This window comes from Pristiophorus japonicus, chromosome 2 (assembly GCF_044704955.1).
Source record: "Pristiophorus japonicus isolate sPriJap1 chromosome 2, sPriJap1.hap1, whole genome shotgun sequence".
NCBI lineage: Eukaryota > Metazoa > Chordata > Chondrichthyes > Pristiophoridae > Pristiophorus > Pristiophorus japonicus.
Genome location: NC_091978.1, coordinates 114,725,026 through 114,869,204, shown reverse-complemented (window position 1 = coordinate 114,869,204; position 144,179 = coordinate 114,725,026). Strand labels below are relative to the sequence as shown.

General features: G+C 44.5%; 1 protein-coding gene across 1 annotated transcript; it reads right to left on the bottom strand.

Annotated features, from left to right (window-relative positions):
* Nucleotides 1–65,909: 65,909 nt before the first annotated feature.
* snx18a (sorting nexin 18a) lies at nt 65,910–137,646 on the bottom strand. Its single transcript, XM_070868737.1, has 2 exons — nt 135,756–137,646; nt 65,910–68,119 (listed from the first exon to the last, which is right to left on the bottom strand). The coding sequence occupies exons 1-2, from the start codon at nt 137,317–137,319 to the stop codon at nt 67,866–67,868; spliced, it is 1,818 nt and encodes a 605-aa protein (XP_070724838.1). The 5' UTR covers nt 137,320–137,646; the 3' UTR covers nt 65,910–67,865.
* Between the last annotated feature and the right edge of the window lie 6,533 nt (nt 137,647–144,179).

Genomic DNA, 144,179 nt, shown 5'->3' with positions numbered 1-144,179 from the left:
TTTGGTTAAATCCCATAAGCCATTATTCCCCCAACCCACCAGCACCGCCCCCCCACCTCCCCCCCCCCCCCGCCAAAATGTCCCGTCATCCCTTCCTGTTTCCTGAATGCAGTGATTCATGCTATTGCACAACTCCACTGGTGCCGAGTGCCTTCCGATACCTTTTCCAAGTGGCTATTCATGCGTGAGCCTCGACAGTGAGGTCATCAGGCTATTCAACCATAGCTGGGAGTGAATCACAGCTGTCTCCAAATACTTTCCTTAGCAACTGTCCACTTTCTCTAATACACGATTCAATAGTGATTGGAGATGAGAGCACTAGCTAATTTATTCAATGCCCTAACGTAAACTATTAGTGACACCACCACTGTTGAGTTTGGCTAAATCAGCACAAGCTAAGAATTAAACCTGGAACCGTGCTGTTTTCTATGGCTCAGTGTCACAAAATAGAGCATGTCATTAATAGGAGAGCCCTGAAAACTACTAACTACTTTCCAGACTTTAATCATAATAATACCCAAAACAGAATGGACATTTTTTCCTACACTATGATCTAAACTCTGATAAAACTTCAGCTCATCAGAAATATCTGGCACAAACTTTACAAACTAAGGGAGAGAAATTCACTATCGCCCCATTTGGGGCATTCATTTTTTAAAGTTTGAAAAGTTAGCAGCAGGCGTTAATGATTTCAAACTTTTTTTAAATTTGCTGTTTGCGCTCCAAGAAGGAAGTGGAGCAATAAATCAAGCGCTGCAGTTCCTTCCTGGAGCGCAATCGGCAGCGGGCAGGGCAGTGACGTCAGCAGCATTGCACACTGGGCTGTGCAGCGCTGCCGCGTTCAAAGGCTCCTTCCCTCCCTTAAAAGGACGGGCCATCGCTGCAGGCTCTGCAATATAAAAAGTGGCTACCTGGACCACCAAGGCAGCCGCGATCCCACGCAATGAGCCCAGCACTCAAGCATCCGGGCTGATCAATTGCGGGCAGGATTCCGCGGAAAAAACTGGAACAAGAAAGGTAAATTTTCTTTACTTACCTTGACCACCTCGCCTTCAATCATTGCCCCCAAAGTGGCCGGCCGCCCAATGCGCGCCTCCTGCAGCTGCCGATGTTTTAGGCCGGAGTTGCTGCAGGGGGCAGAAGTCAATTTTGGGTCCGAGGTGCTAGCGGGGCGATGCACACTGTGATGACATCACAATCTCCGGGCGAAGGAGATCGGGGCGCAACGCCATAGCACTGCTGCAAAATTCCCGCCGAATATGATGGGAATCGATGTCAGAGCCGCGCCCGGTTGCAAACCCATTTGCGCACCGTTAGTGCAGAGACACCCTATTTTGCCCCCAAAATAGTTTTATTCAAGTATTTAAAAGTAGATAAACCATCACCAAAAGTGCAGAAGCAGAAAAAAAAATATGTAGATAAAGATGAAGTGTGAGCACAGGGTACATTGCAATTTCTCAGGAAATTACCTCAAGCCCATCCTATTCAAGTTAACTAATGGTACTCTGCCTAGTACTATTTATTTCCTGCCTGTATTTCACCATAAACTTGCTGATAGCTTTGAGCACTTCCATTTAGCAATGAAATTCTTTGACTTTGGGTGACTGCAGCAGGATTGTCGCCAGTACTGAGTAAGAGAAAGAAATAATAAAAAATGTTTTAAAATGATCAGAATATGCTTGAAATGTGTTACGGCTTCATTTGGGTTATTTAGGCTATTTAGCAACATCCCAGTTTATTTACAATGTTTCCCTGAAAGTTAACGTTCTGAAATTTACATTCAAAATTAAGACAAATTGAAAGACGTGCAACAAACATAATGCAGGCTGTTTCCTAGCAGAAAGCCTTATTGAGCAGGCCACATTAGATGTTAGAAACATAGAAACATAGAAAATAGGTGCAGGAGTAGGCCATTCGGCCCTTCGAGCCTGCACCGCCATTCAATGAGTTCATGGCTGAACATGCAACTTCAGTACCCCATTCCTGCTTTCTCGCCATACCCCTTGATCCGCCTAGTAGTAAGGACTTCATCTAACTCCTTTTTGAATATATTTAGTGAATTGGCCTCAACAACTTTCTGTGGTGGAGAATTCCACAGGTTCACCACTCACTGGGTGAAGAAGTTTCTCCTCATCTCGGTCCTAAATGGCTTACCCCTTATCCTTAGACTGTGACCCCTGGTTCTGGACTTCCCCAACATTGGGAACATTCTTCCTGCATCTAACCTGCCTAAACCCATCAGAATTTTAAACGTTTCTATGAGATCCTCTCTCATGCTTCTGAACTCCAGTGAATACAAGCCCAGTTGATCCAATCTTTCTTGATATGTCAGTCCCGCCATCCCGGGAATCAGTCTCGTGAACCTTCGCTGCACTCCCTCAATAGCAAGAATGTCCTTCCTCAAGTTAGGAGACCAAAACTGTACGCAATACTCCAGGTGTGGCCTCACCAAGGCCCTGTACAACTGTAGTAACACCTCCCTGCCCCTGTACTCAAATCCCCTCGCTATGAAGGCCAACATGCCATTTGCTTTCTTAACCGCCTGCTGTACCTGCATGCCAACCTTCAATGACTGATGTACCATGACACCCAGGTCTCGTTGCACCTCCCTTTTTCCTAATCTGTCACCATTCAGATAATAGTCTGTCTCTCTGTTTTTACCACCAAAGTGGATAACCTCACATTTATCCACATTATACTTCATCTGCCATGCATTTGCCCACTCGCCTAACCTATCCAAGTCACTCTGCAGCCTCATAGCATCCTCCTCGCAGCTCACACTGTCACCGCAAATTTGGAGATACTACATTTAATCCCCTCATCTAAATCATTAATGTACAATGTAAACAGCTGGGGCCCCAGCACAGAACCTTGTGGCACCCCACTAGTCACTGCCTGCCATTCTGAAAATTACCCATTTACTCCTACTCTTTGTTTCCTGTCTGCCAACCAGTTCTCAATCTACGTCAGCACACTACCCCCAATCCCATGTGCTTTAACTTTGCACATTAATCTCTTGTGTGGGACCTTGTCGAAAGTCTTCTGAAAGTCCAAATACACCACATCAACTGGTTCTCCCTTGTCCACTCTACTGGAAACATCCTCAAAAAATTCCAGAAGATTTGTCAACCATGATTTCCTTTTCACAAATCCATGCTGACTTGGACCTATCATGTCACCATTTTCCAAATGCACTGCTATGACATCCTTAATAATTGATTCGATCATTTTACCCACTACCGATGTCAGGCTGACCGGTCTATAATTCCCTGTTTTCTCTCTCCCTCCTTTTTTAAAAAGTGGGGTTACATTGGCTACCCTCCACTCCATAGGAATTGATCCAGAGTCAATGGAATGTTGGAAAATGACTGTCAATGCATCCGCTATTTCCAAGGCCACCTCCTTAAGTACTCTGGGATGCAGTCCATCAGGCCCTGGGGATTTATCGGCCTTCAATCCCATCAATTTCCCCAACACAATTTCCCGACTAATAAGGATTTCCCTCAATTCCTCCTTCTTACTAGACCCTCTGACCCCCTTTATATCCGGAAGGTTGTTTGTGTCCTCCTTAGTGAATACCGAACCAAAGTACTTGTTCAATTGGTCTGCCATTTCTTTGTTCCCCGTTATGACTTCCCCTGATTTTGACTGCAGGGGACCTATGTTTGTCTTTACTAACCTTTTTCTCTTTACATATCTATAGAAGCTTTTGCAGTCCATCTTAATGTTCCCTGCAAGTTTCCTCTCGTACTCTATTTTCCCTGCCCTAATCAAACCCTTTTTCCTCCTCTGCTGAGTTCTAAATTTCACCCAGTCCCCGGGTTCGCTGCTATTTCTGGCCAATTTGTATGCCACTTCCTTGGCTCTAATACTATCCCTGATTTCCCTTGATAGCCACGGTTGAGCCACCTTCCCTTTTTTATTTTTACGCCAGACAGGGATGTACAATTGTTGTAGTTCATCCATGCGGTCTCTAAATGTCTGCCATTGCCCATCCACAGTCAACCCCTTAAGTATCATTCGCCAATCTATCCTAGCCAATTCACGCCTCAAACCTTCACAGTTACCCTTCTTTAAGTTCTGGGCTATGGTCTCTGAATTAACTGTTTCATTCTCCATCCTAATGTAGAATTCCACCATATTATGGTCACTCTTCCCCAAGGGGCCTCGCACAACGAGATTGCTAATTAATCCTCTCTCATTACACAACACCCAGTCTAAGATGGCCTCCCCCCTAGTTGGTTCCTCGACATATTGGTCTAGAAAACCATCCCTTATGCACGCCAGGAAATCCTCCTCCACCGTGATTAACTACGACACACATGGTGGTAGAGCTTAATACAAAAGCAAAATACTGCGGATGCTGAAATCTGAAATAAAAACATAAGATGCTGGAAATACTCAGCAGGTCAGGCAGCATCTGTGGAGAGGAAAACAGAGTTAAGGGTTCAGGTCGATGACTCTTCATCAGAACTCTAGTGGTGGTAGAGCTTGCTGTTTTATTACCCAAAGAAATATAAACGAAGCACGTACATTATCTACAAACAATGTAATGAATTGAACAAGTTATGCAACATAATAAATCAGATTTTAATAACCTGGATAAACTAAGCAGACTAGTCTTCCTATTTGCGAGGATTACAAATGAGGGGCTACAGCTCTACCCATTTTTCTGATGTGTAATGTGAGAGGCACATTTCTTTGTTTCTCTCTCAGATTTCTTGCTCCTGTTTCTCGCACCTGGACTGTTGATTGGGCTCCGCTGCAAGACTCATGCCTCAAACCTTTTAGTTCTTTGCCAGTAGGAAGCTGCATTTTGTAGTCAGTCATGAATCAGAGCTTTTGAAGCAAGCTAAAACTAGACGGGAGCAGGCTGGCTGCACTTAAAAGCTCTATTCTTACTGCCTTTGAAGTAGGCTGACTAGCAGTGGGTTGGGTTTAGAAGCTATATTGTTACCAGCCTGCATTTTGTCCTGAAAAGTCAGCTGCAACAGGCAACATCAGCACGGGAGCTGATGTTATCTTGCAATTTACTGGGATTGTTTTTGAAGTGAAGGCTCTACACTATTTAAAGCGCCATCAGATTTCAGCATGGCAACAGACTGGAAATTTAAGGGCTAGAAATTCCATAATTACCGCTATGACCGGTCTTTGGGCGGTAATCGCGGCTTTTGATTTTTTTTTTAAGCGCCGGAATACTATGGCTGGAGGTCACATAATTCGGCAAGCGGTGACCAGCGGAAGCAGTAGCGGTAAAATCTGGCCTTGCACGACTGCATTTGTGAGCCAGAGCCGAATTCAGCAATCTGAAAAAAACCCAGACCTTCTGCGCATGCGCAATTTTATTTTCCGCTGATTTTTTTTCTTCCGCTTTTTTTCTTCCCCCCCGCAATTCTGGTCAGGTGTCAGGGTGCGCCCACACATGCGCATTACACCCAGGTCTCAATCTGCCATTTTTCGCAGATGAGAAGATGCAGCAGGGTGATCATAGCAGGCAGAGGGCTAGGAAATTTAGTTCTGATGCCAATGAGGCAGTGATAACAGCAATTGAGAGTAGATGAGGGGAGTTTAATAGGAGGGGTTGACGTAACCGCCCCCCCCACCCCCAGCTGTTATAAGGTGATTTTGACCCGGGGTTGCTGAGGAGATCTCCTCAGTTGACGACATTCCCAGGGACCATCATCAGTGCAGGAAAAGATGGAATAACCATTTCAGGGTCATTAGAGTAAGTAATATTATTATTCATGCACTCGTTGATTGCTTAAATTGTAAATCTGACACATGTTGCTGTAGGTAGGCTTAGTGCTCCACCTTATTTGCCATGAATGATCGTTACAGATTATTAAGACTGCTTTTTGACATCTTAAAAGATGTTTCTGCACGTCAATGTCTTCCTCATGAACCACATGCAACTACCAGGGCCATTAAACTGACAGCTGTATTAAATGCACACAGTATGGTATAAGTGCTTTAATGGCTATCTGTGTGTGCCACAAGAGCAGAAGGGCACTCTGGTAACCATTCTTATTGTCATTTTTGCAGGAAAAGTTGTTCCACAATCGCTATGAGCAGCGACGGACAGGCGGTGGTCCGCCCCAAACACATCCATTAGCAGACCTGGAGGAGAGAGTGGCTGGTTTAATTGGTGCCTCCGGGAGGTCAACTATCCATGAGAGTGCTGAGCACATATTTCAAACTGACGGTAAGTCCTACAAAATCCCCGGGCTGGGTTGGGGTAATGTGATATAGTGGCTGTGGACTAGGGTTGGGGCAATGTGATGCAGTGTCTCTCAACGACATATAATGCAGTAGTGGTGGTCCTTCAAATAAGCCTGCACTATGTGACCTTACACAGGTCACCTGACCCCCTCCCCTGCTGCTAACCACTTGTCTGTTGTTTTCTATTTTGCAGATGAGGATTCTGAGGCACAACATTGTGCGGATTTATGAAGAGGAAGTCACGTTTGACAAATTTGCTGGAGTTCTTTGAGGATGTAATGAACAGGGTGGATAAAAGGGAACCACTGGATGTGGTGTATTTGGACTTCCAGAAGGCATTTGACAAGGTGCCACATAAAAGGTTACTGCACAAGATAAAAGTTGACGGGGTTGGGGGTAATATATTAGCATGGATAGAGGATTGGCTAACTAACAGAAAACAGAGAGTCAAGATAAATGGTTCATTCTCTGGTTGGCAATCAGTAACTAGCGGGGTGCCGCAGGGATCAGTGCTGGGACCTCAACTATTACAATCTATATTAACGACTTGGAAGAAGGGACTGAGTGTAACATAGCCAAGTTTGCTGACGATACAAAGATGGGAAGAAAAGCAATGTGTGAGGGGGACACAAACAATCTGCAAAAGAACATAGACAGGCTAAGTGAGTGGGCAAAAACTTGGCAGATGGAGTATAATGTTGGAAATTGTGAGGTCATGCATTTTGGCAGAAAAAATCAAAGAGCAAGTTATTATTTAAGTGGAGAAAGATTGCAAAGTGCTGCAGTACAGCAGGACCTAGGGGTACTTGTGCATGAAACGCAAAAGGATAGTATGCAGGTACAGCAAGTGATCAGGAAAGCCAATGGTATCTTGGCCTTTATTGCAAAGGGGATGGAGTACAAAAGCAGGGAAGTCTTGCTACAACTATATAAGGTATTGGTGAGGCCACACCTGGAATACTGCGTGCAGTTTTGGTTTCCATATTTACGAAAGGATATAATTGCTTTGGAGGTAGTTCAGAGAAGGTTCACTAGGTTGATTCCGGGGATGAGGGGGTTGACTTATGAGGAAAGGTTGAGTAGGTTGGGCCTCTACTCATTGGAATTCAGAAGAATGAGAGGTGATCTTATCGAAACATATAAGATTATGAGAGGGCTAGACAAGGTGGATGCAGAGTGGATGTTTCCACTGATGGGGCGACTAGAACTAGAGGGCATAATCTTAGAATCAGGGGCCGCCCATTTAAAACTGAGATGAGGAGAAATTTCTTCTCTCAGAGGGTTGTAATCTGTGGAATTCGCTGCCTCAGAGAGCTGTGGAAGCTGGGACATTGAATAAATTTAAAGACAGAAATAGACAGTTTCTTATGGGGAGCGGGCAGGGAAGTGGAGCTGAGTCCATGATCAGATCAGCCATGATCTTATTGAATGGTGGAGCAGGCTCGAGGGGCCGTATGGGCTACTCCTGTTCCTATTTCTTATGTTTTTATTGTCCTATGCAAGCCTCCACCTCAGCCCATCATGTGTGGATTGAGGAAGAAGATGAGGGCCATGCTAAGGACCCTCCATGGGAGAAACAACATCAACAACATCATGAAGCTGTTGCGGGGGCGGGCGGGGTGGGGGTGGTGGTGGGGGTGGAGGGGGTGGTGAGATGGTGAGGGTGGTGGGGTGGTGGTGGGGAGGATGGAGAGGGTAGTGGGAGTGGAAGGGGTAGTGGGAGTGGAAGGGGTAGTGGGGGTGGAGGGGACGATGCAGTCAGCACCAAATTTAGCTGCAGCCAAAAATTCCTCAGAGAAAGCCACATTCACAGGCTTTGTCCAATCCGAGGCAGCAGGTCCAAGTCGTATGCAGCAACACACAGCCCGAGTTGAACCCCTATGCCATCTCTTCGGAGGTTGAGTCGGCAAAACCGGTCTGCTGAAATAACAGGCATATGCACAGCTGGATATCGTAGGACTGTCAAGGGAGTGTGTTGAACTCGGTCAAGAGCTCCTCTAGGCCCTGAGTGGTATTTCCGGCAACATCGCGGCACAATCTGCGACACAATCTGCGGACATAAGAGAGGGCTGTCGGCAGATTGCAGCTGCCATCCAGGAGAACTGCAAGGTTGTCAATGCCCGACTTTTGGCACTGCAGTCCTGAGTGTAATACCACCCAGACCGACAGCACCTCTGAGTGGTGAGGCCGAGCAAGAGCCTTCCGACTCACAAGCCGGGCCTTCCGTACCCCAAGCTTCTCCAGGCAGTCCAATGGCATCTCCATTGTCTCTCCCCCTACAACAGCAGCGCTCTGCGGGCCTTGCTGCATACCGTCTTATACCAGCGCGGGTATGGGTAGGGGCAAGAAGTGAGGGAAGGGTTAAAATCGGGGGGCGGGGCGTGGGGGAAGAGAAGATGGCCGCAGTTAAAAGATGTTCGGAGCAGAGGTTTTGCTGTTTTGCTGTAGTTTAACTGTTTTCTTATTTTAACTGTTTTAATAGTGTAGATGAACAAAGGGCCTTGGAATGCTTGTCCACAGATCCCTGAAAGTAGCAGGTCAGTTGGATAAGGTGGTTTAGAAGGCATACGGAATGCTTGCCTTTATTGGCCGAGGCATAGAATGCAAGAGCAGAGAGGTTATGCTTAAGTTGTATAATGTTCTGGTTGGGCCACAGCTGGAGTACTGCATGCAGTTCTGGTCGCTGTATTATAGGAAGGACGTGATTGCACTAGAGAGGGTGCAGAGGAGATTTACTCGGATGCTGCCTGGAAGGAGAATCTTAGCTATAAGGACAGATTGGATAGGCTGCGCTTGTTCTCATTGGAACAGAGGAGGCTGAGAGGAGACCTCATTGAGGTGTATAACATTTTGAGGACCTGGATATAGTGGATAGCAAGGGCCTATTTCCCTTGGTGGAGGGGTCAATTATGAGGGGGCATAGTTTTAAGGTGGTTGGTGGAAGGTTCAGAGGGGATTCGAGGGAAGACTTCTTTACGCAGAGGGTTGTGGGGGTCTGGAACTCACTGACTGGAAGAGTAGTGGATGCAGAAACCCTCACCACATTTAAGAGGTACTTGGATGGACACTTGAAGTGCCCTAACCTGCAGGGTTACGGACCTAGAGCTGATAAGTGGGATTAGACTGGATAATCTCTTGTTGGCTTGCACAAATATGATGGTAAGGGCTGCAGGGAATCGAATATGGCCAGGGTGATCCCCTGAACTAGTTTCAATCACCTGGATGGGTTGGAGAGGAATTTTCCTAGATGTTTTTCCCCAATTGGCTTGGGTTTTTAATCCATTTTTTTCCCTCTCTCAGGAGATCACATGGCTTCGGTTGGGATGGAGTGTAGAATATTTTGGTGCAGGGGGTGTTGCAGTTGTGTGAGGCGGACTAGTTGGGCTGGGTCTCTTTACCTTTCCGCCATTGTTCGTTGCTCATAGGTTTATATGTAACCTTCAGGGCTGCTGACCGAGGGCCGTGTGGCTCTTTGTCGGCCGGCGCGGACACAATGGGCCGAAATGGCCTCCTTCTGCACTGTAAATTTCTATGTTTCTATGGTGGGATAAAATGACCAGACAACGATGAAACGTGCCTTTCACTGTTCAAACAAAGTGTTGATTTATGAGCTGCTGACATAAAACTTTTGCAATGGCGAAAGCTCCACGAGGCCTCCCCTGTGGTGGTGGTGGAGTGGGTGGTGGCATGGGCTCCTCGTCCTCCTCCTTCTCCTCCTACCCCTCCTCCTCCCCTCTCTCCTGAGGTGGTCCTGCAATCCCCAGTGGCAAATCCTGTCGCCTCATGATGGCCAACTTGTGTAGCATGCAGCACACCGCAATGAACTCAGTGACCTGTTGAGCAGAGTATTGCAAGGAGCCTCCAGCATGGTCCAGGTATCGGAAGTGCTGCTTGAGTGCTCCAATTGTCTTTTTGACCATGTTGCGTGTGGCTATATGGTTGTCATTATAGCAATACTGAGGGTCCAGAGTGGGGTCATGAGCCAGATGGCGAGGCCATAACCTTTGTCCTCCAGCATCCAGCTCTGGCCTTGTGGTTGACACTCAAACTGGTATGAGAACATAAGAATATAAGAACTAGGAGCAGGAGAAGGCCATTTGGCCCCTCGAGCGTGCTCCGCCATTTAATAAGATCATGACTGATCTGCTCACTCCCCATAACTCTTTATTCCTTTATCGCTCAAAAATCTGTCTATCTCCACCTTAAATATATTCAATGACCCAGCCTCCACAGCTCTCTGGGGCAGAGAATTTCATAGATTTACAACCCTCAGGGAGAAGAAATTCCTCTTCAACTCAGTTTTAAGTAGGCGGCCCCTTATTCGGAGACAGTGTCCCCTAGTTTTAGTTTCCCCTATGAGTGGAAATATCCTCTCTGCATCCATCTTGTCGAGCCCCTCATTATCTTATATGTTTCGATACGATCACCTCTCATTCTTCTGAACTCCAATGAGTATAGGCCCAACCTACTCAACTCCCTCATCTCCGGAATCAACCTAGTGAACCTTCTCTGAACAGCCTCCAATGCAAGTTTATCCTTCCTTAAATACGGAGACCAAAACTGTACGCAGTACTCTAGGTGTGGCCTCACCAATGCCCTTTACAATTGTAGCCGGACTTCTCTACTTTTATACTCTATTCCCCTTGCAATAAAGGCCAACATTCCATTTGCCTTCCTCATTACTTGCTGTACCTGCATACTAACTTTTTGTGTTTCAGTGACCCCTTGAGACACTGCTCTCACGCAAGATGAAAGCATCATGGATGCTCCCTGGAAACTGGGCATTTACTGCCATGATGCACTGAGTATGGTCGCAAACGATCTGTACGTTCAGGGAGTGGAATCCCTTTTGGTTTCGGAAAACCTCTGGTTCTTGTAAAGGTGCTCGTAGGGCGATATGTGTATAGTCAATGGCAGCCTGAACCTTGGGAAAGCCAGCAATTCGTGCAAAACTCACAGCTCTCTCATTCGGTGCCTCCTTGGTCATTGGGAACTTTATAAAGTCCATTTTGCGTGCGTACAGTGCAGTAGTCACTTGGCGAATGCAGCTATGTGTAGCAAATTGTTAGATGCAGCATATGTCCCCTGCTGATGCCTGAAAGGAGACGGAGGCATAGAAGGCAAGTGCCGCAGTCACCTTCACCTCAACAGGCAATACAATCCTGATGCTGCTGGTAAGCTGTAGGTCTGCCTTTATTAGCTGGCATATCTCTGTGACCACTTCTTTTCAGTAGCGCAGCCTTCGAATGCACTGTGCATCAGACAGCTGCAGGTATGAGTGCTATTCCCTGTCAACTCGTGGGGAGTAAGGCCTCCTTCCTATATGTCTGCGAGCTCTTTTATTACGCTTAAAATGCTCTTGAATAAACCTTCTTCCGGCTTGATGCTGCATAGAAAAAGCAGCCAGCAATAATGGCAGAGATATTACAGCTCCCATTCTTTTAAATGTCCTCAAATTTCCTCAAATAGCCTTAAAAACAAACTATAAACTCACAAAAACCTCACTGTAAAACACAGCCTTCCCTTCAAATCCTTTTATGCACTGAACTTCTGCTCCATTTTTCAAGGTGGCGTTGTTATCGTTGGGTGCGTCGTGGGTCTGAACAGGTAAGGCTTGATTTTTTTCCGTCGTGTTTTTGGGTGGGCAGTAAAAATGTCGGTTTCGGCGAATTTCCCGCCCATGGCGATAGCGGAGCATTGCATGTTGATTGACATCATAAAAATGGTGAAAAAAACACGCGGGCGGTATCTTTTACCACCGGCACAAAACCGGTGCCGAATTTTCCGTCCAGGCGTTAAATTTTGTGCACCGCATTTACTGCCCCCTCAAAAAAAATCACTATTTTCTGCCCCGCCACGGCAGTAAAACGGCGGTAAACGGGCGCAAACCTGCAAATTTCTAGCCCTTAGAGTTTAACAATAAATTTGTAGGTTTCTATTGGTTGATGTGAAATATCAAGCCATATTTGTTGTGCATGTTTTAGTAGTAGATGTATTTTTTTAAACAATAAATATTTATTTTCTTGCATTAGCATGCTGAATAGATGTGATAAATTACTTTATTAAAAACAGATCGAAATCCCCAGTCCATGCTGAGCTAACTGATCTAACTCACAGTGGCGATCTAACTCACAGTGGCGATAGAGCTGCTACCCTCAGCATACCCTCAGCAATATGGAGGTAGGGGGAAAAAATCAGCCAGGGTCCCTGTGTGAGAGGGTATGGTAGTGTAGTGGTTATGTTACTGCACTAATAATCCAGAGAAAATGAATTCAAATACCACCATAGCTGTTTGAGAATTTGAATTCAGTTAAAATAAATCTGAAAATTAAAAGCTGGTATCAGGAAAACTGACCATGAAGCTATCTGATTGTTTTAAAAATCTAACTGGTTCACCAATATCCTTTAGGGAAGATAATCTGCTGTCCTTACCCAGTATGGTCCATCAGCCCAACACAAACATGGTTGGCTCATAACCATCCACTGAAGTTGCTCAGCAAGCCACTCAGTTGTATCAAACCACTACAATCAAGGCAACAAGGGATGAGCAATAAATGCTGGCTTTGCCAGCGACACCCACATCCTGAGAATGTTTTTAAAAAGACTGCGATATTCACTGTCTAATCTACTATTAAAGACGGTTACTTGGACAAAGCATCAGATTATGACCAGTAACCATGAAACTACCTCAGCATGTGTCAGTGCTTCAGGAGAGAGTGAAATTTCAATGGATTTAAACTAGTGCACCTAAATTGTAAGTAATAGCAATCCTTTCGCTAATATGAAAGACCCATAACAAAATAAAAGCATAAACACAGTCCTCGACTCAAACAAGATATTTTGCAGACATCTTGAAACAAACAAACTGAGAATGGAATCTAATGGGTGAAAATAGGATACAACTGATTTAAAAACACAAAAGAAACATAAAAAGGTTATCTTGATGGATATGTTGTTAATTAACTTGTGGGAGGTGAACCAAACCAGAAACATGTGTCTCGAGACTATCCAAAGGAGCTGCCCATGTGCTTAAGAAGGCACATGGCCTGATTGCTTCTAGGCCAATCCAAAATGTGAATGGCACTTGCGCAGAGCAATTGGTTAGCACCTTTAACATAGAAAAACGCCCTAAGATGTTTGAAGAAACATAATTAAAGAACTAGAAACGAAACCAAAAGATATATTATTACAGGTGACCAAAAGCTTGGTCAGAAGTGCATTTTAAGGAGGGTCTTAAAGGAGGATAGGGAGATGGAGAGGCAAGGGGATTCCAAAAGGCACAGCTGTCAATGGTGGGGAAGGGAGGAATGGGCAAGAGGCCAGGGTCAGAGAAGTAGAATTCAGGGTGGGATGGCTAGAGGAGGTTATTCAGATAGGGATGGATATCATTAAATGCTCAGCTTTGGAGTGACAACAGAAAGCTTGCACAATATATCCTCACTGAATGCCTAGCTCACTACACTAAAGAGGTCAATACATTTTTGTAAGCTAGAATCGAGCCCCACAGCAAAAGTGGATGGAAATTTGCATTGAGAAGATATACTATAGCATCGATTAACACAACGCCATGCAAACAAGGAACTTAATCTTTCTACAAACAAATAACCATTGACCAGGAATAACATTGCAATACCAGGCCAGCGACATTGTTGTCGTAAGATATAAACACAAGAGACTAACAAGGAAGGGAATAAACCATCCTGAAAAGAGTGATGGTTAGAATGGGCTTTTTCACATAGATCAGGAAATCTACCATTTGCTACAGGTACCTGTGCAATACTAAGGCATACAAACCAAAAGTTCCAGGTTCAATTCAGAGTCTGAAAGAAACATAGAAACATAGAAATTTACAGTAATTTCGGCCCATCGTGTTTGTGCCGGCCGACAAAGAGCTGCACGTCCCTTCGTCAGCAGCCCTAAAGGTTACATACAAACCCATGAACAATGACAGAAAGGCAAAGAACACCCAGCCCAACTAGTCCACCCTACACCACTGCAACACCCATTATACTAAAAATAACTACACTCCACCCCAACCAGAGCCATGTGATCTCCTGGGAGAGACAAAAAACAGATAAAAACCCAGGCCAACTTAGGGAGAAAAAATCTGGGAACATTCCTCTCCGACCCATCCAGGCGATCGAAACTAGCCCAGGAGATCACCTTGGCCGTATTCTATTCCCTGCAGAACTTACTGTTGTGTCCTTACACACAACAGCAAATCAACACGAGGCACATACTGGAGACAAGGTCACTCTGTGACCTGTACCTTTATTTACAGGACCAACAAGTGATGACCCTGCGTGGGACCTCCCTTTATATACCTGGATGACCAGGTGAGGAGTGTCTCCCACAAGTTCACCCCCTGCGGTCAAGGTGTGCATTTCTCAGGTGTATACAGTGTACAGTGTTGTTACATAAAGGTTACAGTTATGTGAGGTTACAAACATGACATCACCTCCCTCCAACGTCTTTGGGTTAAAGATTGAGTCTTTCAGGTGGTCGGCGCTCTCTCGTGGAGCGCCGCAGTTGGAGCTCTGGTTGTTGAGCTTTGGCATGCGTCTTTGTCACCTGTGGTGATTCCGGCTCGTCCGGGCTGACCGCAGGGATTGTGCATGCTGCTGAAGGTTCTTGTTGCTCGTTCACTAGCAGTGGTGTGGGCAGCATTTTATGATTTTCCTCAGGTTCCTCAGTGTCCATGCTGAACCTTTTTTTTACTTGGTCCAGATGCTTGCGGCATATCTGCCCATTGTTGAGTCTGACCACTATGACCCTATTCCCCTCTTTACCAATTACAGTACCCTCAATTACAGTGCCGGCGTCTTGGGTGCGAGCAGGTCTTTCATCAGTGTATACGTCTTAGGCCTACAGCTGGTCAATAGATGCTCCCTTCTATTGTCAGCCGCTGCCACTCCCAGCCAGTCCTTCGAGAAAAGCTCTGCTGGAGCCTCTCAACAAAATCGTCCCAGTCCTCACCAACACAGTACCATTCCTCTGTGCTACCAGTGGCCATTCTCTTGAGTCATTGATTCCCGTTTCTCGTCGCCAAATGTTGTGTCCTTACACACTACAGCAAATCAACATGAGGCATATACTGGAGACAAGGTCACTCTGTGACCTGTACCTTTATTCACAGGACCAAGAAGTGATGACCCTCCGTGGGATCTCCCTTTATATACCTGGATGACCAGGTGAGGAGTGTCTCCCACAAGTGCACCCCCTGTGGTCAAGGTGTGCATTTCTCAGGTGTATACAGTGTACAGTGTTGTTACATAAAGGTTACAGTTATGTGAGGTTACAAATATGACACTTACCATTATAGCTGCGCCGACCAACAAAAGGTCATCTAGTATAATCCCAATTACCAGCTCTGATCACTTCTTGGTCCTGTGAATAAAGGTACAGGTCACAGAGTGACCTTGTCTCCAGTATATGCCTCATGTTGATTTGCTGTAGTGTGTAAGGACACAACATTTGGCGACGAGAAACAGGAATCAATGACTCAAGAGAATGGTCACTGGTAGCACAGAGGAATGGTACTGTGTTGGTGAGGACTGGGACGATTTTGTTGAGAGGCTCCAGCAGAGCTTTTCTCGAAGGACTGGCTGGGAGTGGCAGCGGCTGACAATAGAAGGGAGCATCTATTGACCAGCTGTAGGCCTAAGACGTATACACTGATGAAAGACCTGCTCGCACCCAAGACGCCGGCGGACAAGACCTTCGAGGAGCTCAGCAAACTGATCGGTGAGCACCTCAAACCGGCGAGTAGTATACACATGACACGACACCGATTCTATACGCACCGACATCGGGAAGGACAGAGCATACTGGACTTTGTTGCGGACCTTCGGCGCTTGGCCAGCCTTTGTAAGTTCACAGACGCCTGCAGGAGGGAGATGTTACGGGATTTCTTCATTGAGGGCATTGGTCACGCTGGGATTTTTAGGAAGCTAGTTGAGACCAAGGACTTGACCTTGGAAGCAGCGGTGTTGATGGCTCAAACTTTCATGGTTGGGGAGGAAGAAACCAAGATCATATAAGCGCGCAACTCTGCTCCCAATGTGGCGATGGAGCAGGGAGTTAACATGGTAAACGCGACTCAGAACCCCGCAGGCAGGCAAGGGCAATTCGACACCAACCAGGCAGTAACAGATTCTAGGGTGGGCCCGCAACAGAGACAATGGCAGGTTGATCGGACATTTATACCATCACAGGGGACAATACGTCTCGGGATGGGACCATTGACACCCACAAACAGAGTGCTCAAGAGTAATCAAAGAGACAATCAGAGCGGAATGCCTGGTAACAGCTCTTTTGTTCACAACAATCTCAGCAGGTTACTGCACTTTAAGTGCCCATCCAACCATCTCTTAAAAGTGGTGAAGGTTTCTACATCCACCACTCTTCCAGGCAGTGAGTTCCAGATCCCCACAACCCTCTGCGTAAAGAAGCCCCCCCTGTCAAATCCCCTCTAAACCTTCCACCAACCACCTTAAAACTATGCCCCCTTGTAATAGCACCCCCCCCCCCACGAATGGAAATAGACCCTTACTATCCACTATGTCCAGGCCCCTCAATATTTTGTACACTTCAATGAGGTTTCCTCTCAACCTCCTCTGTTCCAATAAGAACAAACCCAGCCTATCCAATCTGTCCTCATAACTAAGATTCTCCATTCCAGGCAGCATCCTAGTAAATCTCCTCTGCACCCTCTCTAGTGCAATCACGTCCTTCCTATAATACGGCGACCAGAACTGCATGCAGTACTCCAGCTGTGGCCCAATCAAAGTATTATACAATTTAAGCATAACCTCCTTGCTTTTATATTCTATGCCTTGGCCAATAAAGGCAAGCATTCCGTAAGCCTTCTTAACTAACATATCCACCTGGCCTGCTACTTTCAGGGATCTGTGGACAAGCACTCCAAGGTCCCTTTGTTCATCTACACTATTAAGTGGCCTACCGCTTAATGTGCATACCCTTTCCTTATTAGCCCTCCCAAAGTGTATCACCTCACACTTCGCTGAATTAAATTCCATTTGCCACTGCTCTGCCCACCTGACCAGCAGATTGATATCCTCCTGCAGCCCATGACTTTCCTCTTCATTATCAACCACACAGCCAATTTTAGTGTTGTCTGCAAACTTCTTAATCATACTCCCTATATTCAAATCTAAATCGTTGATATATAACACAAAAAGCAAGGGACCCTGTACTGAGCCCTGCGGAACCCCACTGGAAACATCCTTCCAGTCACAAAAACATCCATCAATCATTAGCCTTTGCTTCCTACCTCCAAGCCAATTTTGGATCCAACTTGCCACTTTGCCCTCGATCCCATGGGCTTTAACCTTCATGACCAGTCTACCATGTGGAATCTTATCAAAAGCCTTGCTAAAGTCCATATATACTACAATGTATGCACTACCCTAGGGCATCAGCCCTCTTGGTTACCTCCTCAAAAAATTCAATCAGGTTAGTCAAACACGATCTTCCCTTAACAAATCCGTGCTGACTGTCCCTAATTAATGCTTGCCTATCCAAATGCAGATTTATCCTGTCTTTCAGGACTTTTTCCAATAATTTTTCCACCACTGACGTTAGGCTGACAGGCCTGTAATTACTCGGCCTATCCCTTTTTCCCTTCTTAACCAAGGGTACTACATTAGCAGTCCTGCAATCCTCCAGCACCATGCCCATATCCAAAGAGGACTGGAAAATGATGGTCAAGGCCTCTGCTATTTCCTCTTTACTTTGCTCAACAACCTGGGATGCATTTCATCCGGGCTTGGGGACTTACCTACTTTCAAAGCTGCTAAACTCCTTAATACTTCCTCTCTCACTATATTTATTTCATCCAGAATATCATACTCCTCCTCCATTGTATCTGCATTACCTCTTTCCTTTGTGAAAACAGATGCAAAGTATTAATTAAGAACCCTACCAACATCATCCGCCTCCACACAAGGATTACCCACGGTCTCTAATAGGCCCTACCCTTTCCTTAGTTACCCTCTTACTCTTAATATATTTATAGAACATCTTAGGGTTTTCCTTAATTTTACTGGCCAATAATTTTTCTTGCTCTCTCTTAACATTCCTAATATCCTTTTTAATTTTGCCTCTTAACTTTCTATATTCCTCGAAAGATTCTAAAGTATTTAGCCGTTGGTAGATGACATAAGCATCCCTTTTTTTCCTTAATCCTCCCGTGGATGTCTAAGTCTCTAGACATCCACGAGGCTCGAGAATTATTTTTCCCAGACTTTTTCTGTAAGGGCACGTTTGGCCGGAAACTTTCGGTTCTCCTCCAAGAATGCCTCCCACTGTTCTGACACCAATTTACCCACAAGTAGCTGTTTTCAGTCCACTATGGCCAAATCACTCATTAACTTAGCAAAATTAGCTTTTCCCCAATTTGGAACTTTTATTCCAGGCCTATTCTTGTCCTTATCCATAACCAACTTGAATCTGACTGAATTATGGTCACTGGCACTCAAATGCTCCCCGACAAATACCCCTTCAATTTGTCCAGCTTCATTCCCCAAAACTAAATCCAAGATTGCCCCTCTCGTGTTGAGCTTGCTACATACTGACTAAAAAAGTTCTCTTGAATGCATTTCAAGAATTCCGCATCCTCTATACCCTTCACACTAAATTTGTCCCAATCAATATTTGGATAGTTAAAATCCCCTATTACTACCCTATGGTTTTTAGACTTCACAGCAATTTGCCAGCATATTTGCTCCTCTATCTCCCTCCCACTGATGAATTAGCTAATCTCGGAAAAGGTTACTAGGGGCAGCGTATTGGTCTCCAAACCTCTAGGCTAGGATAGAGAAAATCAGCCAGTCTTCCGACTGCTGATCACTATCCAAAACCTTTGCTGGAGCATGCATTGGAGGGACATCGGGTGAAGGCAGGTGCTGATGAACCATAAGAACATAAGAAATAGGAGTAAGAGTAGGCCATTCAGCGCTTTGAACCTGCTCCGCTATTCGATAAGATCATGGCTTATGATCTACATCAACTCCACCTTTGCGCACTATCCAGTATATAAGAAAAGAACATGAGAAATAGGAACAGGAGTAGGCCATACGGCCCCTCGAGCCTGCTCCGCCATTCAATAAAATCATGGCTGATCTGATCATGGACTCAGCTCCACTTCCCCGCCCGCTCCCGATAAACACTTATCCCCTCATCATGTAAGAAACTGTCTTTTCTGTCTTAAATTTATTCAATGTCCCAGCCTCCACAGCTCTCTGAGGCAGAGAATGCCACAGATTTACCACCCTCTGAGAGAAAAAATTCTTCCTCATCTGTTTTAAACAGGCGGCTCCTTATTGTAAGATCATGCCCTCAAGTTCTAGTCTCCCCCATCAGTGGAAACATCCTCTCTGCATCCACCTTGTCAGAGAAACATAGAAAAATAGGTGCAGGAATAGGCCATTCGGCCCTTTGACCTGCACCGCCATTCAATAAGATCATGGCTGATCATTCCTTCAGTACCCCTTTCCTGCTTTCTCTCCATACCTCTTGATCCCCTTCACCGGAAGAGCCATATCTAACACCCTCTTGAATATATCCAGTGAACTGGCATCAACAACTCTCTGTGGCAGGGAATTCCACAGGTTAACAACTCTCTGAGTGAAGAAGTTTCTTCTCATCTCACTCATAAATGGCCTACCCCTTATCCTAAGACTATGTCCACTGGTTCTGGACTTCCCCAACATCGGGAACATTCTTCCCGCATCTAACCTGTCCAGTCCCGTCAGAATCTTATTTGTTTTTATGAGATCCCCTGTCATTCTTCTAAACTCCAGTGAATAAAGGCCCAGTTGATCCAGTCTCTCCTCATATGACAGCTCAGCCATCCCTGGAATCAGTCTGGTGAACCTTCGCTGCATTCCCTCAATAGCAAGAATGTCCTTCCTCAGGTTAGGAGACCAAAACTGTACACAATACTCCAGGTGTGGCCTCACCAAGGCCCTGTACAATTGTAGCAACACCTCCCTGCCCTTGTACTCAAATCCCCTCGCTATGAAGGCCAACATGCCATTTGCTTTCTTAACCGCCTGCTGTACCTGCATGCCAACCTTCAATGACTGATGTACCATGACACCCAGGTCTCGTTGCACCTCCCCTTTTCCTAATCTGTCACCATTCAGATAATAGTCTGTCTCTCTGTTTTTACCACCAAAGTAGATAACCTCACATTTATCCACATTATACTTCATCTGCCATGCATTTGCCCACTCACCTAACCTATCCAAGTCGCTCTGCAGCCTCATAGAATCCTCCTTGCAGCTCACACTGCCACCCAACTTAGTGTCATCCGCAAACTTGGAGATACTACATTTAATCCCCTCGTCTAAATCATTAATGTACAGTGTAAACAGCTGGGGCCCCAGCACAGAACCTTGCGGTACCCCACTAGTCACTGCCTGCCATTCTGAAAAGTCCCCATTTACTCCTACTCTTTGCTTCCTGTCTGACAACCAGTTCTCAATCCATGTCAGCACACTACCGCCAATCCCATGTGCTTTAACTTTGCACATTAATCTCTTGTGTGGGACCTTGTCGAAAGCCTTCTGAAAGTCCAAATATACCACATCAACTGGTTCTCCCTTGTCCACTCTACTGGAAACATCCTCAAAAAATTCCAGAAGATTTGTCAAGCATGATTTCCCTTTCACAAATCCATGCTGACTTGGACCTATCATATTACCTCTTTCCAAATGCACTGCTATGACATCCTTAATAATTGATTCCATCATTTTACCCACTACCGATGTCAGGCTGACCGGTCTGTAATTCCCTGTTTTCTCTCTCCCTCCTTTTTTAAAAAGTGGGGTTACATTGGCTACCCTCCACTCCATAGGAACTGATCCAGAGTCAATGGAATGTTGGAAAATGACTGTCAATGCATCCACTATTTCCAAGGCCACCTCCTTAAGTACTCTGGGATGCAGTCCATCAGGCCCTGGGGATTTATCGGCCTTCAATCCCATCAATTTCCCCAACACAATTTCCCGACTAATAAGGATTTCCCTCAGTTCCTCCTCCTTACTAGACCCTCCGACCCCTTTTATATCCGGAAGGTTGTTTGTGTCCTCCTCAGTGAATACCGAACCAAAGTACTTGTTTAATTGGTCCGCCATTTCTTTGTTCCCCGTTATGACTTCCCCTGATTCTGACTGCAGGGGACCTACGTTTGTCTTTACTAACCTTTTTCTCTTTACATATCTATAGAAACTTTTGCAATCCGTCTTAATGTTCCCTGCAAGCTTCTTCTCGTACTCCATTTTCCCTGCCCTAATCAAACCCTTTGTCCTCCTCTGCTGAGTTCTAAATTTCTCCCAGTCCCTGGGTTCGCTGCTATTTCTGGCCAATTTGTATGCCACTTCCTTGGCTTTAATACTATCCCTGATTTCCCTTGATAGCCACGGTTGAGCCACCTTCCCTTTTTTATTTTTACGCCAGACAGGAATGTACAATTGTTGTAGTTCATCCATGCGGTCTCTAAATGTCTGCCATTGCCCATCCACAGTCAACCCCTTCAGTATCATTCGCCAATCTATCCTAGCCAATTCACGCCTCATACCTTCAAAGTTCCCCTTCTTTAAGTTCTGGACCATGGTCTCTGAATTAACTGTTTCATTCTCCATCCTAATGCAGAATTCCACCATATTATGGTCACTCTTCCCCAAGGGGCCTCGCACAACGAGATTGCTAATTAATCCTCTCTCATTACACAACACCCAGTCTAAGATGGCCTCCCCCCTAGTTGGTTCCTCGACATATTGGTCTAAAAAACCATCCCTTATGCACTCCAGGAAATCCTCCTCTACCGTATTGCTTCCAGTTTGGTTAACCCAATCTATGTGCATATTAATGTCACCTATTTACTATGTTTCTATAATTACCCATTTTCTCGCTCCTTCCTTTTTTAAAAAGTGGTGTTACATTAGCTACCCTCCAGTCCATGGGAACTGATCCAGAGTCGATAGACTGTTGGAAAATGATCACCAATGCATCCACTATTTCTAGAGCCATTTCCTTGAGTACTCTGGGATGCAGATTATCAGGCCCCGGGGATTTATCGGTCTTCGATCCCATCAATTTCCCTAACACAATTTCCTGCCTAATAAGGATATCCTTCAGTTCCTCCTTCTCACGAGACCCACTGTCCCTTAGTACCTTTGGAAGGTTATTTGTATCTTCCTTCGTGAAGACAGAACCGAAGTATTGGTTCAATTGGTCTGCCATTTCTTTGTTCCCCATTATAATTTCACTTGAATCCGACCTGAAAGGGACCTACGTTTGTCTTTACTAATCTTTTTCTCTTCACATATTTATAGAAGCTTTTGCAGTCAGTTTGCATATTCCCTGCAAGCTTCCGCTTGTACTCTATTTTCCCCCTCTTAATCAAACCCTTAGTCCTCTGTTGAATTCTAAATTTTTCTCGGTCCTCAGGTTTGTTGCTTTTTCTAGCCAATTTATATGCTTCTTCCTTGGCTTTAACACTATCCTTAATTTCCTTTGTTAGCCATGGTTGAGCCACCTTCCCAGTTTTATTTTTACTCCAGAAAGGGATGTACATTTGCTGAAGTTCATCCATGTGATCTTTAAATGTTTGCCATTGCTTATCCACCGTCAACCCTTTTAGTATCGTTTGCCAGTCTATTCAAGCCAATTCACGCCTCATACCGTCGAAGTTACCTTTCCTTAAGTTCAGGACCCTAGTTTCCGAATTAACTTTGTCACTCTCCATCTTAATAAGGAATTCTACCATATTATGGTCACTTTTCCCCAAGGGGCCTCGCACAACAAGATTGCTAATTAGTTCCTTCTCATTACACAATATCCAGTCTAGGATGGCCAGCTCCCTGGTTGGTTCCTCGACATATTGGTCTAGAAAACCATCCCTAATACACTCCAGGAAATCCTCCTCCACTGCATTGCTACCAGTTAGGTTAGCCCAATCAATGTGTAGATTAAAGTCGCCCATGATTACTGCTGTACCTTCATTGCACAGATCCCTTATTTCTTGCTTTGATGCTGTCCCCAACCTTACTACTACTATTTGGTGGTCTATACACAACACCCACTAGTGTTTTCAGCCCTTTGGTATTCCGCAGCTCCACCCATACCGATTCCACATCATCCAGGCTAATGTCCTTCCTTACAATTGCATTGATTTCATCTTTAACCAGCAACGCCACCCCGCCTCCTTTTCCTTTCTGTCTATCCTTCCTAAATGTTGAATACCCCTGGATGTTGAGTTCCCAGCCTTGGTCACCCTGGAGCCATGTCTCCATGATGCTAATCATGTCGTATCCGTTAACTGCTATCTGCGCAATTAATTCATCCACCTTATTCCGAATACTCCTCGCATTGAGGCACAGAGCCTTCAGGCTTGTTTTTTTTAACACTCTTTGTACTTTAGAATTTTGCTGTAATGTGGCCCTTTTTGTTTTTTGCCTTGGGTTTCTCTGCCTTCCACTTTTATTATTCTCCTTTCTATATTTTGCTTCTGCCTCCTTTTTATTTCCCTCTGTCTCCCTGCATAGGTTCCCATCCCCCTGCCATATTAGTTTAGATCCTCCCCAACAGCACTAGCAAACACTCCCCCTCGGACATTGGTTTCGGTCCTGCCCAGGTGTAGACCATCCAGTTTGTACTGGTCCCATCCCCAAGAACCGGTTCCAATGTCCCAGGAATTTGAATCGCTCCCTTCTGCACCACTCCTCAAGCCACGCATTCATCTGAGCTATCCTGCAATTCCTACTCTGACTAGCACGTGGCACTGGTAGCAATCCTGAGATTATACTTTTGAGGTCCTACTTTTTAATTTAGCTCCTAGCTCCCTAAATTCGCCTCGTAGGACCTCATCCCGTTTTTTTACCTATGTCATTGGTACCTATATGCACCACGACAACTGGCTGTTCACCCTCCCTTTTCAGAATGTCCTGCACCTGCTCTGAGACATCCTTGACCCTTGCACCAGGGAGGCAACATACCATCCTGGAGTCTCGGTTGCGGCCGCAGAAACACCTATCTATTCCCCTTACAATTGAATCCCCTATCACTATCGCTCTCCCACTCTTTTTCCTGCCCTCCTGTGCAGCAGAGCCAGCCACGGTGCCATGAACTTGGCTGCTGCTGCTCTCCCCTGATGAGTCATCCCCCTCAACAGTGCTCAAAGCGGTATATCTGTTTTGCAGAGGGATGACCACAGAGGACCGCTGCACTACCTTCCTTGCCCTGCTCTTCCTGTGGGTCTTCCATTCCCTATCTGGCTGTGGACCCTTTACCTGCGGTAAGACCAACTCACTAAACGTGCTATTCACGTCATTCTCAGCATTGTGGATGCTCCAGAGTGAATCCACCTTCAGCTCCAGTTCCACTACGCGGTCTGTCAGGAGCTGGAGGTGGATACACTTCCCGCACACGTAGTTGTCAGGGACAACGGAGGCGTCCTTGATTTCCCACATAGTACAGGAGGAGCATAGCACATGTCCGAGCTCTCCTGCCATGACTTAACCCTTAGATACACTTAAATTGGCAACAACATTGCTAAATGTTACTCACTGATAAAGAAAAAAGAAAAGTTGCTTGCCAATCACCAGCCAATCACTTACCCCCTTGGCTGTGATGTCACCTTTCTATTTCTTTCTACTTCTTTTTTGCCTTCTTCCTGTAGCTGCACAAGCAAGCCTCAGCGACCACGAACTCCCGTTGCCTCTCGCGGCCTTTATAGGCCTCTGCCAATCCCCAGACTCACGCCTCAGCGACCACGAACTCCCGTTGCCTCTCGCGGCCTTTATAGGCCTCTGCCAATCCCCAGACTCACGCCTCAGCGACCACGAACTCCCACTGCCTCTCACGGCCTTTATAGTCCTCTGCCAATCCCCGGACTCACGCCTCAGCGACCACCAACTCCCGCTGCCTCTCGCGGCCTTTATAGGCCTCTGCCAATCCCCAGACTCACGCCTCAGCGACCACGAACTCCCACTGCCTCTCGCGGCCTTTATAGGCCTCTGCCAATCCCCAGACTCACGCCTCAGCGACCACGAACTCCCGCTGCCTCTCGCGGCCTTTATAGGCCTCTGCCAATCCCCACACTCACGCCTCAGCGACCACGAACTCCCGCTGCCTCTCGCGGCCTTTATAGGCCTCTGCCAATCCCCAGACTCACGCCTCAGCGACCATGAACTCCCGCTGCCTCTCGCGGCCTTTATAGGCCTCTGCCAATCCCCAGACTCACGCCTCAGCGACCACGAACTCCCGCTGCCTCTCGCGGCCTTTATAGGCCTCTGCCAATCCCCAAACTCACGCCTCAGCGACCACGAACTCCCGCTGCCTCTCGCAGTCTTTATAGGCCTCTCGCCGACCCCGGACTCACGCCTCAGCGACCACGAACTCCCACTGTCTCTCACGGCCTTTATAGGCCTCTCGCTGACCCCGGACTCACGCCTCAGCGACCACGAACTCCCGCTGCCTCTCACGGCCTTTATAGGCCTCTCGCTGACCCCAGACTCACGCCCCAGCGACCACGAAGTCCCGTTGCCTCTCGCAGCCTTTATAGGCCTCTCGCCGACCCCGGACTCCTGCCTCAGTGACCACAAACTCCCGCTGCCTCTCGCGGGCCTTTATAGGCCTCTGCCGATCCCCGGCGACCAACATTATACTCCATCTGCCAAATTTTTGCCCACTCACTTAGCCTGTCTATGTTCTTTTGCAGATTTGTTGTGTCCTCCTCACAATTTTATTTCCTCCCATCTTTGTATCATCAGCAAACTTGGCTACGTTACACTCAGCCCCTTCTTCCAAGTCGTTAATGTAGATTGTAAATAGTTGGGGTCCCAGCACTGATCCCTGCGGCACTCCACTAGTTACTGATTGCCAACCAGAGATTGAAACATTTATCCCGCCTCTCTGTTCTCTGTTAGTTAGCCAATCCTCTATCCATGCTAATATATTACCCCCAAACCCGTCAACTTTTATCTTGTGCAGTAACCTTTTATGTGGCACCTTGTCAAATCTCTTCTGGAAGTCCAAATACACCACATCCACTGGTTCCCCTTTATCCAACCTGTCCGTTACATCCTCAAAGAACTCCAGCAAATTTTTCAAACATGACTTCCCCTTCATAAATCTATGCTGACTCTGCCTAACCGAATTTTGCTTATCGAAATGTCCCGCTATTGCTTCTTTAATAATGGACTTCAACGTTTTCCCAACCACAGATGTTAGGCTAACTGGTCTATAGCTTCCTGCTTTTTGTCTGCCTCCTTTTTTAAATAAGGGCATTACGTTTGCAGTTTTCCAATCTGCTGGGACCTCCCCAGAATCCAGGGAATTTTGGTAAATTACACCAATGCCTCCACAATCCCTGCCGTTACTTCTCTTAAGACCCTAGTATGCAACTCATCAGGTCCAGGGGATTTATCTGCCTTAAGCCCCATTATCTTACTGAGTACCACTTCCTTAGTGATATCTCTCAATTCCCTTTATATCCAAAAATCTATCGATCTCTGTCCTGAATATACTCTACGAATGAGTATCCACAGCCCTCTGAGGTAGAGAATTCCCAAGATTCACAACTCTTTGACTGAAGAAATTTCTCCACAACTCAGTCCTAAATAGCCGACCCCTTATTCTGAGACTGTGACCCCTGGTTCTAGACTCCCCAGCCAGGGGAAACATCCTCCCTGCTTCTACCCAGTCAAGCCCTTTAAGAATTTTATGGCCCTGAAATTCCAGCCTCGCCAGGTCCATAGGGAGTGTGTACGGACCCAGGAAGGCATCGCAAAAGCCGTTTTCAGCGCGCGATGCGCATGCATCGAAAACCTGCTTTTCCAATCTGTAAATTTCTGGCTTGACAGATCGCCCGCATCTCAGCAACAAGGACATTCGCATGGGCAAGATTGCATTATTTGCCCATCTTTTGCCCAGCGAATGTCTTTAAAACTCTTGCACCTGGTAAAAGCAGGCACATAGCCTACTTTTACCAGTGTAAGAGTTTTAAAACATAAAAAACATGCAAAAATAAAATTTAAAAACACATTTTTATGTTATAAACCCTGCCCACTAAGGTAATGTTTATTTTAAACCCTAATTACAAAGCTTTAAAAAAATCGGGAAAATATATATATATTTTTAAGGCATTTATTAACTTTAATTTCAATTAATTTTAATTATGTGAGGTGTATTTTTTATTTTTTAGGTTGCGTTTAGTGTGTTTGTTATTTTTTTCTCATTAATAGCAATGCGAACTCGTAGATACGGAGTTCTCATTGCTATTAAGAATACTGTACTTGATTGGTTGTGCAGTCACACGTGACTGTACCTGCTGCGTTGGAATCTCGAGGACGGGAGCACGCTCCGCAGTGCGGGAAAGGGAAGGCCTCACCACCGGAATCAAAGGCGCCAATTGTAAAAATTCTCGGGTTGGAGGCGTTCGTCCGAAAGAAGTCTCTGACCGGAATTTCAGGGCCTATATGTTTTACTGAGATCACCTTCTCATTCTTCTAAATTCTAGAGAATATAGGCCTAGTCTCCTCAATTTCTCCTCATAGGACAATCCCCCCATCCCAGGAAACAGTCTGGTGGACCTTTGTTGCACTCCCTCTAAGGCAAGTATATGCTTTCTTCGGTAAAGAGACAAAACTGTACACAGTACTCCAGGTGTGGTCTCACCAAGGCCCAACATAATTGGAAAAGACTTCTTGGGGAGAAATTCGATAGTGTCCCGGTTTAAATTTTATAAAAGTTAGTACAGGGTGCAAACAAATCCTAACTTCTTCTAAATTGAGCTTTAGTTCCCCAGGATGGAAGGGGGGTGGTAAATGAAGCACTAATCACCTCAGTGGGGTGCTGCAGGGTCGTTAACAGCAGAGCGCTACCCAATTTCAGGTCACTTATATTCAGCAATCATCCTTCAATCCTTCACACTGGCTTATTCCAACTCTTAAAGGGGAGGTTATATCAAGCTGCAGCTGCTCATTTTCACCAATGTTGCATTTAAGGGAGAGCTGAGAGCAAGTGGAAGAAGTTTCTGGTATGGCTGCTGCAAACCCAGCTGGAAGGGGAGCGTTTTAATGGCGTGGCATTGGAGGCATTGGTGGGGACAGTTGCGAGAAGGAGGAATGCACTCTTCTGTGACAACTGGAAGGAGGCCATTGCCACAGGTCTTCAGGGCCATGTGGAGTGAAGTGGCAGAGGACATGTCGGCCAGCACTGTTGTGGAACGAACACTCACACAGTGCAGGAAGAATTTCAATGACTTCAGTCCAGTCACACGTCCTACATACCAGCCTCTGAACCTCTGTCTATGCACAGTGCACAAACCACCACGCCCCCCCCCCACCGAACATGTACAGCTACTCGAACACACACCTTCATCTCACGCCTTGCCTACATTCACTGCTATTCAACGACGGTAGGCATATCTTCCACACATATAGCTGGACACTTACACAAATTCCTTTCTTTTGTAGGCCAAGATGGCACATAATCAGAGGGAGCGGTGGTGAACCTCAGCTGCAGGAGCTGTCCGACGTGGAGGAGCGAGTGCTGTGCCTCAATGGCCCAAAGGTGGTGGGCACCATGGCCGTCAGCGACGTCAACCCCGCTGGGGGCAACAATGGTATCTTTATTCCCTCTCCTTTCCTGCCTTCCTTGCTCCATCCCTGCCCCCCTGCCCTCACCTTAATGGGAGTCTTGTGCTATTAATGCTTTCAGATCATCAGCAAGCAGATGACCAGCCTGATACTCCCCATGACAGTGATGATGGAGAAGAAGAAGAGGACCTAAGCACGGCATCATTGCATCTCTCACCCACAGGCATCAGCTCAGAGACTGGCACTACACAGTCATCAGAGGTTAGCTTAGTAGAGGGGTCTGCACTAGGTGATGCACCGGGGGCCTAGCGGGCTGCAGCAAGGCCAAGGGGAAAGGGTAGCTCGGGAGCCAACTCCTCGGAGGGAGAGTTCGCGCGCGAGTTCTGTTGCACTAGACTCAGATGAAGACCTCGATGGGGAGTCATTCACACAAAGGGTGATGGCCATGCACTCCGAGATGATAGATGCAATGGCAAGGGTGCCCAAGAGCCTCTTGGCAATGGTAAGGAGTGTGGAGGAGTCCGCCTCCAACATTGCACAGAGCTCTGCGCACACCTTGCAGTCCATCATTTTCAGTCTGCAGGCGATGGTGGACTCCCAGAGAGACAGTGCAGGTCCAGATGGGCGGTGTAGCAGCTTTCATTGCAGCACAGGCAAAAGCAATGCAACATCTTAGTGCTGTAATGCAGACAATGGTTGGTGGCATCCAGGCTCAGACTGCTTTCATGCAGGCTCAGCTGGATGCCATGCAAGCTCTGACTGCTGTCATTGCCGCTGGGTCTGCCAAAGTTGACCAGGGATCTCACGGTGTGGTGCAGCAGATTGGTAGGGATGCTGAGGTGCTGCCCCAGGAGAGTGGCAGTGTGTCAGTGAAGCAGGAACCTGCTGTCCTCTCTCAGGATGACAGCATTCCTGAGCCCACCATTGCCACTCCGTCATTGCACCTGTCACTCACTGCCTGTCATCCAGCCAGCCCAGACTGAGGTGGAACAATCTACAGCCGGGCATTCCAGGCGCACAACTGGTTGAGGACGTCCTGCAAGGTCATCTGTAGTCTCTGGCCCAGATACTCAGCAGCCTTCCACCAGCCCTGTTGCAGCCACAGGAGATAGAAACATAGAAACATAGAAAATAGGAGCAGTAGTAGGCCATTCGGCCCTTTGAGCCTGCACCGCCATTCAATATAATTATGGCTGATCCTATATCTCAACACCATAGTCCCGCTTTTTCCCCATACCCCTTGATGTCTTTTGTTTCTACAAATCTATCTATCTCCCTCTTAAATATATTCAGTGACTTGGCCTCCGCAGCCTTCTGTGGTAGAGAATTCCACAGGTTCACCACCCTCTGAGTGAAAACATTTCTCCTCATCTCGGTCCTAAATTTCCTACCCCGTATCCTGAGGCTATGACCCCTTGTTCTAGACTTCCCAGCCAGAGGAAACATCCTCCCCGCATCCAGTCTATCCAACCCAGTCAGAATTGTATATGTTTCAATGAGATCCCCTCTCATTCTTCTAAACTCTAGTGAATACAGGCCCAGTCGACCCAATCTCTCCTCATACGACAGTCCTGCCATCCCAGGAATCAGTCTGGTGAACCTTCACTGCATTCCCTCTATGGCAAGTATATCCTTTCTTAGGTAAGGAGACCAAAACTGCACAAAATACTCCAGGTGATGTCTCACCAAGGCCCTGTATAACTGTAGTAAGACATCCTTGCTCCTCTACTCAAATCCTCTTGCAATGAAGGTCAACATACCATTTGTCAACCTAACTGCTTGATGTACCTGCATGTTTGCTTTCAATGACTGGTGTACAAGGACACCCAGGTCCCTCTGTACATCGACACTTTCCAAGCCATCACCATTTAAATAATATTTTGTCCTTATGTTTTTCCTACCAAAGTGGATAACTTCACATTTATCCACGTCATACTGCATCTGCCATGTGTTTGCCCAGTCACTCAACCTACCTAAATTGCCTTGCAGTTTCTTTGCATCATCCTCACAACCCCACCTAGTTTTGTGTCGTCAACAAACTTGGAAATATTATATTTGGTTCCTGTTATGTATGTAAACCTGTAACTACCATGTCTAACCACCAGAGGGCTTATCCCCTGGAGTCCTAATGGATCCCACAATCCCTTGGGAACATTAGTATATAAGGAGGCCTCACAGGCTGGAGAGACACTCTGAGATCTGTAATAAAGGACTACGGTCACACCTTACTTTGAGCTTGCAGTATCTAGTCTGACTCTTTATTCAAGACTTAACAACTGGCAATGAGATACAAATGACGAACCCCACCGCAACAATGCAGAGAACCATGGGCATCCTGGAGAAATTTTTGGAGGGAGATGATTGGGAAACCTTCGTGGAGCGACTCAACCAATACTTTGTGGCCAACGAGCTGGAAGGAGAACCGGACGCTGCCAAACGAAGGGCGATCTTCCTCACCGTTTGCGGGACGCCAACATATGGCCTCATGAAAAATCTGCTCGCTCCAGCAAAACCCACAGACAAGTCGTACGATGAGTTGTGCACACTGGTCCGGGAGCATCTAAACCCGAAGGAAAGCATTCTTATGGCAAGGTATGGTTCTACACGTACAAGAGGTCTGAAGGCCGGGAAATGGTGAGCTACGTCGCCGAGCTAAGGCACCTTGTGAACTTGAAGTACACTTGGAGCACATGCTCAGGGGACTTCTTTGTACTTGGCATTGGCCATGAAGTAATATTCGCAAACTTTTGACTGTAGAGACCCCAACCGTGAGTAAAGCCATGGTTTACCGCCACCAGTGACAATACCAAACAAATTTCTCAGCACACAAAGGCTGCTGCAAGTACTGTGAATAAAGTAACGTTGTTTTCGAATCGAAATGTACAGGGCAGGACTTACACGCCTGCAGCTGCACGTCCACAGATGTCTCAGAGTCCACCATCAAGGGTGGTGAATACAAGGCCATTAACACCTTGTTGGCACTTCGGGGGTGATCATCGTTTCCATTCATGCTGCTTCAAAGGATACGTTTGCAAGGGTTGTGGAACAATGGGACACCTCCAACATATGTGCAGGCGAGCTGCAAATCCTGCTAATCCTGCAAACCACCATGTTGCAGAGGAGGACAGTCCCACAGTGGATCACGACGAACCAGAGCCTCAGACCGAGGAGGCAGAGGTATATGGGGTGCACACATTTACCACAAAGTGTCCCCCGATAAGGCTGAAGGTTGAATTAAATGGACACCCCGTGTCCATGGAGCTGGACATGGGCGCAAGCCAATCCATAATGAGCAAAAAGACTTTCGATAAATTGTGAAACTGAGAACGTACACAAAGGAACTGATTCCCGTAATCGGCAGTGCTACCGTAAAGGTCTCCTACGATGGAGCGGTGCACGAGTTATCACTCTGGGTGGTACCGGGCGATGGCCCCACGCTGTTCGGCAGGAGCTGGCTGGGAAAGATACGCTGGAACTGGGATGACGTCCGAGCGCTTTCGTCTGTTGACGACACCTCATGTGCCCAGGTCCTAAGCAAGTTCCCTGCGCTGTTCGAACCAGGCATCAGGAAGTTCCAAGGAGCAAAAGTGCGGATACATTTGATTCCGGGGGCGCGACCCATCCATCACAAGGCGAGAGCTGTACCTTAGCTGATGAGAGAGAAAGGGTGAAGATTGAGCTGGACAGGCTGCAACGAGAGGGCATCATTTCACCAATCGAATTTAATGAGTGGGCCAGTCCAATCGTTCCAGTCCTCAAGGGATACGGCACCATCAGAATCTGTGATGATTACAAAGTAATTATCAATTGTTACTCACTGCAGGATGAAATCCCGCTACCAAAGGCAGATGGCCTACTTGTGACGCTGGCGGGAAGGAAACCTTTCATGAAGCTGGACTTGACCTCGATCTACATGACGCAGGAGCTGGAGGATTCATCGAAAGGCCTCACCTGCATCAACACACACAAAGGTCTCTTCATTTACAACAGATACCCATTTTGGATTCGAACGGCCGTGGTGATAGTCCAGAGGAACATGGAAAGCTTGCTGAAGTCGGTCCCATGCACCGTGGTCTTCCAGGACGGGACACCGTCGAGCACCTACAGAACCTGGAGGAGGTTCTTAGTCGGCTTAATCGTGTGGGGCTCAGGCTAAAATGTTTGAAGTGCGCTTTCCTGGTGCCTGAAGTGGAGATCCTGGGGAGAAGAATCGTGGCGGACGGCATCAAGCCCACCGATTCGAAGACGGAGGCAATCAAGAATGCATCGAGACCACAGAACGTGATGGAGCTGCGGTCATTTCTAGGACACCTGAACTATTTTGGTAACTTCTTACTGGGTCTTAGCACATTGTTAGAACCCCTGCACTCTTTACTGCGTAAAGGAGATGAATGGGTATGGGGTAAAAGCCAAGAATATGCCTTTGAGAAAGCTAGGAAGCTGTTATGTTCAAACAAATTGCTTGTGTTGTACGATCCATGTAAGCGTTTGGTATTAGCATGTCATGCGTCATCGTACAGGGTCGGATGTGTATTGCAACAAGGCAATGAATTTGGGAAATTGCAACCGGTTGCTTATGCATCCACAAGTCTGTCTAAGGCCGAGAGGGACTACAGTATGATCGAAAAAGAAGCTTTATCGTGTGTTTACAGGGTAAAGAAAATGCATCAATATCTGTTTGGGCTCAAATTTGAATTGGAAACCGACCATAAGCCGCTTATATTCCTCTTTTCTGAAAGCAAGGGGATTATTACAAATGCATCGGCTCGCATCCAGAGATGGGCGCTCACGTTGTTCGCATACAACTACGCCATCCACCACAGGCGAGGCACAGAAAACTGTGCCGATGCTCTCAGTAGGCTACCATTGCAGGGGTGGAGATGACACCGCCTGCAGATTTAGTTATGGTAATGGAAGCATTCGAGAGTGAGCAATCACCTGTTACCGCCCGACAGATTAGAACCTGGATGAGCCAGAAGCCCTTATTGTCCTTAGTAAAAAAAACTGTGTGCTCCACAGGAGTTGGTCTAGTGTCCCGTTAGAGATTCAGGAAAAAATAAATTCGTACCAGCGGCGCAAGGATGAAATGTCTATAAAGGCAGGCTGCCACCTATGGGGTAATCGGGTAGCTGTGCCAAAAAAAGGGCATGGACACTTTCATTGGTGATCTCCACAGTACCCACCCAAGCATCGTAATGATGAAAGCGATAGCCAGATCCCACAAGTGGTGGCCCGGTATCGATGCAGACTTAAGAGTCCTGCGTGCACAAATGTAATACATGTTCAATGTTGAGCAATGCACCCAGGGAGGCGCCACTAAGTTTATGGTCCTGGCCCTCCAAACCGTGGTCCAGGGTCCATGTCGACTATGCAGGCCCATTCTTGGGAAAAATGTTCTTACTGGTTGTAGATGCGTACTCCAAATGGATTGAATGTGTGATAATGTCGGCAAGCACGTCCACTGCCATCATTGAAAGTCTGCGGGCTATGTTTGCCACGCACAGCCTGCCTGATGTCCTTGTAAGTGACAATGGGCCGTGCTTTACCAGTGCCGAGTTCAAGGAGTTCATGACCCGCAATGGGATCAAACATGTCATATCTGCCTCATTTAAACCAGCGTCCAACGGTCAGGCAGAACGAGCAGTTCAAACAATCAAGCAGAACTTGAAAAAGGTAACTGAAGGCTCACTGCAGACTCACTTATCCCGAGTCCTGCTTAGTTACCGCACAAGACCCCACTCGCTCACTGGGGTCCCTCCTGCTGAACTACTCATGAAAAGGGCACTCAAGACAAGGCTCTCTTTAGTACACCCTGATCTACACGAACAGGTAGAGAGCAGGTGGCTTCAACAGAATACATATCATGATCGCGCAAATATGTCATGCGAAATTAAGACAAATGATCCTGTATATGTGTTGAACTATGGACAAGGTCCCACGTGGCTTCCTGGCACTGTTTTGGCCCAAGAGGGGAGCAGGGTGTTTATGGTCAAACTCTCAAATGGACTGACCTGCAGGAAACACTTGGACTTGGACCAAACCAGACTCAAATTTACAGACTATCCAGAAAAACCCACAATAGACTGCATCTTTTTTGACCCTCCAACACACACACAAGTGGTAACCAACCCATCGGTTGACCATGAAGCAGAACCCATCACCCGCAGCAGCCCAGCAGGACTCACCACCCCAGCAGTCCAGCAAGGCCAGCTGCGCAGCAGCCCAGCGAGGGCACAACAAACGACTCACCAAAACCAGCATTTGCACCAAGGTGATCAACCAGGGAAAGGAAGGTTCCAGGACGACTTACGTTGTAAATAGTTACACTCTTGATTTTGCGGCGGGGCCGGGGGTGGGGGGGCAGTGTTGTTATGTATGTAAACCTGTAAATACCATGTCTAACCACCGGAGGGCTTATGCCCTGGAGTCCCAAGGGATCCCACAATCCCTTGGGACCACCTGTACATAAGGAGGCCTCACAGACTGGAGAGGCACTCTGAGATCTGTAATAAAGGACTTCGGTCACACCTTACTTTGTGCTTGCAGTATCTAGTCTGACTCTTTATTCAAGACGTAACAGGTCCCTCATCCAAATCATTTATATATATTGTGAATAGCTGGGGCACAAGCACTGATCCCTGTGGTACCCCATTAGTCACTGCGCGCCACCCCGAAAAAGACCCGTTTATTCCCACTCTCTGTTTCCTGTCAGTTAACCAATTTTCAATCAATGCCAATAAATTACCTCCAATCCTATGTGCTTTAATTTTGCACACTAACCTCTTATGTTGGACATTATCAAATGACATAGACAGGCTAAGTGAGTGGGCAAAAATTTGACACTGGAGTATAATATTGGAAAGTGTGAGGTCATGCACTTTGGCAGAAAAAATCAAAGAGCAAGTTGTTATTTAAATGGAGAAAGATTGCAAAGTGCTGCAGTACAGCAGGACCTGGGAATACTTGTGCATGAAATACAAAAGGATGGTATGCAGGTAGAGCAAGTGATCAGGAAGGCCAATGGAATCTTGGCCTTTATTGCAAAGGGGATGGAGTATAAAAGCAGGGAAGCCTTGCTGCAACTATACAGGGTATTGGTGAGGCCACACCTGGAATATTGTGTGCAGTTTTGGTTTCCAAATTTACGAAAGTATATACTTGTTTTGGAGGCAGTTCAGAGAAGGTTCACTAGATTGATTCCGGAGATGAGGGGGTTGACTTATGAGGAAAGGTTGAGTAGGTTGGGCCATGATCTTATTGGAAGGCGGAGCAAGCTCGAGGGGCCATATGGCCTACTCCTGTTCCTATTTCTTATGTTCTTATGTTCTGAAAATCCAAATACACTACACCCACTGTTTCTCCCTTATCTATTCTATCAGTTACATCCTCAAAAAACTCCAGTCAGTTTGTCAAACATGATTTTCCTTTCATAAATCCATGTTGACTTTGTTTAATCCCGTTGATATTATCTAAATGTGCCGTTATCACATCCTTTACAATAGACACCAGCATTTTCTCTACTACTGATGTCAGGCTAACCGGTCTATAGTTCCCCGTTTTCTCTCTCACTCCTTTTTTAAATAGTGGGTTACATTTGCCACCCTCCAATCTGCAGGAACTGTTCCATTATCTATAGAATTTTAGAAGATGACAACCAATGCATCTACTATTTCCATGGCTACCTCTTTTAGTACTCTGGGATGCAGATCATCAGGCCCTGGGGATTTATCTGTCTTCAGTCCCATTTCTTTCTCCAGCATTATTTTCTTACTAATAATCATTTCCTTTAATTCCTCTTGCTCACTAGACTCTGGGTTCCCTAGCATTTCTAGGATGTTATTTGTGTCCTCTTCCGTGAAGGCAGAACAAAAGTATTTATTTAATTGTTCTGCCATTTCCTGTTCCCCATTACAAATTCTCCTTTTTCTGTCTGTGAAGGACCTACATTTGTCTTCACTAATCTTTTTCTTTTTACGTACGTGTAGAAACTTTTGCAGTCGGTTTTTATGTTTCTTGCAAGTTTACTCTCATACTCTATTTTTCCCCTCTTAAATCAATCTCTTGGTCCTTTTTTGCTGAATTCTAAACTGCTCTCAATCCTCAGGCTAGCTACTTTTTCTGGCAACTTTTTATACCTCCTCTTTGGATCTACTACTATCCTTAATTTCTTTTGTTAGCCATGGTTGGGCCACTTTTCCTTTTGTGTTTTTACGCCAGAAAGGAATGTATAACTGTTGCAATTCATGCATTCGTTCCTTAAATATTAGCCATTGCCTATCCACCATCATGCCTTTTAATGAAAGGCATGAAATGGTACACTGCAAACGAGAGTTAAGGTATTGCAGAAGGCTGATTCTTAAATATAATTGCTTTTTGTGATAGTGTTAAATGTAATGAGATGAGGTTTTTATTGAAATATTGCATATTTGGTGGTGTCTCTCATTTCAGTTTTGGGGCTGTGGTATGGAAGGCAAAGTTGATGCGCAGAAAGGGACGTGCAGAGCAACCAGGATGTGCGCTGGAATTCACTGGAACTAGAAACATAGAAAAAACATGGAAAAAACGTGCAGGAGTATGCCATTTGGGCCTTCGCGCCTGTAACGCCATTCAATAAGATCATGGCTGATCATTCCTTCAGTACCCCTTTCCTGCTTTCTCTCCATACCCCTTGATCCCCTCAACCGAAAGAGCCATATCTAACTCCCTCTTGAATATATCCAGTGAACTGGCATCAACAACTCTCTGCGGCAGGGAATTCCACAGGTTAACAACTCTCTGAGTGAAGAAGTTTCTCCTCATCTCAGTCCTAAATGGCCTACTCCTTATCCTAAGACTATGTCCCCTGGTTCTGGACTTCCCCAACATCAGGAACATTCTTCCTGCATCTAACCTGTCCAGGCCCGTCAGAATCTTATATGCTTCTATGAGATCCCCTCTCATCCTTCTAAACTCCAGTGAATAAAGGCCCAGTTGATCCAGTCTCTCCTCATATGACAGCCCAGCCATCCCTGGAATCAGTCTGGTGAACCTTCGCTGCACTCCCTCAATAGCAAGAACATCCTTCCTCAGACTAGGAGACCAAAACTGAATACAATATTCCAGGTGAGGCCTTACTAAGGCCCTGTACAACTGCAGTAAGACCTCCCGGCTTCTATATTCAAATCCCCTAGCTATGAAGGCCAACATACCTTTTGCCTTCTTCACCGCCTGCTGTACCTGCGTGCCCACTTTCAGTGACTGATGAACCATGATCCCAGGTCTCGTTGCACCTCCCCTTTTACTAATCTGCCGCCATTCAAATAATATTCTGCCTTTGTGTTTTTGCCCCCAAAATGGATAACCTCACATTTATCCACATCATACTGGATCTGCCATGCATTTGCCCACTCACCTAATCTGTCCAAGTCACCCTGCAGCCTCTTAGCGTTCTCCTCACAGCTCACACCGCCACCCAGTTTAGTGTTTAGCAACTTGGAGATATTACACTCTATTCCTTCATCCAAATCGTTAATGTACATTGTAAAGAGCTGGGGTTCCAGCACTGAGCCCTGCGACACTCCACTAGTCACTGCCTGCCATTCTGAAAAGGACACATTTATCCCGACTCTCTGCTTCCTGTCTGCCAACCAGTTCCCTATCCACGTCAGTATATCACCCCAATCATCATGTGCTTTGACTTTGCACAACAATCTCTTGTGTGGGACCTTGTCAAAAGCCTTCTGAAAGTCCAAATACACCACATCCACTGGTTCTCCCTTGTCCACTCTGCTAGTTACATCCTCAAAAAATTCCAGAAGATTCATCAAGCTTGATTTCCCTTTCATAAATCCATGCTGACTTGATCCGATCCTGTCACCGCTTTCCAAATGCGCTGCTATTTCGTCCTTCATGATCGATTCCAACATTTTCCCCACTACTGATGTCAAGCTAACCGGTCTATAATTACCCGTTTTCTCTCTCCCTCCTTTTTTAAAAGGAGGTGTTACATTAGCTACCCTCCAGTCCATGGGAACTGATCCAGAGTCGATAGACTGTTGGAAAATGATCACCAATGCATCCACTATTTCTAGGGCCACTTCCTTGAGCACTCTAGGATGCAGACTATCAGGCCCCGGGATTTATCGGCCTTCAATCCCATCAATTTCCCTAACACAATTTCCCGCCTAATAAGGATATCCTTCAGTTCCTCCTTCTCACGAGACCCACTGTCCCCTCGTACCTTCGGAAGGTTATTTGTATCTTCCTTCGTGAAGACAGAACCGAAGTATTGGTTCAATTGGTCTGCCATTTCTTTGTTCCCCATTATAAATTCATCTGAATCTGACTGCAAGGGACCTACCTTTGTCTTTACTAATCTTTTTCTCTTCACATATTTATAGAAGCTTTTGCAGTCAGTTTTTATATTCCCAGCAAGCTTCCACTCGTACTCTATATTCCCCCTCTTAATTAAACCCTTAGTCCTGCTCTGTTGAATTCTAAATTTCTCCCAGTCCTCAGGTTTGTTGCTTTTTCTAGCCAATTTATATGCCTCTTTCTTGGCTTTAACACTATCCTTAATTTCCTTTGTTAGCCATGGTTGAGCCATCTTCCCAGTTTTATTTTTACTCCAGACAGGGATGTACATTTGCTGAAGTTCATCCATGTGATCTTTAAATGTTTGCCATTGCTTATCCACCGTCGACCCTTTTAGTATCGTTTGCCAGTCTATTCTAGCCAATTCACGCCTCATACCGTCGAAGTTACCTTTCCTTAAGTTCAGGACCCTAGTTTCCGAATTAACTTTGTCACTCTCCATCTTAATAAGGAATTCTACCATATTATGGTCACTTTTCCCCAAGGGGCCTCGCACAACAAGATTGCTAATTAGTTCCTTCTCATTACACAATATCCAGTCTAGGATGGCCAGCTCCTTACTTGGTTCCTCGACATATTGGTCGAGAAAACCATCCCTAATACACTCCAGGAAATTCTCCTCCACCGCATTGCTACCAGTTTGGTTAGCCCAATCAATGTGTAGATTAAAGTTGCCCATGATTACTGCTGTACCTTTATTGCACAGATTCCTTATTTCTTGCTTGATGCTGTCCCCAACCTCACTACTACTATTTGGTGGTCTATACACAACACCCACTAGCGTTTTCAGCCCATTGGTATTCCGCAGCTCCACCCATACCGATTCCACATCATCCAGGCTAATGTCCTTCCTTACAATTGCATTGATTTCATCTTTAACCAGCAACGCCACCCCGCCTCCTTTTCCTTTCTGTCTATCCTTCCTAAATGCTGAATACCCTTGGATGTTGAGTTCCCCGCCTTGGTTCCCCTGGAGCCATGTCTCCGTGATGCCAATCACGTCGTATCCGTTAACTGCTATCTGCGCAATTAATTCACCCACCTTATTCCGAATACTCCTCGCATTGAGGCACAGAGCCTTCAGGCTTGTTTTTTTTAAACACACTTTGCCCAGGGAGACAACATACCATCCTGGAGTCTCGGTTGTAGCTGCAGAAACGCCTATCTAGTCCCCTTACAATTGAATCCCCTATCACTATCGCTCTCCCACTCTTTTTTCTGCCCTCCTGTGCAGCAGAGCCAGCCACGGTGCCATGAACTTGGTTGTTGCTGCTCCCCCCTGATGAGTCATCACCCTCAACAGTATTCAAAGTGGTGCATCTGTTTTGCAGGGGGATGACCGCAGGGGTTCCCTGCACTACCTTCCTTGCACTACTCTTCCTGTTGGTCTTCCATTCCCTATCTGGCTGCGTATCCTTTACCTGCGGTAAGACCAACTCACTAAACGTGCTATTCACATCATTCTCAGCATCATGCATGCTCCAGAGTAATTCCACCCACAGCTCCAGTTCCACAACGCAGTTCATCAGGAGCTGGAGGCGGATACACTTTCCGCACACTGAAGACTGGTGCGGCAGAATGGCAATTGAGTGGCTGTTGTAAAGTCCTTACCCTACAGTATGAAACCACACGAGGTACATTCTGGGGACAAGGTTACTCTGTGACCTTAACTCTTTATTCACAGGACTCCAAAAGCAGATGACCCTGCGTGGGACCTTCCTTTTGATACCTGTGTGATCAGGTAAGGTATCTCCCACAAGTTCACCCCTTGTGGTCAAGACGTGCATCAAGGTTGAGTGTATACAGTAATACAATGGTGTTACATTGTGGCTACATACATGACATCACCTCCCCCCCAAAGTCTTATTGGGCTCATAGATTTAGTCTTTCAGGTGGTCTACGCTCCTTCGTGGAGCGCCGCAGTTGGGGCTCTGGTTGTTGGACACTGACGTGAGTGTCTGTCACCTGTGGTGATCCCGGCCTGTCCGGGCTGACCGCAGGGACTGTGCATTCTTCTGGTTGCTCTTGTTACTTGTTCACTGGCGGTGTTGTGAGCTCCATCTCATGGTCTTCTTCAGGTTCCTCCGTGTCAATGCTGAACCTTTTTTTTCAAACTTGGTCCAGATACTTACGGCATATCTGACCATTGTTGAGTTTTATCCCGATGATCCTATTCCCCTCTTTGTCAATTATAGTGCCCTCAAGCCATTTGGGCCCCATGGCGTGATTGAGGACAAATACAGGATCATTTATTTCAATAAATCTCCCCCTCGAATTACGGTCATGGTACTCATTTTATGACTTGCGCTTGCCCTCAACTATGTCGGTCAGGACTGGGTGAATGAGGAACAACAGAGTTTTGAGTGTCCGTTTCATTAGTAGCTCTGTGAGCGGGACCCCCGTGAGCGAGTGCGGTCGGGATCTATAGGCCAGCAGGAGACGCGATAGACGGCATTGTAGGGAGGGTCCTTGAATCCTGAGCATACCTTGCTTAATGATTTGGACCGCACATTCCACCTGTGCATTGCGGGCCGGCTTGAACGGCGCAGTCCTGACGTGGTTGATGCCATTGCCCGACATAAACTCTTAGAATTCGTAGCTTGTGAAACATGGACCATTATCACTAACCAGGATGTCCGGCAAGCCATGGGTTGCAAAGATCACACGTAGGCTTTCCATGGTGATGGATGACGTGCATGAATTCAGAATGATGCACTCGATCCATTTCGAGTACGCATCTACCACAATAAGGAACATTTTGCCCATGAACGGACCCCGCGTAGTAAACATGAATGCGTGACCATGGCCTGGTGGGCCAGGGCCACGGGCTGAGCGGGGCCTCCCTGGGGGCATAACCCAGCTGGGCACACGTCGTGCACCTGCGAACACAGTATTCCAGGTCTGAATCAATTCCAGGCCACCAAACGTGTGACCGGGCAATGGCCTTCATCAACACAATGCCTGGGAGTTCCCTAATGAATGCCTCTCTGCCCTTTTAAGGCATAACTACCCGGCTACCCCATAGTAGGCAGTCGGCTTGGATGGAGAGCTCATCCATCCGTCTGTGGAGCTGTCTGACCTCCTCAGGGCATGTTCCATGTGCAGGCACCCAATCCCCAGTCAGGACACATTTCTTAATCAGGGATAGGAAGGGATCTCTGTTTGTCCAGATTTTGATCTGGCAGGCTGTGATAGGGGAGCCTGCGTTGTTAAAGGCATCGACAGCCATGACCATCTTGCTCCGCTGCCCCTTCAGTGGTGGCCAGTGGAAGCCTGCTGAGCGCATCAGCGCAATTTTCAGTGCCGGGCCGATGCCGGATGGAGTATTCATAAGCAGCCAGCATGAGAGCCCACCGCTGTATGCGAGCTGATGCGTTGGCATTGATAGCCTTGCTATCTGACAGCAGGGATGTTAATGGCTTGTGCTCTGTCTCTAATTCAAACTTCCAACCAAAGAGGTACTGATGCATTTTTTTTACACCATAGACACATGCAAGCGCTTCCTTCTCGACCATCCCATATCCCCGTTCTGCTTGAGAGCGTGACCTGGAGGCATAAGCCACAGATTGTAGTTGACCCTCAGCATTGCCCTGCTGCAACACGCACCCAACCCCATAGGACAATGCATCACATATCAGAACCAATTTTTTACAGGGGTCGTACAGGGTCAACAACTTGTTTGAACAAAGTAGGTTTCGCGCCCGATCAAAAGCCCGTTCCTGACAGTCCCCCAAAATCAATTGCAACCCTTACACAGGAGCGCGTGTAGCAGCTCCAACAACGTGCTTAAGTTCGGCAGAAAGTTCTCGAAATAGATTAACAATCCCAGGAATGAACGCAACTCCGATGTGTTGCAGGGCCTAGGTGCTCGTCGAATCGCCTCTGTTTTGGATTCGTTGGGCCGAATCCCATCTGCAGCAACCCTCCTACCCAGAAACTCAACCTCAGGAGCTAAGAACACACATTTAGACTTCTTGAGTCGCAGGCCTACCCGGTCCAGTCGGCGTAGCACCTCCTCCAGGTTGTGGAGGTGTTCCTCGAGGTGTTCCTCAGCGTCTCAACCCGTGATGAGGATGTTGTCCTGGAATACGATCGTTCCAGGAATGGAGTTAAGCAGGCTTTCCATGTTTCTTTGAAAAATCGCGGCCGTTGATCGAATGGCAAATGGGCACCTGTTATAAACGAACAGTCCCTTGTGCGTGGTGATGGTGGTCAGTAGTTTCGATTTGTCGGCCAGTTCCTAGGTCATATAGGCTGAAGTGAGGTCCAACTTGGTGAACAGCTTGTCGCCTGCCAGTGTGGCGAAGAGGTCCTCCGCTCTCGGAAGCAGGTATTGATCTTGTAGGGACACCCGATTGATGGTGGCCTTGTAGTCGCCACAGATCCTGACAGAGTCATCCGCTTTTAGGACGGGAACAATGAGGCTCGTCCAGTCGCTGAATTCAACAGGCGAGATGATGCCCTCTCTCCACAGCCGGTCCAATTCGCTCTCGATCTTTTCCCGCATCACATACGGCCCCGCTCTGGCTTTGTGGTGCACTGGCCTGGCGTCCGGGGTGATGTAGTGCCTTTCAAAGTCCCGACACCAGGTTGGAATAATGAATTGAATTGTTGTAGGACTTGTGAGCACGAACTTCGCTCCACAAATGACATTGCGTGAACATCCCCCCATTTCCAGTTCATCTCGGCTAACCACCTCCTCCCCAACAGTGCGGGACCATTGCCCGGGACAATCCGGAGTGGCAGCCGATTCACTAACCCATTGTGTGTGACAGCCAACATTGCACTGCCTAGCACCGGAATGATTTCTTTAGTGCAAGTCCGTAATTGTGTCTCAATACGTGCTAATTTGGGTCTACTGGCTTGAAGTGGCCATAGCTTCTCAAATTGCTGAACGCCCATGGGTGACTGGCTGGCCCCAGTATCCAGCTCCATGCGTACTGGGATACCATTTAATAAAACCCTCATCATCATTGGTGGCGTTTTGGTGTATGAACTGTGAATATTCGCCGCATGGACCCGCTGAACCTCGGCGTCCATCGATTTGCCCCAAAAGTCATCCTGTCTCAAAGAACCCTCTTCTGGTCCATCCACCTCATATATTCGGCTGGTTGCAGACTTCCTGCACATTCGAGCTAAGTGGCCACTGAGATTGCAGCTTCTGCAGACAAACTGCTGAAATCTGCAAGATCTAGCTGAGTGTTTTCCCCCACACCTCCAGCATGAGTTAAAGTTTCCATTGTTGGGAACAAAGGGACTATGGCCAGGCATTCCGCGTTGACTGTCCCTTTGACTGCTCTTAAGTACCCTATTAGTGGGTGTCAATGGCCCCAACCCGGGCCACATTGTCCACTGTGATGGCGTGAATGTCCGTTCAGCCTACCATTGTCTCTGTTGAAGTCCTAATCTGGGGTCTATTGCTGCCTGGGGAGTGTCGGACTGCCCTTGCCTGCCTGCGGGGCTCTGAGTCGCATTGATGATGTTGACTCCCTGATTCATCGCAGCGTTAGAGGCAGAATTGCACGCGTATGTTATTTTCGTCTCTTCCTCCCCCGCCATGAAAGTTTGAGCTATTAACGCCGCCGCTTCCAAGGTCGAATCCTTGGTCTCAATTAATTTGCGGAAAATTCCCACATGACCGATGCCCTCGATAGGAAGTCCCTTAGCATCTCCCCACTGCAGGCGTCTGTGAACTTAGAAACTGGCCAAATGCCGGAGGTCCGCTACGAAGTCCGGTATTCTCTGCCTTCACGACGTCGGTGGGTGTAGAATCTGTGTCAGCCATATGTATGCTGCTCGCCGGTTTGAGGTGCTCCCCGATCAGTTTACTAAGTTCTTCAAAGGTTTTGTCCACCGGCTTTTCGGGTGCTAGTAAGTGCTTGTCAAAAGATGAGCCCTTCGCTTGTCGGCCGCTGCATCCCCCAGCCGTTCTTTCGTAACGAAGTTTTGCTGAAGCCTCTTGACAAAATCGTCCCAGTCTTCCCCAACACAGTACCATTCCTCTGTGCTACTGGTGGCCATTCTCATGGATCGTGAATTCCCGTTTCTCGTCACCAATGTAAAGTCCTTACCCGACAGTATGAAACCACACGAGGCACATTCTGGGGACAAGGTTACTCTGTGACCTTAACTCTTTATTCACAGGACTCCAGAAGCAGATGACCCTGCATGGGACCTCCCTTTTTATACCTTGTGATCAGGTAAGGAGTGTCTCCCACAAGTTCACCCCTTGTGGTCAAGGCGTGCATCTAGGTTGAGTGTATACAGTAATACAGTGGTGTAACATTGTGGTTATATACATGACAACTGTCTCCTTCGCCTGTGCTGTTGCTGCTCCTGCTCCTCCTCCACCTCTTGCTCCTCCTCCTGAGGTGGTGAAGCTATGCCTGGTGGCAATGGCTGCACCCTCATGATGGCCAAATTGTGCAGCATGATGCAGGCAATGACGAAAAGGGGCACCCGCTCAGCCGAGGATACCTCTTGAGCAGTCAAGGCAGTGGAACCTTTGCTTGAGCACTCCGATGGTCTGCTCAATGATGTTCCTCGTGTTGGCATGGCTTTCATTATATAACTGCTGGGCAGGTGTGTTGGAGTTGCAGAGGGGAGACATGAGCCAGATGGAAAACGGATAGCCCATGGCTCCCAGCAGACAGCCGCAAGCTTGATGTGGTGGCTGGAAGAGAGCAGGCACAGAATGAATGCATTGCAGTTGCTGCATGGACAGCGGGCATTGAGGGTGAGGATTCGGCGTGCGTGGTCACACATCAACTGCACATTAAATGAGCTTTAACCGCAAAGGTTACCAAATACCTCACGATTGTTATGTAGTAGTCGCAAAGCGAGGTGGGTGCAGTCAATGGTGCCCTGCACCATGGGAAAGCCCGCTAACCTGGCAAAGGCACATGCACACTCCTATTGCTTCTGTCTGGTGATGGGGAAGGGAATGTATTCCCTTCACCTTCTGTACAGAGCAAGTGTGACCTCGCAGATACAGCAATGAACGGCAAACAGGGAGATGTCTCCTATTGCACACTGGAAGGTTTCGCTAGCATAGAAATTGAGCGTGATGGTGACATAAGAACAGAATAAGAACTTAAGAAATAGGAGCAGGAGAAGGACATTTGGCCCCTCGAGCCTGCTTCGCCATTTAATAAGATCATGGCTGATCTGATCATGGACTGAGCTCCACTTCCCTGCCCGCTCCCCATAACCCTTTACTCCCTTAGCTCAAAAATCTGTCTATCTCTGTCTTCAACATATTCAATGACCCAGCCTCCACAGCTCTCTGGGGCAGAGAATTCCACAGATTTACAGCCTTCTCAGAGAAGAAATTCTTCCTCATCGCAGTTTTAAATAGGCGGTCCCTTATTCTGAGATTATGTTCCCTAGTTTTTGTTTCCCCTATGAGTGGAAATATCCTCTCTGCATTCACTTTGTCGAGCCCCCACATTATCTTATATGTTTTGATAAGATCACCTCTCATTCTTCTGAACTCCAATGAGTATAGGCCCAACCTACCTTCATAAGTCAACCCCCTCATCTCCGGAATCAACCTGGTAAATTTTTCTGAACAAACTCCAATGCAGTATATCCTTCCTTAAATAAGGAGACCAAAACTGGACGCAGTACTCCAGGTGTGGTCTCACCAATACCCAGTACAGTTGTAGCAGGACTTCTCTGCTTTTATACTCCATCCCCCAAGCAATAAAGGCCAACATTCCATTTGCCTTCCTAATTACTTGCTGTACTTGCATAATAACTTTTTGTGCTTCATGCACAAGTCCCCCTGTACTTTGAAATTTTTCACCCTTTAAATTATAATTTGCTTTTCTATTTTTTCTGCCAAAGTGGATAACCTCACATTTTCCAACATTATACTCCATCTGCCAAATATTTGCCCACTCACTTAGCCTGTTTATAACCCTTTGCAGATTTTTTGTGTCCTCACAATTTGCTTTCCCACCCATCTTTGTATCAACAGAAAACTTAGCTACATTACACTCGGTCCCTTAATCCAAGTCATTAATACAGATTGTAAATAGTTGAGGCCCCAGCACCGATCCCTGCGGCACCCCACTAGTTACTGTTTACTAACCTGAAAATGACCCATCTATCCCGACTCTCTGTTCTCTGTTAGTTAGCCAATCCTCTATCCATGCTAATATATTACCCCCAACCCAGTGAACTTTTATCTTGTGCAGTAACCTTTTATGTGGCACTTTATCTAATGCCTTCTGGAATTCCAAATACACCATATCCACTGGTTCCCCCTTATCCACCCTGCTCATTACATCCTCAAAGAACTCAAGCAAATTTGTCAAACATGATTTCTGTTGTGTATCTGTAAAGCATGCACCCCCATGTTCCGCCACCAGAGAGCGCATCCCCTGAAGTCCCAAGGGATCCCAGCATCCCTTGGGAGCATTGTATTTAAGCCATCCCCAAGGCCTGTTCCTCATGCTGGAGTGTCTTAATAAAGACTGAGGTCACTGTTACTTTAACCTCCCTGTGTGCAGCCTCATCTGTGTTAGGAAAACAACAACTGGCGATGAGTACACGAATCCAACGCAAAGATGCAGCAAGCTGTGGGCATCCTGGAGAAATTATTGGAGGGTGAGGACTGGGAAGCCTATGTCGAACGGCTAGACCAGTACTTTGTAGCCAACGAGCGGGACAGAGAAGGAAGCGCTGCAAAAAGGAGAGCGGTCCTCCTCACAGTCTGCGGGGCACCGACCTACAGCCTCATGAAGAATCTTCTGGCTCCGGTGAAATCCACAGATAAGTCGTATGAGGAGCTGTGTACACTGCTTCTGGAGCATCTTAACCCGAACGAGAGCATGCTGATGGCGAGATAGCGGTTCTACATGTGCCAGCGATCTGAAGGTCAGGAAGTGGCGAGCTGCGTTGCCGAGCTAAGGCGACTTGCAGGACAATGTGAGTTTGATGGCTACCTGGAGCAAATGCTTAAATACTTTTTTGTACTGGGCATTGGCCACGAGACCAGTCTATGGAAACTTTTGACTGTAGAGACACCGACCCTCAGTAAGGCCATTGCGATAGCACAGGCGTTTATGACCACCAGTGATAACACCAAACAAATATCTCAGCACACAAGTGCTAGCAATGTTCATAAATTAACTGGAGCTGTGTTTGCCAGCAGAAATGTACAGGGCAGAGCCCATAAGTCTGCAACTGCCAGCAGGCCTCAGGTGACCCAGATGACTCAGAGTCCCCAACAAAGGATGAATGCAAGGCAATTCACACCTTGTTGGCATTGTGGAGGCTTCCATTCAGCCTATTCATACCACTTCAAAGGGTATGTTTGCAAGAGCTGTGGAACAATGGGGCACCTCCAACGAGCTTGCAAACAAGCTGCAAGCTCTGCAAAACCTGCTAACCACCAGGTGGCAGAGGAAGATCGGTCCATGGTGGATCAAAGCAATTTCGAGCCTCATAGAGAGGAGGCAGATGTTGAAGTACACGGGGTGCACACATTTTCGATGAAATGCCCACCGATAATGCTCAACATAAAACTGAATGGCTTACCCGTAGCCATGGAACTGGACACTGGCACTAGCCAATCCATCATGAGTAAAAAGGTGTTTGAGAGACTATGGTGCAACAAGGCATTCAGACCAGCCCTGAGCCCCATCCACATGAAACTGAGAACGTATGCCAAAGAGCTTATCACTGTCCTGGGCAGCGCCATGGTCAAGGTCACCTACGAGGGCACGGTGCACGAACTGCCACTCTGGATTGTCCCGGGCGATGGCCCCACACTGCTTGGAAGGAGCTGGCTGGGCAAAATCCACTGGAACTGGGATGACATCCGACCGCTATCACATGTCGATGAGGCCTCATGTACCCAGGTTCTTTACAAATTTCTTTCCCTTTTTGAACCAGGCATTGGAAACTTTTCTGGGGTGAAGGTGCGGATCCACTTGGTCCCAGAGGCACGACCCATTCACCACAAGGTGCGAGCGGTATCTCACATGATGAGGGAGACAGTGGAAATCGAGCTGGACAGGCTGCAACGCGAGGGCATCATCTCCCCAGTGGAATTCAGCGAGTGGGCCAGCCCGATTGTTCCAGTACTCAAAAGTGATGGCACAGTCAGGATTTGCGGCGATTATAAAGTAACTATTAATTGTTTCTCGCTACAGGACCAATACCCGCTACCTAAGGCAGACGATCTATTTGCGACGCTGGCAGGAGGCAAGACGTTCACCAAGCTCGACCTGACTTCGGCGTACATGACGCAGGAGCTGGAGGAGTCTTCAAAGGGCCTCACCTGCATCAACACGCACAAGGGACTGTTCATCTACAACAGATGCTCGGCTGCAGCGATCTTCCAGAGAAACATGGAAAGCCTACTCAAGTCAGTAGCACACACGGTGGTCTTTCAGGACGACATATTGGTCACGGGTCGGGACACCTTCGAGCACCTACAAAACTTGGACTGGTCCTCCAGCGACTGGATCGTGTAGGGTTGCGACTGAAGAGGTCGAAATGCATCTTCATGGCAACAGAAGTGGAGTTTTTGGGGAGAAAGATCGCGGTGGACAGCATTCGGCCCACGGCCACCAAGACAGAGGCTATCAGGAACGCGCCCAGGCCACAGAACGTCACGGAGCTGCGGTCGTTCCTGGGACTCTTCAACTATTTTGGTAACTTCCTATCGAGGTTAAGCACCCTATTAGAGCCCCTACATGTGTATTGTGTAAAGGTGAGAACTGGGTATGGGGAAAAAAAACAAGTAATTGCTTTTGAAAAAGCCAGAAACATTTTATGCTCCAACAAGCTGCTTGCATTGTATAACCTGTGTAAAGGACTTGTGCTAACATGTGACACGTCGTCGTATGGAGTCGGGTGTGTATTACAACAAGCTAACGTTGCAGGGAAGTTGCAACCTGTCAGACAAGCTCCTGGAAGAATAGGGAAGGCCGAGCGGGCCTACAGCATGATTGAGAAAGTGACATTAGCGTGTGTGTTTGGGGTAAAGAAAATGCATCAGTACCTGTTTGGCCTCAAAATTGAGCTGGAAACCGATCACAAACCCCTCACATCCCTGTTCGCTGAAAACAAGGGGATAAATACTAATGCCTCAGCCCGCATACAAAGGTGGGCACTCGCACCATCAACGTTTAAATATACCATCTGCCACAGGCCAGGCACCGAGAACTGTGCAAATGCTCTCAGTCAGCTACTATTGCCCACCACGGGGGTGGAAATGGCGCAGCCTCAAAACTTGTTGATGGTGGCGCAGCCCACAGACTTGTTAATGGTCATGGAAGCATTTGAAAATGATAAACCAGCTGTCACGGCCTGCCAGATTAGGACTTGGACCAGCCAAGATCCTTTGCTGTCCCTAGTAAAAAACTGTGTACTGCATGGGAGCTGGGCAGTATCCCCGTTGAAATGCAAGAGCCAATCAAGCCATTCCAGCGGCGAAAGGACGAACTGTCCCATTCAGGCAGACTACCTGTTGTGGGGTAACCGCGTACTGCTACCAAAAAAGGGCAGGGAGACGTTCATCTCGGATCTCCATAGCACACACCCGGGTATAGTAATGATGAAAGCAATAGTCAGATCCCACATGTGGTGGCCCGGTATCGACTCTGACTTAAGAGTCCTGCGTACGGCAATGCAGTGCATGTGCTCAGTTGAGCAACGCGCTCAGAGAGGCACCACTAAGTTTGTGGTCCTGGCCCTCCAGATCATGGTCGAGGATCCATGTCGACTATGCGGGCCCATTTCTCGGTCAAATATTCCTGGTGGTGGTGGATGCTTTTTCAAAATGGATTGAATGTGAAATAATGTCTGGAAGCACCGCCACCATTGAAAGCCTGAGAGCCACGTTTGCCACCCACGGCCTGCCTGACATACTGGTCAGTGACAACGGGCAATGTTTCACCAGTGCCGAATTTAAAGAATTCATGACCCGCAATGGGATCAAACATGTCACCTCGGCCCCGTTTAAACCAGCCTCCAATGGGCAGGCAGAGCGGGCAGTACAAACCATCAAACAGAGCCTTAAACAAGTCACAGAAGGCTCACTCTAAACCCACCTGTCCCGAGTACTGCTCAGCTACCGCACGAGACCCCACTCGCTCACAGGGGTGCACCCGGCTGAGCGACTCATGAAAAGGACACTTAAAACCAGACTCTCGCTGGTTCACCCAAACTGCATGATCAGGGAGAGAGCAGGCGGCAGCAACAAAATGTAAACGATGGCCGCGCCACTGTGTCATGGAAAATTGATCTGAATGACCCTGTGCATGTGCTAAACTATGGACATGGTCCCAAGTGGATCGCGGGCACGGTGATAGCTAAAGAAGGGAGTAGGGTGTTTGTAGTCAAACTAGACACTGGATAAGTTTGCAGAAAGCACCTGGACCAAACGAGGCTGCAGTTCACAGACTGCCCTGAACAACCCACAGCAGACACCACCTTTTGAGAGCCCACAACACACACCCAAAGGATCAACGACACCAGGCCGGACCAGGAAATCGAACCCATCACGCCCAACAAGGCCAGGCTCACCTAGCAGCCCTGCAGGGCCAACAACACGCCAGCCCAGCGAAGGCACAGCCAACACACCAGATCAGACATTTGTAAGGATGTTGTTGTAGAGAGTAGAAATATATATAGACTTAGGCATTAGGCACCTGCTGGATATTTAAAACTCACATAAGCTTAAATGGACACACACATAAAATGGCTGCCCAGGCATTATGGGAAATCAGGTAGTCAAACTGTGAACTGTTGAACGTTCACTGACCGAGCAATAACCCTGTGAGGCCCACTGTAGGAATGCCTGGGAAGACAGAGATAAGAAGGAAACCATCTCCTGTGAACAAGGCCATGAAACCAATTATTTCAGGAAGAAAGATAAGAGGGAAACCATTTGCTGTAAACAAGGCTATATACCAATTATTTCTCCCAGATGAAAGAACTAATTCTATTGGGTTAAAGAACCTATATGTAATCTATAATCGTTCTGATTGGCTTGTGTCCAGCCGTGATGGGCTGTGCAACTGCAGTAAACTGTTTTGTAACTGTTGTGAAACATATAAAGGTACATGTAACTCTTTGTTCTGTGAAGAGAAACCTGGATACGGTCCTGAGTTTTTCCTTCCCGCTGAGCGTAATAAAAGCTGCTTCAGCATTGGAACCGACCCTGAGTGTTGAGTGATTCTTCTAAGAAAACACTAACGCTAACAATGGCGTAGTCGACGGGATTTCCCGGAGTCGCTGGACGCCCTTGGAAAAAACCCGGGTGAGTATAAAAAACAAGTATAAAGGGTGCGGAAGGTGGAAGCTGGTTGATCGACATGAGGAGACGGTCTAATATCTCAAACGCCTTGCCTGAGCCTGAATTAAGAGGACTTTTGTCCCACGTGACGGCCAGGAACCAAGTAGGCGTAGGGAACACACTTAGACCGTGGGATCGTGATACCGAGAGACATCTTCCGGACCCAGTAGTGTAATTTGAAATACCCCGGGATAGAACCAAGCGGTGTACAGCGGCTAACGGAATCCAAACCTGTGAACAGGGTCGGACCAACGGGCTGAGCAGTGGTAGGTAGTCGTTAAGGATATGTAGAGCACTGCGGGAATTGCTTAAACGCGTTTTTAAGAATTGTATAAGTTTGTGTAACAGCAGAACTTGTGACCTGACAGTAGCCAAGAGACAGTTTACTACAAGTCGCGCTAGAAAGAAAGCGGACCGCTGAGAGTAGATTCCTAACGATACCAGTCCTACCCAGGAATGGCCATGAAAACAAGTAAACTCGAGTGGGGACCAGAAGGGTCGCTTACCCGCCACCTGGCGGAAAAACAAAAGAAGCTAATTGAAAAAATGATTAAAGCAGGGTGGAATCCTCAGGAATTAGTTATGTGAGGAATTATTTAGATAAAACTACGAATTCCCTGAAAGGTCATGGATCCAAAAATAGAGCCGGCCAAAACAAGAAGAGAGACTGTTGTAAATGTCTGATCGTTGAGTGAGAAGTGTCTGTGTGATTTTTGACTGCAGAATGAATTTTTGTTTTATGTTTTCATGTTCCGAAAGCCTGGTTGGAAGAGGAATGCAAGTGTCTGTTTATTTTAGAAACAGAGTGAAAGTCTTTTTTTTAAACCCTTTGTAATGTTGTCCTGTATGTGGGAAGTTTTAAGACATTTAAGTTAGAAACGCAGGTGTGGATTTATTCGGATGATAAGTTACGGAGCTAGGAAAATAAACAAATAAAGAATAGGTTTGTTGAGCAAAATATTTATTTGACATGCTCACTTACTTGCCGAAAGAAAACATGCAATGATTGATTGGGTTGAAAGACATAAATTTAGTCTCGGAATGAGATAAAGAATGCTTTAAAAAAAAAGAGCTTCTAAAAAAAAAAAAGTTTTAAATAAAGATTGAAATTACAACGTTTGAATTGGGATTTTGAGATATTCAGAGAAGGCACAGGAAATACTGAGGTGGATTTAAAAAAAAAGAGAAAGATTAAATTAAATCTGATCAGGTCAAACTCCTGGGCAAGTGGCGAGCTATCTGCGAAGGTGTAAAAGGAACTTTTGGAAAATGTTAAAAAAAAAACAGCAAGCTTTAGTAACGACTTTGAAACTGGAGCATTTTGAGATAACGAAAAAGCACTCAAACTCTCAAAGATGGACTTCATTCCAGTTATGGAGAAAAAGAAAAAGATAAAGACGCCACTTTGAAAGTAAACAAATTAACAACGTTATGGAGTTACGAACCCTCCGTGTAAAATACAAAACCTAATTTGAAGAAAGAAAAAAAAAGATGTAACGGACTAAATGGAAAAAGACATAACTTACTAAATACTAGTTGATGTTTGCTGTGAAAAAGATATTGGTTTAATTAGAAGAGAAAAAAAAATAATTGGAATAAGTAAAAAACACTCTACATGGATTCGAATTTTCAAAAGTTTCAATGCAGTTTGAAAAGATTTCTAAAATGGACAGTGTTTATCAAAAATGTCCCGAACAGTCTAAACAAGCAGGAGGGTTTTGAAGATAACGAGGAGAAAGAGAGAAATAAAAAAAAAACAGAATTGAATTTCAGTAAACAAAATTGCTATTGTATGTGTGGTCTTGTTTTAAAACAATTTAAAAAAAAAAAAAAATTCTTTGGCAAGTACTTGAATTAGAAGTTAAGAAAACATTGGAGTTTACTCTAATGATTTATGCTGTTTAACGGATTCCTAATTTCGAAGCCAGTTTTGAAGGCACAAAGACTTTTTTTTCAGATGATTACGTGAAGTCACGTAATGACATCAGGTCTTCTTACAAACCTGGAAAGGAGTTAACCCTTTCCATTGACAGCCGTTTTATACTGAACATTATTAATTTGGATTTCTTAATAGGAAAAAAAAAACTCACCTAACAGGAAACAAAAATAAAAACAGAACTAGCTTATGTAATAATACTTGCCTGATACAATAAAGAAATAGATATTCAATAAAACAAATTGAAGAGTTAAAAGCTAAGATAAACAGGCTGGAAGAGATAACGGGACTAGACGGATAGTGCAGTGCGCAGCCATAGCACCATCACCTCTGGCAATAGAGCCAATGTACCCCACAGTGGGTAGGTGTAGTCCACAAACCCAACCTAACGGTAAAGCAGACAGCGATGTTTGGAGGAATAGCTTTGGCCTTGGTCATAGGAGTTTGGGTAATATTTAAGTGGGTAAAGACACGGGCGCACGCCCTACAGATTCAGCTCGAAATGGTTCGATTATAACCTTGTGCTTCTGATTTTGCAGGGTGACAGGGACACTCGTAGAGCAAAAAAACTTAACCCCTGGTGACGACCAGGCCGTCTGTTTAAAATTACAGATAATACTTACCGGAATGGGAATACGAACGGCGCTACTCGTAATATGGATAGCCCTGCGACATGCACGTACCCTGGGCAACACCGACGGACAGCAGAGCACGCTGGAAATAAACAACTATATGAACTATGGAGTCTTGTTTAATTTAACGGACGGAATGTGCATTCCAGCAGCCAAGGACTGGAGCAAGGACAGGACTTATTTTAATGCATGGTTACAAGTGAATCCTAATAAGGATAAGGGTATGTGTACAGTGCTCCACGGGTATAAGGAGCAGATGCATTAAACGGAGGGATGTCAAAGGGCCTGATGAATGTACTTTCGGCATAATTTGTGCTCCTCCGGGACAATCCCAGCAATCAGTCATCCGCAAGAAGGGAATGGGGCTGTGTGGGTATTACGAGGAGGCGGGGGCGGCTGCAATATCATTGTATGTATGTTTCTCACCCCCTCCGACACCGCGCCCCATAAGAATCACTACATTGCCCGAGGAACTGCCTTGCCCCATAACTACGAAGGGACCAGAGAATGGGATTGTAATGTACAGCGAGGGGGAACTGTTGTATGATAATGTTAAACATGAAATTGTGCCTGTTCTGATCAATATTTCAGGCATCCAGATGCCGGAATATTGTACCGAACAGTCAAGGAAGATGTACAATGTATTAAGTAAAGTCGTAATGCAGCAGGCTGCCGATGCCATGGGTGCCAGTAAGTTCCGGGGACAGGGGTTAGCCCCCAGGATGAAGAGGGAAATAGTAAATGATGTTGCTACCGTTTTCAATACAGGAACCTCCGTAGTGAACTCGATAGACATACAAGGGCTAAATGAGAGGGTAGAACAGCTTAAAGGGGTGATGAAGGGGTTATTGGAGAGGGTGGAGCAAAACCAGGAAGACCAGGCCAACCTAGGAAAGGAGGGTGTCGAAATCCAGTTGGATGGCATCTCAGTCCTGGAAGCTCACGCTAAAACCATCAATCACCTCATTGATAGAGAACAAGAAGATACAATAAAGCAAAGACAGGGGCAACTCTGTCATGCTTATGGTCTGTGGATGGTGGGACAGATCCGCCACAACCTCGACCAGATCCAACGCGGGGAAGTACCCGATTGGATAGACAGTTCACATTTAGCTCAGTTGGCGAACCAAAGGGGGACACTGGATAATTGTACTCTGAAGGGACTGACCCGAGTATACCCCGCAATTCCAGATTGCCAGATGGGTAGGACTACCGGGATAGGGATAGTCCTGTTGATCCCTATAGCAACGCCGGACTCAGGGCCGTTCCCCTTATACCAACTAGAGAATATCGGAGTGATACGGGAAAATGTCTCCATACGCTACTACCTAACCACCACCTCTGCCGTTCGTCGAAACAACATACTTACCGGGATTTCCCGAGCAGATTGCAAGCAAAGGGGGGAAATCACAGTATGCCCTCACCCGGTGGGCCGAGGTGAACTAGACGAGTGCGGGTTTAACCGAACCAACGGGTGTGTACTAGAAATAGTGCCCGCACACATGCACTTCGCGAGGGCAGGCTACGGAGGGAGGGGAAGATACTGCGTCTGTACTACTGAGCGTTCATACCAGTATAATGACCTGCAGTGCCCTATACCGCAGCCAAACTTTTGCTTTACACCACTACGACCTGTCGCGATCGGGCAGGCGCATATCACCCAGGTTAGGCGCCGGAAGTCCGAAGTTATTGAAGTAACTGATCAGCTCCATGATCATTTGCAGGATTATGACGAGCCAGAGCAGGTCCCTATCCCACATCTAACCGAAGTATTACGGGAGTTGAGGCTCAGAGTGGGTCAATCTGTAAAACTCTGTCACCAGCTACAAACTAAAATCAAAGAAGATACCGAGGTAGACTTACAAAGTCAGAGTTGGTGGAGAAAGGTCTGGGACTGGGGAATAAATGTGAACATCCAACCATGGATTCGAATTATTTCACACACACTGGTCGGAATACAATTAATCTTAGCAATAACATGGGGCGTGATGGCCTGCCAGGTATGCAGGCGCCACAAACGGCGGAAACGGACCAATCACCGTTCCCTGGATATTAAACAGGCCTGTTTGATAAGGGGACGGGAGGAGCTAGCCTTTGTTAATTTGATCTAAGCAACCGGGACTCCTGAAACCGCGTGACTGGCCAGCACGTTGAGGCAAGGAGTACCGGGCAGTGCACAAATATCAGATAAAGGCAGTACGGTCGGTTAAAAGGGGACTAGGACTAGTCCCTTTACCGAAAGGGGGGAATTGTTGTAGAGAGTAGAAATATATATAGACTTAGGCATTAGGCACCTGCTGGATATTTAAAACTCACATAAGCTTAAATGGACACACACATAAAATGGCTGCCCAGGCATTATGGGAAATCAGGTAGTCAAACTGTGAACTGTTGAACGTTCACTGACCGAGCAATAACCCTGTGAGGCCCACTGTAGGAATGCCTGGGAAGACAGAGATAAGAAGGAAACCATCTCCTGTGAACAAGGCCATGAAACCAATTATTTCAGGAAGAAAGATAAGAGGGAAACCATTTGCTGTAAACAAGGCTATATACCAATTATTTCTCCCAGATGAAAGAACTAATTCTATTGGGTTAAAGAACCTATATGTAATCTATAATCGTTCTGATTGGCTTGTGTCCAGCCGTGATGGGCTGTGCAACTGCAGTAAACTGTTTTGTAACTGTTGTGAAACATATAAAGGTACATGTAACTCTTTGTTCTGTGAAGAGAAACCTGGATACGGTCCTGAGTTTTTCCTTCCCGCTGAGCGTAATAAAAGCTGCTTCAGCATTGGAACCGACCCTGAGTGTTGAGTGATTCTTCTAAGAAAACACTAACGCTAACAGATGTCATAGAAGCACATTTGGAAAGAGGTGACATGATAGGTCCAAGTCAGCATGGATTTGTGAAAGGGAAATCATGCTTGACAAATCTTCTGGAATTTTTTGAGGATGTTTCCAGTAGACTGGACAAGGGAGAGCCTGTTGATGTGGTATATTTGGACTTTCAGAAGGCTTTTGACAAGGTCCCACACAAGAGATTGATGTGCAAAGTTAAAGCACATGGGATTGGGGGTAGTGTGCTTACGTGGATTGAGAACTGGTTGGCAGACAGGAAGCAAAGAGTAGGAGTAAATGGGTACTTTTCAGAATGGCAGGCAATGACTAGTGGGGTATCGCAAGGTTCTGTGTTGGGGCCCCAGCTGTTTACATTGTACATTAATGTTTTAGACGAGGGGATTAAATGTAGTATCTCCAAATTTGCAGATGACACTAAGTTGGGTGGCAGTGTGAGCTGCGAGGAGGATGCTATGAGGCTGCAGAGTGACTTGGATAGGTTAGATGAGTGGGCAAATGCATGGCAGATGAAGTATAATGTGAATAAATGTGAGGTTATCCACCTTGGTGGTAAAAACAGAGACACAGACTATTATCTGAATGGTGACAGATTAGGAAAAGGGGAGGTGCAACAAGACCTGGGTGTCATGGTACATCAGTCATTGAAGGGTGGCATGCAGGTACAGCAGGCGATTAAGAAAGCAAATGGCATGTTGGCCTTCATAGCAAGGGGATTTGAGTACAGGGGCAGGTAGATGTTACCACAGTTGTACAGGGCCTTGGTGAGGCCACACCTGGAGTATTGTGTACAGTTTTGGTCTCCTAACTTGAGGAAGGACATTCTTGCTATTGAGGGAGTGCAGCGAAGGTTCACCAGACTGATTCCTGGGATGGCGGGACTGACATATCAAGAAATACTGGATCAACTGGGCTTGTATTCACTGGAGTTCAGAAGAATGAGAGGGGATCTCATAGAAGGGTTTAAAATTCTGATGGGTTTAAGACAGGTTAGATGCAGGAAGAATGTTCCCAATGTTGGGGAAGTCCAGAACCAGGGGTCACAGTCTAAGGATAAGGGGTAAGCCATTTAGGACCGAGATGAGGAGAAACTTCTTCACCCAGAGAGTGGTGAACCTGTGGAATTCTCTACCACAGAAAGTTGTTGAGGCCAATTCACTAAATATATTCAAAAAGGAGTTAGATGTAGTCCTTACTACTAGGGGGATCAAGGGGTATGGCGAGAAAGCAGGAATTGGATACTGAAGTTGCATGTTCAGCCATGAACTCGTTGAATGGCTGTACAGGCTCGAATGGCCTACTCCTGCACCTATTTTCTATGTTTCTATGTACCGAGGCAGTCCACCAGGGAAAGAAAGGCTCCCGACCGCCTCACCTTGTAAATAGTTTTCACTTTGACTTTGGCGGGGAAGTGATGTTGTGTATCTGTAAAGCATGCACTCCCATGTTCCGCCACCAGGGAGCTCATCCCCTGAAGCCCCAAGGGATCCCAGCATTCCTTGGGAGCACTGTATATAAGCCGGCCCCTAAGGCCTGTTCCTCACTCTGGACTGTCTTATTAAAGACTAAGATCACTGTTACTTTAACCACCCTGTGTGCAGCCTCGTCTGTGTTCGGAACAAATAAAAGGGAAAGGGGTCTGCAGGATCTTTAGCTGCTTGTTTTTTTGAGCTGGCCGTTGCCTGCCCACTAGGTCTCGCTTAGGCTGGCGATGTCGACATCGACATCTTAGCGCTTAAGTTCCCGGGCAACGATGGCAATGCGGCGTTCTGGTCTGTCGCTGTTAAGAGTTGTCTGTGATAGTCCTGACGTTCCAGATCCCAAACTTAATTTTGAAGGGTGGAATATGCTTGTGCTTAAGTTCTTTAACGTGGGGTGGCTGTTGCACACCGGCTACCACACGGAGTTAGCAGAGCAAGGTCTTGGTCCAGTGACAAGGGGGTCCAAGACAACTGGAGACCAGGCACTGCTGTATGAGCCTAGCTGCCGACAGTGGGATGCGAGCTGTAAGCTCGACGCTGAGAAGTGCCCTTCGGTGAGGTGGTAAAATAACCAAGGCCTGGCTGGAGGCAGGCATTAGGATGGTCAGAGGTCCACTTTGTGGAAGGAGGAAAGGTCAGAGAGGCCACAGCCATTGTGCATCCCGAGACTCCGCCGTTGAGTGGGGGAGGCCTGGACGTTGCCGGTGGGAGGAAGGCCCAAACATCGCCAGTGGGAGGAAGGCCCGAAGGGCGGGCGGGGGGAGGCTCGTGCGTGAGGGCGAGGAGTGAAGGTCGGGCCCAAACCTGTGGTTCAAGCTGGTCGGAGGCTCACCGCCATTGAGATCGCTGGGGATCGGTTGGAGCAGCTAAGTCGGCCAGTGGGGAGCGAGAAGCAAGAGTTCAGTTGGAGGGAATTGGCAACAGGGGGGTCGATCTGGAAAGTAAGTTGTGATTGGGGGATGGGCAGTGGGCACTTGCAGCATGGTTTTTAGGGATAGGAAAATACTTTAGGGGGTCGAAGTGCACCCATTGTTAGGGCCCGGGGGGGGGGGGGGGGGGGGGGGGGGGGGAAAGAGATTGAAGGAGAGGTGAAGGATGGCAGCAGATGGCCAGAGGAAGGTTTGTTCAGGTGAGAGCTCCCTTGGGAGCTGCTATTCCATCTGCCATCTTGGAGCCCTACAATCACTTTGGCTGCTACAATTACCAATACAGCATTATGTCCTATGATGAAGTCTAGAAAGCTTGTAAACTCACTTGAGTTTTGTTTCGCAACAAGTCAACAGCTGAAGAATATCAGTTATTCTGCTCACAAGTTTGTTAAAAATGAAATAAATGAGGTATTTAATTTACACTGGCAAAGGATGTAAAGGGCTGATTACTAAACAGCAAATGTATCTACTAAATTCACACAAGTGGTGCCACACATTTTAAAGCAATAAACTGCAATCACAGGTGGGATATTTTAAATCATTTTAAGGCACAGCGCATTATTTGTTAATACATTATTTATTCATACATTATTTATTCAGCAATTAAGGAAAATGAGATTACTCAGAAATTAGGTTTAGCTGCTTTTTATATTACAGGGTGAAATTGTGCTGAGATAGTGTTCAAGATTAAAACAAGATAACATCTCTATTAAAAAGTGTAAAGGAATTTCATACACGCTTGCCAAGTGCTTATGCACTAATGTCACAGTGCATTTTCACCCCAAAACACATTATAATGGAAATTAATTTAAAGGAATATTGGCTGAAATAAGTAGCCACATCCTCTGGTTGTTAACGATCCACATCATCAGTCGACACTCAGCTAGTTTGACAAAACCACAAACAAATCTAAATATTCCTGTTTAAAAAACACATGCAGTAATTATAAAATGCTGTATTTGCCAACAACTGATTTTTAAATTAATCGTGATCAACAACTTGCATTTATATAGCACCCTTAACATAGCAAAACATCCCAAGGTGCTTCACAGCTGCATTATCAGATAAAATTCGACACCGAGCCATGTCGGAGATATTTGGACAGTGACCAAAAGCTTGATGAGAGTTTAAGTTCTGAGGAGCTTGTTCAAAGGAGAGGGGTGGAGATTTCAGGACAGAATTCCAGAACTTCGGGCCTAGGCAGCTGAAGCCATGGCCACAAAAGACAATGAAAATTGGGAATGCGCAAAAGGCCAGAATTCCCCAATCAGAGAAAATAGTCTTTCTCTATTCGGGTTACGGATTGTTAACAGGTTTATTGGGTATGAAGTGAATAGTGACAGTGTCGTGATTTCTGGATTTCGTCCAGTCCAATGAAGTCACACCACACACACCGAGCTTTGAGAGAATTTAACAGATGTAGGGAGAGCAGAGGGAGAACGTAGTGGGGGTGTAAAGGGGGTGAGTTCCTGACCTCCTCTCCCCCTTTCTCTGCCCCACTCTCTCAATTTGACTCTGTCTCTCGCTCTGCCCCAGTCTCTCGCTCTCTCCTTTCCCACCCCCCGCCCCGCCCCCCCGCATCCCACCCCACCCCACTCTGTCTGACTCACTTTCTCTCACCTCCCCCACCTCCAATTTCTCCTCTGTCTCAAAAGGCCTCAAACATGTTCGTGTAAATAATCACAGCGATATTCCACGCAAATGTCCTGGAGGCTCCTTTGGTATAGTCAGTGATTTTCAAAAGATAACCCAAAAGCCCCAAGTAGCAGGCTCAGGTTCGAGCGGCAACGTGGTTCGGCCCCACTTTCGGCTTCCTCATATATCGTACTGTGCATGCGCGTAAAGGGGTGGAGTTCACCATGCGCATGCACAGAAGGGCACAAAAATGTTCATGCAGATAATCACTTCATTAATATATATCAAAAAGAGCAGTGGTCTCAATACCAACCCCTGGGGAACACCAATGTATACCTCCGTCCTGTCTGAAAAACCGTTCACTACTACTCTCTGCTTTCTATCCCTTACCAATTTTGTATCCATACTGCCACTGCCCCTTTTATCCCATGGGCTTTAATTTTGCTAACAAATCTATTATGTGGTACTTTGTCAAATGCCTTTTGAAAGTCCATATACACATTAACCGCACTACACTTATCAATTCTCACCGTTACTTCATCAAAGAACTCGATCAAGTTAGTCAAACATGATTTGCCTTTAACAAATCCTTGCTGACTTTCATTTATTAGTCCATATTTTTCAAAATGGCAATTAACTGTGTCTCTGATTACTGTCTCAAAAGTTTCCCTACCACCGAGATTAAGTTGACTGGCTTGTAGTTGCTGGATATATCCCTCTCCCTTTTTTTAAAAAAAACAGGGACGTAACATTTGCAATGCTCCAGTGCTCTGGCAGTGCTCCCATCTCCAAGGAGGATTGGAACATTGTGGCCAGAGCCTCTGCAATTTCCACCCTTGCTTCCCTCAGTCATCTAGAATGCAAGCCATCCAGACTGGGTGACTTTTCTACTTTGACACTGCCAACCTTTTAATTATCTCCTCTCTATCTATTTTTATTCTATCCAATATTGCTATCACCTTCTCCTTTACTGCTACATTGGCAGCATCCTCTTCTCTAGTGAAGATGGTGCATTTAGTGGCTCAGCCATGCCCACTGTCTCATTTTTGGTCTCTAATCAGCCCCTCTTCCTTTGACTACCCTTTAACTATTTGTGCGTTTATAAGACAACATTTGGGTTCCTTTTCAGGTCAGCTGCTAATCTAGTCTCATTCTCTCTTTGTCCCTCTTTTTCCTCATTCTAGATCCCATCTGTACTTTCTATATTCAGCTTGGTTCTCTACTATATTATGAACCTTATATATTTGTCATAAGCCTCCTTTTTCTGTTTTATTTTAAACTCTATCTTTAGTTTTCCAGAGGCCTCTAACTTTGGATGCTCTTCCTTTCTCCTTCATGGGAATGATTCTACACTGTACCCAAACCATACCCTCTTTGAAGGCCTCCTATTGTTCAATTACTGTTTTTCCTACAAATATTTGATTCTATTCCACCTGGGCCAGATCCTTCATCAACCCACTGAAGTTAGCCCCCCCCCCCTTTTACGCTTGACTGTTCCTTGTCCTTTTCCATAATTTTTCTAAACCCGATATTACAATGACGATTCCCCAAATGCTCTTGCTCTGAAACTGGCCCACTTGCCTCACTACTAGATCCAGCACTGCTTCCTTCCTCATTGGGCTGGGAACACACTGATCAAGAAAGTTCTCTTGTACACATTTCAGGAATTCTTCCCCCTCTTTGCCCTTTACACTTTCAAATGCTAATTACTTTTACTAAAGTCTGTTTGTTTAATAGCATTATTAACCTTCGCACAAGAAACCTAGCAAATCAGAACTCGCCTGTAATAATACTCATTTTGTGCTGCTCAAGTGGTTTGACAGTTAACTAGTCAAATAACAGTCAAAGATGTTAGCCCAGCTCTGGAGAGCAAGAAACTTGTAATTTAAGTAGGGCAGGGATTTTGTGCAGCCTGATTCAATGATAATCATTTTTGGATTTTCAAACAGATTTATAGATCTAGAAAGAAAATATTTGCACTTATTTGAAAAAATAAAACCCTTAAATTTAGAAATTACAAAAGCTACAATAATTATTCAAGTTTCAATGCCAACACTGCAGATATCAACATTAAAAATAACTCATATCCAGAGACAAAAAACAGAAAATGCTGGAAATACTCAGGTCAGGCAGTTTACGTTTCCAATAGAAAACCTTTCCTCAGAACTTAGATATTACGGATGAACAGCACTTAAGATGGAACAGAACAGGGGGAGGGGGAGAAACACAAAGAACACAGTGATTTGTGTGTGTGTTTTGTTTTACCTCCTTTTCCCCTGGTTATGTTCCTTCCAAATACTGTTAATGTGTAATATCGAAGTTCTGAGGAAAGGTTTTGCACACTGTCTCATGTTTTCTCAAACAGATGCTGCCCGACCTACTGACTAGCTCTAGCATTGCAGCATCTACAGGAATATGTTTTTAAAATTCTTAACAACTTGTATTTGAACATAAGAACATAATAATTACAAACAGGAGTAGGCCATCTAGCCCCTCGAGCCTGCTCCGCCATTCAATAAGATCATGGCTGATCTGGCCGTGGACTCAGCTCCACTTACCCGCCCGCTCCCCGTAACCCTTAATTCCCTTATTGGTCAAAAATCTATCTATCGGTGACTTGAATACATTCAATGAGCTAGCCTCAACTGCTTCCTTGGGCAGAGAATTCCACAGATTCACAACCCTCTGGGAGAAGAAATTCCTTCTCAACTCGGTTTTAAATTGGCTCCCCCATATTTTGAGGCTGTGCCTCCTAGTTCTAGTCTCCCCTACCAGTGGAAACAACCTCTCTGCCTCTATCTTGTCTATCCCTTTCATGATTTTAAATGTTTCTATAAGATCACCCCTCATCCTTCTGAACTCCAACGAGTAAAGACCCAGTCTACTCAATCTAACATCATAAGGTAACCCCCTCATCTCCAGAATCAGCCTAGTGAATCATCTCTGTACCCCCTCCAAAGCCAGTATATCCTTCCTTAAGTAAGGTGACCAAAACTGCACGCAGTACTCCAGGTGCGGCCTCACCAATACCCTGTACAGTTGCAGCAGGACCTCCCTGCTTTTGTACTCCATCCCTCTCACAATGAAGGCCAACATTCCATTCGCCTTCCTGATTACCTGCTGCACCTGCAAACTAAGAGTTTCATGCACAAGGACCCCCAGGTGCTTTTAACGTACCAAAACCTCCCAAGGCTCTTCACAGGAGTGTAGCCAGACAAAAACTGACACCAAGCCAATGAAGGAAACAAGGTGACCAAAAGCTTGGTCAAAGAGGTAGGTTTTAAGGAGAATCTTTTTGGAAGTTTTACCTATTGCTATTCATCTTTTAGAAAAAGTCAAGGAACATTCACGACATGAAACTGCACATTTTCTGAGGCAAGGGATTCAGTTCAATAAGTCCAACAGAGTTGGCAGCTGACTAATGGCACTTAATACTGAAAAATGTATGGTAAGTGAAACCAGTCAAAATTACATAATGAATAGCATTCCTTTATGATAACGCAAGAAAAGATTGACTGACAGTTCCAAACTTTGATAGCATTATTCTACAGTAATTACCACAGCAAGTGGATTGAAGAACTCTTGACCATAATCCTACGGGATGAGCAGAATATCTGATTTCTATATTTAGATTATAGGAAAAAAGTTATGTACATATACGAATTACTTTTCTTGCCAAAAAGGCTTTCAGTATTGGAAATTGGTAATACTGGTAAATTAAATCAAGACTCTATCCTGAAAGCGTAAATACAGGCCAAGTGACCAATTATGCTAAAACTTAAAGCATACAACACAAATGGTATTTGCCAGCTTTTTTTTTTATATACAAAGTTTTACAAAAGTAGTTACACAAGATTAAAAGCACACCCGCAATTAATTGTGTGAATTAAAAAATGACTAGTCAACTCAGTGTTATGGTCATTTTTTTTTAATCTACATGTTGCATACAATGACATTCAAATGAAATAGCATTTTACTCTGTGCTGATGTTTTGTATAAAGAGCACTTTCATAGAAAGTCTGACATTTTGGTGCAAGTCTTGTGGATGTGCATTCAGTTACTTTATTGCATATATCCTGGTTGTCAAACTGTTGCAGTGAGGAACCATAACAATTTCAGGTAATACAAAAGCTGTAAACATCTTTATATCCTTGTAGTTTCCCACAAATATCCTCCATAAAGACACTTTTTATGGCTATTTAAGTGATACTGCAGCAAAACCTGTTACTTTTGCTGACAGGATCACTACACAGTGACATTTTAACCACTGGCAAAAAAAATTAAATTAGTTTGCCTTTAGTCAATGGCACTTCAATAACTAAAGTAACTAGTAATGCTGGACTAATTTCAGTGCAGCCAATTGCCAAATTAAATTTACATAATTTTAGTTGCATAGTTAAATGTCTTTATGGGTTGTGCAAATTAAATGTGCTGTGTTAAAATGAAATATTTCCACTTCCAGATGAGAGAAATTCTCAAAAAATCACCACTTCTTTGGTTGTTGTGCTCAGGACTGTTAACAATAGCTCCTTTTGTCAGCTACTGTATTCAAAAGGTTCACACACAATGGATTGTATCAACTCCCACCAAGCAACACATTAACTGAAATGTGCATGAGAGCGAATGTCAGAATACAGCAGCGAAGTACTCTCTACAGACAAGACCTTGTAGCACAACCTGGGGGTGGGAAAGAGGGGCAGGCAAGACAGAATGGGTTGATTCCAATGATTTGTCAAATACAGCATTCAAATTTCAGCAGACAACATTTATTTAAGACTAGATTTCATTTTGTTTAGTCTATTTTCTTATAAATTAATTCTCATCTTGGAATATGGGAAACAATGCAGGCAAATGATCTGCACATTTTTCAGTTACTGATACTAATCCACAGTGAAATTTTCCTCAATTAAAATTTCTAGGCCAGATATCAAATATTCTGTTAACCCAAAACATGCACAAACTCAAGCTGCTGCTGCAAAAAAGTTACCTCATTCCTTCATAAGATTTCACACTTTTTATAAAGTCTTCCCTGTCCTTAAACAACTCAGCCAGAGATTTCCACCTAATGTGGATAAGTTGCTCTCAAACCTATACATGGTTCCTGCCTGCATAAAGGTTGTGTTCAGAAATAAATAGCATCTCCTACTTTCCTGAGAAGATTGTAATTCATTAGTATTTTCTGTGATTGTGGTGACACAGGCATATAAGACTTCCTTCTCTGGTAAGTCAGAGGTCAGAATCATTTTTCGTCACTCCCTGGTGCAATTTCAGCAGAGAAAATCATGCCATCCCCCTCCTTTAACACAAGCTTTTAATAAAGCTACAGAAGACAAACAGTGACTCAAAGGCACATGAGTAACATAGCTGCTCTGGCTGGAATCTGTAAACAAGTTTTAGTCTTTGCATTTCATTTGTTACAGTCTATTGATTTCCTCAGCAGTTAGAACAGGCCATATAGAGAACACAGTCAACCCATCCATCCTGCTTTGGGATTACTCACAGGATTTGGGGCATAATGGTATACCCCACATAACTTTGTTAACTAAAGCAAAAAAGTTAGATAGTATACACAAACTGTGTTTTGCAGAACAAAGTTAGTATGGTAGTGTAAGCATATAATACATAACATACTTAAATAACCTTCATCCCAATCCCTCCCCCACACAATTTGGAGTAATTTGCCATGTAACCGACTATGTGTTTTTTTAACAAAAGATTGTTCAACAGATTTTGATTTTGTTGCTAGGTCACCCAAGCTGGGAGCCCATCATGATCTTTAAACGCCAAGGGTGATTCAAGAATGTTTTGACTGTCTGCTGACCACCTGCATTATTGAGATGTGAAAGGCCACAGTAAAAAAGGATCAGACTGACAGAAGTTAAACACCATCGTACTTTTGCAATGCCTCCTCTAACTTCTGAGTCACCTTCTGGTAAAAATGGATCTGCTGCTGAAGAAAATGCTGCATTTGTGTCTTGAAGTCTGACACACGAATATTGTGAAAATGGTGAATCTCTGCCAGTGTGGCAAAAGAAATAGTGTCACAACGTTCACGGACCCCATCTGCTTGATGCAGCTCCATCTTCCCTTCTTCCACATGCCGTTTACTCTCCTTTACTTTGGTTAGAGCACCTATTACAAATACAAACCACAGTCAGTCATCTGGGCAAATACAAGAAACAGAGTTTACAAGTGAGATTTCATATATAGATAAGTTACGGGATTCAGCCAGTTGTGACATGTACTAGTCCTTTGTTCTTAACAGAACAGAACAGAAATTCGGGATCTTGGTTTCAGTTGACCCAAACATAAAAAGAACCAGTTATTCCGAGAATATAGTTACTCTCTCAAGGAAATTCAGTTTCTATAGGCACTGTAATCTAGGCCCTTGAGATCATTCAGTATGAAATACATTTGTTGGGAGCGACAATACACTGAACTACTGTGAATACTAAATGTGCACACAGATTTTTATGCAAATGTAAATGATTTGATTTAAGATAGTACCCGACAGCTTATTAAAATTTCAGGGGAACCCAAGTGCTATTCATCAAATTCAGATCACTGTAAGCATAAAGGATATTATGGATTTATTAAGCAAATGGTTAACTTTCACCTTCTGAATGCTGCTACGACAATCACAGATGTACAGCAGACTATCAAATGTTGCAATTAAAGCCTCACTGGAATTCTAATTCACACAAGCATCAAATGTTTCTAGTTTACTTAGCTATAAAAATACAACATGAAAGTTTGTTTCCATAAGCTATTTCCATTTCAAAAGGAGCTCGGTTTTTGTAAAAAAAACAAATCTGCTCCCTAAATGGAGCCCCACAGAGAAATGACGACATGACACAGGAAACACAATGATTGCAGAATCCCCGAACCACAAGTCTCCTTACGAAAGAGAGAGACAGGAAGATAATCTGCCAGTGCAAGCATCTATTACAATTATGCAGTTACGGTTAATTATGCTGCCTTCTCTTGGGGTAATCCTTGAACATAGCAGCACAGCAATTTTCTGAATGCTAATTGTTAAAACATCATGTTCAAGTGAGATGCCAAAAATAAAATTTAATTAAAAGTATGTACAACAATCAAGCTGTGCTACATCATTTATACACATTCTTATTCAGGAAGACCATCATCATCATCATCAGCAGTCCCTTGAACGAGGATGACTTGGTTCCACACGAGTTCACAGATGCTTCAATGAAGGACCCAATATTCCAGTCCTGAACTCCAGTTGAAGGGGTGGAAGATGCCTGTGCGTGGATTTTCTTTTAATGTGACAGGCTTGACAGAGCTAGGCCTTTATTCAGTGGCAAGGGTTAACCAGGACGACTGTAGACCAGCTCTGCTGCATGGACCGTGAGCGCACACATATCGCAGTGTGGGCTGGCCTGTGCTGCCCCTGGGCCCTGTACCCACATTTGCCGCACCTCCGCCACAAACATTCACCGCACCTCCGCCACGATCTCTCACCGCTCCTCCGCCTCAATCACTCACCGCACCTCTGCCACGACCTTCCCACTCCTCTGCTTTACCAGGACCCCACCGATGCTCCTGCGCATATGTCAAACAGCGATCTAGGTCCTGATGACGTCACCCAGTCACCTACCTCGAAGCCGACGCACACTTGGAGCAGCTCGTGCTAGATGTTGTAGTTGTATGCTCCAGCTGTTAATACTTCCCGACCTGTGGAGCTGTTCTCTCACAGGTCGGGGGGGGGCCACGACGTTCCAGTGGGGGGGCCACAATGTTCCAGGGCCTGCCACTCCAGCTCTTACTTCCCGACCTGTGGAGCTGTTCTCTCACAGGTCGGGGGGGCCAGAGTGTTCCAGGGCCCGCCGCTCCAGCTGTTATACCTCTTGACCTGTGGAGCTGTTCTCCCACAGATCAGGGGGGCCACGATGCACACACGGAGCAGGGAAACGGTCTCTCCCCAGTGCGAGTACATTGGCGTTTCAGCAGGTTGGATGAATCAGTGCATCTTTCCACACAAAGAGCAGGTGAATGGCCTCTCCCCAGAGAGAACTCGCTCGTGTCTCAGCAGATCCTTTTTACTTTTAAATCTCTCCAGTCAGAACATTTATATGTGTGGGAAGGTATTCACTCGGTCATCTCACCTGCTGACTCACCAGTGAGTTCACACTGGGGAGAGGCCGTTCACCTGCACTGTGTGTGGAGAGGGATTCACCCAGTTAACCAACCTCAGTTCACACTAACTTGTTCATACTGATAAGAGATCTTTTAAATGTTCTGACTGTCAGAAGAGCTTTAAAAGCACAAGGGGTCTGCTGATACACCAACGCAGTCACTGGGGAACGGCCGTTCACCTGCTCCGAGTGTGGAAAGCGATTCACTTGATCATACCACCTGCTGACACACCAGCGAGTTCACACTGGGGAGAGGCCATTCACCTGCTCAGAGTGTGGGAAGGGATTCACTCAGTCATCCATCCTGCTGATTCACCAGTGAGTTCACACTGATTAGAGACCTCAGGAAGACAAACTTGTATTGTCTACATGCTAGCGTTTTGGGTAGGTTAGACTGAAATGTGAATATTCAATATGAATGAAAATCTAGTCAATATGACATTCACCATCCGCAACTTAGCAGTACTTTCTACATTTTAAAAAGGTGTTAGTTTGGGTTCTCTGCTGGACGAGTCCTCGTCAATGAAGTGACACATGTCCCCATCATTCTAGTGATTCAAATGGTCCATTGGAAAGGTCTGACTCATTAGGATAGGAACGTGCCAGATTTCATCCATTAATGGTGCCACTCTTAAGCGTCACCTCCTCCCACCTTGACTTCACCAGTTTCAGGCTTTAAGTGGGCTACTTGGGGCGTCAGCCAAAGTGCAGACCGGAAACATTTTGCAGAGAAAAAAAACACGAATTGGAGAATCAGTTATCCCAGACTATTCTTTCCAAAAGCAGGCTTGACGATAGCATTGGTAGATACAGGTTTCAGCCTGTAATCTGAGCTTCAGGTGGCATCCAACTTTTCAGGACAGTGAAACTCAAATAGGAGATATGGACAATAAACTTGTTAAAACCTGGCTTATACATAATTTCTCATAAGTTTCAGGTTCAAATTAATGCAATAAGATTTGTATAACTTCATTACATGACAGTAAAATGATGTACAAAGAAATATGGCAAGATTTCAAAGTAGCAAATATTTCTGATTTCATGCAAAACTGTGATTACAACATACAATGCCAAAGTACTTGAAAGGAAAGAGAAGAGAAAAAATGTACCTTCTATAGAAAAGAGAAGTGAAAAAGGTACATGAAACAACAAAAAAGAAAAGTGTGATGTTGTAAAGTGAGTAAATGCGTCAGCCAATTTGCACGTAGCATGGCCAGACAAACAACAAGGAGATAAATGACCAGATAAATCTTTTTAGTGGTGTTAGTTGAGGGCTAAATGGTGACCAGGACACTGGGAAATCTCCCCGCTCTTCTTTGAAAAGTGGGATCATTTACATCTATCCAAGCGGGCAGATGGTGTTTAACACCTCATGAAAAAGATAGCACCTCTGACAGTGCAGCACTCCATCAGGAGAAAAATAATGGTTTTACCATCAATTGTTCTGAGTTTTAAAAACAAAACAGATTCACTTTCTTGCTCACAAGGAGATCCTTGAGCAGGGCCAAACATCCCAAGGTGGCTCAAAAGCAAACATGCTTTCAGACAGTTGGGGGAAAAAAGCAGCTGCAAAACTGCCCAAACCCAGAAAACCATGTTACAGGCTGGGAAGCACCAATGTAATTCCCGACAAGACCCTTATTTCCTGCTATTAAAAAAAAGGAGATATAGCTTTGAACAAAATAAAAACTTGCCTTTAACAAAAGTTAGTTTGAACAGAATGTAGGGAATTAAAATAGACAAAATCTTTAACAATCCTACTAATCAGCCTTGGCTCAACGGTGGAATACTTGCCCCCGAGTCTACATGTCATGGGTTCAAGCTCTACTTCAGTACATTACTGAGGGCATACTGTACTGTCAGAACGCACTGTCTTTTGGATGAGACATTACACCGAGGCCCCATCTGCCCGATGGATGCTAAAGATCCGGGGCACTATCCAAAAAGAGCGTTCCTGGTATCCTGGCCAACATTTATCCCTTAACCAATATCAATAAACCTGATTATCTGGTCACTTACGTCATTGTAATTTGTGGGATCTTGCCATGTGCAAATTATCAGCCACATTTCCCTGCATTCCAACAGTAACTTTACTTCAAAATATTTAATTTGCTTCAAAACTCTTTGGATGTCTTTCTTTAATCACATTTAATATTTTTATAAAATATGTCATGGGGGTGAGGGAGAAGGAATAGAAAAATAATCACTTGACTATTTCCATCTAATTAACCTCTGTATTTAACTTTATGATTGAACAAGGGACAGGTAGCTTATGCAAAATATACCACAGAGTGGCTCCAGCTGAAGAATTTACAAGTGCTAGCATGTTATGGCAATTGTTACGTGTGGCTTATTTTGTGTAAACTTCTGATCCTTAATGGCGATAATGAGTTACATTTTTTGTTCATTTCAAAGCAGTCTTTGTGCAAGTTTAGATAGAGGCTGCACCGTGAGACACAACAATGTAGAATCCTGAAACTGGAGAAAACACCACCACTGACATAGGTCAAGAAAACCAAATATGTTGGAAACTGGTATGTAGAAAGAAGTTTTGACACTGGTGTAGTGTAGGAATAAACTAGCAGAACAGAATTTCAGTAAAGCCAACAGTGAATGTGAATTTTGTGAAGTGGCCATCTGAAATGGAACAAAAAAAAATCTCCTCTGTATAAATTTAGATATTATGCTTCCAAACGTGGATTGGTCCAGAGAGGGCTTTGAGTGTTTATAGCCTCTACCACTGGTGACAGCGTCGGAAGCAATTTAAGGTGACAAGTGAAATGCATGTGGCAACATAATTTAATGTTCTATAAAAGTGTAAGTTTTCCAGTGGCATATTTGTACTAATAGACTAAATATGCTTTGTGAAAACACACATATATATTATATATATATATAAAATATATAAAAAAATATATATAAACACACAGATTTTGCACAGAACTGAATATAAATGAGCAGCTCGAACTTTCAAGGGTACAAACCATTTAAACTCAAACTGATTTCCCCAGTTCTCAAGTACACTACAGTGGAACTTCCATTATCTGCCATGATGGAGAGCGCAATTTCTGGTGGTTGATGATAATTGGAAATAAAATTGAGAATACGCAAATTTTGTCTTAATTTTGTGGCACACCAACACCTTAGTTATGGGAATGAAGAGCACAATATAAAAAAAGAAAAAATAATGTAATTATATTCACCAGCAAATGAAATACAAAGGAGCTGTGTGATGAGGCAATGTCTCATATAGGGCTTTGACCTGAGAAAATTCCAGTGGATAATGAGATTGGCAGATAATAGACATTCCACTGTAAATGAAACTCTAAGCTCAGGCAAGGCCAGCAGCTTTGACTAGCTAGAAAATTTGACTCACCAAATTCAAGTCACATCCCTGTTCACTAGTCATAGGACTGAACAGTAATAAGCACATCTTAGGCTGAAAAGGTGAAGTTTTAAATTTAAAACGGTTTATTAAATGACCCGAGCAAAGATTAAGCATGTCCCACACTGATAAACTTATAACATTTCATGATACAATTCCCAAATAAAGACTTTTTTCCCAACTGTATATTACAATTCAGAAATTCTGCAGTACTCTGCAGACAGGCTGTCTTCAAAAAGGACGATTATACTGAACATACTGTAAACAACTAATCAAGAAATCAAGCTGCATTTACTATACGGTACTGATTCCATCAAAACTCATTATCTGCATTTTTTGTAGAGAAAGGCAGCTGAAGGATGTGAACAACAGCTTCTACAGGATGTGATGAAAATACAGTGCTACCATGCTATAGAATCAATATTTCTACTTTATGTAGTTTATTGCAAGAAACAGAGAAAATAGGTGTTAGGATTGTTTAAATATGAAAGTTCAGTGAGCGAAATCAATACCAATCATTTTCCACAGCAGCAGGTACATGTGGGGGTGAAAATTGTCACCTATTCCCAATTTTGCCATTTAAAAAAAAGGTAATATTCAAGGCCCCAGAATCCTAACCCTCTACCTCTATCAGGAAAAGTACTCTCGGGCCAAGGCGAGAAAACAATTGCGTTTTAAAGCCAAAATTGCACCGAGCCCAGAATTCATTATGTGCTACATTTGTTTCTCCTTTTTCTGCCAGCACGAATTCAAATTTCAGGTACAAAGATAAATACTTGTGGCAAATTTTAAATAGGTCTATTATTAGCTGCAGTAAACTCCAGAAGTGCTGCCACTGAGTCCCATAATTCACCAAATGGAGCATCCAGCCCCAAGATAGAACCAGATACAAAAAAGATACACAAGCATTAATTGCAAGCTGACAGTTTTCAGTCGCCCAACACTGGAAGTAGCCTCACCCAGCCAAACAAGAAGTGCAATTTTCAAGCCCACTCCTTAAGAGCATATGATAATTAAAATGTGTCATTTACCAACATAGTTTACGCTGTGATCTGTGACCCCTTAATGAAGATTATCAGGGTAATGCCAGCTGAGGATGTGTGGGAGTGGAGAGTCCCACAACCACCACTAGAGAAGTACTCTTTCAGATCAAACAGATCTAGTGTGCCTTTCCAGAATGTAGTGCTTTTATTCCAGTTACTCTATTAAAAAGAGCTCTTTTTCACTTTACTACACAGACTGCATCTCAAATATTTGTTTTGAATGTAAAATGTTCAGAAAACATTACATCAACCCGAACATGGTTGTACATAGGGATAATCCAGTTATCTAAATTGCTTGCAGCTTAGATTCTGTCTAAATGCCTAAAAACATTTTTATAAAAAAAAGATGCTGAATACAAATTTGTGCTCTTCAATTCTTTAACCAACTTTATTTTTGATTGATAGCTTGAAAGTTAACTTCAATTTGAATTTGTTTGTCGGTTAGGGTGCAATTTACTAGAAGATTAGTGGATAGGTGAATTTTCATTATTACTGCCCATTTTGCACCAGCCCCTAGAGAGAGGTCATGCTGAGCTCACAGCTTGGGTTTCCAGCTAAACAAGGCTATTACACTATATGAGCACAGCTGGAAGCAAACCTGGTCTCCCTTCATAAACTGCACTCCACAGTGTAAACAATTCCAGCTCTCTTATCTCACTGGCACCATAGACCTATTGTGGGGAAAGGGAAGTCAGTTTCAGCAATATCAATGCAGAGTCAATTCCACGTTTGTTGAAAGTGGGCTCCATAGGAAATGGACCTTGAATTTCCTTTGTATTTGCGCCCAGAGACATGTATAACAGTGGCGCAAATCAATTATGCAGCCTAATGATTGTGGAATTTTGGGCATAAGTGCACATGTACAATATGCTTAAATCTCTTGTCTTTTATGGCCATCTATCGATCCCTCTGTATGAACACATTTCTGCCCATAAAACTGGCCCCAACCAAGTTAGAGCCTCACATGAGTTTTGTGCAACTATGCTTGCTCAGTGGATTTCTTAAAATTACAACCAGATTTTCAGGCACAGCAAGAAACTGTCATTTTTCTGGTATTTTATTACAATTATTTGAGCTTTAAAGAAATTAATCCTCACTTGAGACCGGAGTATTTTCTGTATCTTTTAATGAATTATTATAGCATTAGTATAAGTCACATTAAAAATGGATAAGCTTCCAATTGCTGGGTTTTAAACTTGTGTGTCTAATATGCACAAATGATGGTTGAATGAACTTCAATTTTCATACTGAAAGAAGAGAAATATATGATGTGTGTACTTTACTTTCTTTGTTTATGATGATTTATGCCCATTTATTATGTATTCCCATGAAATTTGAGCATAACAGGACACTGGCAGGAATGGGTGCAGTTTCAGGTCTAACTTCCATGTTGCACTCAGAGAAAAGACCAGGCCTTAGAGTCCAGAACGCTGGAAACCGGTTCCCCAATCAATGCAAAAGCAGGGCGAGTGCAGCGCAGAGTTTGCTCTCCTGAAACCAGATACCATACAACAGTGAAGACAAAATTATCATGTCAATACCAAGAATCATGATGAAAGAGGGGGAAACTGGATACCTTCTAAAATAGAAAAACACAATAAATGGGGTGAACTATAGTGCAATTATATATCAACAGTCTGATTTCTTGCTCCTACAAGTGATAATCTGGCTATTGAATAGTTTTCTTTTACCTCCTGTTAATATAGCAGTTGATGGAACATCTTGAGTTAAAAAGGTTACCCAGGAATAAGTTTACCCGTAATTTGCTGCCCCTACGGGCACTTATGAGGTACATACGCGCCCATAGTGGCCACGCTAGTTCCGGGTTTAGGTATGCGCTGCACATGCTCTAAAACTCGGAACTTGCAATCTGTCAAAAATTCTCGTGACAGATCAAGCGCATCCCCGGGAAAAGGGCCTCTGCGATCGGAGAGTTGGGCTATTTGCCCAATGAATGCCCCTGAAATTCTTATGCCTGGTCTGCTTTTACCAGCGTAAGAGTTTAAAAACTTAAACATAAATTTATTTCATTCATTTATACATTTAAAAACCCTGTGCAATAAGGCAAATTTATTTTTAGTCCTATTAAAACACGTAAATGTATTTTTCAAAAATTTAAATTTTTGTTTTAAATATTTAATTATATGCCATTTTAATTAATTTTAAATATGTAATGGTTTTTATTTCATTTGATGTCTAGATGTATTTTTATGTGATCCCCATTCATGCTTAAAGAAATTCGATACAAACAGAATCTCCATAAGCATGAATGGGGATTCCTTCTTTGATTGGTTGGGCCAGACCACGTGATCCCAGGGGTGCTTGCAAATCGCTTGCACCCCTGGGATATGTGGTCCTACATGTAGAGGGCCAGGAGTGCAAGTCTCTGTATCCCGAGGCAGAAGGTAAGTTCATAAAATTTTTGCTGGTCAGAGGCATCTGCCCGCGGGAAACCTCCGAGCGCAAATTCAGCCCCATTATTTATATGGCAATGGATAGTGAAGTAAAGGATCATTTGACTGGGCACAATGAGAGCCACTGGCTTACGGTGATGGAATAGGTCAAAATTTGTTTTCAGTACACAGGATTCCTTAGTTTTTTTAACCATTTTTTTTAGGGATGGCATTTCACGATTTCTTCTGTTCATAATTAGGGTCACTGGTTTATGGTGAATAAAGAAGTCAATTCTGTTATTACAAGGGGACTCTGAGGAAATTTAACTCCACAATTGTGTCTATTTTTCCATGAAAACTGCAAATCAGTGGTCTGGAGCAAAACATCAATTGTTTGCACAATAAAAAGGTAATTCAGAAACTAAATCAGTCAGGTCATATTACCCACCACCTGAACCATACTCTTTCATCCACTCGGAAACTTATGTGCCACCTAGATTAGTTACCACAAACCTGTTTTCATAAATATTTACATATGTAATTAATGAGTTTTTTTTTTTTTACTTTGAATGGACCAATTTGCTTATTCACTTAAGTGCAACAAAAATCTGTTTATTTACATTTGACGTGATTGCATTAAAGTATGAATCTGTGTGCCTTTTGAAAAATTAGGTGTGTGACATCATGTGCAAGATTAATGTCCAGTTCATTGAGGCTTCGTAACATGTTTGAGGCTTGGGTCATGCTATTGTATGACTAGATATTGGGCACTGAAGGTAGACTCTTGATTGTAAGTAACATGGGATCTATTTATGGGGGTGTTCAGAGACACTGAACCTCAGAATAACTAAAGATCTGAAATTTGTGACACTATAAGTACACAAATTATTAAAAGCAATATTTAAATTTATATTGTCTAGGTGTAGACTCCCTTTCTCATTGGGCCCCAGTTATTTGGTCCCCTTTTTGTTTTGAAGGTCAGACTTGCTGAGTTCTGTTAGGTAGCTTGTTTATTATCTAAAAGGAATGCAACTCGTCTGTCTCTCCCCTTTCGCTGCAGCAAAGTGCCCGGTCTCCACCACAGTGGTGCAGTTGAGATCAGTGTAGCAGATCAGAAGTTGTGTCCCATCACTGCAACCGCAGTTGATGTGTTGTTAAAATCATGTCATTCTTATACATCATCCGAACATAAGAACATAAGAAATAGGAGCAGGAGTAGGCCAACTGCATCAACATCAACTGCAGCTGCCTAACATATTTAAACATCACGACAGCCTTCACAGAGATGCCACCTCAGATTCACTGAAGGACAGGATAAATCTTCACTTAGAAAGACATGGATTAATCAAAGACAGTTAGCACGGATTTGTTATGGGAAGGTCGTGTCTGACTAACTTGATTACATTTGTTCGAGGAGGTAACCAGGAGGGTCGATGAGGGTAAAGCAATGATATAGTGTATATGGATTTTAGCAAAGCTTTTGATAAGGTCCCACATGGCAGACTGGTCACAAAAGTAAAAGCCCATGGGATCCAGGGCAAAGTGGCAAGATGGATCCCAAATTGGCTCAGAGGCAGGTTGATGGGTGTTTTTGTGACTGGAAGGATGTTTCCAGTGGGGTTCCGCAGGGCTCAGTACTAGGTCCCTTGCTTATTGTGGTAGATGTCAATGATCTAGACTTGAAAATAGAGGGTATGATTAAGAAGTTTGCAAATGACATTAAAATCAGCTGTGTGATTGATAACGAAGAAGAAAGCTGTGGACTACAGGAAGATATCAATCAACTGGTCAGGTGGGCAGAACAGTGGCAAATGGAATTTAATCCCGAGAAGTATCAGGTAATGCATTTGGGGAGGACTAACATGCAAAGGCAACACACAATAAATGGGAGGATACTGAGAAGTGTAGAGGAACAAAGGGACCTGGAAGTGCATGTCCACAGATCCCTGAAAGCAGCAAGCCAGGTAGATAAGGTGGTTAAGAAGGCATACGAAATGCTTGCCTTTATTAGGCGAGGCATAGAATACAAGAGCAGGGAGGTTATGCTTGAACTGTATAAAACACTGGTTAGGCCACAACTGGAGTACTGTGTACATTTCTGGTCACCGCATTACCAGAAACACGTGATTGCACTGGAGAGGGTACAGAGGAGATTTACAAGGATGTTGCTGGGAGTGGAGAATCTTAGGTATGAGGAAAGATTGGATAGGCTGGATTTGTTTTCCTTGGAACAGAGGAGGCTGAGGGGAGACCTCAATGAGATGTATAAAATTATGAGGGGCCTAGATATAGTGGATAGAAAGGGCCTATTTCCCTTAGCAGAGGGGTCAACAACCAGGCAGCATAAATTTAAAGTAACTGGTAGAAGGTTTAGAGGGGATTTGAGGGGAAGTTTCTTCACAGAGGGTTGTGGGGGTCTGGAACTCACTGCCTGAAAGGGTGGTAGAGGCAGAAACCCTCACCACATTTAAAACGTACTTGGATATGCACTTGAAGTGCCGTAACCTGCAGCGTTACAGACCTAGAGCTGGAAAGTGGGATTAGGCTGGATAGCCTCTTGTTGGCCGGCACGGACACGATGGGCCGAAATGGCCTCCTTCCATGTTGCAAACTTCTGTGATTCTATGAATGGTTAAATGTGGCTTATAACCATGTATGGAGTCAAAGTAAAGTCAGCAAAATGCAGCTTTTACTGTTACCAATGCAGCATGCACAAACTGCAACACAATAAGGAAACACCACAATCTGTCAAAGTAAAGCCTTCCAAGGTTCAAATTAAATAGATGCACATGAACTGCTTGATTAAGTAAATGACAGGCTTGACAAACTTTGGAACAAGACCATTAGATAAAGACCACAAAAGCAAGAGTTTCCCTAACCTGTTTCTTTGGCGCCCTCACCGGAGGTGCGCCGTTTTTGTCTGCCTCCAAGCGTGCCGAAAAAGGACGTCGGTATCCTGGCCACTCCCCAGCCTATCTTCAGTCATGGCACAGCGTGGCCCAATGGATTGGGGGCAGAGCCAGGTCCCGGTGCTGAAAACAGTGCTGGGACCTCTGCACATGTGCGCTAGAGTCTGCACGCATGTGCAGTAGCTCCAGGTAGGCCGAATCTGTGAGTACATGCTGCAGGCTGTGTGTGGGGGGGGGCCCGAAGCACACCGTCCCTAGCCCTGGCCGAATGGGTTCCCTCATCGGCGGCCCGCTGCATTCCCCAAGGTAGGACTTCTATTTTTTATTTGTTATTTACTGATTGATTTTGGTGCTTTAGGTGCAGGGTTCCTTCTATTTTTTTATTTTTTATTTATTGATTGCTTATTACTTTGGTCATGGTGCTTTAGGTGCAGGGTTCCTTCTATTTTATTTGTTTATTTGCTTATTACTTTTTGTGCTTTGTTTGGTGCTTGGCGGTGCTTTAAATGTAGTTACTTGCGTCGATTCCTTAACTCTAAGTAAGGTTTTTCTGTGCGGACAGAAGTGGCAACATACGCTGGCCTAAGTTTGTCTGGAGCAACTATTTGCTGGCCAAACGCCTGAAACACGGGTACGTGGCTGGGAACACCTCCTTTTGAAAAAAAAACTGAACTAAAAAAAAAAACTGAACTTAAAAAAAAAACTTAAATTTAGTTATACCATACCAAATTCAATGTTGCTGTGGAGCACAATGGCAATGTTAAGTTTGATTCAGATTTGTTTTCAGTTGTAAAATTATCAAATATTTCCCCACTTTGACTAGTTGCTTTTACATCATTGCTGATTTAGTTTGATTTCCAGGAGACCGATACCCAATCTCAGTCTGCTTACACTCATAAATCCTTGTTCATCAATAGCACAAGTATAAACCCAGTTCTTTTGTGGATCTACGATTTTGAACCACGAAAAGAAGCTGACCTCAATGCCATCAACCTCCCCAACTAAAACCTCAGGTGAGGCTCACACTTGCAAACTGGGGATACGGTTTAGCCCCAATATCAGTTTCCTTCCACGAGACCACTTTCAGTCACCTTAGCAACATTAACTACCCGACTTCTGTCACTCCATCCCTGCAACTGAAACCCCTAGTCATAGCTTAGTTATCTCAATGTTTCATTTCTCCAATGCTCACCTTGCTAGCTTCCCAATCTCCACATTTTACAAATCATCCAAAACAGCACTTCCTCACTGTTACACCTCTTAAGATATTAGGTCAGATGGTCAAAGAGGTAGGTTTTAAGAAGTGCCTTAAAAGAGGAAAGAGAGGTAGAGAGCTAGAGGGGCGGACAGGTTTAGAGAGGGAGCTTAGGCATGATTGCCAATAGTGGAGCGATTAATATCGGGGATGTGCAAGATGTCAGAATTGGAGGAGAGTAGATATCTTGGAGTCCCAAAAGTGGTCCCAATTTCCAAGGAATCTGAAATTCTCCCCTCTACATCAATCTTCCAGCTACATGTTGACAATCCTAATCTTTCTTTCCCTGTCTGGTCCAACACATGGTACTGGAAATAATCCAGAAGTTCAAATCTAGAATTTAACTCCCCGATATCCCTTTGCAGAACTTCAAACCTATTCCTATCTATGTCACTGGTTCCCATATGAACTCCAACCTCTGGCTGCTCACCCTCCCATTCCAAAACCATTTGTATTCACTCTGTGATGTTCCAAATCCTCACAACTGGGAAGCAATTCAGGAGTGGTTTAAATGTACAAAAGGAGCTATTTACCTGACTACAGAATCTGTCACATTCACCATTCGCCTATTCTTACTTCCTGTCCTGTTTGCCCCATGGGTAACAATTTGTTCCTCAGTGCCTTATAGTCACTCAGTTACCCTCTTCTGTGTCATCATTTGTCTTTATCACTATACCTATTAGATCAACTTTACAGATGTTCCCCTTTCTAACCTCACTTCTTGCTTCCTGCCCTGTTTGCCGATGGTCAATTATTAAGGATGTCATAGCAGTGCATTTGGAAAGAGGTGACATGATAGGTCCAAGTCAGCATGGATTTGTGAAAGGGAAATCATGCTTGACAAATCTTCTGGAATTTTTTGAGGATGTTTCCAGTAAAGTGGACAAGGGAGAACCAGTTGATGTCGTATATTTGGACTTTCAGAAGGCTTTCGACAAGGTCCCACACAAGAGATTAATGTGCAAAGTTAAAGCACATGGGATTGGGGGTAGTGTGCTGACGTGGATTGAGAACTGGTTGTCAGACAGGAAGCAAAGAGTAGGAATAAATGGGTACTTTTCAGAATGGCAGGCAGTGACTAGTGGGGTACCGCAAGGTTCTGTGCTGGGGCCCCAGCTGTTTACATTGTACATTAATGATTTAGACGAGGGGATTAAATGTAGTATCTCCAAATTTGCGGATGACATGAAGTTGGGTGGCAGTGTGAGCTGCGAGGAGGATACTATGAGGCTGCAGAGTGACTTGGATAGGTTAGGTGAGTGGGCAAATGCATGGCAGATGAAGTATAATGTGGATAAATGTGAGGTTATCCACTTTGGTGGTAAAAACAGAGAGACAGACTATTATCTGAATGGTGACAGATTAGGAAAAGGGGAGGTGCAACGAGACCTGGGTGTCATGGTACATCAGTCATTGAAGGTTGGCATGCAGGTACAGCAGGCGGTTAAGAAAGCAAATGGCATGTTGGCCTTCATAGCAAGGGGATTTGAGTACAGGGGCAGGGAGGTGTTGCTACAGTTGTACAGGGCCTTGGTGAGGCCACACCTGGAGTATTGTGTACAGTTTTGGTCTCCTAACTTGAGGAAGGACATTCTTGCTATTGAGGGAGTGCAGCGAAGATTCACCAGACTGATTCCCGGGATGGTGGGACTGACCTATCAAGAAAGACTGGATCAACTGGGCTTGTATTCACTGGAGTTCAGAAGAATGAGAGAGGACCTCATAGAAACGTTTAAAATTCTGACGGGTTTAGACAGGTTAGATGCAGGAAGAATGTTCCCAATGTTGGGGAAGTCCAGAACCAGGGGTCACAGTCTAAGGATAAGGGGTAAGCCATTTAGTACCGAGATGAGGAGAAACTTCTTCACCCAGAGAGTGGTGAACCTGTGGAATTCTCTACCACAGAAAGTAGTTGAGGCCAATTCACTAAATATATTCAAAAGGGAGTTAGATGAAGTCCTTACTACTCGGGGGATCAAGGGGTATGGCGAGAAAGCAGGAAGGGGGTACTGAAGTTGCATGTTCAGCCATGAACTCATTGAATGGCGGTGCAGGCTAGAAGGGCTGAATGGCCTACTCCTGCACCTATTTTCTATGTTTCTATGTTTTCCTCGCACTGTGTAGAGTCTGCTCCAGAAAATGTTCTCCCTCCCGAATGTTGCGGAGTGTTCATTGTTTATTGAATAATTTCTATTTATCCATTCTAATATATTATTTTTAACTAAATAATCTGAGGATTCTATCCGATCTCCAATTATTCAATAGTAAGAGATTAGAAAACACGTAATAAAAACAGAAAATGCTGGAAATACTTAACAGGTCAAGCAGTATCTGCGGAGAGAGAAATAGAATTAATGTTAGATGCTGCTGACTTGCTGAGTATTTCCCACATTTTGTGTTTTTATTTCAGATTTCCAGCATCCACAGTGTTTTGCTTTTGTATTCGAAAGAGCACATCCTGGTCACAAACCTACTCCAGATATCTTGCATCAAAAGATTACTATACTTGCTACCTTACTGTTACAGTAAATATCGAATTAACCAACTGTCAGCCCACAGGTATAAAACTTCACTGGATCAACAACCATACAAAAGCACTCCAAAATATCAACGGCCCACGATTCTCTGATTAATAGTAAAGTCTAATAAGAGCAGAGATAAACAACCATATGCCACACTTGCTTGACTGAAGCATGACACATTTAATCGATTACAATACGGGCTGATCAGTAGTACTTAAGCAGAAACAGATGTTTAAAAGTTCTGGACACTCCCCCCTTATAAAACATGCTCCAATATTCTGATGCAGCAGAATGTAAATTTAGCATCAGCTAAGAGCCATGTAACAAGGAACACAAATCTGCAGGCACATCATCTGTACATAGTAGAAATCTTTCTTGCTGAACCAATCTGCAATCCCTGCTCAATGGTGGGCCAAGTGTCCTCTTCCTGTGCTGCAATTTCTGTGATTGTGCTGTGTCCAATTAATGGGCCCAAGTTTCCACATGCTTTGCACCTGATTTTTAGGAGCAACTGGTGGAGAACGGACTATCTTAGAAATTGCAATTCTCCACACTTTTTTTTCTGCAGTTCAAGTCAGGTAGAACAGTTCCACTTTGGAACAGAATTTTTTCTTCAAAAGGGGGCGTGTCCGGCCACTGACGCCTGATTTGAAAGTTTCCACAGTGAAAACGTACTCCAAACTAACTTAGAATGGAGCAAGTGAAGATTTTTGTAGAACTGAAAAAACCTGTTCGACACATTAAAAAATCAGGCGCAGGTTACAAATTAGGCGTCCAGAACGAGGTGGGGGGGGGGGAAGGGAAGTCATTAAATTCTACAATAAATCCTTATTTATACTTATACAAATATTATACAAATAAATCCAACGTGAATAAAAATTTATAAGCAAAGAAAAGATTAAATAAACCATCTTCCTACCTGTGTGAAAGTGCTTCAGCCAGGGAGAATGCTGCAGCAAGCCTCACAAAACGAGGCAGCCATTCCCGAAGGTGGGCGGGCGGGAGGGAACCGACCGAATGCGGGGGGGGAAGGAAGCCGTTCCAGACGGCGGGCGGGAGGGAGGGAACCGACCGACCGACCGAACGCGGGGGGGGGGGGGAGGAAGCTGTTTCAGATGGCGGGTGGGAGGGAGGGACACCGGGGGGGAGGAGGGAGGGAACCGACTGACCGAACGCGCGGGGGGGGGGGGAGAAAGCTGTTCCAGATGGCGGGTGGGAGGGAGGGACACCGGGGGGGAGGAGGGAGGGAACCGACCGACCGAACGCGGGGGGGGGAGGAAGCCGTTCCAGACGGCGGGAGGGAGGGAAGGAGACAGAAGGCTGCAGGAAGCCTCAGAAATTGAGGAGCCATTTCCTGACGGCAAAAGGCGGAGGTCGTCGGGAAACGGCTGCCTCAACTTTCTGAGGCTTCCTGCAGCCTTCTCAGTGCTGATTGCTGATGGCAATGTGCTTTTATTAAAAAATTTTCAAAAACTAAACAGCTACAAAGAACTACAAAAATGGCCTAGTGCCAATGTTTCCTTCACACTGCGCATGCGCGAACGCTCCAACGCGCACGCGCAGCGTTCCCGGCAGGAAAAAAACTAATTTAAATAGTAGCCGCCCCCTCCCACTTACAAAATCGGCGCGAGAGTAGGCTCCGCCCCCCTGGGCGCCGCGCCAAACAGACAGGGAGCTGCAGAACGCTCCAGAATCGCGAGTTTTTTTTCTGGCGCCGTTTTAGGCGCGAAAAACGGGCGCCCAGCTCGGAGGGGCGCCCGTTTTTTATCGTGTGGAAACTTGGGCCCAATGTGTCAAGGACAACAGAGACAGTACAGCAACTTAAAACAAATGTTAATTATGTTTTATACCAAGAACCCTGTTCTCATCTAAAAGGTTGTTGCTAGTTCCAGTACAATACATTTATAGTTGTATCTAAATTACAAAACCTGAAAATAACGAATGCGGCTTTGCCTCACTTTCACAAGTGTCAGCAGGAGTTTATTTTGCCCACTATTTTCAGAATTGTACTAAGGGTGGGGTAATTACAGACAAATCAAATAGCAGAATGGACTTCTGCCAAGCCGTGACAATAGATAAACTTGCTTCTGGCTAAAAACGAGAAACTCTTTACAATCTTGGCACAGATTTTATTTTATGCAGCAACTTTCCAATGCAGCAAACCTTTAACGAAGGCAACATCATACATACTGAAAACTTCAGGTCTGGACCAAATTGTGCTTCATATTTTAATTATGTACAGTAATCAGTATGAAAAAAGACACACTCCACCAAACACTGGAGGAAGAAGCGTCAACATCAGAATTTTGCAAAATCCCCTTTAAAGGCATTCAGTGCACCTCTAGACGCCATTGGTCAAAAGTTGGCTTTTCCTGACTTTGGCTTTTTTCAGAGGAGGAAGGATACAGCATTAAACAGTGTCACCAGGTAGACAGCATCTAGATTTGGTTTTAATAATCAAATGAAAACAGATTCCATCAAATCGTACCAACCCAAACATCTGCATGCAATCCAGAACTTTTTTTGGTGGAGGGTGGGAGTTGAGAAAAGGCTAAATGAAGTTGTAGGCACACGAAATGCACTTTACAGGTCAAATGCTATCTTTCAAACCAGAGAAAGAAAAACTTGCATTTATGTAGCGCCTTTCACAACCACTGAATGTCTCCAAGCGCTTTACAGCCAATTAAATACTTTTGGAGTATAGTCACTGTTGTAATGTGTTGCACTGTGATCTGCACAGAGAGGTCTTAAACAGAGTGGAGTTAAACAGAGTGTTTTATTCAGGAATTTGAAAAGAGTGGGAATTCAGAGAAAAGGGGAAGATTCATTTAAAAATTATAAATAGGTAAGTGATATTTCAGAGGCAGCGGACCTGTGTGGGAGCCGAGGCGGAGGCAGAGGCTTAAAAGGCATGGCTCAACAGGCAACATTCGAAAGGAACGTCAGAGCTTAAAAGTAACGTCGGCACAAGAGAAGTAGCTGATTGCTGAATGTTTTGTTTTCTCTGTTAAGTTAGTACTTAAGTCTTTAAATAAAGGTTAGTTAAATCAGCGGATTGCTGAGTAGTTGCTGGGCGTGTTTTGCTAAGATTTAGAGTTTATTTTTGGTTGATAGTTCCGAGTCTAACTAGAGGGATGGCAGGGCAGCTCAGTCCCATGGATTGCACATCCTGTGTCATCTGGGAAATCCTGGATGCTTCACGCAGCCGGGACAACCGTGTACAGGAGGTGTCTCCAGCTGCACCAACTCGAGCTCACAATGAGAGCTTGAGCGGCGGCTAGAATCACTACGGTGCATCCGCAAGACTGAGAGTTACGTGCATAGCACATTTCAGGAGGCGGTCACCACGCGGCTTAAGAGTGTGCAGGCAGAGAGGGAGTGGGTGGCCACCAGACAGAAGAGGAGGACTAGGCAGGTAGTGCAGGAGTCCCCAGAGTCCATCTCGCTCTCCAGCTGGCATTCTCTTCCGAGTACCGGTGGGGGCGATGGTGCCTCTGGGGAGTACAGCCGGAGCCAAGTCCATGGCACCATGGGTGGCTCAGCTGCACGGGGAGGGGGGAGGGGGGAGGGGGGTGGAGAAAGAAGAATGGAAGAGTTATAGTGGTAGGGTAGGGGATTCAATAGTCAGAGGAGCAGACAGACGTTTCTGCGGCCACAGACGTGACTCCAGGATGGTATGTTGCCTCCCTGGTGCCAGAGTCAAGGATGTCATCGAGCTGCTGCAGGGCATTCTGGGGCGAGAAGGTGAACAGCCAGAGGTCGTGGTCCATATCAGGACCAATGTCATAGGTAGAACAAGGGATGAGGTCCTGCAGTCAGAGTTTAGGGAGCTAGGAGAGAGGTTTAAAAAGCAGGATCGCAAAAGGTAGTAATCTCCAGATTACTCCCGGTGCCACGAGCTCTTGAGTACAGAAATAGGAGGATAGAGCAGATGAATGCGTGGCTGGAGAGATGGTGCAGGAGAGAGGGCTTTAGATTCCTGAGACATTGGGACCACTTCTGGGGGAGGTGGGACCTGTACAAGCCGGAAGGGTTGCACCTCAACAGAGCCGGGACTAACATCCTCGCCGGGGGGGGGGGGGGGGGGGGAGCGGTTTGCTAGTGGTGTTGGGGAGAGTTTAAGCTAGCTTGGCAGGGGGATGGGAAGTTGAAAATAGATTCAGTAGGGAGGGGAGGAAAGCCGGAATTAGAAAGCAAAAATGAAGAAAGTGAGTTTGAAGGACAGAGGAAGCAAGCAGGAAAAAAGGGTAAAAAAACAAATTTAAAAGCTCTTTGTCTAAATGCATGTAGCATTCGTAACAAAATAGATGAGTTGACGGCACAAATAGATACAAATGGGTATGATCCAATAGCCATTACAGAGACATGGTTGCAAGATGACCAGCACTGGGAACTAATTATTCAGGGGTATTTGACAATTTGAAAGGACAGACAGAAAGGAAAAGGAAGTGGGGTAGCGCTGTTAATAAAGGATGGGATCAGTGTGTTAGTGAGAAACGATATTGGCTCAGAGGATCAAGATGTTGAATCAGTTTGGGTGGAGATAAGGAATAAAGGGAAAAAGTTGCTGCTGGGCATAGTCTATAGGTCCCCCAAACAGTAGCTACACTGTTGGACGGAGTATAAATCAAGAAATAATGGAGGCTTGTAATAATGGAATGGCAATAATCATCATGTGGATTGGACAAAGCAAATTGGCCAGGGTAACCTTGAGGAGGAGTTCATAGAGTGTATCCGGCATAGTTTCCTTGAACAATACGTTGCGGAACCAACCAAGGAGCAGGCTATCTTAGATCTAGTACTGTGCAATGAGGCAGGATTAATAAATGATCTCTTAGTAAAAGATCCTCTAGGAATGAGTGACCATAATAGGTTGAATTTCAAATTCAGTTGGAGGGTGAGAAAGTTCTCAAACCAGGATCCCAAGTCTAAATAAAGGAGACTACAAAAGGTATGAGGACAGAGTTGGCTAAAGTGGACTGGGAAAATAGACTAAAGTATGGGACGGTTGATGAGCAGTGGCAGACATTAAGGAGATATTTCATAACTCTCGACAAAAATATATCCCAATGAGAAGGAAAGCCTGTAAAAGGGATAACAATCCGTGGCTAACTAAAGAAATAAGGGAGGGTACCAAATTGAAAACCAAGGCATACAATGTGGCCAAGACTAGTGGGAGGCCAGAGGATTGGGAAATTTTTTTAAAGTCTTCTGGAAATCCAAATACACCACATCCACTGGTTCTCCTTTATCCACCCTGCTCGTTATATCCTCAAAGAACTCCAGAAAATGTGTCAAACATGATTTCCCCTTCATAAAACAATGCTGACTCTGCTTGATTTGGAAAAGCATAATTCAATGTCCCGCTGCTGCTTACTTAATAATGGACGCTAGCATTTTCCTAATGACAGATATTAGGCTAACTGGTCTATAGTTTCCTGCTTTTTGTCTGCCTCCTTTTTTTTTTTAAATAGAGGTGCTACATTTGCAGTTTTCCAATCCGTTAGGACTGCCCCAGAATCCAAGGAATTTTGGTAGATTACAACCAACGCATTCACTATCTCTGCAGCCACTTCCTTTAAGACCCAAGGATGTAAGTCATCAGGTCCAGGGGACTGGTCCGCCTTTAGTCCTGTTATTTTACCGAGTACTACTTCATTAGTGATAGTGATTGTATTCAATTCCGCTCTCCCTATAGCCCCTTTATTATCCACTTTTGGGTTGTTTTTAGTGTCTTCTACCGTGAAGACAGATACAAAATATTTGTTCAACGTCTCTGCCATTTCCCTGTTCTCCATTATTAATTCCCCAGTCTCATCCTCTAGGGGACCAACATTTACTTTAGCTACTCTTTTCCTTTTTATGTACTGTAGAAACTCTTACTATCTGTTTTCATATTTTGTGCTATTTACTCTCAATCTATCATCCATTCTATCATTTTTTGAGTCGTTCTTTGCTTGCTTTTAAAAGTTTCCCAATCCTTTTGGAGCAGCTGGGGAATTTAAATCCAGTTAATGAAATAAATCTGGAATAAAAAGCTAGCATCAATAATGGTGACCATGAAACTACCAGATTGTGGTAAAAACTCATCTGGTTCACTAATGTCCTTTAGAGAAAGAAATCAGCCATCCTAATCTGGTCTGGCCCATATGTGATACACAGTAATGTGGTTGACACTTAACTGCTCTCTGAAATGGCCTAGCAAGCCACTCAGTTGTACCAAACCAATAAAACCGGACAGACCACCCGGCATTGATCTCTGCACCGGCTTTGGACACAACAAAGGCACACCCAGCCCAGTTGACCCTGCAAAGTCCTCCTCACAAACATCCGAGGACTTGTGCCAAAATTGGGAGAGTTGTCCCACAGACGACTCAAGACACAGCCTGACAGTCATACCCTCAGAATCATACCTTTCAGCCAATGTCCCAGACTCCTCCATCACCATCCCTGAACATGTCCTGTTCCACCAGCAGGACAGACCCACCAGAGGAGGCGGCACAGTGGTATACAGTGGGAAGGAATAGCCCTAGGTGTCCTCAACATTGACTCTGACCCCATGAAGTCTCACGACTTCAGATCAAGCACGGGCAAGGAATCCTCCTGCTGATTACCAACTACCGCTCTCCCTCAGCTGATGAATAAGTATTCCTCCATGGTGAACTTGGAAGCACTACTGAGGGTAGAAAGGGCACAGAACGTAACTGAGTGGGGGATTTCAATGTCATCAACCAAGAGTGGTTCAGTAGCACTACTGACCGAGCTGGCCAAGTCCTGAAGGACAATATAGCTGCCAGACTGGGCCTGCGGCAGGTGGTTAGAGAACCAACACAAGGGAAAAATCCACTTGACCTCATCCTCGTCTGTCGCGGATGCACCTCCCCATGACAGTATTGGTAGCAGTGACCACCACACAGTCCTTGCGGAGACAAAGTCCCGTCTTCATAATGAGGACACGCTCCATCGTGTTGTGTGGCACTACCGCCGTGCTAAATGGGATAGATTCAGAACAGATCTAGCTGGGCATCCATGAGGCGCTGTGGGCCATCAACAGCAGCAGAATTGTATTCCATCACAATCTGTAAAATCATGGCCTGGCATATCCCTCACTCTACCACTACCATTAAGCCAGGGGACCAACCCTGGTTCAATGAGGAGTGCAGAAGGGCATGCCAGGATTAGCACCTAAAAAGGAGGTGCCAATCTGGGGATGCTACAACACAGGACAACATGCATGCTAAACAGTGGAAGCAGCATACTATAGATAGAGCTAAGCGATTCTACAACCAACTAATCAGATCAAAGCTCTGCAGTCCTGCCACATCCAGCTGTGAATGGCGGCGGACAATTAAACAACTAACGGGAGGGGGTGGCTCCACGAATATCCCCATCCTCAATGATGAAGGAGAACATAAGAACATAAGAAATAGGAGCAGGAGTAGACCATTTGGCCCTTCGAGCCTGATCCGCCATTTAATAAGATCATGGCTGATCTGATCTTGGGCTTAGCTCCACTTCCCTGCCCGCTCCCCATAACCTTTCACTCCCTTATCGTTCAAAAATCTGACTATCTCTACCTAAATTTATGGAGCACAGAATGTGAGTTCAAAAGACAAGGCTGAAACGTTTGCAACCCATCTTCAGCCAGAAGTGCCAAGCAGATGATCCATTTGGGCCTCCTCCCAAGGTCTCCATCATCACAGAAGCCAGTCTTCAGCCAATTCAATTCACACCACATTATATCAAGAAACGGCTGAGTGGACTGGATACAGCAAAGGCTATGGGTCCCGGCAACATCCCACCTACGGTGCTGAAGATTTGTGCTCCAGAACTAACCGCACCTCTAGCCAAGCTGTTCCACTACACCTGCAAGACTGGCATCTACCCAACAATGTGGAAAACTGCCTAGGTATGTCATGTTCAGAAAAAGCATGAAAAATCTAATCCAGCCAATTACCACCCCATCAGTCTACCCTCAAGCATCAGCAAAGTGATGGAAGGTTTTGTCGACAGTGCTATCAAGCGGCACTTACTCACCAATACCTTGCTCATTGATGCTCAGTTTGGGTTCAGTCAGGACCACTCAGCTCCAGACTTCATTACAGCCTTGGTCCAAACATGGACAAAAGAGCTGAATTCCAGAGGTGAGGTGAGAATGACTGCCCTTGTCATCAAGGTAGCATTTAACCGAAGGTGGCATCAGCAAGCCCTAATATAATTGAAGTCAATGAGAATCAGGGGGAAGCCCTCCACTGGCTGGAGTCATACCTAGCACAATGGAAGATGGTTGTGGTTGTTGGAGGCCAATCATCTCAGCCCCAGGATATCGCTGTAGGAATGTCCTAAGCCCAACCATCGACTGTAGAAACTCTTACTATCTGTTTTTACATTTCGTGCTAGTTTACTCTCATCTTCCCCCTTTATCATTTTTTTAAATCGTTCTTCGCTGGCTTTTAAGTTTTCCAATCCTCCGCACCTCCCACTAGTCTTGGCCACATTGTATGCCTTTGTTTTTAATTTGATACCCTCCCTTATTTCCTTAGTTAGCCACGGATGGTTATCCCTTCTCTTACCGTCTTTCCTTCTCATCGGGATATATTTATGTTGCGAGTTATGGAATATCTCCTTAAATGTATGCCACTGCTTATCAACCGTCCCATATATTAATCTATTTTCCCAGTCCACTTTAGCCAACTCTGCCTTCATACCTTTGTAATCTCCTTTATTTAAGCTTAGGACCCTGGTTTGAGGACCAACTTTCTCACCCTCCAATTGAATTTGAAATTCAATCATGTTATAGTCACTCATTCCTAGAGGATCCTTTACTACGAGATCGTTTGTTAATCGTGTCTCATTACACAGTACCAGATCTAAGATAGCCTGCTCCCTGGTTGGTTCCCCAATGTACTGTTCAAGGAAACTATCCCGGATACACTATGAACTCTTCTTCAAGGCTGCCCTGGCCAATCAATATGAAAGTTAAAATCGCCTATGATTATTGCCGTTTCTTTATTACAAGCCTCTCGGACAGGAAATATATGATGAGTAGTGTTCCACAGAGATTGGTGTTGGGGCTGTTCCTATCACTAGAGACAGAAATGAGCTGGATTTAGGAATTCAAGGAACAAGATCAACATTTGCAGATGACACCAAACTAGGGAATAGCGAATTATAACAAAAATTGTGAAAGACTGCAGTACATAGATTAGTAATAGGTAGTCACATAGTGGCAAATACAGTTCAACGTAAAAAAAAAACACAAGTTAATACATTTTGGAAGCAAGAATAGAAAAAGGAAATGCACGGTGCACAGATAGACATGAAATTGACAGTTCAACTTAATAAGGCTATAGAAAAGGTAAATAGAATCCTTGATTTTATATCTACAGCATAAAATACAAAAACAAGGAGGCAAAGTTGAGCTTGCACAAGACCTTATTTAGGCCTAGTTAGAATACTGCCTACAGTCTTGGGCACGCCATTAAAGAAAGGATGTAAAAGCAATTGAAAAAGTGCAGCATAGATTCACCAAAATGTTACCAATTAACAGAGAATTGAGGGGTGATGGCTTTTTTCCCCACTGGAATGGAGAAGGTTAAGGAATGACCTGACAGGAGAACAAGATTCTGAAGATGAACAAGTTAAATAGTAACAATTGTTTCTACTGGTCAAGGAAAAGAAAATGAGTGAGCACAAATTTTAGACACAGGTTAGAGGAACCGAAGGGGGTTAGAAAAATATTCTTTACTTACAAACTTGTGTTTATATAGCATCTTCTATACTCACAGGATGTTCCAAACTGCTTCACAGCCAATAAATGGATTTAATTATATTGTGTATTGTAGCCAATCGGCACACAGCAAAGTTCTGCAAACAGCAATTAGTTAAATGAGTAGTTAATCTGTTTTAGTGGTGTTGTTTATGGGATGAATATTGGCCAAAACACTGAATCATCTTCAATGATGGCATAGGATATTTTGTGTTCACCCAAAACAACGTTTGGAGTACAGACTAGTTGAGCGAATGGCCTGTTTCTGTGCTGTATATTCTATGCAATCCTATGTAACATCTTATCAAAAGATGACATCCCCAACAATGCAGCACTCCTTCAGTACTGCACTGAAGTACCAGCCTAGATTATGTGCTTGAGTCCTGGGACAGGGACTGCAGTGACAATCTTCTGACTTAGTGGTGAAAGTGCCATCAACTTAACCAAACTGAGAATACCTGCTGACTTGTGGGGTGCCGTAGGGATCAGTGCTGGGACCCCAACTATTTACAATCAATATTAACGACTTGGAAGAAGGGACTGAGTGTAACGTAGCCAAGTTTGCTGATGATACAAAGATGGGAGGAAAAGCAATGTGTGAGGAGGACACAAAAAAATCTGCAAAAGGACACAGACAGGCTAAGTGTGTGGGCAAAAATTTGACAAATGGAGTATAATGTTGGAAAGTGTGAGGTCATGCACTTTGGCAGAAAAAAATCAAAGAGCAAGTTATTATTTAAATGGAGAAAGATTGCAAAGTGCCACAGTACAGTGGGACTTGGGGGTACTTGTGCATGAAAAACAAAAGGATAGTATGCAGGTACAGCAAGTGATCAGAAAGGCCAATGATATCTTGGCCTTCACTGCAAAGGGGATGGAATATAAAAGCAGGGAAGCCTTGCTACAGCTATACAAGGTTTTGGTGAGGCCACACCTGGAATGCTGCATGCAGTTTTGGTTTCCATATTTACAAAAGGATATACTTGCTTTGGAGGCAGTTCAGATAAGGTTTACTAGGTTGATTCCGGGGATGAGGGGGTTGACTTATGAGAAAAGGTTGATTAGGTTGGGCCTCTAGGTTGGGAGTTCAGAAGAATGAGGTGTGATCTTATCGAAACGTATAAGATTATGAGGGGGCTTGACAAGGTGGATGCAGAGAGGATGTTTCCAGAGACTAGAACTGGAGGGCATGATCTTAGAATAAGGGGCCGCCCATTTAAAACAGAGATGAGGAGAAATTTCTTCTGAGGGTTGTAAATCTGTGGAATTCGCTGCCTCAGAGAGCTGTGGAAGCTGGGACACTGAATAAATTTAAGACAGAAATAGACAGTTTCTTAAACTATAAGGTGATAAGGGGTTATGGGGAGCGGGTGGGGAAGTGGAGCTGAGTCCATGATCAGATCAGCCATGATCTTATTGAATGGCGGAGCAGGCTCAAGGGACTGTATGGCCTACTCCTGTTCCTATTTCTTATGTTCTTATATGCTTGAACACTGATGGTGGTTATAATGTTATTTTGTGTTGAACAATTATTGATGCAGATTCCATAAGGGGAAAGAGAAACATCAAAGGATGTGTGGAACAAGAAGAAGTGGAATTAGATTAGATAGCTCAGAAAAAAAACACTGGTGCATGCTTGATGAGCTGAATGGCCTGTTTAAGTGCTGTAACATTCTTTGATTGTCTATAATAATTGTAGTGTTTATGCACAGTAGAGTATTACAGGTTTTGTCTAATTCTGCTGAGTTCATCTCAACCGCAATATTGCAGGAAGGTCAAGTCCTTCTATCAGAAGGGAAATTTGGACGGCAAGTTCTTCACAAGGCCACTCTTGCATATCTTCTGGCTGCTCAAGAGAAAGGAGAAAGGAGAAAAAGAGGACGCTGATATTTGGCACATTTAGTTAAGTGGAAGTAAGGTGACTGCACTACATTACATCACATTAAACTTGTAAGGCTGTTAGCTGAAGTTCCCAAAAGCTGAGAAGTATCGGTGTGAAGAAGAATATCAGGTGCAAAATTCTAAAGAAACAAATTAAAAGTTTTGGGTATACACAACAGTAGGTAGATGGCCTAGACTAGTGCAATTTCTCTCTCGCTGTTTCCTTTCTCCCATCAGCCATCTTCATAATCTCAATGGTGTCAAATTGAAAGCAGTTTTATGCTCTTGATTTACATCCCAGGAACCAGGTCAAGAGTATCCTTGTGTCTTGTTGGATCCTTGCAGTTCAGTCAGATCCCAAAGTCTAAAGGGTAGTACGTTAACCATTATGCCCAGTTCTCAAGAGAAGCAACAATCTTGCACTTCTCTCTTTAAGGCATCCAAGTTTCTAAAGTTCATCTTTCTCTTTTCCAAGCCTCTTTTGGAACTATGATATTACAGTAATATCTACCATTCTACCAAATGGTCCCACCCTGATCTTATGAATCAATCACACTGTTCAGAACTCAATTTTCTTGTGGAGAAAATCCTCAAAAGTATTAGACATGCCAATAATTCTGAATTTTGCTAAGTACCCTGACTTTGTATTTAAATTAGATCCTGTGACTGAAGAATCAGCCTTAGAGACACATTGCAACACACGAGCCCCAATTTTCCAAAACCAGCAAAACCTGTGCCAAAAACAGTTGGTAGCCTGCCTGGCCGGCCCAAGCTAGCAAAAGAGGTGACTGTGCCCAGTTTTGTAGCATCAGTCATTTGCATAATTAGCTTACATTCCTTGCCCAGCTTTGGCTTTGTACTGGCAAATAGTCTAAAGGAGCATGCACAGGTCTGGTCAGCAGCTTAAATTTATAGTGGGGCACACTGAAAGGGTAATCTCTGCATGTATTATTCTAGTCTTTAAATTACATCAAAATGAATTTTAAATATTTTCAGCCTTTGTCAGGAGGAAAAACAGTTCCAGGCAAAAATGAAATGAAAAGAAAGGTAACCCAATATAGAACTACAGTCTGTAGGCAAGTGGTACAGTACGCAACCCCATTTGATGGCTGTCAAAGTAGATATACTTCTGAAATGAGGTGGCTGTGAGAAGGATTGCTCTGTATGACACCTCAAGTGCCCTACCCAGAGTACAACAGTACACATTACCCATCATGAAGTGGTGACAAGGCTCAACTGCATGTACAGCACATGGGTGTCACCCATTACAGTTGGAAACTCTGGCAACCAGGAAAAGTTCCATCCCTGTCAAGTTGCTTCCGTTCCACAAGGCAAGTGATGAATGCATTGCCTCCCACAAACAAGGCCTTGGCCACTTGCTTGATGCATCTGTGAACAGCCAATTGATGAATTTGGCAAACGTTACCAGTGATAGCACTCGCGCCGCGCAGTCAGAGGTAGTGAGTTCAAGTCCCGTTCCAGACTTCAGCACAAAATCTAAGCTATCACTTCAATATAGTCATGAGGGAGTGCTGCACTGTCTATCGAATGAGACATTAAACCGAGGCCCGACCTGCCCTCTCAGGTGGACATAAAAGACTCCAAGGCACTATTTCAAAGAAGAGCAGGGGAGTTCTCCCCGGTGTCCTGGCTAATATTTATCACTCAACCAACACCACCACCAATTTTCATTTATATAGCACCTTTAACATAGTAAAACATCCCAGGAGTGTTATCAAAAAAGTGACAGCGAGTCACATAAAGGATATTATGGCAGATGAAAGAAATAGGTTTTAAGGAGCATCTTAAAAGGAGAAAGAGGTGGAGAGGTTTACGGAGGGAATTCCAGAGTTCAGGGCCTCAGCAGCTGGAGGCATGGCTACCAATGGTAGTGCAGTTAAAATCAGGGATGTGCAAAAGGCCAGAATTGAAGGAGCGCAGAGATCTCAGAAGGATTGTAGGGCTGGAGGAAATTACAGACAAAGGGAGGAGGAAGGCCTTGAATCCAAGGATGAGAATTTAATTTTTTTAAATTAAATAAATAAATAAAAAGATCAAAGAATTGCTTAATACGGAGCCAATATAGGTAGCTGAGCACAGGGGTGATAGGTGAACCAGACTTGGTGAGAGTTAAGATACGGGTGCAGAGTTTTGGATGACCTTAAGGGTGGAGCTCTACAATCCTCCCGTGATCTCTGCGCTCCTCAAATTCTGGCCTTTTGCGCATCCCCGATTTAAATTGCTCCACCATTGGCGGCCGAAGCAATGGAATTCCCTCCCTAAACCTCTCAACCTACCTCTCTCTCCATTTAAGACACTCAAGTATGTAGGGTGGAAGAAGAGAGGCTGGCCAGGAGTGCGTTGGAATAGTCAAGTATAGAGGTAACAAAAGATTATCCGGTCATTATCACATTGTTGTTTGTGGGACCTTGCTGTGTGCAAATTGGCTGCCATGTTTCCTACATTACAATAGTGACAACACTTCAAGAAGGTACTTCATTGGCTGTAAAGCGCCTTTGGATACATGGTGGTCGTGAAAGGCGCTATATAAATGCAAGTTATTTTCTTTAATACACGCCGACAGGAACAGCCATTCTTGTGGCACAAGTTTCCTGCAGGTCAGCCTCCACTTGATGGAATGGCTTTGCAGCAGCTTCATTCCAAATCGTAGACACCAATGACAAGAGAGGAATGATCGTCTGGTTCAGTAAACACAGATTCTGGGGTAATGACGACTTGAACACAATTCCTCAGGTGTCAATATAGCTGCATTTAATCATTCTCACATGAACGAATTCTAAATCATGCAACACTATTGGAACCTCAAAGGAATTTCTTTCCTCAACACTTGTTTGTTATTGCAATTGAAATAGCACCAAAGAAGAAAATCCAAAATCACAAGTAAAATCCAAAAATGTCTCACTCCCAAACAACAAACACTGATGTGGAAAGCAAAATGGAACCAAATAACAATGTTACTTTAAACAAATTTGCAGCTCATGTGTTTTTTGTTTTAAGACAGTAATCTAAGACTCCAGGTCAAAGGAAGAGTCGTGTGCCCATTGTATAGCAGGGATGGAGCAGAGAAAAAAAAATAAAATCCAGTGACTAACATTTTCAGAATTTATGTTCCTCTAATGACGCTTATGTTGATCTGCAGCACAGCCTTTCCCAAAGCCCAATATTTCTTCATCGCAAAATGCGGCCGCTGCACCATAAGCACACAGACCCGCAAGGCCGACTTTATTAGCAAGGCTCCCTAACAGGAGCACAGTCTTGCAAAACTGGGCTTTTAAAGTGCAGTTTTAAGCATAGTTTGTCCAACCTTCTGATGTAGCAATTAAATTTAACTGCAGTCCAACAACTATGCCTCTTGGTATTAGTGACATTTCATTTGCATAAACAATTTGGGAAGGTCCCCAAAATTGAAAATTTTTTTTAAACTTCAGTTAAGGAGAAGTTCTTGGGAATCAGGTGGGAAAGTGGAGTTGAGGATGAAGATCAGCCATGATCATACTGAATAGTAGAGCAAGCTTGAGGGGCGAAATGGCCCACTCCTGCTCTATTTCAGGATAGTTCAGATGAATACATAGCTTGAGGAATGGTGCAAGGAGAAGGGATTCAAATTCCTGGGGCATTGGAACTGGTTCTAGAAGAGGTGAGACCAGTACAAACCGGACAGTCTGCACCTGGGCAGGACCAAAACCGATGTCCCAGTATGAGATGTGATTTGGCTTGGATAGACTGGCGAATGATACTTAAAGGGTTGACGGTGAATAGGCAATGGCAGACATTTAAAGATCACATGGATGAATTACAACTATTGTACATCCCTGTCTGGCGTAAAAATAAAACAAGAAAGATGGCTCAACCGTGGCTAACAAGGCAAATTAGAGACAGCGTTAAATCCAAGGAAGAGGAAAAAGCAGCAAACCTGAGGACTGGGAGAAATTTTGAATTCAGCAGAGGATTACTAAGGGTCTAATTGGAGGGGGAATATAGAGTATGAGAGTAAGCTTGCAGGGAACATAAAAACTGGCTGTAAACAGATAGGTGAAGAGAAAAATATTAGTGAAGACTAATGTAGGCCCCTTGCAATTAGAATCAGGTGAATTCATAATGGGGAACAAAGAAATGGCAGACCAATTGAACAAATACTTTGGTTCTGTCTTCACTAACGAACACAAATAACCTCCCGAAAATACTCGGGGACCGAGGGTCTAGTGGGAAGGAGGAACTGAGGGAAATCCTTATTAGTCAGGAAATAGTGTTAGGGAAATTGATGGGACTGAAGGCCAATAAATCCCCAGGGCCTGATGAGTACTCTGGGATGCAGACCAAGGAAGTGGCCTGAGAAATAATAGATGCATTGGTGGTCATTTTCCAAAATTCCATGGACTCTGGATCAGTACCTATGGATTGGAGGGTAGCTAACATAACCTCACTTTTTAAAAAAGGAGGGAGAGAAAAAACGGAATTATACACCGGTCAGCCTGACATCGGTGGTGGAGAAAATGCTGGAATCAATTATTAAAAGATGTAATAGCAGCGCATTTGGAAAGCAGTGACAGGATCGGTCCAAGTCAGCATGGATTGATGAAAGGGAAATCATGCTTGACAAATCTTGTAGTTTTTTGAGGATGTAATGAGTAGCATTGATAACGGAGAACCAGTAGATGTGGTGTATTTGGACTTTCAAAAGGCTTTTGACAAGGTCCCACACAAGAGATTAGTGTGCAAAATGAAGGCACATGGTATTGGGGGTAATATATTGACGTGGATAGAGAACTGGGCGGCAGACAGGAAGCAAAGAGTGGGAATAAACGGATCCTTTTCAGAATGGCAGGCAGTGACTAGTGGGGTACCGCAAGGTTCAGTGCTGGGACCCCAGCTATTTACAATATATATTAATGATTTAGACAAAGAAATGGAATGTAATATCTCCAAGTTTGCAGATGACACTAAGCTGGGTGACAGTGTGAGCTGTGAGGAAACATAGAAAATAGGTGCAGGAGTAGGCCATTCGGCCCTTCGAGCCTGCACCACCATTCAATAGGATAACTGGCTCATCACCCACCTCAGTACCGCTTTACTGTTTTCTCTCCATACCCCTTGATCCCTTTAGCTGTGAGGGCCATATTTAACTCCCCCTTGAATATATCCAATGAACTGGCATCAATAACTCTCTACGGTAGGGAATTCCACAGTTTAACAACTCTGAGTGAAGAAGTTTCTCCTCATCTCAGTCCTAAATGGCTTACCCCTTATCCTAAGACTGTGTCCCCTGGTTCTGGACTTCCCCAACATCGGAAACATTCTTCCTGCGTCTAACCTGTCCAGTCCCGTCACAATTTTATATGTTTCAATGAGATCCCCTCTCATCCTTCTAAACTGCAGTGAATAAAGGCCCAGTCAATCCAGTCTCTCCTCATATGACACTCCAGCCATCCCGGGAATCAGTCTGGTGAACCTTGGTTACACTCCCTCAATAGCAAGAACGTCCTTCCTCAGATTAGGAGACCAAAACTGAACACAATATTCCAGGTGAGGCCTCACCAAGGCCCTGTACAACTGCAGTGAGACCTCCCTGCTCCTATACTCAAATCCCCTAGCTATGAAGGCCAACATACCATTTGTCTTCTTCACCACCTGCTGTACCTGCATGCCAACTTTCAATGACTGATGTACCATGACACCAAAGTCTCGTTGCACCTCCCCTTTTCCTAATCTGCCGCCATTCAGGTAACATTGTGCCTTCGTGTTTTTACCACCAAAATGGATAAACTCACATTTATCCACATTATACTGCATCTGCCATGCATTTGCCCACTCACCTAACCTGTCCAAGTCATTCTGCAGCCTCTTAGCGGCCTCCTCACAGCTCACACCGCCACCCAGTTTAGTTTCATCTGCAAACTTGGAGATATTACACTTAATTCCTTCATCCAAATCATTAATGTATATTGTAAATAGCTGGGGTCCCAGCACTGAGCCCTGCAGCACCCCACTAGTCACTGCCTGCCATTCTGAAAAGAACCCGTTTATTCCAACTCTCTGCTTCCTGTCTGCCAACCAGTTCTCTATCCACATCAATACATTACCCCCAATACCATGTGCTTTAATTTTGCACACCAATCTCTTGTGTGGAACCTTGTCAAAAGCCTTTTGAAAGTCCAAATACATCATTCTCCCTTCTCCCTTGTCCACTCTACTAGTTACAGCCTCAAAAAATTTCAGAAGATTTGTCAAGCATGATTTCTCTTTCATAAATCCATGCTGACTTGGACCAATCCTGTCAGTGCTTTCCAAATATGCTGTTATTTCATCTTTAATAATTGATTCCAACATTTTCCCCACTGATGTCAGGCTAACAGGTCTATAATTACCCATTTTCTCGCGCCCTCCTTTTTTTTTTTAAAAGTGGTGTTACATTAGCTGCCCTCCAGTCCATAGGAACTGATCCAGAGTTGATGATCATTTTCCAACAGTCTACCAATGCATCCACTATTTCTATGGACACTTCCTTAAGTACTCTGGGATGCAGACCATCAGGCCCCAGGGATTTATCGGCCTTCAATCCCATCAATTTCCCGCCTAATAAGGATATCCTTCAGTTCCTCCTTCTCACTAGACCCTCGGTCCCCTGGTACTACTTCCAGAAGATTATTTGTGTCTTCCTTCATGAAGACAGAACCAAAGTATTTGTTCAACTGCTCTGCCATTTCTTTGTTCCCCATTATGAATTCACCTAAATCTGACTGTAAGGGACCTATGTTTGTCTTCACTAAGCTTTTTCTCTTCACATATCTATAGAAGCTTTTGCAGTCAGTTTTTATGTTCGCGGCAAGCTTCCTCTCATACTCTATTTTCCCCCTCCTAATTAAACCCTTTGTCTTCCTCTGCTGAATTCTAAATTTCTCCCAGTCCTCAGGTTTGGTATTGTTTGGTGGTCTGTGCACAACTCCCACTGGCGTTTTCTGGCTAATTTATATGCCTCTTCCTTGGATTTAACACTATCCTTAATTTCCCTTGTTAGCCACAGTTGAGCCACCTTCTTAGTTTTATTTTTACTCCAGACAGGGGTGTGCAATTGTTGAAGTTCATCCATGTGATCTTTAAATGTTTGCCATTGCCTATCCACCGTCAATCCTTTAAGTATCATTTGCCAGTCTATTCTAGCCAATTCACGTCTCATACCATCGAAGTTACCGTTCCTTAAGTTCAGAACCCTAGTCTCTGAATTAACACTGTCACTCTCCATCTTAATAAAGAATTCTACCATATTATGGTCACTCTTCCCCAAGGGGTCTCGCACAAGATTGCTAATTAGTCCTTTCTCATTACACAACACCCAGACTAGGATGGCCAGCTCTCTAATTGGTTTCTCGACATATTGGTCCAGAAAACCATCCCTAGTACACTCCAGGAAATCCTGCTCTACCGTATTGCTACCAGTTTGGTTAGCCCAATCTATATGTAGATTAAAGTCGCCCATGATAACTGCTGTATCTTTATTGCACTCATCCCTAATTTCTTGTTTGATGCTGTCCCCAACTATTGTTTGGTGGTCTGTACACAACTCCCACTGGCGTTTTCTGCCCTTTGGTATTCCGCAGCTCAACCCATGGTAAGAGAATGCTAAGAGGCTGCAGGGTGACTTGGACAGGTTAGGTGAGTGGGCAAATGCATGGCAGATGCAGTATAATGTGGATAAATGAGAGGTTATCCACTTCGGTGGCAAAAACAGGAAGGCAGATTATTATCTGAATGGTGACAGATTAGTAAAAGGGCAGGTGCAAAGAGATCTGGGTGTCACTGAAGGTAGGCATGCAGGTACAGCAGGCAGTAAAGAAAACAAATGGCATGCTGGCCTTCATAGCGAGGGGATTTGAGTATAGGAGCAGGGACGTCTTACTGCAGTTGTGCAGGGCCTTGGTGAGACCACATCTTGAGTATCGTGTGCAGTTTTGGTCTCCTAATCTGAGGTAGGACGTGCTTGCTATTGAGGGAGTACAGCGAAGGATCACCAGACTAATTCCCGGGATGGCAGGACTGACATATGAAGAAAGACTGGATCGGCTAGGCTTATACTCACTGAAATTTAGAAGAATCAGAGGGGATCTCATAGAAATATATAAAATTATGACGAGACTGGACAGGTTAGATGCAGGAAGAATGCTCCCGATATTGGGGAAGTCCAGAACCAGAGGTCATAGTCTAAGGATAAGGGGTAAGCCATATTGGACCGAGATGAGGAGAAACTTTTTCACCCAGAGAGTGGTGAACCTGTGGAGTTCTCTACCACAGAAAGTTGTGGAGTCCAGTTTGTTGGATATATTCAAGAGGGAGTTAGATGTGGCCCTTACGGCTAAGGGGATCAGGGGGTATGGAGAGAAAGCAGGAAAGGGGTAGTGAAGTGAGTGATCAGCCATGATCTTATTGAATAGTGGTGCAGGCTCGAAGGACCGAATGGCCTACTCCTGCACCTATTTTCTATGTTTCTATGTTTCTAATGTTATGTACCAGACGTTTGACGTGCAAAATGTGTCATTGAGTTCGCCTTTTTCGTATTTCTTTTTAAAAAGTGTTGAAGTTAAACAGATGTCAGAATTCTCCATTCAGGTTTTTCTTTACAGTTTAAACCTTACATGGAAAACCCCAATTATATTTTATAGAATAATTATAATTCTTCATAAATGTTTGTCAAAAAGATTATCTTCTTTATCCTTTTTTAATGCAGTTAATACACCGTTCCCACACCCCACACCCCACCCCCCTTCCAGTGATCTGGAATAAACTAATCAGTTCCATTTTTTAGTTTGACCAGTGGTCAAATGCCGAAGTCAGGAATGTTATTTTATGCATCAGCTTGCATAACCTTGGTCAGTGTTAGCATCATTGTTTTTCTATGGAAACATTTACAAGAAAAAGATCATTGTTTCACCACAATGCATTTTCCAAACATGGCTGGACAGGTTATGTGTGAAATTCAACCTCCTGTAACTGATTAAATCTACTTTCAGACAAACAGGTAAATACAGAGAATTGGTACTGAGCCACACAGATCAGGAAGGTCTTCAGATTTGGCCTCTGGCAATTAAACTAATCTCAGACAGGGTAATAATGGGTACATAATCTGTCTGAGCCCCACAAGGGAAGGAAAAAGATATCCAGTGACCCCTGTTAGAAAGACACATCCAGATGTCAGTCAAGGACTGACTTAAACATGATTCCCCTTGACAAAGAACTTGTCAACAGATTTGGAATAAACATAATAAGAATATAAGAAATAGGAGCAGGAGTAGGCCATACGGCCCCTCGAGACAGCTCCACCATTTAATACGATCATGGCTGATCCGATCATGGACTCAGGTCCACTTCCCTGTCCGCTCCCCATAACCCCTTATCGGTTAAGAAACTGCCTATTTCTGTCTTAAATTTATTCAATGTCCCAGCTTCCACAGCTCTCTGAGGTAGCCAATTCCACAGACTTACAACCCTCAGAAAAGAAATTTCTCCTCATCTCAGTTTTAAATGGGCAGCCCTTATTCTAAGATTATGCCCTCTAGTTCTAGTCTCCCCTATCAGTGGAAACATCCTCTCTGCATCCACCTTGTCAAGCCCCCTCATAATCTTATACGTTTCGATAAAATCACCTCTCATTCTTCTGAATTCCAATGAAAGAAGCCCAACCTACTCAACCTTTCCTTATGTCAACCCCCTCGTCTCCCAGAATCAACCTATTGAACCTTCTCTGAACTGCCTCCAAAGCAAGAATATCCTTTCGTAAATATGGAAACCAAAACTGCACGCAGTATTCCAAGTGTGGCCTCACCAATATCCTGTATAACTGTAGCAAGACTTCCCTGCTTTTATACTCCATCCCCTTTGCAATAAAGGCCAAGATTCCATTCGCCTTCCTGATCACTTGCTGTACCTGCATACTATCCTTTTGTGTTTCATGCACAAGCAACCCCAGGTCCCGCTGTACTGCAGCACTTAGCAATCTTTCTCCATTTAAATAATAATTTGCTCTTCGATTTTTTTCTGCCAAAGTGCGTTACCTCACACTTTCCAATATTATACTCCATCTGCCAAATTTTTGCCCACTCACTCAGCCTGTCTATGTCCTTTTGCAGATTTTTTGTGTCCTCCTCACACATTGCTTTTTGTCCCATCTTTGTATCATCAGCAAACTTGGCTACGTTACACTCAGTCCCTTCATCCAAGTCATTAATATAGATTGTAAATAGTTGGGGTCCCAGCACTGATCCCTGCGGCACCCCACTAGTTACTGATTGCCAACCAGAGAATGAACCATTTATCCCGACTCTCTAACAGAAAACAGTTAGCCAATCCTCTATTCATGCTAATATATTACCCCCAACCCCGTGAACTTTTATCTTGTGCAATAACCTTTTATGTGGCACTTGATCAGTAACCCTGGCACTGGACTTAATATCCAGTCCCTCCACTTCTAACATACTGTGGCTGCATTATGTACTATGTATAGGACTGATTGCAGCAATTTGCCAAGCTTACTTAGACAGCCCCTCCCAGTCATGCAACCTCTGCCACCGAAAAGGACAAAAGCAACTAGATCATGGGAATGTTAGCGCCAAGTTCTCCTCTATGTCGCATACCATCCTGACTTGGACATATATCACCATTTCTTCTGCATCGCTGGAACAAAATCCTGAAATTCCCTACCTTAAACAAATCATGGGAACACCACAATGCAGAGGTTCAAGAAGCAGTCTCATCGCCTTCTCAGGGCAACTAGGGATGGGCAATAAATGCATCCTTGCCCACATTCGGAGAACAAATTAAAAAAAAATAAACTTAATCTAAACTCATACATGAACAAGGTTCACTTGAGTGTGGTACCAGAGAGCTGCTCACATTCATGGAACTGTACCCAAATAGGAGACACCATATTCGGACACACATGCAGGGGGCATCAGCCCAAAGGGACTGAGTGTAATGTAGCCAAATTTGCTGATGATACAAAGATAGGTGGGAAAGCAAGTTGTGAAGAGGACACAAAGAATCTGCAATGGGATATATAGGTTAAGTGAGTGGGCAAAAATTTGGCAGATGAAGTATAATATGGGAAAATGTGAGGTTATCAACCTTGGTAGGAAGAATAAAAAAACAAATTATTTAAATGGAGAGAAGCTACAAAATACTGTGATACAGAGGGATCTGGGGATCCTTGTACATGAAACACAAAAGGTTAGCATGCAGGTACAGCAAATAATTAGGAAGGCAAAGGGAATGTTGGCCTTTATTGCAAGGGGGATGGAGTATAAAAGTAGGGAAGTCTTGTTACAACTGTACAGGGCATTGGTGAGACCACACCTAGAGTACTGCGTACAGTTTTGGTCTCCTTATTTAAGGAGAAATATACTTGCATTGGAGGTAGTTCAGAGAAGGTTCACTAGGTTGATTCCTGAGATGAAGGGGTTGTCTTATGAAGAAACTTATGGCTTGAGGAATGGTGCAAGAGGGAGGGATTCAAATTCCTGGGACAGTGGGACCAGTATAAACCGGACAGTCTGCACCTGGGCAGGACCGGAACCGATGTCCCAGGGGAAGTGATTGCTAGTGCTGTTGGGGAGGATTTAAATTCATAGGGTAGAGGAGTGGGAACCTATGCAGGAAGACAGTGGGAGGTAAAATGGGGTCAGAAGCAAAAGGTATAAAGGAGAAAAGTAGAAGTGGAGGATAGAAAAATCAAAAGGCAAAAATCAAAAAGGGCCACATTACAACATAATTCTAAAAGAACAAAGAGTGTTAAAAAAAAACAAGCTTGAAGGTTCTATGTCTCAATGCGAGAAGCATTCATAAGAACATAAGAATTAGGAACAGGAGTAGGCCATCTAGCCCCTCGAGCCTGCTCCGCCATTCAATAAGATCATGGCTGATCTGGCCGTGGATTCAGCTCCACTTACCCGCCCGCTCCCTGTAACCCTTAATTCCCTTATTGGTTAAAAATCTATCCATCTGTGATTTGAATACATTCAATGAGCTAGCCTCAACTGCTTCCTTGGGCAGAGAATTCCACAGATTCACAACCCTCTGGGAGAAGAAATTCCTTCTCAACTCGGTTTTAAATTGGCTCCCCCGTATTTTGAGGCTGGGCCCCCTAGTTCTAGTCTCCCCGACCAGTGGAAACAACCTCTCTGCCTCTATCTTGTCTATCCCTTTCATTATTTTAAATGTTTCTATAAGATCACCCCTCATCCTTCTGAACTCCAACGAGTAAAGACCCAGTCTACTCAATCTATCATCATAAGGTAACCCTCTCATCTCCGGAATCAGCCTAGTGAATCGTCTCTGTACCCCCTCCAAAGCCAATATATCCTTCCTTCAGTAAGGTGACCAAAACTGCACGCAGTACTCCAGGTGCGGCCTCACCAATACCCTGTACAGTTGCTTTTGTACTCCATCCCTCTCGCAATGAAGGCCAACATGCCATTCGCCTTCCTGATTACCTGCTGCACCTGGCTGCTCCTGCACACCCTCAACTTTGCCATCCTCGCCGGCCGTCCGGACACGCCATGGCATACCATCTTGCCGTCCGGAGGAGGCGGGGGTCCCCAATGGAGGGCACTCTACGCAGGGGTCCTCCCACTATTCATCGGGGACTTGGCCTGGAGGATGGTGCACGGAGCAGTGCTGTGCAACAAATTTTTAAGCCGGTTCACGGACTCCCAGGCCGCCTGCAATTTCTGCGGTCTGGAAGAGTCCGTGTTCCATGTTTTTATGGAATGCACAAGGTTGCAGCCCCTGTTTTATTATTTGAAGGGGCTGCTCCTGAAATTCTGGCTGCACTTCAGTCCCACTCTCCTGATCTTTGGGCACCCTGTGCGGAGGGGAGCGGGTAGGTCCGAAGGCCTCCTCGTAGGACTGCTCCTGGGCACGGCCAAGGGTGCCATCAGCCGGTCCAGGCAGCGGGCGGTCGAGGGGGTCGTTCAACCTGACTGCCTGCCTCTCTTCTGCTCTTACATCCGGTCCAGGGTGTCCTTGGAGATGGAGCACGCGGTGTCCACCGGTACGCTCGCGGCCTTCCGCGAGAGGTGGGCACCGGAGGGACTGGAGTGCATCATCACGCCCGGCAACCAAATTTTAATTTGATTTTACGTTTTTAAGTTTAATTTGTTTTAATTGCCAGTGCTTTTAGTGTCCCCCTTCCCTTTTATAGGGGGCACTGGGGAAAATTGTGATTTTAGTGCCCAAAAAAAAAACCAAAAAAAGAAAAACACAAAAAAAAAGGGGGAAAAAAAAGGGCCTTGTAAATGTCTGGAGTGTCACCCAGGTCGGGTGGCACCGTTTAATGTTTTATGTTTTTGCAGGTGAACTCCAAAAAGAGTTTCATGCACAAGGACTGGAGTGCATCATCACGCCCGGCAACCAAATTTTAATTTGATTTTACGTTTTAAAGTTTAATTTGTTTTAATTGCCGGTGCTTTTAGTGTCCCCCTCCCCTTTTATAGGGGGCACTGGAGGAAAAAAATGTGATTTTAGTGCCCCAAAAAAAAAGAAAAACACAAAAAAAAAACACAAAAAAGAAAAAAAAAAGGGGGCCTTGTAAATGTCTGGTGTGTCATCCAGGTCGGGTGGCACCGATTAATGTTTTATGTTTTTCAGATAAACTCCAAAAAGAGTTTCATGCACAAGGACCCCCAGGTCCCTCTGCACCTCAACATGTTGTAATTTCTCCCCATTCAAATAATATTCCCTTTTACTGCTTTTTTTTCCCCCAAGGTGGATGACCTCACACTTTCCAACATTGTATTGCATCTGCCAAACCTTAGCCCATTCGCTTAACCTATCCAAATCTCTTTGCAGCCTCTCTGTGTCCTCTACACAACCCGCTTTCTCACTAATCTTTGTGTCATCTGCAAATTTTGTTACATAGAAACATAGAAACATAGAAAATAGGTGCAGGAGTAGGCCATTCGGCCCTTCTAGCCTGCACCGCCATTCAATGAGTTCATGGCTGAACATGCAACTTCAGTACCCCATTCCTGCTTTCTCACCATACCCCTTGATTCCCCTAGTAGTAAGGACTTCATCTACACTCTGTCCCCTCTTCCAGGTCATCTATGTATATTGTAAACAGTTGTGGTCCCAGCACAGATCCCTGTGGCACACCACTAACCACCGATTTCCAACCCGAAAAGGACCCATTTATCCCGACTCTCTGCTTTGTGTTAGCCAGTCAATTCTCTATCCATGCTAATACATTTCCTCTGACTCCGTGTACCTTTATCTTCTGCAGTAACCTTTTGTGTGGCACCTTATCGAATGCCTTTTGAAAATCTAAATACACCACATCCATCGGTACACCTCTATCCACCATGCTCGTTATATCCTCAAAGAATTCCAGTAAATTAGTTAAACATGATTTCCCCTTCATGAATCCATGCTGCGTCTGCTTGATTGCACTATTCCTATCTAGATGTCCCGCTATTTCTTCCTTAATGATAGTTTCAAGCATTTTCCCCACTACAGATGTTAAACTAACCAGCCTATAGTTACCTGCCTTTTGTCTGCCCCCTTTTTTAAACAGAGGTGTTACATTAGCTGCTTTCCAATCCGCTGGTACCTCCGCAGAGTCCAGAGAACTTTGGTAGATTATAACGAATGCATCTGCTATAACTTCCGCCATCTCTTTTAATACTCTGGGATGCATTTCATCAGGACCAGGGGACTTGTCTACCTTGAATCCCATTAGCCTATCCAGCACTATACCCGTAATAAGATGGATGAATTAACTGCACAAATAGCTGTTAACAGATATGATGTAATTGGGATTATGGAGACATGGCTCCAGGGTGACTAAGGCTGGGAATTCAACATCCAAGGGAATTCAATATTCAGGAAAGATAGACTGAAAGGAAAAGGAGGTGGGGTAGCATTGCTGGTTAAAGAAGAGTTTAACACAATAGTAAGGAAGGACATTCGCTTGGATGAGGTGGAATCTGTATGGGTAGAGCTGCGGAACACCAAAGGGCAGAAAACGCTCGTGGGAGTTGTGTACAGACCACCAAACAGTCAAAGTGAGGTAGAGGATGGCATCAAACAGGAAATTAGTGATGCATGCAATAAAAGGTACAGCAGTTATCATGGGTGACTTTAATCTACATGTAGATTGGGCTAAACAAATTGGTAGCAATACGGTGGAGGAGGATTTCCTGGAGTGTATAAGAGATGGTTTTCATAGACCAATATGTCGAGGAACCAACTAGAGAGAGCTAGCCATCCTAGACTGGGTGTTGTGTAATGAGAGAGGATTAATTAGCAATATTGTTGTGCGAGACCCCTTGGGGAAGAATGACCATAATATGGTAGAATTCTTCATTACGATGGAGAGTGACAGTTAATTCAGACTAGAGTCCTGAACTTAAAGAAAATTAACTTCGACGGTATGAGACGTGAATTGTCTAGGATAGACTGGCGAATGATACTTAAAGAGTTGACGTTGGATAGGCAATGGCAGACATTTAAACATCACATGGATGAACTTCAACAATTGTACATCCCTGTCTGGTGTAAAAATAAAATGGGGAAGGTGGCTCAACCGTGGCTTACAAGGGAAATTAGGGATAGTGTTCCATCCAATGAAGAGGCAGAAAAAGTGGCCAAAAAAAAAAGCAGCAAACTTGAGGATTGGGAGAAATTTAGAATTCAGCAGAGGAGGGCAAAGGATTTAATTAGGAGAGGGAAATTAGAATATGAAAGTAAGCTTGCAGGGAACATAAAGATTGACTGCAAAAGCTTTTACAGATAAGTGAAGAGAAAAAGATTAGTGAAGACAAATGTGGGTCCCTTACAGTCAGAATCAGGCGAATTTATAATGGGGAACAAAGAAATGGCAGACCAATTGAACAAATACTTTGGTTCTGTCTTCACTAAGGAAGACACAAATAACCTTCCGGAAATACTAGGGGACGGAGAGTCTAGCGAGGAGGAGGAGGAACTAAAGGAAATCCTTATTAGTCAGCAAATTGTGTTAGGGAAATTGATGGGATTGAAGGCCGATAAATCCCCAGGGTCTGTCAGTCTGCATCCCAGAGTACTTAAGGAAGTGGCCCTAGAAATAGTGGATTAATTGGTGGTCATTTTCCAACATTCTATAGACTCTGGATCAGTTCCTATGGAATGGATGGTAGCTAATGTAACCCCACTTTTTAAAAAAGGAGGAAGAGAGAAAACAGGGAATTATAGACCGGTCAGCCTGACATCGGTGGTGGGAAAATGTTGGAATCAATTATTAAAGATGTAATAGCAGCGCATTTGGAAAGCAGTGACAGGATATGTCCAAGTCAGCATGGATTTATGAAAGGGAAATCATGCTGAACAAATCTTCTAGAATTTTTTGAGGATGTAACTAGTAGAGTGGACAAGGGAGAGCTAGTGGATGTGGTGTAGTTATACTTTCAAAAGGCTTTTGACAAGGTCCCATACAAGAGATTAGTGTGTAAAATTAAAGCACATGGTATTGGGGCTAATGTACTGACGTGGATAGAGAACTGGTTGGCAGACAGGAAGCAAAGATTAGGAATAAACGGGTCCTTTTCAGAATGGCAGGCAATGACTAGTGGGACACCGCAAGGTTCAGTGCTGGGACCCCAGCTATTTACAATATACATTAATGATTTAGGCGAAGGAATTGAATGTAATATCTCCAAGTTTGCAGATGGCACTAAGCTGGGTGGCAGTGTGAGCTGAGGAGGAGGATGCCAAGAGGCTGCAGGGTGACGTGGACAGGTTAAGTGAGTGGGCAAATACATGCAGTATAATGTAGATAAATGTGAGGTTATCCACTTTGGTAGTAAAACCAGGAAGGCAGATTATTATCTGAATGGTGACAGATTAGGAAAAGGGGAGGTGCAATGAGACCTGGGTGTCATGGTACATCTGTCATTGAAAGTTGGCATACAGGTACAGCAGGCGGTGAAGGCGGTAAATGGCATGTTGGTCTTCATAGCGAGAGGATTTGAGTATAGGAGCAGGGAGATCTTACCACAGTTGTACAGGGCCTTGGTGAGGCCACACCTTGAATATTGTGTACAGTTTTGGTCTCCTAATCTGAGGAAGAGCATTCTTGGTATTGAGGGAGTGCAGCGAAGATTCACCAGACTGATTCCCGAGATGGCAGGACTGACATATGAAGAAAGACTGGATCGACTAGGCTTATATTCACGGGAATTTCGAAGAATGAAAAGAGATCTCATAGAAACATATAAAATTCTGACGGGATTGGACAGGTTAGATGCAGGAAGAATGTTCCCGATGTTGGGGAAGTCCAGAACCAGGGGTCACAATCTAAAGATAAGGGGTAAACCATTTAGGACCGAGATGAGGAGAAACTTCTTCACTCAGAGTTGTGAGCATGTGGAATTTTCTAGCACAGGAAGTTATTGAGGCCAGTTTGTTAGATATATTCAAAAGGGAGTTAGATGTGGCTCTTCGGCTAAAGGGATCAAGGGGTATGGAGAGAATGCAGGAATAGGGTACTGAAGTGCATAATCAGCCATGATCATATTGAATGTTGGTGCAGGCTCGAAGGGCCGAATGGCCTACTCCTGCACCTATTTTTTATGTTTCTATGAAAGGTTGAGCCTATGCTTATTGGCGTTTAGAAGAATGAGAGGTGATCTTGTTGAAACATAAGATTCGGAGGGGACGGGACAGGATAGATGCAGAGAGGATGTTTCTCCTCGTGGGGAAATCTAGAACCGGGGGCATAGTTTCAGAAGAAGAGGTCACACATTTAAAACGGAGATGAGGAGGAATTTCTTCTCTGAGGATTGTGAATCCTTGGAATTCTCTACCCGAGAAAACTGTTGAGGCTGGGTCATTGAATATATTTAAGGTAGAGCTAGACAGATTTTTGAACGATAAGAGAGAAGGGTTATGGGGAGCGGGCAGGAAAGTGGAGTTCAGGCCAAAATGAGATCAGCCATGATTTTATTGAATGGTGTAGTAGGCTCGAGCGGCCAAATGGACTACTCCTGCACCTATTTCTTATGTTATGTAAATTGGCACTATGTGCTCGTAATAGGTGACGTTCCTCACCAGCCACATGATTTCTTAGAATTGCACTTGGAATGTGCGGTCATGTTTAAGGCACCACAACTGTTAATACCACACTGAAATATCTCTTGATAATTACTGTATTTCAACAACAACTTATATTTATATAGCGCCTTTAATGTAGTAAAACATCCCACGGCGCTTCACAGACATAAATTTGACACCATTTCGAAACGTGATTAATTCCAGACAGCTTTAGCAACTTCTGAAAAATGGCTTTTTCATTGCATTTTGCTTCCCTTTTGTCTGAAATGTCTTGGGACATTGTTCTATTTTAATAAATGCAAGTTGTTATTCTTTTTCTATAGCCCACTGAAGTTCAGAAAGGTCACTTTTTTTTTTAATTAATAGAATTGTACAAATTTTAGCCAGGAGGCCATGTATTCCAACATGCCTGTGCTAGATGCACATCAGAACTACCTACTCTATTTCCATTTCCTTTCACTTTCTTCCTATCTCATGATATTTTCCTTAAAGTGTTTATATAGGCTGAAGAGTTACAGGAAACCATTGGATTCTACCAATACGAATATACATTGCTGTGACATTTTTTTCTACTGGTGTGGCCCACAAAAACGTTTGAGAGCCACTGTTCAGACCAATTAACAGAGTATTGGGCAGAGGAAGAGAATGCCAGTCTGATTTTATTTTAACATTTGCTCTTTGGATGTGAGTGATTCAAGCAAGGCTGCATTGATTGCCTATCCTGGGTAATACTGAACAAGTGAGTGGCTTGCTAAGTCACTGCAGAGGACAAAGTAGCACCTGTAGACCAAACTAGGTCGAGGTGGCAAGTTCCCTTCTCGGAAAGATATTTGTAAACCAGTTAAGTTTTGAAATAACAAAATAACTTTCAATGGCCAACAAATTACCAAAATTATTGAATTTAATTCACAACTTGCCTTGATGGATCTAAACACTCAGACCTCTGGGTTGCTACTCCAGTACCAGAATCACTACAATACCATAACTTACAAACCTCCTTGTTCAAATCCGAGCCTCAACTGCTCTCACTGCATGAGTTTTATTGTAATCCTAGATGAAGCACTGCTATCTTAGAAAACAAAAAAAGGGCACAGCCAGGCACAACTGAAAGACAGGTATCTCTGACTGCAAGCTGAAAAAATGTGAGAAGCTGTACTGGAGTACAAGAGCAAGGCATGGATTAGATGAACAACAAATTGTATGTTTATAGCATTCAACTGCATGACAACATCTCATTGTGCTGTACACAAAAGTAACGATACTGGACAATGAAAATCAGAAAATGGAGAGCATAAAGGTGAAAGGGCCAAAAGCAAGGTTGAAGAAAAAGGTTCTGAGGTTTTTGAAAGCAGGGACGAAGGTTCTAAAGAACAGAAATGTAGCAGCTGAATTGTGTGCTGCCAATTGTAGAGCAGAGTGTGGGAGATAAGGAGTCCCCTGAAGTTACAGTACAGTATGGCATGTACAGGGACACAAGGCTACTAAACTAAGAGATCACTAAATTAGGAAGGGGAGAGGCCATGGAAGGAATTGAAAGCAAGGACAAAACATTTTTGAAGTCAATTCACTGGGGCACAGCTAGCTGATGGTGCTTGGAAAATGTGGGTGATGGGAAGGCAGGACTTGGAGATCTTTAAAAAAAAACTTCATTCTCTGGATGTGGGCATTGCTGGTACGGATGTTATTTATTGTCCTAGTTGCCCTGAGAGGGTGTTGGTCTGACAGCAGTTAAGAGTCAACTACATTGGTGTGGGAGTGGGACTGGAGTCTCAGACCAGGTAAGGACAGCAGGTTTCTTTCCCTAAAGGACATTAATGAACCAGCTGTGTTTGTAACGACAATCTGACAGCTTCATGGTCACTTTTACCGATACCAGCTTTTTATTTCTAGATTTTAAAAATTCAAATCTTCAAACAGACATGGTGGGATTTGAACTCCCGTTCCCTGGATTATTAGTCCAGGCCATTGGATTTTTAGTTCAATAACATGACCACTACACTATCATACCCTGAACTAAGAATATGAGCTGCAGTGCTTTCAATGAGTTGTAACTTGTAGACAGTTGAATTGGAAAAGCCAGCGAGATAAATATTAGAGGAGAGGGCACAAGTTTCAGCAATGATGAGGAAGAGGCATGGGTTAAGATGGCCAATGTTACAGAACAGCAATAAAGTCATCCTGGTATTGGAGCAGATTTGGGATAGGAAACTGAGCTCTGGTTAAACAGTATTCCAATGTTCCACACCTCAAAGTAAGTAACACATAAGAGGATCTGGAGGACATTTTGGCTCATCCAGATTTTCATGTTGGGGAAAGACTGGTTAATGGTTTTGGGACTAAAGAGGCATGGCTGGATTGTCAGAAGCTTAGAAGCAGAAGGAAAAGATAGACACCAAACGAGTAAGTGATAGCACACCCTCTCATCCAAGTTTGAGAGCTGAAGGTGAGATGGGAAGAAGCTGCAGAGAGTCCTTTGAGTGAGGACTCAGTTGGATAGTTTAATCTATGTTCGCGCAATCCTGATTCAGAAAATAGCATTTGAATATAATGCAAATCTCATTTTTGTCACTTAATCTTTGATCATTTACTGTCAGAGAAGTCAGTGTCTTAGATGATTCCAGAGTGAGATAAAATGTGAGAATGAGGCTAGGGGGGGAAAAGCATTTTAAAATGTTGTTTTGCAAAATCTGAAAGGCATTAATAACTTAAAGAAAACATTGAAATAATATACTTTATCCAGATACAAAATCCATGCAAAATAAATTTCCTTCTGTTCTCTCCCCAAAACACCACACCCACACAAAATATAGACGACAGAGTTGCCAACTGTCATCATCTTGATAATGTGTGTAGCAATCAATTTTCTAGATATTCTCTGGCACGCAAGTTGACCCCAATTAGTCACAAAGGACAGCTACTTAAATGCAGACGGATTAGTCACTGCAGCAACTGGACATTTACCACATTAAGCACTGTACCAGTGTCATATTGTATGGCTCCTCTGCATGGGCAATACCAAATTAAAGCAATTTCAATTGCATTAACAATTTGACATTTGCATTTATTTCAGATTTAATTACATAAATCAATCTGCAAGATAAATGTAGAACGGTTAAATCAATTTAGATCTGCTTACAACTAGCCTGAAATCTCCAAGGAGCAGAAAATCAGATTTCCCAAGCTACTATACGGTTCAGTTCCTCTAATGTGTGGCTGAAGATGTGCTGTACTTGTAATTCTTGTAACACCAGTCAGGTTTTGTTGCTGTCACAGTATAGTTGTTATTTTCTATGCCAGTATGGCATTAACCTCTGGGCTTCAATAATCTGAACTCTTCCAATAGACAAAGTACACTCTGTGGCCCCAAGTTTCCGGCCACGCCGAAAACGGCACAGCCCCGAGCTGCACGCCTGTTCTTCGCGCCTAAAAGTGCACATGAAAAAAACTGCGAGATTCTCCGGCTCCTCGGAGCTCGATCTCTGCTTGGTGCGGCGCGCACTTCACAGCGGGGGGCGGAGCCAAACACTCACACCGATTCTGTAAGCAGCGGGGGGGGCGGGTCTAATTTAAATGAGCCAACGTCATGCCGGCAACCCTGCGCGTGCGCGTTGGAGCGTGCACGCACGCGCAGTGTCAAACAAACATTGGCTCTCAGCCATTTTTAAAGGGACTGGAGAAAAAGTGAAGATTTGTCTCTTGGACCCCTGCAAAGGCTTGTAATTTAATTTTTGAGATATTTTTGTGTGTGAGGGAGTGCTTTTAGCAGCACTGTTGAATAAATCACCTGCTGAAATCAGTGCTAAACTTGCAGAACCGGTGCTGCATTGGTGCATGCAAATTAAGGACTGTGTGTTTTGAGAAATGAGTGCCAATTCAACTTTGCAATGGATCAACGTCCACCAAGAACAAAGAATTTCTTGCATGAGGAAGTAGAGATATTAGTCAACGTAATTGAGCAGAGATGGCAGGAGCTAGATACCAGCAACAGAGGTCGCATAAAAGTGCCACCAAAAGAAATGAAGAAACGCCGGAACCAAGTTGCAGAAGATTACTGCGCAGTGGTGCATACCATGAGATCTGGAAGCCAGTGTAAAAAGAAATGGCACGACCTTGGTCAAGTAGTTAGTGCAAGTAATATTTCCCATTTTTAATTTAATCGTAATTGTAACCTCGCTATCTGTATGTCCCACCTTGCAAACTGACACACTCTGTAAAAAGTTATATTTTACTCTTTGCAGAAGAAATTGGCCCACAACAAAAGGGAGGCAACTCGGACAGGAGGAGACACACCCAATCTGCATCCACTGACACCCTTGGAACAAAGGGTAGCTGCTATGATGAGTCGTACATGGAGAAAAGCAATCAGTACAGCACAAGCTGGGCCCGCACGCGAGGAAGAGGGTAAGTCCTGAAACTGCATCGTGGCCCTTTAAATCAACCTGCTGCCTGGCCTGCTATGTGTGAGAGTACTCATGCCACCCATCCGGCCCCCTCCCTTGCTGTTAAACATTTGACTGTTCTGATGTACTTTGCAGAACATGACGACGACGACGACGCTGCTGCTGCTGTCAACCCTGAGGATCCTGAGGGTACAGAACAAGAACCAGTACAACCAGCTGCGGACGAACCAGACTGGATGATGGCAGTGATGACTGATATGTCTGCAGGGGAGAGCTTCCAAATTAAAGTTTATGAGCCCCCATCAAGGGGCATCAGAGTTTCAACCCCTAGCATAGGTCTTGGTTCCACCTTCCATGCTTTTGCTTCCGATGTTGCGGGTCCCAGTGGTGCTGCTGGTATAATGCAGCATTCTACAGTCAGTGCACTACCGTCCGAGCCTGCACCTCGCCCTCGCATAGGTTCTGGTTCCACCTACTATGGTTTTGATTCCAACGCTGCGGGTCCCAGTGCTGCTGCTGATATCATGGAGTAGTTTACACCCATTCGTCCAATATCCCAGCCCACGGCTCGCACTCGAGTGCTGTCGTTTGGAACACCGAGCGCCCCACCATCCCATGTCAAGCCTCTCTCTCGTACTGCCGTCTGAAACACAGAGCATCCCACCGTTCCAGCCCGAGCCTCCCAGTATAGTGATGCCACGAGGCAGACCCAGGCAGAGGAGAAGGAGATTGGAGACACGCTCTCCTGAGATGCAGCGTGCAACAGATGCGACTCAGGTTGTGGCATTGGGTATGGAGACCAATGAGCTTACCCGATCACTCATCGGTGGCGTCAGTGCAGTGGGTGAAGAGTTGACGGTCCTGACGGGAGAAATAGCAGTAATGACACGGGAACTTAGGGAGGGAATGTCTGAGGGAGTGCAATCGACAGCACAGGCCGACAGGGAGGGCATGCAAGTGTCTGCACAGGCCATCAGGGAGGGCCTGGTTGAGGTAGCTGCTGCAATAAGGGCACACAGCCCGGCCAATCAAATGACACCCCCATGAGGAAGTGAACATTCACTGAGATATGGATGAGACATGGTTGCAGGCTTTCTTTGCTGCTTTTGTTCTTGTTCTTGATGTAGCTGTAGTAGCGTTTTTCAAATTGAAATTGTTTTGTAAGTTTTGTAACTTTACAACTTATAAGTAATCTTAAAGTTTTTAAGTGATCTTCAAGAGTCATATTAAAAAGTACAGTTTTGATGCAAATATTTTATTACAGTGATGTTAACTTTTCAATAAAAATATTTTTTCATTAAAACTGTTTCATGTTCCATTAACACAACACAACGTAGGAACAACTGCAAAGAATAAACATGTCCATGCGCAAAAGTGGTCGCAAAGCCCTCAGGCATCAGTAGTTGAAGTGTTCACGGATGAGCTGCTGGCGCAAGACTCGAGCAATCGTTAAAGAGGCACGATGGACGGCCCTCCTCCGACCTCATGCTCCGGCATCAGGCACTTGCATGCTTTCCTGATCATCGTCATCATCCGCATCCTGCTCTTCCGTAATACTATCATCATGCACTGGACCCTCACGTAGGTCTTCTGGTTCCACTACCAGCTCCTGCTGCCTCATGATGGCTAAGTTATGAAGCATGCAGCACACAACAGTGAAGTGACCGACAATCTGAGGAGAGTATAGCAACTGTCCTCCGGAATGGTCCAGGCATCGGAATCGCTGTTTCAATATGCCAATGGTCCCCTCAATGATGCTGCGCGTCACAATGTGCGCCATGTTGTATTGACGGTCAGCTTCTGTCCGTGTCACGCGTAGGGGCGTCATGAGCCAGGTGGTCAGGCCGTACCCTTTGTCTCCCAGTAGCCAGCTCTGCCCTTCTGGCTGCTGCTGAAACATGTCAGATATAACGCTGTCGCGTAGGATGAACGCATCGTGGGTGCTGCCAGGGTATCTCGCATCGACTGACACGATGCGCTGCTTGTCGTCACACACGAGCTGCACATTGATAGAGTGGAAACCTTTCCTATTTCGGTACTGCTCAGAATCCTCCACAGGTGCTCACAAGGCTATGTGGGTACAATCAATGCAGCCCCGTACCTTTGGGAAGCCGGCAATCCTGAAGAAGCCCACAGCCCTCTCATGGATCGCTTGTGTGGTCATTGGGAAATTGATGAAGTCATTCCTTCGCGCATACAGTGCAGCCGTAACCTGGTAAATGCAGGCATGTATTGCACGTTGAGAGATGGCACACACATATCTCCAGTCGTAGCCTGAAACGATCCCGAGGCATAGAAAGAAAGTGCAGCGGTTACCTTCACTGCAACAGACAGGGCAGTTGGTGTTCTGCTTCTGGGCTGCAAATCTGCTCTCACCATATCACAGATCTCAGTGACAACTTCTCTGCGAAAACGCAGCCTTTTCACATAATCAGCCTCGCTCATGTCCAGGTACATGTCCAGATATTGTCGACGTGGGCAAGGTCTCCTGCCCATCAACCTACGGGCTACGACGTTCCTGGTGCGGTGAGCTCTAATCAATTCTCTCCTATGCAGTGAATTGATGGCGAACCATTGCATAATACGTGGTGTTGACAATGCAGCACCCATTCTGCAAATTTAAATATAAAACTGTCAATGTGGCTGCCTCTCCCTGTCCAAATGGCCTCAGACCCCCTCACAGCTCGAAGGCTGCTGCTGTATCTTCGGCTGCCGTTGAGCCACTGACGCCACCTCTTAAGCGTGGCCGAATGGCCTTAACCACCTTAAAAAGCTGCGTGCGTCCGGTGTTGATCCTTCGGCTGCCGGCCAGCCACTGACGGAAGGAAGGCCTGCCTGTAGCACTGCAGCTCAGCTCGAAGGCTGCTTGCTGCCACTGTTGGGGCTGCCATCGAGACACTGACGCCACACCCTTGCCTGTCTCCAACATGAAAGGCCTGCCTGAAGCACAGCAGCTCAAAGGCTGCTGCTGTTTCACACAGGTAGGAACATGGTTTATTTAATCTTTTCTTTGCTTATAAATTTTTATTCAGGTTAGATTTATTTATATAATATTTGTATAAGTATAACTAAAGATTGATTGTAGAATTTAATGACTTCCCTTCTCCCCCCCCCTCTCGTTCCCTACGCCTAAATTGTAACCTACGCCTGATTTTCTAAAGTGTAGACAAGGTTTTTTCGAACGTACAAAAATCTTCACTTACTCCATTCTAAGTTAGTTTGGAGTAAGTTTTCACTGCCTAAACTTTGAAAACAGGCGTAAGTGGCTGGACACGCCCCCTTTTGAAAAAAAATTTTTATTCCAAAGTGAAACTGTTCTAACTGACTAGAACTGGAGCAAACTAAATGGCGAGAATTCAAATTTCTAAGATACTCCGTTCTAAACCAGTTGCTCCAAAAAAACAGGAGCAACTCAGGCCGAAACTTGGCCCGTGAGTTTCTGATCTTTTGTGACAGTGTTTTGCAACTAATTAAGTTAGCAATTGAGAAGGGAAATTATAATAAACGTCTCCCTCAAACACACCAAAAGTAATAATAATTTGGCAAAGCAAATCTATCAGAGCAGGTACCTTAGATAAAGAAAACTCTTAATTTGCAGTGTATGGCCCAGATAAAGCTGAAATGTCAGTGCAAGAAACCGAGAATTGAGAGTTACAGACAATTTCTCCTCTACAACTGAATGGTTTTGTTTCAGCTGTCTTCACTAGGGGTTTGATATACTGTATTGAAAGCGTAACAAATGTGCTCACATTTGTACCTGACCCTTATAGGTGGTCATATCAAGCTCTCTATGAAAGCCCCACAAAATTAAAGCCTTATCTGCAAAACAAAACATTAAAAATCATCGCCACTGCAACACCGAGTGATACAAGTGTACGCCATTTGAGCTGTCCGGAAAAAATCTCCTTTCCTTTATCTCCATGTAGCAAAAAAGCAGAAGTGATTATTTGTATTCTCAACATTCAGAATCATTATACAGGTACAACGTCTGAAATCCGGAATCCTCGGGACTAAATCCGTTCTGGTTTTTGGGTTTTTCTGGATTTCAGCAAGAAAATCAATAGTCTGAAATCCGTGCTGGATTTTGGGTTTTGCCTCAAAAATGTCAAGTTTTCGGACAATTCCGGTTTTCAGAGTTCCGGATTCTAGACATTGCACCTGTTGTGCTGAGTGTTCATTTAAAAAAAAGTCCTCAACTAGCCAACACTGTAATCCACATGCAAATATCATTCATTGATTTACTGTAATTAGAAAAGTGGTGGTATGGGAAGCACAGGAAGAAAATCCTATTTCCTGGAATACAAATTCTCTATGAAAAATGCAGAAAAAAGTCATAGGAAATAGCAAAACTCCCATCACTGTGGTTGATTTATATTTTGCAGTGCTCTACCTGAATCAGAGCCTTATCTCAAGATTCTAATGGCATGTGAAACATGCACATCTAAAACAACATGAATTTTTTTATTAAGAAGAATAGATGTAGAGAATGTATGATGGATTATGCTTGAAATCCCACAAGTGGGCCAATCTGACAATTAACTCATCACTCAAGTTAGTAAGATCCAGCAGTGGGATATAAATTATCACCATTGACTTACAGCATGCAAGATTTTTTATTTAAGTTCACAATTAAATTATTAACCGATGCACATTCAACTCCCATGGCATTATGGTGAGATTCCCCTTCCCCCACCACACCATCTGTTCCCAATTGTGATGTCATTTCTCTCAATTTTATTTTGCGGCAATGTCATCCCATCTGGTAGAATTGACTTTTTTCCCAAAACTAAAGCCCTCAAGACATTGAGCAGAATGCAATTTACATTTCCCAAAAGCTGTACAAACACTTTCTTGCCCATAACATTAGGCCAACCGAGATTATATATTTCAATTATTATGCAAACTATTAGAGCCCCACTATAAACAGGGGCTGTTTATTAGAAAACATATCGTGCTTCACTTACAAACGGTATTTTGGCTTTGTAAAAAATGAGTTTCCCTCTGCATGCTAAAGATTAAAAAAGAAAAACTACATATTCATCGAAGATTTATGAGATAATTGGAGGCACACCACATTTTACATCACTCAACACTTTCACCATTTTAGAACAGCAGCTCAGTTATCCAAATTGGAAAAACAATGTGAGCATTTAGAAGACATAATGCCAGTAGTTTGACTCAGCAGCTTGCAGCTATAGGATCAGCTGATTTCAGTTCTGGTTCACAGAGTCAATTTTGTAAAAAGCAGATACTGTGAAATAAACTCTCTTGCTTTTTAAATATTTGTGAACTTTTATGACCAAGATTAGAAGTGCAAAAATGGCACACTTTTCCACTTTGGTCATCTTGTTACAGCATCAAGCATTCCTGGGTAAAGTACAGCAGAGAGTAATGCTTTAGTTACTCTGCCCCTACAATGTACCTTAGTAACCAGTGACTACTGCTTTAATGTGACATTTTCCATTTCCCAAACCAGCTGTTCTTGCAACTTAAGTGAAATTGACAATGTGTGTGAAATTGTCCAGTGTGTGGTCGTCTTAAATCCACTAGGAACCAGGTTGACTATCCAAATTCATAGAATCATAGAATGGTTACAGTAGAGTAGGCCATTTGGCCTGTCGATGCATGCCGGCTCTCTGCAAGAGCACCTCAGCTAGACCTACTCCCCCGCCCTTTCCCTGTAGCCCTGCAAAATTTTTTCCTTGAGGTACTTATCCAATTCCCTTTTGAAAGCCATGATTGAATCTGCCTCCAGCATCCTCTCTGGCAGTGCATTCCAGATCCTAACCACTCGCTGCGTAAAAAAAGTTTTTCCTCACGTCACCCCTTTGGTTCTTCTGCCAATCACCTTAAATCGGTGTCCTCTGGTTCTCAATCCTTCCACTAATGGGAACAGTTTCTCTTGATCTGTCCAGACCCCTCATGATTTTGAACACCTCTATCAAATCTCCTCTCAACCTTCTCCGCTCCAAGGAGAACAACCCCAGCTTCTCCAATCTATCCACGTAAGTGAAGTCCCTCATCCCTGGAACCATTCTTGTAAATCTTTTCTGCACCCTCTCTAAGGCTTTCACATCCTTCCTAAAGTGCGGTGCCCAAAATTGGACACAATACTCCAGTTGAAGCCGGTCCAGTGTTTTATAAAGGTTCATTACAATGTCCTTGCTTTTGTACTCTATGCCTCTATTTATGAAGTCCAGGATCCCGTATACTTTTTACTAAACTGCTTTCTCAGCCTGCCCTGCCACCTTCAATAATTTGTGCACATATTCCCACAAGTCTCTCTGTCCATGCACCCCCTTTTGAACTGTACCCTTTAGTTTATATTTCCTCTCCTCGTTCTTCCTACCAAAATGCATCACTTTGTAATTTTTTGCATTAAATTTCATCTGCTATGTTCTATCCATTCCACCAGCCTGTCTAGGTCATCTTGAAGTTTATCACTATTCTCCTCACTGTTCACTATACTTTCAAGTTTTGTGGCATCTGCAAATTTTGAAATTGTGCCCTATACACCCAAGTCCAAGTCATTAGTATATACACATCAAGAAAAGCAGGGTCCCAGTACCGATCCCTAGGGAACACCAGTGTATCTTCCTCCAGTCCAATAAACAACCTTTCACCACTACTCTCGATTTCCTGTCACTTAGCCATTATCCCTTTTATTCCATGGATTTCAACTTTGCTAGCAAGCCTATTATGTGGCACTTTATCAAACACCTTTTGGAAGACCATGTACACCACATCAACCCTCTATTACCTCATCAAAAAACTCAATCAAGTTAGTTAAACATGATTTGCCTTTAACAAATCCATGCTGGCTTTCCTTAATTAATCCACAGTTGTCCAAGTGACTTAAATTTTGTCTCGAATTATCATTTCTAAAAGTTTCCCAACTACCGAGGTCAAACTGACTGGCCTGTATTGGCTGGATATAACATTTGCAATTCTCCAGTCTTCTGGCACCATACCCGTATCCAAGGAGGATTGGAATATTATGGCCAGTACATCGGCAATTTCCACCTTTACTCTTAGCATCCTAGGCTGCATCCCATCTCTGGTGCCTTATCTACTCAAGTACAGCAGCCTTTCTAATATCTCCACTATCAATTTTTATCCCATCCAATTTCTCAACTACCTCCTCTTTCACTATGACTTTGGCAGCATCTTCTTCCTTGGTAAAGACAGATGCAAAGTACTAATTTACTACCTCAGCCATGCCTCTGCCTCCATGCGTAGGTCTCCTTTTTGGTCTCTACTGGGCCCCACCCCTCCTCTTACTATCCATTTACTATTTATATGCCTATAGAAGACAGTTCCCTTTTCTGTTAGCTGCCAATCTATTCTCATACTTCTCTCCATGTCCCTCTATTTCTTTTTTCACTTCCCCCTGAACTTTCTATGTTCAGCCTTGTGCTCATCTAAATTCTCAACCCGACAGCATTAATACGCCCCTTTTTCTGCTTCATTTTACTCTCTATCCAGGGAGCGCGAGCTGTGGTTGCCCTACCTATCCCCTTCGTGGGAATGTACCTCAACTGTATTGTTCGATTACACTTTTGCCTGCCAATCTTTGATTCCAATTTACCCGGGCCAGGTCCGCTCTCAACCCTCTGAAATTGACCTTCCTCCAATTAAGTATTTTTACTGTAGATTGTTCCCTGTCCTATTCCATAGCTAATCTAAACCTTATGATACTACGATCACTGCTCCCATTAAATGTTCACCGACTGACATCTAGTGAGGTTATCCACTTTGGTAGGAAAAATACAAAAGCAATTATTTAAATGGAGAGATATTATAAAATGCTGCGGGAGAGAGGCATCTGCGGGTCCTTGTACATGAAACACAAAAGGTTAGCATGCAGGTACAGCAAATAATTAGGAAGGCAAATGGAATGTTGGTCTTTATTGCAAGGGGGATGGAGTATAAAAGCAGAGAAGCCCTGCTACAACTGTACAGGGCGCTGGTGAGACCACACCTGGAGTACTATGTTTAGTTTTGGTCTCCTTATTCAAGGAGAAATATACAGGTATTTGCATTGGAGGCAGTTTAGAGAAGGTTCACGAGGTTGATTCCGGAGATGAAGGGGTTGTCGTATGAAGAAAGGTGGAGCAGGTTGGATCTATACTCATTGGAGTTTAGAAGAATGAGAGGTGATCTTATTGAAACCGAGGGGGCTTGACATGGTAGATACAGAGAGGATGTTTTCCCTCGTGGGGAATCTAGAACTAGGGGACACAGTTTCAGAATAAGGGGTCATCCATTTAAAACGGAGATGAGGAGAAATTTCTTCTCTGAGAGTAGCGTGAATCTGTAGAATTCTCTATCCCAGAGAGTGGTGGAGGCTTGGTCATTGAATATATTTAAGGTGGAGATAGACATATTTTTGAACGATAAGGGAGTCACGTGTTCTGGGGAGCGGCAGGGAAGTGGAGTTGAGGCCAAGATCAGATCAGCCATGAACTTATTGAATGGCGGACCAGGGTGGAGGGGCCAAATGGCCAATGCCTGTTCCTATGTTATGTTCTGACACTTGCTCCACTTGACTCATCTCATTCCCAGAACCAGAACCAGCAATGCCTCCCCCCTCTTTGGGCCGGAAATGTACTGATCAAGAAAGATTTCTTGAACACACTTCAGAAATTCTTCCCCCACTCTGCCCTTTACACTATTACTATCCCAGTCTACTTTATAGTTCTTGCACCTCTAATTCCCCTGCAAATTTGCTCCTCTATATCCTTCCCACTACTTGATGGCCTATAGAATACACTTAGTACTGTAATGGCATCTCTATTATTTCTTAACTCTAGCCAAATAGATTCTGTCTTTGACCCCGTCCAGGACATCACTTCTCTCCAGTACACTTCTCTCCAGTACTGTAACATTCTCCTGTTGGCTAAAATCTTTAAAAGTTCCAATTATGGCTTGTTTCAACAGCACTCAACTACTTGTACCATGAGTAATTTTTATGGAATTGCTTAATTTGTCATTCCAAGAGTATGGCCATGTCAAAGTACAGTCTTCTGTTTGACTGGCTGAGATATGCAGCCGTTTTGACCAGTTTTTATGGCAATCAAGGACTTTTAGATACATATAATTGCATCAGAGTCACATTCTGAATAGAAGGATGAAGGGAGGATGCATAATAGGCAATTAAATTACAACTTTAAAACAAAACTAGAATAGGGTAAATCTGACAGTATATTGAGAGAATAGTGAACAGGAAAGAGATAGAAAAGCAGAGACAGTTACAACATTGTATAAATATTGTCTACCTAAAAGTTGTTGAAGATGATGCATACTAGGACAAGGTTTGCAGCTACTCCAGTCTCCAGTGATCTGAATGTTTTTTCCCATCTAGTTTTAGGGACTTAGCATCAGTGTGTGGCCTTATTTTTAAACAGTTGTTAGCCTGGAGAGCCTGGAATTCCCTAGACCTCCTAGAAGACTAGTGGTTAGGACTTCTATAGTTGACAAAAAGAGTTCAGTTGTTGTGGACTGGATGTAAGAGCATGTCCAAAAGATGAAAAGCCACTGCTTACTCACTTTAGCACCCAATCACCTCCAATATTAATCTGCTTAGCATCTGGTGACAGAGCATTACCAGTCTTCTGAAAATGGTGCATGACAACCCTCCTATATTGGTTCATGCACCAATGAATAGTAATTCCACCCCGCCCCCCCATCTTAATCTTTCATCTTAAAAATTGATAGTTACAAGATATTTTAAGTTATTTCAGAAATTGATTACTGCTGTATTTCAAGTAGGCAGGAATGGACAATATGTTGGTACTCCAATAAACGACAGAACTTATTAACAAGTGTTGGGAGAATGTTGGAATGTACAGTTTTTAAAAATATTCTATTTTATTAAAATTGTTATCACTGAAAATTTGTATTTAAATCTTACACAGTAGCGTTATTATTGACAGTGTTTTAGCAATACCCATACAAACTAAATGGCATTACCGGAAAAACAGGATAAATAAGTTGTCTTCACAGAAGTAACAGGCTAGTGATGAGTCAAATATATATCAAGGGCTAGAAATTGGTCTTTTGGCGATAGCGGTATTTTTTCGGCATTTCTTTGCAAAAATATCGTTACAAATACTGATTTTTTTTTTTAAAGGGGTAAAAATTGGCAACAAAATGCGACAGACAGTAAAAAAAAAAAAATCGGCATTGCACGAGGATTCGTGGTGCAAATTGCGGTCCTCACCAACTTTAGTCCAAGGCCGATTACCACTAAAAAGGCCCTGGGAGGGGGAAAAAAATTGCAAAAAACAAAAAATCAAAAATCACAAAACATTTACAAGACTCTTAACTAAGTAGTCACTGTCAAAGAATTAATAAAAACTTTAACTTACCTTTTTTGCCAGTCTTCATATTTCCCGCTGCTTCTGGGGTTGCAACACAGGCTTTTCTCAGGCGTTTCTTTCTCGCGCAGAATACGGATGCGCCGAATGGCCAATTTAAAGCAATAGCTTTTTTCTTTTAAGCGTTGCACAACAGCGGTCCACTTTTCAGCGATCTTTCAAAACCGCCGGCGCACAACCTTGGCCAATTTAGGTGAACACCTTTTAACGTCAAAAAAGGCAAAATATCGCCGAGAAAACAGGCACAAGGCTAGCCAATTTCTAGTCCCAAGTATTCATAAACTATTTTAGTATATTAATTTATATAAGTGGTGAGGTCACCATGTAATACACTTCAATACAAGTCAGACAGTATGAAATACCCAAGGAAAAGAGAGTACATACTTAAGAAATTTCAACAGATTATGAAAAGTGACATTTGTCAGTCAGACTGTGATCCACCTTTGCACCAAACAGGTCAGAGAAGCTTGATTTGCCAGGTGAACAATTTTCTGTGAAAAATAAGGCAACACCACAACAGGGCACAACACTTTAATCAAGTGAATGGTTTCTCTAAAGTGCATCGATAGAACCCATCCAGCTATCGAGGCTACTAACAAACACCTCGTGGCAAATAGGGATGGGAATACTTTCATTCCATCAAGATATAGATAGTGTAAGACTATAAGAACACAAGAATTCACATGAATGCATAATACCCTTGCAGCAGCCGTCATGCTTTCACCTTACACCAGTCCACAATAATCAGCTCTATTTGAAGGAGCAAGCAGACTTGACAGATGGCTGGCTGCTCGGGAACCAGGGCTACACCCTGGAGCCCTTGAGGTTAACAGTGAGGACTGAAGCACAGATCAATTGGGGTTCTGCTCGGCTCTACATCCCGGAGAAACTCTTCAAAATTATCTGCATCAGCTGCATAACTTCATGATTCAGAAATGGGAACCCATTCACAGTAAAGACTGTCAGCATAAGGGCCAAGGTGCTGGCAGTCACTTCAGCCAACTCATTCTATAGAAATAATTTCAAAGGTCAGCCTGCAGCAGTGGTGGAGGAGATGGGGATGGAAGAACCTGACTGGAAAGACTGGTGCATCAACGATCGACTGATGTGACTTTTACTTAAAAACTACACTTGTGGTTGTGTATTAATTGTCATATGATCCTCTCGATCCTGCACTAGCCCCATCACGAACATAATGAGCTGCCCTGCTAGTTTCTGTTAGCTTCAATATTCGTGTCCCCTCGGATAATAAATCTACACAGTATATTCAAAAAAAGAAAACGTGCAACCAATTTATTTCCCGAAACAAGCACTTTATCTGCTTTAATGTTAGTTGCTGGCAAGTAGCGAGTGCTTTGTCTATTTCCTGGTCTTGTGCTCCTTCCAAGTGCCTCCTCAGTGGGAGCAGTGAGCATGGTGGCATTCTGCTGCTCCACAATGGGGTGATCCAACTATGGCGATTTGCCTCTTTCTGTGTAATCATGAGATGGCCCTGTCATGACTGCCAGCATCTTGGCCCCTAGGCTGGCAGCCTTTCCTGCCCTCTACTTGTCTCTTCTCTAGTCCTCTTATAGGACCAGATGGGTTGGATAGATGGGTCATCACCGAGGTAGGTGCCTCATCTGTGTCAATTCCTGCCAGGCCACAGCTGCTGGGTAACCCTCGAGATGATCAGGCATGCGAAGTCAGCCATTAAGAAACATGAAGCTCATCAAGGTTTCACAAGCTGATTTGCTGGTCTTTTAAGGCCATAAAGGGATACTCCTGCAAATTGGAGCCCAAGGTTCCAATAGCAAGTAGATAACAACACTGCATCTGCACTTGGCTCCTCTGCTCTGAGACTCCCCTACAGATTGCCCACTCACTCCATAGTCCTCCAAAATCTCTCATGCCTACTAAGATGTTGCAGCACTAATGTTATTCTATGCTGGGAGCTCTGAAGATTCTCAAAATACTGAATGAAGTGTTCCTGCAGATTAATAAGCTGGGCTCTGTATGCAGCCCCTGTATAAAAATCCATCGGTCCTACAGAAATTATACTGTAGTTCCTAACTCTCCCTTCCTCTTGCTGCTTGTCTGCTGCTCATTGGCACTTCACTGGCTCTGCTCTCAATACTCTGATTTACGAAATATTTCTGCACTGCTGCCTGTGGGCTGAGGAATGCTCGATGGGTGCTAAAATTAAAGACCAGCTTCTTCTTCCTAGTGACAGATGCTACATTTTGGGTGTAACCTACATAAAGAAAAAGGGAACACGTTAATTGTGAATGCAGCAAATGGCAGTGCAAGGCCATTATAGTGTCAGGATACTGACTAGCACGTGTTTGTGGATGACTCACCTAGTAACTTTGATGGGCCCGCAAGAGGGTGAAGAGAACACTTACGCAGCAAATCGCTCTCTTGCATTCCCTTCTATGGCCACCATGCCAATAATTGAGGGCCACCTCCTCATGGTAAGAGGAGCGGTGCAGGTTGGATGGTCCACCACCAAATGGAGCACTCAATAGTCTAGGCCTGTCTTCTTTAAAAATTATAGAATATACTCTTACAGCACAGAAGGAGGACATTTGGCCCATCGTGCCTGCGCTGGCTCTTTGAAAGAACTGTCCAATTTAGTTCCCCATCCCAGCTTTTTCCCTATAACCCTGAAAATTAGTCCTCTTCAGGTACACATCCAATTGTCTTTTGAAAATTCCTTTCAATTGCATTCCAAATTTTAACAATTCTCTGTGAAGAAATTACTCCTCATTTCACCTCTAGTTCTTTTACCAATTATTTTAAATCTATGACCTCTGGTTACCAACAGGAAACAGTTACTCCCTACTTTCTCCATCAAAACCCTTCATCATTTTGAATACCGCTATTAGGTCTACCCTTAACCTTCACTGCTCTAAGGAGAACCCCAATTTCTTCAATAGCTCCACATAACTGAAGTCCCTCAACCCTGATATCATTCTGGTAAGCCTCCTCTGTATCTTCTCCAGGGCCTTGACATCCTTTCTAAACAAAACAGACACTTTCAGCATTAGAATGCAAAATAAATGCATCGCAATGACCAGCCTATATTCTAGTTGTTGTGAAAGGACGGGCACAAAGCATGCAAGTCACTTTTGGAGCCATTGTAACTTAGTGACAAAGCTTATAATAGTCATTTGGCAATATAAAGCCTTTCCCTTTGGCAGCCATCAAGCTGGAGCAGCAGCTTTAAAGATGTCGTACCTAGGAGAGGGATATCTGAGGTAGAGTCAATGCTTTGTAGGCTCCCCATTACTGATATGGCAACATGTATGATCTACCTGCTTAGGATAGACATAGTAATGGCATTATTCTCCTTTGAGTGTGCAGCCTTTTCAAAGCCAGTCCCACCTTGGTACTCTTCCTCATTCCAAAAGAACTTCTTCCTTATTTGTGCTCTTGGCCATGGATATGGAAGACTCTGTTGCCCATCTCCAGGGTTTGTTGTGTGAAGGGAGCAGTCCTTACAGTGCTTCTAAACCTCTTAGGCATAGCCATCATTCCCCAGTTAAAACGATACATCAGCCGTATAAAGCTGCTGCACTCTCATTCTCCGTCTACCATCTGCAAGAACGCTCTTTGTGCATGTAAGTATTTAAATGAATTGATTTCACCAAATATGCTGGGCTTCAAAAGCCACTCCAATTGCACAAAAACATGGTCAGCTCCTTCCCACGATCAAGAATCAGCCACACAGTATTCAACCAATGACTTGTATAGATTCAGCATTACCTTTATTTGTACTCTATATACCTTTATTTATAAGACCTACAATTACATTTGCTTTATTATTTTAATAAACAGCTTTATCAACCTAATCTCCCACTTTCAGATTTGTGTACTGGACCCCAAGTCTCTATGTACTTCTACTCTTTTTAAAAGGTATTTTAATTAGTGTTATATGTTCTCTCCTCATTCTTCTTGCTAAAAAGAAGTTCCTCACATTTGTCTGCATTAATTTAACATCGATTTGCCCGATCTAATTTACTTACTGTCCTTCGGGTTAACCACACTCCCTATTTGTATGCACTCTGCAAATTTTACCGATCCAGATCATTTTGTTAAAAATTATGGGACTGAATTTGCGGTCAGAGGCTTCCCGCGGGTGCTCCTCTCAACAGATCACAAGTTCAAGGTTTCCACGCATGCGCAGCCCATGCATAAACTTGAAACTTGCAAGGCACTTACGGCCACGTACACTGTCATCGGCCACTGAAAATCCAGGCCAATACTTGAATGGGCCTTACATTGACCCCTGAGGTGACACCATTGCTTACATCCCTTCAGTCCAGTAAAAGATCCAGTAAAAGTTCCATTAATGACTACTTAACTTAATATCCACATTCTGATTCTTATGTACTTAATATAAGCAAATCACATTGCAGCCGAACCCTCAACTTTTGCGAAACACCAACTTGCATTTATATAGTGCCTTTAATGTAATAAAATATCCCAATACGTTATATGATAAACATAGCAGCACCGTAGATCATAGTAGCACCTTAGTATGTTGAAATGCGCCACAGCACTTTACACAATGTATTACTTTTGAAACGTAGCCACCAATATGGGCAAATGTGGCAGTCATTCGGCAGCAACATCCCACAAACATCATGATAACAAATCAGCTCATTTTTTTAGGAAAGGGGTAGTTATTAGTTGAGGGAACACAGATACAGGTAGTTTGGCCCAACCAGACTATGTTTATCCTCCATACGAGCAGTAGTCCTAATCCCATGTACTCGCCCTGTTCCCATATCTCTTTTGGCTCTTTCCTTCAAACACCCTTTAAAACTATTCATAAGTGTTGACATGTGGTCTTTGCTTCACTGCAAGATGGAGCAGCAGCTACATTGTCCTTCTGGTAATAGAAGAGACACTTAGCAGGGGAGATATAGACAACAATCCTGCACCCTGACCTCCAAAAGAACATCTCAACACTGGTTTTATAACCAATCCCCCTGTAAATTAGCAGCCTGGGGTAACGGAGGATTGGGACATTCAATAAACTGAAAAATCCCAATCAATCTACAAGGTGTAAAAATACAATTTACAAATTTGCCTTTAAAAAAAACAGGGGTACAATTTATACAGTATAGTACAGTCCCCGACTGCCAACTATTGGCCAAGACAAAGGGAAAGAGGAAGGATGGAAGTCAACTATATCAGCAAGGGCCTGTCTTGAGCCAGGCATGGGGAACTCATTTTTCTTTGAGTGAACACCATGGGATTAGAGTTAAAAGCACTTTTGCTATTCTTCATTCCACCCACATCTAAATAAGTCATCAAGCTATTACAGAAGCACTTCTTAATAAATTAACATCTCCGAGATCATAATAAAATAACCACATTGTGTAGATGCAAGCATCAGATGTCCGCTTGAAACGAGCAGTTTCAGTGCAAGTGTAGCCGGCGCCTCACAACTTGAGCCGCCTCGGGGAAATCCCCTCCGTGCCCTTCAGTTCCGCGCGGAGGGGTTTCCTGTACGGGCTGCTCCTGCACACTCTCAACTTTGCCATCCTCGCCTACCGTCCGGACACGCCATGGCGTACCATCTTGCCGTCCGGAGGAGGCAGGGGTACCCGATGGAGGGCACTCTACGCAGGGGTCCTCCCACTATTTGTCGGGGACTTGGCCTGGAGGGTGGTGCACGGAGCAGTGCCGTGCAATAAATTTTTAAGCCGGTTCACGGGCTCCCAGGCCGCCTGCAATTTCTGCAGTCTGGAAGAGTCCGTGTTCCATGTTTTTATTGAGTGCACGAGGTTGCAGCCCCTGTTTTGTTATCTAAAGGGGCTGCTCCTGAAATTCTGGCTGCACTTCAGTCCCACACTCCTGATCTTCGGGCACCCTGTGCGGAGGGGAGCGGGTAGGTCCGAGGGCCTCCTCGTAGGACTGCTCCTGGGCACGGCCAAGGGTGCCATCAGCCGGTCCAGACAGCGGGCGGTCGAGGGGGTCGTTCAGCCAGACTGCCTGCCTCTCTTCCGCGCATACATCCGGTCCAGGGTGTCCCTGGAGATGGAGCACGCGGTGTCCACCGGTACGCTCGTGGGCACCGGAGGGACTGGAGCGCATCATCACGCCCGGCAACCAAATTTTAATTTGATTTTATGTTTTTAAGTTAATTTGTTTTAATTGCCGGTGCTTTTAGTGTCCCCCTCCCCTTTATAGGGGGCACTTGGAGAAAAAATATGTTTTTGTGCCCAAAAAAAACCACAAAAAAAAAATAAAAGGGCCTGTAAATGTTTGGTGTTTCCCCCAGATCGGGGGGGCACGGTTTAATGTTTTTTGTTTACTCCCAAAAAGAGTTTCAGTGCAAGTGTACACTGTACTGTGCTAGTGTTAAAAGCTACATTCCAGTAGTACCTTTTGAAAGTAGGCACTGAAGTAGACAGATTATTGCAATGAAGTCTTTTTAAAAAAAAATCTAATAGTGCTGCCTTAAAAAACTGAAATTAATTATACCTGCCTGTAAATGTTGAAAAAGTAAAGGACTTATATTCATAATGACTTTCATGACCTCAGGGTGTCCCAAAGTGCATTACAGCCAAAGTAGTACTTTTTGAAATGTAGACGCTATTCTAATGTAGAAAATGCAGCAGCCAATTTGTGCATAGCAAGGTCCCACAAACCACAATGACATAACCAGATATTCTGTTTTAGTGATCTTGATTGAGGGATAAATATTGGCCAGGACATCAGGGAGAACATCTGATCATCTTTGAATCGTGCCATACAACCTTTTACATCCACCTGAGGGGGCAGACGGTGTCTTGGTTTAAGGTCTCATCCAGAAGATGGCTCATAGAATCATAGAAATTTACAGCACAGAAGGCCATTCGGCCCATCGTGTCTATGCCAGCCGACAAAGTGCTATCCAGCCTAATCCCACTTTCCAGCTCTTGTAGATTACGGCTCTTCAGACAGTGCAACACTGAAGTGTCAGCCCACATTATGTGCTCAAGTCTCTGGATTGGCACTTGATCACACGACCTTTTAACTCCGAGGCAAGAGTACAACTACTGAGTCAACGCTGACAGATCTTTTTTGATGGCTCAAGTTTAAAAAAAACAGGTACACCATTAAGTGTACGATTAGTCCAGTCCCCAAGGATAGAAGTTACTATAGATTGTACATAGGTACTGCTATTTAAAATGCATGTATAACATTTACTTGCCTGGAGTTGTTTTGAATGAAACTCTTTTGAGTTTACCTGCAAAACATAAAAACATTAAACGGTGCCACCCGACCTGGGTGACACTCCAGACATTTACAAGGCCCCTTTTTTTTTTGTTTTTTTTTGGGCGCTAAAATCAAATTTTTCCTTTTTCCAGTGCCCCCTATAAAAGGAGAGGGGGACACTAAAAGCACCGGCAATTAAAACAAATTAAACTTAAAAACGTAAAATCAAATTAAAATTTGGTTTTGTTTTGAATGAATACACTATACCACAAAAACAAATCTGAATTTCAAATCACAATTTGCTCGACAACATGAGGCACATTGGGCCTGACCGCTTGCACGCAACATACAGGTGCGTAGAGAATATGGAAAAAATGTGCAGATACCTTTCTGGACGTGGATAATATCAGGAAAATTGGTCAAGTGCCCCTGGTAAAGGGCTAATAAGTCCACTACAGGGTCTATATCTTGTTTGGGCTGTTCTGCGAAGAGTTCTCCTATAGCATCGTATGCGTCTCCAGTAAATGCAATGGCACGATTGAGTCCAACTGAGAAGGACTGCTGGTCCATCTCAAAAGCTTGGCTCAGCAATCGAAAAGAAGTGCCGACTTTCTGGTACTCCTTCTTGAAGCCTACCACCTGCTTCCTCGCGAACTCGTTGGCGGTGTGGCTGAGCTGGAAAACGCTCTCGTCCATCCTCTTGGTGAAAGTTTTGAAGCCGTCGACCCTGCTCTCCACCTCCTGCAGGTCGAGGGGGCTCTGCGGGGTGCTGAGCGTCAGGAAGAAGTTGCCCCCCACCATGTCGTCCTTCTCGGCTTTCCTCTTGCCCTGCTTCCAAGCCTTCTCGTCGTTGCAGGTGAGGAAGTGCTGGAAGGCGTCGCAGCGGGCCAGCACCGGGTGGCTCGTCATGTGGTTCATCCACAGGGTCAGCCCTTTCTTCCGCTTGGAGATGAAGTCCTCCTCGAAGCGGCCGGTGGCTTGCTTCTCGGGGATGTGGGGCACCGAGATGACGGGGAACTTCTCCACCAGCCGGCCGTACAGCCAGTCGAAGTGCTTGTAGCGCCGGTTGACCGGGCACTGGGTGTGGCTGGGCACCAGGCGGTACGAGATGTAGCTCTTGATGCCCTTGAACTTGGTCTGCTTGGTGGGCTCGTCGATGGAGCAGGTGAACGGGTAAGGGTTCTCCTGCCACTCGGGGCCGTGCGGGCCGGCCGTCACGCAGATCTTGTCGCCGTCCTTGACGAAGCCGGCCGCCTCGCCCAGGATGAACGCCTCGCCGCCCGACTTGACGAAGGTGGAGAAGCGGTTGAGGTTCCTGCTGACCGTGGCCGTGCTCTTGGAGGAGGCGGCGGCGGCCGAGGAGGAGGACGACACCGACCCCCCGACATTCCGGCCGCCGGCCCCCGTGCTCACTCGGTAACGGCCCGTCCCGTCGAAATCGGAGAAGCCTCCTCCTCCTCCCCCGCCCCCGGACAGCGGCTCGTCCGCCACCGTCGAGTTGTCGTCCCAGTCGTCGTCCCAGTCATCGTCGTCGCCGCTGCCCGACGCCTGGTGCTGCAGCCCCCCGAGGCCGCCGCCTGTTTGGGTGAGAGGCGTGGGGCAGAAGGTGCTGGCGGCGGGGCAGGCCGGCAGGGGGACGCCGCTAAGGGGCTGGGGCGGCGCCGGGCTGTCGTAGCCGCCACTCGGCACATTGGCATAGCGGGAGGCGAGGGGCTCGGCGGCACCGGCACCGGCACCGGCACCGGACGCGGGTGCGGCGTCGCCCCCGGCCCGCAGGATCTGCACGTACGAGGCCGGGAAGAGGCCCCTCTGGCCGCGGCTGTTGGCCCCCTCCAGCCAGCCCTCGATGTCGTGCTCGCTGTACACGGTCAGCACCTCGTCCTCCCGCACCGAGATCTCGCCCACATTCTCGCTCTGGAAATCGTAGAGAGCCCGAGCCTGGAGCGCCATCGTCACCCACCCTCACACCGGCCCCGGCTCCCCCAGACCGAGCTCCAGGGAGGGGCGGCAGCACTTTCCCCCTGTCGTTCTGTGATTTGTTTTCTCCCCCTCTCTCCGATCTCTCCAGCAAGTTGTTGTCTTAACTCACAAATTCGCATAAATCCTCAGAGTTCAACAAAGAAATCAAGTCCCGATTGAATGCTGGAAAGAGACGTAACGGGAGAATAAGCAAGAAGTCCGTTTTATTTCCCTGAACTGAAACTTCCAGCTGCCTTACCCCGAGCTGCAGCCCCGGGAGCGGCTCTCGCTCACTGACTGACTGACTGACTAACTGAGTGAGTGAATGCCCCGGTCAGAAAAAAACACACGTAACCAGTCTGAGCAAGCGAGTTCCGACAGCAGGGGCAGAGCAGAGAGCAACTCACTCAGAGAGGCATAATGCAACCAACCCACTCATCACCAGCAACTTGGCTCCACTCTTCACACCACACTAATTAACGCACATTTTTTTAGTCCCCAAATATGATTTACTCTGTTTGCATAGTTCATAAGCTTCCTACTCAAACATGACTCATTCTCTTGTCACTGGAAGTTTCCTCTTGGCATCATCACAACGGGGTTTGAACTGCTCTCTCAGTTTCAAAATAAATAAATATATAATTAGTTTAATATTTAATTATTTTAATTGTTAAAAATGTATGCGCAATGTCTGCTCTGCTTATTTTTAGGCACTATTAGATCGTTGCAGTGCAAGAGTGTCATGCAATAGACGGCATGGCTGAATATAGAAATGCATTTACTAAAGTGCATTTACTTATTTTGCTGGTAGCAAAGACTCACGGATCAAGAGTCTTGTGAACTGTCACCAGCAGCTCCATTTCAGGCTGGAAAACAATACTGCATGGAAAGTAACAAAGGAGCATGGTAGCAAGAAGCTGATAGCACTCCCAGTAATGCCAACCCCACCGTCTCATAAATCATGAGACAAACTCTTAAAAATCGTGAGATTTGGTAAGAAATCATGAGCTAAAACTCCGTGCTTTAAGCCACCCGTATCCCTTCAAATTGTAGCAAAAAGATGGTGGCTGTCGCTCTTCCGCCAGCTGGTGGTGGATCTCGCGGTCTCCACCATTTTTTGCTGATGTCCAGCAGCGCTGCCGGTAAGAGCGATGGTCCTGCAGATTTAAGTTAGGGAGAGGTGACGTCAAACATCGCCTCGGCAAACTTGGACCTTAGCACTGAGTTTAGCGCAGGGTTCTAAGCTAGCCATGAAAACCCAGCATTCAGCAGTCTCATTATCATAGGCAGTCCCTCGGAATCGAGAAAGACTTGTTTCCACTCTTAACATGAGTTCTTAGGTGGCTGAACAGTCCAATACGAGAGCCACAGTCCTTGTCACAGGTGGGACAGATAAACGGAGTGGAAGATGCCTGTGCGTGAGTTCTTTTAACGTGGGGTGGCAGTTGCACACCGGCTGCTACACGGGCTTAGCTGAGCAAGGTCTTGGCCCAGTGGCAAGGGATTAATGTACAAAATTAAAGCACATGGTATTGGGGGTAATGTACTGACGTGGATAGAAAACTGGTTGGCAGACAGGAAGCAGAGAGTCGGAATAAACGGGTCCTTTTCAGAATGGCAGGCAGCGACCAGTGGGGTGCCGCAGGGTTCAGTGCTGGGACCCCAGCTATTTACAATATACATCAATGATTTAGATGAAGGAATTGAATGTAATATTACCAAGTTTGCAGATGACACTAAGCTGGGTGGCGGTGTGAGCTGTTAGGAGGATGCTAAGAGGCTGCAGGGTGACTTGGACGGGTTAGGTGATTGGGCAAATGCATGGCAGATGCAGTATAATGTGGATAAATATGAGGTTATTCACTTTGGGGGCATAAACACGAAGACAGAATATTATCTGAATGGTGACAGATTAGGAAAAGAGGAGGTGCAATGAGACCTGGGTGTCATGGTACATCAGTCATTGAAGGTTGGCATGCAGGTACAGCAGGCGGTGAAGAAGGCAAATGGCATGTTGGCCTTCATAGCTAGAGGATTTGAGTATAGGAGCAGAGAAGTCTTACTGCAGTTGTACAGAATCTTGGTGAGGCCACATCTAGAATATTGTGTTCAGTTTTGGTCTCCTAATCTGAGGAAGGACATTCTTGCTATTGAGGGAGTACAGCGAAGGTTTACCAGACTGATTCCCGGGATGGCAGGACTGAGATATGAGGAGAGACTGGATCAACTGGGCTTGTATCCACTGGAGTTTAGAAGAATGCGAGGGGATCTCATAGAAACATATAAAATTCTGACAGGATTGGACAAGTTAGAGGCAGGAAGAATGTTCCTGTTGCTGGGGAGTTCCAGAACCAGGGGTCACATTCTAAGAATAAGGGGTAAGCCATTTAGGACCGAGATGAGGAGAAACTTCTTCACTCGGAGAGTGGTTAACCTGTGGAATTCTCTACCGCAGAAAGTTGTTGAGGCCAGTTCGTTAGATATATTCAAAAGGGAGTTAGGTATGGCCCTTACGGCCAAAGGGATCAAAGGGTATGGAGAGAAAGCAGAAAAGGGGTATTAAGGTTGAATGATCAGCCATGATCTTATTGAATGGTGGTGCCGAATGGCTTGCTCCTGCACCTAATTTCTATGTTTCTATGAAGATCATTCAGCAGACTCACAGAGATGCTTCAGCACCTCTTAAAGGGACACACACATCTTTCAGGTAAGTTTGCATTAAGCATTTGAACTGGCTTTTTATTTTATTGAAGTAGTGGCTTGCTGCCATACGTGTTAAAATATGTTTTAAGTATGCAAGGAGTGCGCCTGGACGCTTGCAAGACCTTGGATGGTAAAGGAAGACCTCTTGAGAAGACAGAAAATGTTGCAAATACGCATTAGGTCAGGCAATATCTGTGGAGAGAGAAACAGAGTTCATGTCTCCAGTTGAGATGTTGCCTGACCTGCTGCGTATTTCCAGCATTTTATGTTTTTATTTCAGATTTATAGCGTCCGCTGCGTAGAGGAAAGAGGAGGAAGCAGAAAAGAGGAGGTAGCAGAAGAGGAAGCAGAAGGAAGGATGCAATCCAGACAGCCCCTTTCTGGCCAGCATGTGCGGGATGGAATGACCCTCTTGCGGTACCAGTGACCACAACCCCAATTTCACTTTAAACATTTGTCCCACACCTTACCTTCTCTGTTACTGACCATCACAACATCCTCTTGGCCACAATGCTGAAATAAAAGCCACCACAAAGCAAACTTTCCAATCCAACTTTATACACCTATCCATCCAATATGACATCAATAAATCAACTCATCACCCAGGCATTTCCTTAGTGACTATCTTGAGTGTGCCTTTGCTTATGCTACTGATGAAACACAGTACTACCCCAGTGGCTGCAGCATAGCTGCTGGAAGGCTGCTGACTTTCAGTGGGGGCACTGCAAATGGCCTTGCTGGTAGAAGACACCTCTTGTAATGTTGACCCACTGCACAAAGCTGGACGGCTGTGTGCAAGACCCTGGGTTCCACTTCCCTGGCTTGCTAAGCCATTTGTGTTAGTGCTAAAGCATTTTTCCCATTTTTTTGAGGCGCGGAAGGGAATTCAGCTTTTAAGAGCTGAAGACTCCCATTTGGGAATGTTTTTTCAAATGTAATTTTTCTGTTAAAAGGCAGTCGAGTTGTAAGCGCTGAAAACAGCATTTTTTTTCTTAATTTTTATTTTTATCTGTTCAGAAGGCATTGCTCTTTTAAGCAACCAACAATACATTGTCGTTTTCAAATTCCACAATGCCAAGTTAACTTATAGCCTCACTTCCAGAATCTGTTGGAAGATGCAACGCCGTTTCTGGTCGCCACATTCGGCACTGTGTCTGGAGTAACGCCACCAGGAGGGAGTTTAGTGCTGGACTACAAATCTTTAATCCCCAGCGCGAATTTATCTCTCCTATTGACGCGTCCATTTTCCGTGCCTGTTAACCCAAGGCCACGGTGACACTGGCAACTTACATGTCGCAATCCAATTTCTTAGGCCCATGAGTTGCTATTTCTTTATTTATAAACCGCATTAGTGGCTTTATTTAATCTCTTAACATGTCACAGCTCTTTGTTACTGCATCTGAAAATGCTTTACAAAAACCTTTTAAAAATCCTACCCATTATCACCACATGAATTGTGGTAAATTTTAATTAAAATCGTCTCTCACGATTAATTTGCAAGAGTTGGCATTACTGGTGAAGCTGTAAAACATCATAATCATAGACATTAGACCAAAGTAAAAGTGTTCTACTACTAAGAACGACAGAATGCGAGATGTTTTATTGTTTTAAAAACAGAGAATGAGTTTAATAAAGACGTAATCTAGTGAAATCGGTGTTTACTTTTGCTTCTGTCGAATTCCAATTCTTAATAAATCTGTTTCATCATTTGCAACCTGAGATATATGGTCTGTAAGAGTGCTAATTGCCATCGGAGTGATCAGGAACTTACAGTAGCAATCCATATAATTGCCAGTGTGCACTTTATCAGCTGAAGGGTTAATTTAGACCACATTTACAATTAGATTGTTAGAGAAATCAGCAAATGCATTTGGCATGAAAAAAAGTATTGGAGTGCGTCTGAATAATTTGAAAGGCCCATCATGAAACCATGTTCTTTACTGACAAAAATGATGACATGATGCCTTCCCTTTAAGATATTTTATGATGTCGTCATGTCATAACATCAAAGGTACTGGCATGTAATCACCCAGCCCTTGCACAGTATGTAAAGATCAGACCCTCTGCTGGATTTCAGTCAATTTTCCCTTGCACGCTAAAATACTCTGTTGCCTCATTCATTTTTCAAAACTACAGAATTTTCTCTTCAGTTTTCACCGTTTATATATTTGACTTGATATGATGTAACAGCTTGGGGTCATAATTTAAATAAAATATTGTGAATGGGTTACAAAGATTTCTTTCATATTTTGGCATTTTTGACCATTTTTCACAAAGGATTTGGAAAAAAGCTGACCACTTTTAATGTGGAGTTTAGCAAAATGTATTCTCTCAAGTTTTTAAAAAAGCGGCAAGGTGAAAGATGGTTAATATACTAAATATAATCTGTCCCCCACCCCCCACCTCCCACCCCCCACCCCAAAAAATGCCTCACAACCATTGTGTTCGAAAGTCATTGATCCATGTCTGTCTGACAGAGAGAGATAAAATACAAGGACTGAGACACAAACAGGTAGTCAGGTTTGTAAAAGAGAAAGCTATAAGGGCTTTCATTGAGATTAAGAGATTAAAAATAGTGGACAATTAGAAGTCATCTTGTTTAAGTCAGATAAGATAATCCTATTTTGTGGTAACATGACATTTTTTATTTTGTATTGCTACATGAAGATAAGCTGTACTGATTGAAGTAAGTGAGTCCGGTCATAATTGCTGTCCTGCATGTTCACTTTGCTGTGAAACAAAGCAGCTTGTCAACGAGTATCAAGCTGCACTTTACCATGTGTTTGCTTAGTCAACCTTTGGCGGGATTGAAGAAGTACTCGTGCAAAAAACATCGTGGGTTCAGGTCACAACGAGGTACTATTGTCACACCTGCAAGTTATGCTATTGTTCAAGTAGATATAGCGTCATGTGAGCCAACTCCCATAATAAGGTATTCAGATCACTCACTGATACCACTGAACAGAGATGGCATCTACAGCAAACATGAATTTGTAACAGTTTCCTTTGTGAGTGGAGTAAATGTATTTAATAACCAAATGCAGTATCCTATCTGGCCAATAATACCATGTGATAAACAGTTTTTAACTCATGTACCTGAGATTGGTCATTATTCTATTAAAGTGAATTAACAATTTGACCAAATCTATTTTCCGAAGAACTCTCTGCAGTTGCAAAAAATAAACAATTGTTAATGTCTGAACCAACAAGCGTAAGTTACAACCTTTCAATTTCAACGGGCGTGGTCCTTTTTCCTTTGCATAAATAACTGAATAAGCAGCTTCCTCCTGCTCTTCATACCAAACTCATTAATTTAATGAATAGAGTATAGTTGGTGAGAACACGTGGGATATGAATTATATCCCCTAGAGGGCTGACCTAATAGCTTACAATCAAGTTATGAACCGTTATGGCCAGCATCACAAGTGGCATATAGATCGTACCCAATGTATTCTGCTTATTCCATACAGTAAGTAATTAAGATTACAAAAGTTAAATTAATATTAATAGGGATAAACTGATGAACAGATTACAGAGTGATCTTAGTGACACATTGTGAAACTTTTATTTTACAGTGCCATTTGTTTTTAATTATAATTCAATTTCAATTTCCATAAATCCCCCAAATATGTGATATCTTTGGAGGAGAAATTGGACTCCTTTGTGCCTCCCGTTAGCGCCTCCGGGGAATGATAACGGGGCACAAATGGATTTACGATTGGGCGCGGCGAGATCTAAATGCGGCGGCAGTTTTGTGGCAGCAGTAAGACGTTGTGCCCCGATGATGTAATTGACTTGAGCAGCGTCCCGGTAGCACCCAGTTGAAAAATTCCCTTGTGCGCCTGCCGTTAACAACGACGGGTAGAAGAGGCGGCTTTCAGTCAGATGTCCGCTGGGGGAGCGCTATTTAAAGGCGTCGTCATCCATTTTAGTCGGCTAACAATGCTACATTGTTAGTTTCATATAGGCAAACAGCCTTTTTGACCTATTTGAGCATTTTGGAGTTTAACGAGTCTTCTGGCTCAAAGATTCTTGAGCTTCATTGAGGGGAGATTTGAAACAGCAATATTTGGATCCTTTCATAGGGGCTCTACTGACACTGGACCTCGTCCTCCAGCGTCAACAATAGAGGCAACTGAGACACAGAG

Excerpts from the sequence above, each read along its gene's own strand:
- snx18a (XM_070868737.1), bottom strand. The coding sequence starts at position 137,319 with ATGGCGCTCCAGGCTCGGGCTCTCTACGATTTCCAGAGCGAGAATGTG. Across the intron at positions 68,120-135,755 it reads TATTATCCACGTCCAGAAAG|GTGCTCTAACCAAAGTAAAG; the intron begins GTATCTGCACAT and ends TATTTGTAATAG.